At 40.4% G+C, this 128,853-nt stretch overlaps 3 protein-coding genes, 1 non-coding gene and 1 pseudogene across 4 annotated transcripts in view; 3 read left to right on the top strand and 2 right to left on the bottom strand.

Moving 5' to 3' along the window:
- Positions 1–519, top strand: part of LOC133085497 (calpain small subunit 1-like) — a 1,036-nt gene extending 517 nt beyond the window's left edge. The window contains exon 1 of the mRNA XM_061182589.1: positions 1–519. This exon is cut by the window's left edge and continues 517 nt beyond it. Within this exon, the coding sequence (XP_061038572.1) occupies positions 1–34 (34 nt within the window). The 3' untranslated portion in view covers positions 35–519.
- A 14,524-nt stretch (positions 520–15,043) lies between these two features.
- Positions 15,044–32,474, top strand: LGALS3 (galectin 3). Its single transcript, XM_061180858.1, has 6 exons — positions 15,044–15,130; positions 22,188–22,209; positions 23,684–24,049; positions 25,900–25,988; positions 30,529–30,694; positions 32,169–32,474. Exons 2-6 carry the CDS (start codon positions 22,192–22,194, stop codon positions 32,322–32,324), a joined length of 795 nt encoding a protein of 264 aa, XP_061036841.1. The 5' UTR covers positions 15,044–15,130; positions 22,188–22,191; the 3' UTR covers positions 32,325–32,474.
- On the bottom strand, positions 29,229–29,335 carry LOC133086390 (U6 spliceosomal RNA). The gene has a single exon (XR_009700146.1). It is a non-coding gene; the product is annotated as a U6 spliceosomal RNA (small nuclear RNA).
- A 3,690-nt stretch (positions 32,475–36,164) lies between the features above and the next one.
- DLGAP5 (DLG associated protein 5) lies at positions 36,165–77,440 on the bottom strand. The gene is made up of 19 exons (XM_061182591.1): positions 77,400–77,440; positions 74,399–74,637; positions 71,575–71,768; positions 68,129–68,191; positions 66,579–66,663; positions 66,386–66,505; positions 62,628–62,698; positions 60,558–60,832; positions 59,681–59,805; positions 59,159–59,288; positions 56,520–56,605; positions 55,596–55,756; positions 49,505–49,597; positions 45,962–46,181; positions 43,153–43,336; positions 41,312–41,372; positions 40,242–40,485; positions 39,354–39,403; positions 36,165–36,343 (listed from the first exon to the last, which is right to left on the bottom strand). The coding sequence occupies exons 2-19, from the start codon at positions 74,634–74,636 to the stop codon at positions 36,203–36,205; spliced, it is 2,541 nt and encodes an 846-aa protein (XP_061038574.1). The 5' UTR covers position 74,637; positions 77,400–77,440; the 3' UTR covers positions 36,165–36,202.
- LOC133085499 (large ribosomal subunit protein eL43-like) lies at positions 74,789–75,055 on the top strand (annotated as a pseudogene).
- Positions 77,441–128,853: the final 51,413 nt, after the last annotated feature.

Consider the following 128,853-nt stretch of genomic DNA (forward strand, 5'->3'; position numbering starts at 1 on the left):
CCAGGAGTGGCTGCAGCTGACCATGTATTCCTGAACAGGAGTCCCAGACCTGCACCCTCATCACCTCGCTGTAGGAGTCACCTTGGACTCTTCAGTCTCCCCTAGGCCTGATCCTGTTTGCAGGCACATCTTCATGGCTCCTGCTGACCCACAGGCCTTTCTGTTCTCCCAGCCCTTGGCACCCGGATTCTCAGTCAACAGCCAGGGCCCAACATGCTTCAACACACCCTGCCCCAGCACGCCCATCTCACATCTACTCCATAACCCCTCTCTTGCATCTGTGCCAAGCCCAATGTTTGTGTTGCTTGCACACCCCAAGGGCCCTTCTCTCAGTTCTGGGAGGATCACTCCAGTCCCTACACACCCTGGCACACCCACTCAGTTACCACCCAGGCAGCTGAACTCCAGGCCATAAAAGGTCACATGCCCCAGTGCCTTTGTCTGTATTCTGCTCCCAGCCTGCCAGGCCCAGGAGGAAATAAATGCACCCTAGTTGCTGCTCTCTCTGAAAAAAAAAAAGATTGTCTCCACCCCTTGCTATCGAGAACATTAGTCCTAGTGACTCCTTCCTTCATGTCTAAGAAAAGGGGATGCTATTTAACCATTTACTCACTTTATTCAACATGTATTCATTCAGTGCCTGGTGGTGTTTTTTTTTTTAAAGACCATTTTTATTTTTATTTATTTTTTAATTAATCTTATTTATTTTTGGCTGCGTTGGGTTTTGTTGCTGTGTGCGGGCTTTCTCTAGTTGCAGCGAGCGGTGGCTACTCTTTGTTGTGGTACGCAGGCTTCTCACTGAGGTGGCTTCTCTTGTTGCGGAGCACGGGCTCTAGGCACGCGAGCTTCAGTAGTTGTGGCGTGCGGGTTCAGTAGTGGTGGCTTGCAAGCTCTAGAGCACAGGCTCAGTAGTTGTGGCACACGGGCTTAGTTGCTCCGCAGCATGTGGGATCTTCCCGGACCAGGGCTTGAACCCATGTCCCCTGCATTGGCAGGCGGATTCTTAACCACTGCGCCACCAGGGAAGTCCCAGTGCCTGATGTTTTCCTGGGCACTGGGGATAAAGTAATGACCAAAAAAAGACAGAGCCTTGGACTGGTGGTCAGAATCACACCAATAGATGTAAATTACACTCTGTGATAAGTGCTTATCTTTCCAAGAGGAAATTCTCCCTGTTCTTAATTTGTCCCTTTTGCCTCCTTGTATCCCAGCTGCTTCCCCTCTCCAACATCGATCTCATCCACCTTCTTCCCTGTCAGCAACGTGCTCTGGTTCTTCCCTTTTACCCTGCCTCCAAACATCTTGACAGAATAGTTTTATATTCCTCACCTTCTTTTCAGCCAGCAAACCATGTAAGCTGGTTTCCGTCCACCCCACACTACTGAAATGTTCTCTCAAGGTTGGCAACAAGGATCCCACCATTATGAATCCTCATCGCTGCTTCATCGTGGCTCTCAACCTCTCCCAGGACCTAACACCCCAACAACTACCTCCATCTGCAAACGTTCTTCCCTACCAGACGGTGCTCTCTTCTTTCTCCTTACACTGCCAAGCCACTGGTGTTCCCAGGGTTCTGTCCTCAGCCCTCTCTGTCTTCTCTCCAATCTGGGAGACGCCATTCACTTTCCAAGCGTCAGTGACACTCTCTCTAATCATAGCTCCAGTTTGGGTCTCTCCTGGGCTCAGATCCATATTTCCATCTCGGCCTTTACTCTTGGATGCCCTGTTGAACTTCAGATCTAAGGATGCGCGAAACAAAATTCATGGTTTTCCCTCCCACCCTGCTTCTCCATTTCTATCACAATCAATAATATCACTTTCTGGGACTTCCCTGGTGGCACAGTGGTTGAGAATCCGCCTGCCAATGCAGGGGACCCAGGTTCGAGCCCTGGTCCGGGAAGATCCCACATGCCGTGGAGCAACCAAGCGCGCAAGCCACAACTACTGAGCCTGCGCTCTAGAGCTTGCGAGCCACAACTACTGAAGTCTGCGCGCCTAGAGCCCGTGCTCTGCAACAAGGGAAGCCACCACAATGAGAAGCCCGCGCACCACAACGAAGAGTAGCCCTGCTTGCCGCAACCAGAGAAAGTCCACACGCAGCAACGAAGACCCAACACAGCCAAAAATAAATAAATAAATAATTAAAAATTAAAAATAATAATAATATCACTTTCCATTCAGGCACCCAAGTCAGAAGCCTCCAAGTGATCTGTGATCACACTTTCCTCCTCATTCAGGCATTCTATCTGCCATTGAGTTCTACACCCAGAATGTCTATCCCAACAAGGGATGGCAAGTAGGTTTCACCTAATGCCCCGACTCTAACCAGTTAGTCGTGGCTGCCTGGAGAACTACTGTGTAGAGAAGGATGCTGAGGCAGCTTGTGGCCTCACTGTGATCAGCTATCAGTTCTGCTTTGGGTGGTGGTACACGTGCCAGGTATTTGCCATCCAGCTCTAAACCTACCCTGGTGAACAAATGAGATCACCCTTTACCGTTCCCATTACCCCTGCTCTGGATACTCTCTGAAAACGTATTACAATAGTCTCTGGGGGTTGCCTCCTTTCAGTCTCTCTCTTCTCCACATCATCAATCATCCAGACCTTGGTTTAGCTCTCCGAAGCAAAGATCTATCTGTTCATGCCTGTTTAGAAAGGCTCCCTCATACTAGAATAAAGCATACAGCATTAAAGCCCATTTAGACTCTGACTACAGCACACCCACCTACTGCTGTATGCCCTGTGCCTCCCAGATCAGGCAGTATAGCATCGTGGTTCACGGGACAGACTTGAGACCACCCTGCCTGGTTTCAAACTTCAACTCTGCCACTTTGGTTGTGTGACCCTGAGCGAGTTATTTGACTCTCTGTGCCTCAGCGTCCTCGTCGGCAAAATGAGGAGAATAATCCTACCGAGCTCATAGGGATTAAATGAGTTAAAGGATAGAAAACACTAGAAGAGCTCCTGGCATGTGATAAACCCAATATAAACATTGACTCCTATCATCGCTACTACGCCTGGCACACTTACCCCAGTGACTTTGGCCAAGCTGTTTCCGCTGACCCTGCCCCACCTTTCCCCACTCCCAGGAAGAATACGTGTTCCTTGCTCTGTCCTCCCCCAGAATGTGTCATACTCCTCAACTCCAGCAGTTATCACAGTGTACTGTACTTAGTTGTGCTTTTTGTTTTTTTTGGCTGCGCACAGCATGTGGGATCTTAGCTCCCCAACCATGGATCGAACCTGCGCCCCCTGCAGTGGGAGGGCGGGGTCTTAACAACTGGACCGCCAGGGAAGTCCCTGTACTTAATTCTTTATGTGTGTGTCTGACCCAATAGTTGGGGGCTCCTTGAGGGCAGGGAAGGTTCATGAGAGGAAGTTCAGAGACGGATGGGAGGGTGTCTTATTTACTTCTATGCCCTCTACTTCTACCATGGTGTCTGGAAAATAGTAGATATGATTACGTCTGAATGACGACATGATGGATGAAGGAAGACATGAGTTGGCAGAGGCAGAAGGAGCACTGGGTAGTGATAACGATTATAATTGAAACTGTGGTTTATCTACAAGGGAGCTAATAAATAACAGTCAATCTATTGGAATCCTATATCAGTAGCAGGTATATTTGTTCTTACTTTTATACCAGTACGTCACCAGGAATCGATTACGCAGTTCTGACTTTTTCTTTGACCCCAGAAAGGGCTTTTATTCACTTAAATGTTACAGTGCCCATTCTCATCTCTATAAACACGAACTGCATTCTTCACGGCCCAATTCCAATGTCCCCTCCAATTCTATGCTAGATTTAGCACAAACAAAAGCTCCTTATTGGACTGTAAGACCCTTGAGGGTCCCATGATCCTGACTATCAGGAGCCTGTCAATCCTGCTCTAATCCTACAGTTAATGGTAAAAAGGGATTTGGAGAGCTTTGACTTACCACTTGGATTAGAAAGAATTAGGCCTCTTCTGAAAAGTACTTATCACATCACTGCCTAACACTCTGGGTATGATTCAGAATGTACTTTTTTTTTTTCTTAACATTTTTATTGGAGTATAATTGCTTTACAATGGTGTGTTAGTTTCTGCTTTATAACAAAGTGAATCAGCTATATATATACATATATCCCCATATCTCCTCCCTCTTGCGTCTCCCTCCCTCCCACCCTCCCTATCCCACCCCTCTAGCTGGTCACAAAGCACTGAGCTGATCTCCCTGTGCTACGCGACTGCTTCGCACTAGCTACCTATTTTACATTTGGTAGTGTATATATGTCCATGCCACTCTCTCACTTCATCCCAGCTTACCTTTCCCCCTCCCCATGTCCTCAAGTCCATTCTCTAGTAGGTCTGCGTCTTTATTCCCGTCAGAATGTACTTTTGTAGGCAATAGATTTCCACAGTTTATAGTAAACAGCCAGGCATACTTATGTGCCTCTTAGCTTCTCTTCGAGATTTACAACCTTGGTTCTGCCCTTGTGGGTTCAGAGCACATGGCATGCCCTTCAAAAGTGCAGAGGGGGGAATCCTCCTCCATGTTCTCTTATTTTCTGCACAAACCAGATCTCCCAGTTCATTCCACAGAGATATTTGTTTGCTGACCAGCAGATGCATTGAAAATATGCACAGCACGTTGCCAGTGTGCAGATTGGAAGGATCTGTGAGCAGGAGCCTGTCGACCCTGTCCCACCCCACCCTGCCACAGCCCTGGCAATGTCCGGAGTTCTGTTTGCTCCGCAGACGAGATGCTTATCTATAGCGGCTGACATGCTTTCCAGCTGGCCTTCTCCTCTTTGCTTCCCCTAACCTAACAGACAGGCAGGTTGGAGAAGACACACACACAGAGTGTATTGACTGTTCCAGTTTTAGCAAAAGGCTGAGGGAAATCCATGTAAAGCAAGCCTATGTGATTCTGTGGTGGGGGGAGAGGAGGTTGCATAATTTGGGGGTGTGCGTGCATGATTTGGGGAGGGAGAAAAGAAGGGGATAGAATCTGCTGAGGGATAGGTGGGGAGAAAAATGACAGTCCTGGAGAATGCAGCGAGGTGGAGGCCAGCATCCGTGAGCATTCGTTGGGGACGAAGACCAGGAAATCGTGAATCTGAGCAAGCCTGGGCTGACAGTGGACAGGCCACCTTGTAGAGAAGGTGTAGCCCAATGCCAAGTTCCCAGAAAAGACCTCCCAAGAGCAGGGTGTCCCCCAGGCCCCTGAGTTGTGGATGGGCAGTGTGAGATTCAGTGGGGAAATCCTGGAACATGAGTCAAATAGCAGCAGCTATGGCAACAACACAGAAAGCCAGTTCTGGTTCAAGTCTTTCTTTCTTTCTTTTTCTTTTTCTTTCTTTCTTTCTTTCTTTTTTTTTTTTTTTTTTTTTTGGCCATACTGTGTGGCTTGCAGGATCTCAGTTCCCCAACCAGCGATTGAACCCGGACCCCAGCAGTGAAAGCCTGGAATCCTAACCACTAGGCCACCAGGGAACTCCCCCAATTTTTTTTTCTTTCTTTTTTTTTTTGGTGGAGGGAAGACCCAGCTGTCCACAAGTCACATGGACTTCAGTGAAGCCCCATGAGGGCCTATGTTCTACACTAAGACTCCTTGATGGCAAGAGACAGAAACCAGCTTCAGCAAGCCTAAGCAGAAAAAGGGGGGATGGGAGTGGCAGCAAGAGTGACATAGAAAATCCACGTGCAGAAATGAGACTTGGCCTCTGAAAAGGCCTGGAACCAGACATTTAAATACTACGTCAGAACTCTCTGTGCGTCTTGTCTCTTCTCCCTGTGCAGCTTCTTGATTCATCTCTGCAGACCAGCTTGCTCTGCTCTTCATTTCACGTGGCAGAACATTTCATGTGGCTCCCAAGTTTACATGGTACAGATGCGGCCACACATACCGACTGACTGATGGTCTCTCAGGGCCCCAGATTCAAGCTCCCAGGTGAGAGAATCCAAATGCTCAGCTTGTTTCAAGAGTTCGCTCCTGATCTTATCAACTCCAGCTGGGGCAAGAGGTCGTGCCAACAGGGCTGCCGGATGGCGGGGGGGTACTTCTGAGAGAAGTGGGCCGGAGAAGACGTCCAGTCGATGTCTACCCTGTCACTTGTCCCTGCTGCTGCTCTCAGTGTTGTTCTTGTTGGTCCCTCTTTCCCCAGGTCTTTATGTGGCTGCCGCCTCCTCACTGTTTACGTCTCAGCTCAATTATCATCTCCCTGGAGACAGGATCCCTGACCACGCCAATTAAAATAACACTCACCCTCTCTCCACCCCTTCCCATTCTCTCTCTGTTGTGGGCTGAATCGTGTCCCCCCAAAATCCATATGTTGAAGTCCTAACTCCCACTACCTCAGAATGTGACTGTATTTGGAGAGAAGGCCTTTAAAGAGGTAATTAAGTTAAAATTAAGTCATTAGGGTGGGCCCTAAGGCAATATGACTGATGTCCTTATAAGAAGAGGAAATTTGGATAAAGACATATATAAAGGAAAAACCATGTGAGGTCACAGTGAGAAGGTGGTCGTCTGTCTGCAAGCCACGGAGAGAGGCTGAGAAGAAACCAATCCTGCTGACACCTTGATCTCAGACTTCCAGCCTCCAGAACTGTGGGAAAATACATTTTTGTTGTTGAAGCCACCCAGCCTGTTGAACTTTGTCACAGCAGCCCTAGCAATGAATCCCTTGTTTGATGTTTCCTCAAAGAGGCAGTTTATTTTTTATTTTTTTTAATGGATTGTGCTTTTAGTAATCTTTATTTATTTATTTTTTTGTATTTATTCTTGGCTGTGTTGGGTCTTCATTTCTGTGCGAGGGCTTTCTCTCGTTGCGGCGAGCGGGGGCCACTCTTCATCGCGGTGCGCGGGCCTCTCACTATCGCGGCCTCTCTTGTTGCGGAGCACAGGCTCCAGACGCGCAGGCTCAGTAATTGCGGCTCACGGGCCTAGTTGCTCCGCGGCATGTGGGATCTTCCCAGACCAGGGCCCGAACCCGTGTCCCCTGCATTAGCAGGCAGATTCTCAACCACTGCGCCACCAGGGAAGCCCAAAGAGGCAGTTTAGACAGTGGCTGATGCCCAGACTGTGGCTCTGGGCTCTCTCAACAGTAATGGCAGCAGCTGGTGTGGCAGGTATGGGGGTTTTGGTGGTAGCCGGGGAGAAGGCAGGCCTAGGTCAGGCTCCAGGAACAGGCAAGGCACGGCTCAGGTGGCCAGGCCAAGGCAAGGCTGGAGAATGGCCTTTCCACCTGCTTTGGTGCCAGGGAGACCTTTTTACTGGTGCTACTGTCTTCCCCATCCAAGAAGGGGCAGGGGGAGGGAGTGTCTCCCTGCTAAGCAGGCTATGGCCTCCACTGTACTCCTGAGGGGCTCTAGTTAGAGTATGGCAGGGGACCTTACAAACCAGCACTGAGCTTATCACTGCCACTGACCCCATTTCACTTGTTGACCAGGCTTTGATGAACCCATCATCCGGTGACCTAGTGGGGGTAGATTTTGCAAAATGGTTGAGGCACATATTAGGCCCCCGTTAAATACCTCTAAAATGAAGGGAGTATGTGCAAACAACCAGGAATAGAAATAGCACACAGGCATAATCACTTTGTCCTGGATTTGGAAATTTCTCTGCTTCACAGGATATATTGTGTCCTCATAACACCCAGTATCTCCTTCAGTCATGCCAGCCACATGTTCCACATGTTTCCAAGCTCAGAATCCAGTTGTTGGCATCAGATAGACCAAACGTCCCAGTGCCTGACACAACTTCTCACTTGTCACCTGGACGTGTTGATACTCTGTGGACACAGACAGAATTGCCAAACTTGCCAGGGGTTCGCCAGGGTCCAAGATCGGTTTGTTTTCCCTTATCTGGCTGTTCCTCTGTTCTGTTTTCTATAAGACTTACTATCAACATATTTTTGTTTATATCCCATATCTTATATCTCATAAGGGCGTCATCTTTTGTCAGACATTCTTTCCTTATTTGGCCCAGTGTCGTGCTAGTTTCTGGGTAGTTTTTCATCATCTCTTTTCTGGCTTGTTCCAGCTCACTCAGACTTTTTGTATGTCCATAATTCTCCTATTGTCCTCTCTATATTCTTCCTCTCCAATTCTATTTTCCTATTAAAAATTTGGCTCTGTTTTCTCCCCCACTTTATTTTTTCTCTCTTTTCTTTACTCACCCTCTTTGCTCCCCTCTTTGTCTACTCTCTCCTGGCTCTCTCTAACAAAAGTTCCCCTCATCCAGGTGCCCTCTGGATCTTCTGGCATGCCACCAGCTTCCTCAAAGTTCCTCCTCCCCATCCTGGTGAGATGCCTCTCCCAGGGTCCTTGCTTTCATGGCAGGGTCCTAAAAAATCTCTTTATCAGTAGAAATCAGCCGAACTATTGCTTGAGGGCTAATACTGGGCTTGTCCCTTATTTCAAATAGCATAGTGATTTGTACATAGTAGTCACTCAATGATATTTTTATTGATGTTATTAGATTGCTTTTTACACTTATCTTGGAAGAGTTTTATAGGCTTTGGGTAGGGTACTGTTGAGCCATTTACTGCATGTATACAAATTATGAATTCCCAGGCACACCCGATCATAGCAAAACCCTTTTGTTAGCTCTAAGGGGCATGGATTTGACACCAAAGAGTGGTGCATGGGGATGTGCAATTAAGGAAGTGAAGCGAAAAAGATGTTTGAGCACATGATGAGCCCACTAAGTAGCAAGGGCATGAGCTTTATCTATCCCTGAAATGACCAAGGATTACTGGAAAAAAAGGCAAGAGGGTGACTCATCCCTTGTCTCCATAACAACTGGTTTGGCCATCCCTTTTTCTTATTACCAGAGGCTAGCCCTCTAAGGACATCGAACAGCGATGCCACTCCTCGCCCTGTGGCCTCATGACTCAAAGTCTTAAGATTTACAGCATTTTCTGAAGAGGCAAAGGCCATTCCTGTCGGTAAATCCTTTTTGATACTCATAGGTTAGTCACTTACTATGGATGATTCTTTCAAGTCAATTGGTTGCCAGGCACCCTCTTCAGAGAAGGGGTTATAGTTTCATAAACAATCCCCAGCATACAGTGACTTCTATGTATAAGCCTAGAGGGGACAGCAATGGAAAAACAGTACCAGCCACTAAGGCACTTTCAAATGTATCCTAAAGGATGCAAGACACCTTCCCAATTCCATCAAGCGAGTCCTTCATGTGCACACCTCCCTCCTATGGTAGAAAACTGGATGAAAGAATTCATCTTTACACAATTAATTATTTGGTTATTTTAGAGAAGACAGGAATTATTTAGCAACCAGTTATACCTGGTTTCCTCCCTAGTTTACATAAGCCAGTCCCTGCGAGGATTCACTGCTCCGTATTTGTCTAGATGAGTTGCAAAAGTCAGGACTTCTGTTCTGTTCCTCCACATGGATGAGCTTGGATAAGTGTCACTTTCCCTGACAGTAAAAATGAGATGATAATACTTATCTATGTCTTCCAACAAAAGGATAAGACAAAGTTAAAAGGAGAGTATACATAATTTGACTTTCCTGTGCAAAATGTACTAAGGAGTTGTCTGATAACTGCTTCAGAGTTGCTTATGGAGTTGCTTTTTTTTTTAATATAAATTTATTTTATTTATTTATTTTTGGCTGCATTGGGTCTTCATTGTTGTGCACCGGCTTTCTCTAGTTGTGGTGAGCGGGGGTACTCTTTGTTGCGGTGCGTCGGCTTCTCATTGCAGTGGCTTAGGCTCTAGGCACTTGGGCTTCAGTAGTTGTGGCACGCAGTCTTCAGTAGTTGTGGCTTGCGGGCTCCAGAGCGCAGGCTCAGTAGTTGTGGCGCATGGGCTTAGTTGCTCCACGGCATGTGGGATCTTCCCGGACCAGGGCTCGAATCCGTGTCCCCTGCATTGGCAGGCGGATTCTTAACCACTGCGCCACCAGGAAAGTCCCTGGAGTTGCTTTGAGACTAGGTCTATTTATTCGAAACAAGTGGTCAGCTTTTAGTTCCCCATTAAAAAGTGGTTTTTTTGTTTTTTATTGTTTTGTTTTGTTTGTATTTTACAAACATAGCAACCTATTAATTGAATTATTCATTATTAAAATTTTAATCATTTTAACAGGCATTAAATAGTTAACTAAGAGGGAAAAGCACTGAAAGTGATAAAATCAAACAGCCACAGGGTTTTTCTCCAGTGCCCACACTATGAATTTATTTACTTAGCAAATATTGAGTGCCTACTATGTGCATCTTGGATTCATCAGTGAATAATACAGCAAAGAACTCCGCGGTCAGGGAGGGGAGTAGAAGAAAGTCAGGGGGAACCAACAATAAACAGTAGATATAAGAAATAAATCAATTCTATAGCATGCTGGAAATTGATAAATACCATGAAGAAAAGAAAAATTAGAGCAGGGTAAAGGGGGATGAGCAGCGTGAGGAACTGGGGAAACTTTGACTGCGATTTTGAATAGGGCGCTAAAATATTGAATAGTAGACTCACGGAGAAGGGCCATTCAAGCAGAGACTTGAAGGAGGTGAGACAGTTGGTAATGGGAGGAGAGAGTTTCACATATGGGGACAGCCGGGCAAGGATGCTAAGTTCAGAGCGAATCTTGTGTGCAGGGAGGAACAGCTGGGGGCCCTCGTGGCCCCAGTGGGTAAGCAAGGGGAGGAGAATAGGAGGGAAGTCAGAGTTAAACTCCAGATATAAATGTTTGTTTCCTTCAACTTTCTTAGGGGCAATACAGCTTTATATATTACATATCCTTCATTCTCTGACATCATAGGGCCCACGCAAGCAACATTGTCAGGCTACCTGGGTCACCTTAATGTAGTGTCAGAGTTCATAGGAACGTTGCAGCCCATCGTGAATCACACATTTTAAAAACATTAATGTATCTTAGTTTTCAGAGTTATTTACGGATACATGGAGTGATAAATATTTATACATCTAAATATATTTTGGGGGCATAAAATGTAATTTGGACTTTTCATAAATTTCTATCCTTCAATCCTATTGTATCAGAGATTACACCACGAGGCCACATTTCCATTTTCCACTTTGGTTTACTGAGTGAACTCATTGCCCAAAACACAGAACACATGTAACTATCACCAAGTTACATCACAACTCCCAGCTGGCCAGTTCTAGCGAGGCCTCCTTTGTCCCACTGTGGGACTATGGCTCCCATAGTCTGTTCTGGCATAGAGCAGAGCCCTTCCCAGCCCCTCCCCTGCTCAGTGCACCCCAAAGAAGTAACCTGTGTGGACCCCACTCATGCTAACCAACCAGTGTGCCGGCCACCCCACCTCACTCCCCTACCCCCCACCCCACCCCCCGGCAGATGCAGCATCTGCCCGCCCCTTGGGAAATGTCCATTACCTACATGAGGGAACTCCCAGTGCCAGAGGTTCTCCCTGGGGAGAATGCTAACGTCGGTCCCGGGAGTCTGCTCTGGAAATCTGCAAAGAGCCAGCAAGTCCTGGGGTGTGTGCAGAAGGGGAAAGGAGAGATGCCTCACACCCCAGAGCTGTATTTTGTCACTTGGGCCTTGATGCCACTTCTCAAAAAGCTTTCACAAAGACAGCCCCATCAGCTTCTGGCCCCATTCCTCTCTCCCTGGGGCTCCAGCCCAGCAAAAGTGGCTGGACTGGAATTGGTTTCGACATCCCCTCCCTAGTTCTTTGTCCCTACTCCATTGTCTAGCACCAAGTCCTTTCCTCCTCTAGCCAAAAACCCAAAAGCTCCCAGACACAGGTCAAGCAAATACAGAGGCTTTCTCACATATGCTATCAGCCAGACACAGAATCCCACTATAAGATAGAAAACTGTCCCTCAGAATTGAAACACTGGAATCAAAAGAGCAAGTCTGCTCCTCTGTTCTTTCAGAGATCATTTCACTGTGAAGTCAATTCTTCTTTCCTTTTCTGAATGATCCCCTCCAACTTCTAAATCTACCACTTTTTGGTGGCCTGCTGGCAGTGGCATTTTCCCTCCCTCCCTCCTTTCCTTCCTTCGTTCATTGGTGTATTCTTTGCCTCAATCTGTGGAATAGCAAATCCCATTTCCAAAGGCTTATTTCTTAGACCCTGACATACTTTCAACTTGATCTGTGTTGTGATCTTGGTCATATCTAATTCTCTATGCCTCAGTTTTTTCATCTTTAAAATGGGGATAAAAATACCTACCCCCCCCCATATATGCATGTAAAGCACTAGGTATAATACAAAGCACCTAAGAAGTGCTTGATGATTAAGTGCTGTTAATATTATCTAAACTTAATTTACATATACATATAAAATGAGATATATTTATATATAATGAATATATATACATATATATATATATATGAAATGATTACCACAATAGTTACCACATCCATCACTTCACATAGTTACCTTTCTGTGTGTGTGTGATGAGAATATTTAAGATCTACTCTCTTAGCAACTTTCAAGTATTGTTAACTATAGTCACCTTGCTATACATGAGATCCCAGAACGTATTCATCCTGTAACTGGAAGTTTGTGCCCTTTGACCAACATCTGCCCATTTCTCTCATCCCCCAGCCTCTGGCAACCACCAAACTATGTTTCTGTTTCTATGAGTTTGACTTTTTTAGATTCCACATATGAGTGAGATCATTTTGGTATTTGTCTTTCTCTGACTTACTTCACTGAGCATAATGCCCTCAAGTTTCATCCATGTTGTCACAAATGGCAGGATTTCCTTCCTGCCATTTTTTATGACTGAATAATATTTCACTGTGTGTGTGTGTATGAATGTGTATAGATATAGATACAGTATATAGCTATAGATATATATCTCACATTTTCTTTATCCCATTCATTCATCCACGGACACTTAGGTTGTTTTCAGGTCTTGGCTATTATAAATAATTCTGCAATGAACATGGGGGAGCAGATATCTCTTCAAGATAGTGATCTGATTTCCTTTGGATATGTACCCGGAAGTGGAATTGCTGTATCATATGGTAGTTCTAGTTTTAAGTTTTTGAGGAACTTTCATACTGTTTCAATTTACATTCCCACTAACAGTACACAAAGGTTCTCTTTTCTCCACATCGTCTCCAACACTTACCTCTTGTCTTTTTGGATAATAGCCATTCTAACAGGCATGAGGTGATATTTCATTGTGGTTTTGATTTGCCTTTCCCTGGTGATTAGTGACGCTGAGCACCTTTTCATGTACCTGTTGGCCGTTTGTATATCTTCTTTGGAAAAGTGTCTGTTTGGTTCCTCTGCCCATTTTTTAATCAGATTTTTTTTTTTTTTTTGTAATTGAGTTGTATGAATGAGTTCCTTATGTATTTTGGATATTAACCTCTTCTTTGGATATATGATTTGCAAATATTCTCTCCAATTCTGTAGGTTGCCTTTTCACTTTGTTGATGGTTTCCTTTGCTGTGCAGAAGCTTTTTATTTATTTATTTATTGGCTGCATTTGGTCTTCGTTGCTGTGCGCGGACTTTCTCTAGTTGTGGCGAGCGGGAGCTACCCTTCGTTGTGGTGCACGGGTTTCTCATTGTGGTGGCTTCTCTTGTTGCGGAACACAGGCCCTAGAGCGCGTGGGCTTCGGTAGCTGTGGCTCGCTGGCTTAGTTGCTCCGCGGCAGGTGGGATCTTCCCGGACTAGGGATCGAACCTGTGTCCCCTGCATTGGCAGGCAGATTCTTAACCACTGTGCCACCAGTGAAGTCCCTGTGCAGAAGCTTTTTAGTTTGATGTACTCCCACTTGTTTACTCTGAGCTTTTATTGCTTGTTTTTGGTGTCATATCCAAAAAAATCATTGCTAAAAATCAATGTCAAGGAGTTTTCCCGTTTTCCTCTAGGAGCTTTATAGTTTCAGGTCTTACATTTAGGTCTTTAATGCATTTTGAGTTAATCTTTTTTTTTGAAGTATACTTGATTTACAATGTTTCAGGTGTACAGCAAAGTGATTCAGTCATATATATATTATTTTTCAGCTTCTTTTCCATTATAGGTATTACAAGATATTGAATATAGTTCCCTGTGCTATACAGTAGTTCCTTGTTGTTTATTTTATATATAGTAGTATGTATCTGTTAATCCCAAATTCCTATTTATCCCCCCCCCCTCACTTTCCCCGTTGGTAACCATAAATTTGTTTTCGATGTCTGTGAGTCGAGGTAATTTTTTGTGAGTCTAAGCTTAAAAAAAAAATTCATCTTTGACATCCTTAGCCATTTCACTCAGGTATTACCCAGCTAAATGCTACCAAACAAATACCATTTCTCTTGGAAGCATCATTACTTGTTGTAACAACCTTTTTGGAGCCATAGCTTTATTTTATTTTATTCCTGCCTTTTCCAAATATACACTTGTATTTAATTCTTCCCTCCTTTATCAGGACTCTTCCCAATAGGAAGTGATTCACTATTTCAATCATTCATTCATTAAACAAATATTTACCAAACACAGGGTAGATGCTAAGGATGCAGTAGGGAGCAAACAGCAAAACAATTTAGGGCTCCTAGTCTGAGGTGTGTACTCACATCACAGTTCATAAAGGGAATGAAAGCAAGGCCAAGAACATGGAGCGTCTCACCTAGCATCTCAGAAAACTGTGACCCAAGTCACTGTGTGAAGGCTTTGACGCTGAGAAGGGATTTAGGTAAAGTAAATGCAGAAGGGCTGAGAGTGCCTGAGATTCAGGCAGAAAAAGAGTAAACACGGTTAAAGCAAGTAAGCAAGCAAAACTCCCCAAAGAAGCACACACAGAAAGCTTCGCAGACTCTCCCTATCTTGGTCTGAGGAGTTAGCAGGTGAATCTGGTGAGAGGGCGGTGAACCCTGATCTCCAGCGGCTGCGGAGGGGACCGACTGGACGCTGCGGGGATGGAGGCCTCGGGTCAGGGTCCCACCCGCCGCTGTCCTGAGTCAGGCCTCTCCTCCGCGCCCTGGAACCGCGGCGCCCGGGTGTCCAGCGGGGCCGGGGACTCGCCCCGCCTCGTCCGCAGAGAGAGGCCGGGGGTGGCGGGGGTGGTGGCCCCGCCCCGGGAAAGGCGGGCCTGGTCCGGCGTATTTGAGGCGCAGAGCCGGCCGCCGCCCAGACAGGACGACACCACCTCTGCCGAAGCCACCCCCGCGGCGCGCGAGCTAGTGCCGAGGCGTCGGGTGAGTGGCGCGGGGCGCCGGGACGGGGGCGCGCACGGGCCTGCCGGCGGCTAAGCCTGGCAGGGCGAGGGCGCCCGGGCGCTGCTCGGTGCGCGGCCCCCTTTGGAGGGCTGGGCGGGAAGCGCGGCAGGGGCTTGACTTCCCGGGGGCCCGCGGGAGGGCGTCGCCGAGAAGGGAGAGCGGAGTCTGAGACTCGGGGAAAGTTAGCAACGCCTTACAAGGACTCACCTGCATTTACTCGCGGCGGACGGGTGTGTTACCCTCTGCGGCGACTGGGAGGCTCAGCCGCGGTGACTGGGGGGCTCAGCCCCGGCGTCGCGCCCTCCCGTCCCCGGCCGCCCGGGGCCGCCGGCGGTGAGCGGTGGGCGCGCGCGCATCACCTCAGCCGCCCGTTCCAGCTGGGCGGGAGGAAGCAGGTCCTCCTGCCCCCAGTCCACAGAGGGTACTGCTCCGGGACTCTGTCGGGCGGCTCCACGACCCCTGACTTGGCTGTGGACCCCTTGATCTTGCTGTGGGATGGGAATGAGCTCTGCTACCAGGCCAACAGGGTCAGGGGCTGCAGCCTCTCTCTGGATGCTGATCCCGCAGAAAACGGTGCTGCCCCAAGGCTGAGTGGACATGTGCCCGGCTTGACAAAGACCGTACACCCTCAGTTTTTGCAAATCAGTGACTCATCCCTGTCCAGATTTGGGCATTAACGATCTCACATCTGTGCCGGGGATATGTGGGGTGTGGCAGAATGTTGGTCCCAGGGTGCAGAGGCCTAGCTGAGGCGGGGGTGGGGAGGCTTTTCAAACATGTTTGAGGATCTATTCTGGATTGTGAGTTGCTCAAATCAAAACACTAAAATGCATGCACTTTGAGGAGTAGGAGCTCAGGGACACAGGGCTTGAGGTCGTGCGTTAGGCTTCATGCCCTCCCCTTAGCGATTCCTATTCCAGATACCGTGGAATATTTGTAAAGTGACTCCTGGGAGTTGGGTTGCTGGGCAATGAGGAGGGTTGGACCTCAGTGACCCAGTCTGTTTCTAGGATTCTGGAAAGGGAATGGAAGAAAGGCTCATTTAGTTCTGAAGAAAATGATAGCAATGAAAATTGACCTTTTGGCACAGAGCATGAGAGAAAATTTTCACCAGCTTCCAAAATTCTGACTCATTTGCCTCAAGTTTATAAAGTTTATCCTTCATACTAGGAAACTGTTTCCATAAAAGTTAAAGTTTAATGATAAAAATTTATTGTTCCACAATAGTCTCCTTTTCAGACGTTGACTTTGAATCCCTAGAGGAGAGTCTTTCATTCCTTTGATGGCTGTGCCTCATCCTTGATCTATGGGAGATTGGAGCTCTTTCCTAAGTTAATAATGTGTGGGCGTTATACTTAGAATCAGCATTTACTTCATATCCTTGGGAGAAGTTTGATGATGGGTCTTGAATGTTTTGAGCTTAGAAATATTAGGTGGTGCCTCACCAGGTTACATAAGAAGCAGAAAAGGAGGAGCATTGCTTGATAGATTGACCCCAAAAGCTAGTTGTTTTTTTTTTTAAGACATGCTTTTCTTTTGTAAGTCACCAATGCCTTTTTAATTTTTATTTATTTATTTAAATTTATTTATTTTTGGCTGTGTTGGGTCTTCGTTGCTGTGCGTGGGCTTTCTCTAGTTACAGCGAGCGGGGGCTGCTCTTCGTTGCGGTGCATGGGCTTCTCACTGCGGTGGCTTCTCTTGTTGCGGAGCACGGGCTCTAGGCGCGCAAGCTTCACTAGTTGTGGCTCGCGGACTCTAGAGCGCAGGCTCAGTAGTTGTGGCTCACGGGCTTAGTTGCTCCGTGGCATATGGGATCTTCCCGGACCAGGGCTCGAACCTGTGTCCCCTGCATTGGCAGGAGGATTCTTAACCACTGTGCCACCAGGGAAGTCCAAAAGCTAGTTTTTAAAAAAATGGAATAGCAAGTCTCACTCTGTTGAGGGGTCCTTAATCAATGACATTTTGCTATGCCACAAATATGCAGAAGTGCTTTATAAAGACTTTTTACTTACTGCTAGTGAGGTCAAAGGCCAATATTGGTCTCACCTATGATTTAGATACTGTTTGCCTAGAACCTTCATCAGCCAGACTCTAAATTTTAACTGTAATAGAGATATATATTCATATAGTAAAACTTGAGACTCTTATGTTACCTTAAATACCAGTTGGCTTGTAAACTTCATGTACCTGAGACTCATAGTAACTGATCTAAAACTTAGCCTCTCTTTTTTTTTTTTTTAATTTTATTTATTTATTTATTTATGGCTGTGTTGGGTCTTCGTTTCTGTGCAAGGGCTTTCTCTAGTTGCGGCAAGTGGGGGCCACTCTTCATCGCGGTGCGCGGGCCTCTCACTATCGCGGCCTCTCTTGTTGCGCAGCACAGGCTCCAGACGCGCAGGCTCAGTAATTGTGGCTCACGGGCCTAGTTGCTCCACGGCATGTGGGATCTTCCCAGACCAGGGCTCGAACCCGTGTCCCCTGCATTAGCAGGCAGATTCTCAACCACTGCGCCACCAGGGAAGCCCAAACTTAGCCTCTCTTTCCTGTGATAGTTTGGGACACAGGCTTCTGCTGAGAACAGCTAGTTAACATTTTGTGTCTGGTGCCTGAATGGGTTCTTCTCATTAAATTCTGAGTGGTAAGCCTGCCAGGGCAGTAATTCCAATTTGCTGCTGACTAAGTATCATGTGTTCTCTCTTGACTGATGTTCAGCTTTTCCATAAGGGAAAAAAAAATCAGTAACTGAGAGGCACAAAGTAACTTTACCTTCCTTGATGCTGAGGAACAATAATGAAAAAGAAATCCTAGTAAAGGACCAGTTTCCTTTATTCTAACCAGCATCATTGAATTTGGCTTTGGTAAGTGGGCGTTCCTCAAGGCCTGTTCCGTGTTTCAGTAAGGCCAGGACGTAGACTGCCTGTCCTGTGTTCTTTGGGGAGGAGTGTGGGCAGTGCTTGGGGTTCTGAGGAAATACGTTTGTGATCTACTTCCCTTACAGCTCATGTAAAAGCTGGGGCCCTTTGTGGGCAGAAATTTCAGAAGTGCTCCTGGGAACCCTGGCAACTGAATTAATTGCTACATGGGCCTAGAATAGCGTAGTACAGTGGATAGCCACTCTTTATTAAAAAGGGCAGAGCTGCAATTAACAGCCGATTAAAGTGGTCTGTGTTCTGACTCATATCTAAATTCCTTATTCCAAAGCAATACTGAACTACTTCCTGTAGGTTTTTCCAAATGTGAAGACTCAGGTAGTAGTTTTTAAATGTTTTTGTCTTTGATGTAGTGTTTCTATCCTGGCTTTTCAAAATTCTCTGATTCTGGGAATGCCAGAGTTCACAAACCTATAGTACCTGTGGAGTAGCAAGATTTTTTACATTTTACATTTGATTGTCTCTATAAGCTACTCCTCTAAAAAAAAAAGAAAGAAAGAAAAAGAAAGAAAGAAAAAGAAAGAAAATTTCCAGGCAAGTAGGAAAGATATTTATCCAAATAGATGTGTTTTTTTTTTAATTCTTTCTTGGTTCTGTTTCTTGTTTTTCAGTTCTAAGGTTGCTAACCTTGATTTCAAAAGAACATTGGTAAGATAGAACCTGTTTCATCAGAGATCTGATGGTTGGGAGTTGACATAATCAAAACAATGCTTACCCAATTTTTGGAAAAGTAAGCTTTATTGGTTTAAATGTGGTTATAATTAGCAAAGTGACTGCAAAATGCCATCCTTGTATTCAATATCACTGCACACTGAGTCACCCAGCTAGTTTTCTGACAAAAACATGATCTCTTTTTTAATTTGTTTACAATTTCAGCATGTTTATGCAGTTCTGAATGTTTAAACCAGAGAATTAATTTCTAAATGAAGTAACTAACACTTTTGAAGGACTATACTTTAAAATTTCAAAGTGTGAGGTTTTATACTAGTGTAAAATCAGCCTGAAATAGGAGTCAGGATGCTTGGACCCTGGTCCTTGGCCTGCCAATGACAGAATGACTTTGGGTCACCACGTTACCTCTCTGAGACTCAGTTTCCTCACCTTTAAAGTGAGGATATTAACTTTTCCCTGTCAATCTCATAAGATTATTATCAGAATCAAAATAGGTAAGGTATGTGAAAGTGCTTTGTAAACTGAAAAGCACCACATAAATGCAGGGTGTCGTTATTCTAATGGGCTTGTCTAATGTGTCACAACACAATCCAAACTGTCATCCTTGGTGTTATGTGAAACACAGTAGAAATAAAGTGGAATCTGCTTTGTTTCTTAAATTGTTTTGGGCTAGTTGGAAAATAAACTGAATATGCTTGAACAGAAACTTTGAAAAGAATAAATGTTACATTTTGGAAATGTAAATGTAAATGTCTTTGTGTGAGTTTCTGGTTATGATCAGCCTTTAAACACATCTAAGTTTAATTGGATTTATGTTAATAAGACACTTTATGAGGCCAATGGAACAGATTTAGCTAGTTTTAACAATTGAAACTACCTTTCTGTTTTTTATTGACCTGCATAGGTACATTTATGTGAGGATACATATGCTAATTAGGCTACACCAGTGGTTCTCAAACCAGGTACAATTTTGCCCTCTTCCCGCTTCCCCCAGGGTTATTTGGCAACATCTTAAGACATTCTGCGTTATCACAATGGTGGGGAGGGGTGCTACTGGCATCTTGTGTGTTGAAGCCAGGGATGCTGCTGCACATACTGCAATGCACAGGACAGCCCCTCCCTACAAAGTATCCCACCTGAAATGTCAGTGGTGTGAGGTTGGGAATAAGCCCGAACACAATGGGGATATTTAAAAGAAGTCAAAACACTTACAATGTTATTGCTGAGGCTTTGATACGTTGCCCAGGAGTGGAAGAAGAAGTTGTATCATCAAAGGAACTAAGCTTTCTGTCCACTATGAAGTTCAAGATTGTTTCCTACTGGCATCCAAAATGAGGAACTATATTTTCTTGACTTAAGAAATGTCCTTTCTTTCTCTTTAACAACTCTTAAGTTCTTTCTGGGGTAGCAGCACAGTTTTCAAGACAGTGGTAGCCTTTTGGGGAAGGAAGCACAGAAGAGCACCTGACTTTTGCTTTAAAAGGTCAAATACTATATACTAAATACAGTGAATATAAGCCCTGGGAGAGTCACCGTGACTTCCTAATCAAATTGCTAGCAGTTTCCACGTTGGAAGACGGGCACAGTGATAACAGTGATAACCTGAGTGTTTCCAAATATATTGGAGAATGCCCAGATTAAAAGAGTTGTGCCAAAAGAAAAAAAAATTTAGTGAAGGATAATATTTGCGTGTTATAAATAACAGCAGAGTAGGATAAAATATCTGGTGTATAAATAAAGCATACATTAAGTTCTAGGAGGAGGTCTGCCTGTTTGGTTTTTTTAACAATAAAATCTAATATTTTACATTTTTAGGACCTATGAAGTAGCCACCATTTAATTATTATTATCTTTTTAATTAATTAATTAATTAATTAATTTTTTTGGCTGTGTTGGGTCTTCGTTTTTCTGTGCAAGGGCTTTCTCTAGTTGCGGCGAGCGGGGGCCACTCACTATCGCGGCCTCTCCCGTTGCGGAGCACAGGCTCCAGACACGCAGGCTCAGTAGCTGTGGCTCACGGGCCCAGTTGCTCCGCGGCATGTGGGATCCTCCCAGACCAGGGCTCGAACCCGTGTCCCCTGCATTGGCAGGCAGGTTCTCAACCGCTGCGCCACCAGGGAAGCCCCAATTATTTTAAGAATAATAATTGAGTAACTATCACAAATAGGCGACTTAAGGAAAAAGAGATTCTAATTGTTAAAGTCCAGGTAATTTTGGCCACAGCACCAGTGATCCTGAGCTGAGAAAACTCACCCAGGCCTGAGGAGTCCAAAGCTACCCTCCTCCCCTCACTGCTAGAGACCACCAGTGGCGGGAGCAGGTGTAAAGCATCCTGTTTGGATGGGGACTTGGCACAGGCAGAGGGGCAGGAGAAGCAAGAATGATGTCTCGGGGCCACCCTTTGAGGCAGCTTTGGGCAAGGCCAACTCTCTTTGGTAGCATCCTACCCAAAAATATTTTCCTCCACATTGTCTGACTCTTTTTTTTAACCTTAGTTGTTTGTTATACTGCCAGAGATTTCATTTGGAATAACAAGTATCTTTAAAAAAAAAAAAAAAAAGGAATCATCTTGTGCCCGCCTTTCTTCTTTATTGCTCCACATCCCAATCTCACCTTTCCTTCAAGGTTTAGCTCAAGCAACACTGTCTCTTCCCGTTAGAAATCACCTGTGACTTCCCACAGCATGCAGTCTGGCTCACAGCGTCCATCACTTGTGACCCCTTCTGGCCTCTGGACCCTTTGGCCATACATCTTGGTCGATTTCATCTTCAAACCCAGACAGGAGCCACCCGGTGCCTGGCCCAGAGTAGGCATAAATGTGTACAAATGAAGGAATAAGTCAACAGCAGCAACTAGGTCTTGGAGGGTGGGGCGGGGAAGGCAAGGATTGTCTTTCAAATCTCAGTAGGAAGAACCAACTGCTTCCTCCCAAAACCCAGAGGAGGGCGTGGGGCTGTTAGAGGGAACCGGAGGGGAGGTGGGTGAGATTAACGCACTGAACACTTTTCATGAGGTGGTAGAAAAAGAACACAGGAAGGAAGGTGAAGGAGGACCAAAAACCCAGGACTGTTTACATTTGTTACCTAGGAAAGGGGCAGAGCATTTTATTCCCCCCTCTCCCACCTGCGTTGGATCGCCTGGTACTCCCAGGTTTCAGGCCACAGGCTAGTGTGATTAGAGTTTAAAGGTATGAGTTAAATAGGGCGTGGTGATCCAGGTGGAGTGCATCTCCGCCCTTTGATGAGACATTTTTGTGGTTCCCCGCTAATGATTTCAGCGTATTTGAGGAATAGACTGCTTGTGTTAGGAGAATGCCTGTACGTTGACTAGACCTGCACAATGAGCTGTTTGTGATGTTAAATTCATACAGAAACCAGTTAAATCTTTTAGGATCAATAACCTGTGTTTGTTTGTTTGTTTTTTTCTCCTTTCAGGAAAATGGCAGACAGTTTTTCGGTAAGTGTTTTATGTCTGTTTTCCTACCCTAATATGTATACAGTCATGCAGGTGGAAGGTTGTTTGTTCTTTTTTTAACCACTCAAGTTTCCCTAACTCTCCCACTACGTGGCTTCCTCTGGCCTCACCCGTCCAATGAGGGCTTGTTAGCTGGAGTCTTGTTTTTCCAGCAACAGATTTTGGAAGAAAGCCAGGCAGAGAGAGGCCTGGGCCTCACTAATAGTAACCCCTTTACCGAAGGCCTAGGACAGAAGTGGGTGGATTCCACTGGCAGGAGGTGAGAAACCAGCTGAACAAAGGGCAGTGTGGTACAGTCTGAGCATCCTGATTTTTTTTTTTTTTTTTTAAATCCTGCAGTGCCCTCTACTCCTCCTCCTTTCCCAAATGCTGGAGTAAGAAGCAGCCAAAATAAATTCCTATTAGCATGCTTATGTATTCTCAAATTCCTTAACAGAATGACTCACACCACCTACAGCCATGAGCTTGAGTTGTTTTCTAAATCCGGTTTACTTTCCATCATCATCCAGCCCTCTGTTTATCTCTCCCCCTCCCCCAGACCCCATGGGCTCCCTTCACAGCCTTACTCTGCTGCCCCGATACCAGATCTGGGGTTGGGTTCCTGGTGCACCAATGGGTCAGACAATCCTGGCAGATCATATTCAACCAACATAGAAGTTTTTACTGAGTATCTTCCATGTACCACCTAGCACTCTGCTAAATACTGTAGAAGTCAGAGAGGGAGAAGGCAGAGTCTCTTCCTGGAGAGAAAGGACACAAACCAACACTGGCACAGTGTCTTGCAGTCTATAAAGAGCCGTCCCAAAAGCTACCTCATCTGTTCGTCACAACAATCACATGAGATAGATCATTATCCCTGTTACACAGACGAAGACACTAAGTCCTATACAAGTGACATGATGGCTCCAAGAGTTTGGAGCTCTTGAAGGATGGCACTGGATTTCAAACCAAATCTTGTGATTCCACATCCCAGGCTCCTCCCTGTGTACAAGGCAGCTTCTCTGATACTAGCCTGGATGCCACTAAGTGGTGACTAACCTGGTGCACCTGAAGTGCAGTAGACATCCAGCAAAGGGAAGGCCAAGGCAACCAGCACCAGCTTGGTGGAGGTTTTCCAGCCCAGATGCATCTTGATTTTTGTGATTGTTTTTCTCATGTCAGTTAGAAAATATGTGCTTTTACATAGAGGATGGCTAGCTCCTGACTTTAGCAAATTACGAAAAGGCAACCCTTAATGATCTGAGATGATGGGAAGCAAGACTAAAATGATAAAGCATGTATAATCCTAAAGTCTAATTTTAGTCTTAGGAACTCAAAACTAATAGGTGGGGAAAATTTTATTGATATGAATTTCATATCTTCACCATATCACTCTAATTCTTAGATCACATATTCCTGAAAATTCTGTTGTTGTGAATATCTTTCATCCTGTAATTGTTTATGTCTTTCTTTCCAGCTTAATGATGCCTTACCTGGGTCTGGAAACCCAAACCCTCAAGGATGGCCTGGTGCATGGGGAAACCAGCCTGCTGGGGCAGGAGGCTACCCGGGAGCATCCTATCCTGGGGCCTACCCTGGACAGGCACCACCCGGCCCCTACCCTGGCCAGGGACCTCCTGGGGGTTACCCAGGCCAGGCACCTCCAGGGGCCTACCCTGGCCCAACTGCACCTGGTTATCCTGGCCCAACTGCACCTGGTTATCCTGGACCAACTGCACCAGGTGCCTACCCCGGGCCTGGGGTCTACCCACCTCCTGGACAGCCAAGTGCTCCTGGAGCCTACCCTGCTGCTGGCCCTTATGGCAGCCCTTCTGGACCCCTGGTAAGATGGTGTTAGTCATTTCGTATGCTTGAATGTGACCAGGACAAAGCTAATGAAGCACGTAGCAATTGTCTGGAGCGGTGGTGCCATCACTTTGTAGCGCTCTGGCTGAGAGCTGGCTCTGGGTACTGACCTGCAAAGGGCTTCCGGGAGAACTGAAGCTTTAAACTCACTGCTTAGAGCCACTTTGCAAGGACCAGCCACAGTGTATGTTGGTCCAATAGAAAAAATAGTTGCTCATGTTGAGTTTAGTATGTGTACTGTTAGAGTAAAAAGAAGCTAATGCATCTTTTGAAGGCATCTGTAAAGCAGCTTTAATATAAATCAAGTTAAGATCATAGCAATGGGGGAAGTTTTGGTTATTATTATTAATAAACACTGAGTATATAACGTGTGCCAGCTGTGTGCTTCTACACGGATGATCTCATTCAACCCCATAAGTACCCTCTAAGATACTGTTATTATCCCCACTTTACAAATGAGGAAATGGGGCAATAAAGAGTTATACAACCTTCCCATGGTCGTAGAGGGAACCTTTGGGGGAACCACGGTAATCGGGTTTTTAAAAACCTTCTAAAGATAATTTTGTGATCTAAGGATTAAATTTTCACTTACATTAAAACCCATTTTAATAAATGAATTCTAAGCATAAAACTCTGTGGGGCTCCAGACACATCTCAGACACAGACCCTTCCCTTCCGAATAGTGTAGTTGGGAGAAAAGATACAGATATGAGGAAAGAGTTCAATAGCGGTGTGGGATCAGCCCCTTTCAGGACTATGATGGCACAGGGCGCATTTGCTCTGCTTGTGGGTCAGCTTAGAGGAGAGCAGAGAGAAAGCACTGGGGGCATGGGAGGCGTTGCACAGGGCCTGGACCACAGGCAGGTAGACAGCCGAGATGGAGGATATGGAGGCTGTGGAAAGGAAGAGGCGGATGGGAGAGAGATCTCAGAGGAAGAACCCCAGCATCTAGTGGTTAAGTCTTAGGAGTCAGAGACGACTCTGGCTTTCCAAGGCTGGGCAAGGAGAGCACCAGGAGCTCAGGGTCAGCCCAAACCAGGAACTCGGGAAGGGGATCAGATGGGGGAGGGGCAGGGGAGACAATTCCAGTTCACACCTGTTGGATTTGTGGCACCAGTAGCAAATCCAGACGGGAGGAAGCACAGGACTAGTACAGATCAGACAGATCAGGGCTAGAGAGAAAAGACTTGGGTGATGGTTGAACCCAGGGGGAAACAATTTTACAGGAAAAAGAGAAGAGGCCAAGGACAGAGCATTGGGAATATTTACAGCGCCTTGAACATAGAAGGTCAATAAATATTTGTAAAATGAACTGGGGAAGGTATTAATTGGAAAGTGTCCATTCTACAAATATCAAGTACCTGCCACATTCAAAGCACTCCTCAGGGCCTTGTGTGAGTGGAACATAGTGGGCCTCAGAAGCCCAGAAGGTACCACAGTGCCTGCCCACAGGGAGCAGAACAGCCCGACAAAGGATGTTATATGACAAGCATCTTTCCAAAAAATAGGCCAAGTGGATGAGTTATAGATTGGGATGGGCCTTGTCATGAGAGATACAGTGCTCCGAAAGGGAACATGTTCTGCCTTTGGCACCAATTAACTGATGGCCTTATTCTCGATTATTAGCTGCAGTTGTGTAGGGAGCCTTCTCTCTTCAGGCCCTGGGCAAGGTGGCCTGAGAGTCTGAAAAGATGGCTAAGGTAGGGTTATGTGTTATTCACACATATTAAAAGTGGTTGAACTTCAGCGATATCTTTTTCTTTCTTCCCTCAAGAAAACATGACTCTTTATTGATATATATATATATATATATATTTTTATTCCCAGAATGTGCCTTATGACCTGCCTTTTTCTGGAGGAGTCATGCCTCGCATGCTGATAACAATCCTGGGCACAGTAAAGCCCAATGCAAACAGGTAAAGAGCAAAGTCAGCAAGTCTAACATATTTATTGATTGCTTTTGGAATAAAGGGTGATCTGTATTGAATTTTGATAGAGTTTTTAAAATTGCACATTTAGAATCTTGGCTATACCATAGTTTGGGATTTTTCCATAAATCAATACGCATTCCCACCAAGAAGACAAGGTTTCCCTCACTAAATCTTGTGTTTCTCCCAGAACCAGAATAAAACAGAGTTCTACTTTGTGAGGACAAAGAGGAAGAGCAGGAAAACCCATTCTGTTGGTTCTTCTAGGCAGTGAAAGCCTTAGAATTAAAGGAGAGTAGAGCCTTTGTAATGTAATGTTTGGCCACCCCTCCACCTCTGAGCCATAGATTGTCTAAAAAACAAAGCCCATCAAATATTAGTGTCAGGGACTTCCATGGTGGTTCAGTGGCTAAGACTCCATGCTCCCAATGCAGGGGGCCGGGGTTTGATCCCTGGTCAGGGAACTAGATCCCACATGCCTCAACTAAGAGTTCTCAGGTTACAACTAAAAAGGATCCCACACGCCACAGCTAAAAGATCCTGCATGTCGCAACGAAGATCCTGCGTGCCGCAACTAAGACCTGGTGCAGCCAAATAAATTAAAAAGCAAAAAAAAAAACAAACTAGGGTCAAAGACAAAAAGATGCCTAGTTGATCTGAGAGCTTAAATATTATACCTCTCTGTCCTCATACTGGTACAAATCTCCCTGCAATTGTGCAGGTCTTGGCGCACTGATTTGTGAGCTTGGCCGCCATTTCCGTCTTCATACTGGGTGAAACATTAGAGTCACAGATTCCCGTGTTGTCGGCCTGGTCTACAGATGATAAGTGACAAGGTGGGGAACCCCGGTCTTCTGAGTAGACACTGTTTACTTAAAAGGTTTGAAAAGACTCTACAAGTTAAAGACTTTGTAAAAATAAATCAGCCTCTGCCATTGGTACTGGTTTGGTTGAGGTGAGCTCGGGGCGGGTAAGACTTTGAGCTCACTTAGGAAAATCCATGCTGATTTACAGGCTGCCCTGGGATGCCTGGCTCTGGTTATCACCACTGGTTATATTTATATATAATACAAGTAGGCTAGGGCTATCCTGAAGCTGTTCAGTATGTCTGTCCTTGAGGTTAGTAGTACTATTAAAGCTCCTAGATTAATTAATATCTGTTTCTGGGTCTTACAGACAGTACACAAAAGGTACAGATTCAAGCTGTGTACACAGGTTTATTTAAGAGTCTATAAACAGCCTCTGTGAGTGCCTGTCATCTCGATCCTCGTGAATCAGCAGGAGCAACCTCCTGTGTTACCAGGAGGTGGATTCAGATTCTGATCTGATCATTTCACATTCAGCTAACCAGTTCCCTCCACCTCCAGCCAGCCTCCTCTGGTTCTCCGTGGTAGTCACTACCCTAAGCCAGCTCTTCCTTCCACACAGCCTATACAGCTTCTCTCAGCACAATACTTCCCTACACAATAAAGCTTGTCTCACAGCAAGTTACACAACATATGTATCCTCTGCCTGTGTCCTTATCCATCTTGCCTCCCAAAATAACATAGGACCCAGCGCCCTGATCCTCTGCAGACAGCACTCACGATTCGGTAATATCTGCTCTCCTCCTGCTGCAGCTGCTGTCACGCAGGACCACACTGGTATCTTTGCCTTATTTACGACTGTTGCACTAAAAAGTTTAGTTCCAATAACAATAGAGATGTCGACTGAGACTGTGGCAGGTCAAAACCAATTTTGGTTGAAATGATTAGGTGGTAGTAAACTGAGAAATGTATTGCTTTGATCTGCAAAATCTATGTGAGGAATTACATGAAAGAAAAAAATCCTTACGGTGGTAGAGTTGACAATTATCTTCCTTTTCACTGCTGAGAAAATACAGGCATTGCATATTTAGTCAAATACAAATTCTATTGCCATTTGACCATATTGGTCCTTTCCCTGTGAATTTAATCATTGGTGGTTATATGTGTCTGTTACTGGGTGAATGCAATACCCAAGGAATCATTGTTAGTAGGTCTAGAAAGCAGACCTTGCTTTTTTTTTTTAATTTTACTCAATTGAATTTTCTTTTTTAAAAAATTTATTTTTATTTATTTATTTTTGGCTGCGTTGGGTCTTTGTTGCTGCGCACAGGCTTTCTCTAGTTGTGGTGAGCGGGGGTTACTCTTCGTTGCGGTGCGCGAGCTTCTCATTGTGGTGGCTTCTCTCGTTGCGGAGCACAGGCTCCAGGAGCGCAGGCTTCAGTAGTTGTGGCACATGGGCTTCAGTAGTTGTGGCTTACGGGCTCTAGAGCGCAGGCTCAGTAGTTGTGGTGCGGAGGCTCAGTAGTTGTGGTGCACGGGCTTAGTTGCTCCACGGCATGTGGTATCTTCCCGGACCAGGGCTCGAACCTGTGTCCCCTGCATTGACAGGTGTATTCTTAACCACTGCACCACCAGGGAAGCCCACAGACCTTGCTTTAAAAACAAGAGCACCAGCTGCTTCTGAGGTTAGCGCTCTGGGGAGCACACTTTGAGAAACTGTGGGGTAGGGGTAATACTTTAACAGCCAGATAACTTGTGTTTGTATTAACATCCAAGGAGAGGGAATAGGGTAGAAAGTTTATCCAGCACTTCCATTAATTCCACTTCACATCATGGAATGTTTAGTACATTTATTATTATGACTTTACAACTTAGCAATAGGATACTGAATATTAACTATGTTTTCTCATTCTTGCTATTTTAGGACTAGGTTTTTGGTTAACTATGAGGAAGCCAGGTATTTGATAGCACTTTTTTATGTGACTGCCTTACTTTTAACAGGGATTAAAAATAACCTGGCGGGGCAGGAAAAAGGTAGCCATCATTTCCACAATGTCAGATATAAAGTGCCCTCAAAGTGGCCCCAAATCTCTACAAGGAAACCTGGACCCTTTTTTTGTTTGTTTTTTTATTTTTGGCTGCACTGGGTCTTCGTCGCTGTGTGCGGGCTTTCGTTAGTTGCGGCGAGCAGAGACCACTCTTCGTTGCGGTGCGCAGGCTTCTCATTGTGGTGGCTTCTCTTGTTGCGGAGCAGGGGCTCTAGGCACCCGTAGTTGTGGCTCGCGGGCTCCAGAGCGCAGGCTCAGTAGTTGTGGCGCACGGGCTTAGTTGCTCCGCGGCACGTGGGATCTTCCTGGACCAGGGCTCGAACCCGTGTCCCCTGCATTGGCAGGCGTATTCTTAACCACTGCACCACCAGGGGAAAAAAATGGAACACTTCATGAATTTGCGTGTCATCCTTGCGCAGGGGCCGTGCTAATCTTCTCTGTATCGTTCCAATTTTAGTATATGTGCTGCCGAAGCGAGCACACCTTGACTGTTTTTATGTGTAGAGAGTAAAAAGGGAATTACAGCTGAATAGAAGGATATGACCAAAGACAACGAGGCCAAAAAACTCAACACACATTGTCTTGTTTACTTTGAGATACTGTGGTAGTACATCGAATACAGTAGTCCCCCCTTATCTGAGGTTTCGCTTTCCATGATTTCAGTTACCCAGGGTCAGTCGCGGTCTGAAAATATTAAATGGAAAATCCCAGAAATAAGCAATTCATAAGTTTTAAGTTGCCACCGTTGTGAGCAGCATGGTGAAATCTCACGCTGTCCAGCCCCATCCTGCCTGCCCAGTACGTGAAATCATCCCTTTGTGCAGCATATCTGGCCTATTAGTCACTTAGTAGCTGTCTCAGTTATCAGATCCACTGTCACGGTACCCTGGTGCTTGTGTCCAAGTAACCCTTATTTTACTTAATAATGACCCCCAAAGCAAGAGTAGTGATGCTGGCAATTCATATATGCCAAAGAGAAGCTATAAAAGGCTCCTTTTAAATGAAAAGGGGAAGGTTCTTGACTTAATGGAAAGAAAAAAAATTGTATGCTGAGGTTGCTAAGATCTATAGTAAGTACAAATCTTCTGTCCATGAAATTGTGAGAAAGGAAAAAGAAACTCATGCTAGTTTTTTTTTCTTTTTTTTTTTCCTGTCATACCTCAAACTGCAAAAGTTACAGCCCCAGTGCATAAGTGCTTAGTTCAGATGGAAAAGGCATTAAATGTGTACAATATTTTGAGAGAGACCACATTCACATGACTTTTACAACAGTATATTGCTGTAATTGTTCTATTTTATTATTAATCTCTTACTGTACCTAATTTATAAATTAAACTTTATCATAGGTATACATGTATAGGAAAAAAGTGTGCGTGGATAGCTAGCCAGCTAGCTAGCTAGCTAGCTAAATAGATATTTGGTTCGGTACTATCCATGGTTCCAGGCATCCACTGGGGTCTTAGAACATACCCTCTGCACATAAGGTGGAACTACTGTACTTGGCCCAGTATACTTTCCAGTTGGAACCCATTCTCTGGTTTATTTGCTTTCTGTTTAGAAATTTTTCCTGTATTTTATAAATGATTTGCTCTTTAGAAAATTGTATGTTCTTCACTTGATACAAATGTACAACTTGAATAAATTTTACTAACTCTGGTCTTTGGTTTAAAACAGACTTGCTTTAGATTTCAAGACAGGGAATGATGTCGCCTTCCACTTTAACCCACGCTTCAATGAGGACAACAGGAGAGTCATCGTTTGCAATTCGAAGCTGAATAATAACTGGGGGAAGGAAGAAAGACAGACGGTTTTCCCATTTGAAAGTGGTAAACCTTTCAAAGTAAGTTATTGCTACTGTCATATATTGATAATGTATATTTCTCATGGGGAATCACTCTTAAACCACAATGCACTGGAAATGAATTTTCATCAGCTGTCCTGGGACACCTAACGAGTACATCTGCTCTCCATACCAGGGGACTAGTCTCAGAAATAGTGGCACTCACCCCAACTCCATTCAGGCACCTTAACCATCACCCATTACCACCCTTCTGAGTTTAAGCTTTTCTGGAAGTGAGAAAAATAGCATCTTTAATAAAAAAAGGCAGAAAGTCTTTATGGTACAGTTGGGCTGAGACTTAATTCCTCAAAACAACATAGTTAGCATGGCAATCAAAACGAAATTTTTATTGGATTTCCCTGGCGGTCCAGTGGTTAAGGCTCCATGCTTCCAATGCAGGGGCGTGGGTTCAATCCCTGGTTGGGGAACTAAGATCCCACATGCCGTGTGGCATGGTCAAAAAAAAAAAAAAAACCCTAAAAATTTTAAATTCTAAAAGTAATACATACTTGTTTTATGAAAAGAAAAATTTATATATTTTTTAAATTAACTAAAAAGTCCTCCATCCTTTACCGCTTCCCCCATCCTCACAAAGGTTGCAACTTGAGTATCTTTCCAGGGTTTTCTATGACAAGCAACACACTTTTTATTTTTAAGCACTGCTTCAACAAATATTTATTAGGTCCACAGTATCGGGTAAGGGTTGACTATAGAGTGGGTTATAAAACAGCTAGACCGCCAGCTCCTCAGGGGCAGGGTCTAACAGGGACCATATTCTACATTTGGTGGACATCTTTCCTTATGAGAACATTGCCACCTAATAGTACTTCATTGTTCAGATGTGTAATAGTTCAGCCAGTACCCTACTGATGAAAATTTGGAGTATGGAAATATTCCAAACAAATAAAACCGGGAAAGTTTCATGTATTTTACTAAAATACTGTGATAGCTATCCTTATAAATCTTTGCTTCCTAGAATAACTTTACTCAAAGAATATACATGTTTAAAATTTAGATAAGGATATTGCCAAAGTGCTGCTTCCAAAAGGATGTAAGGATTAACACATCCTCTAACTACTGGGAGAGTATGTTTCCCCTACTCTTGCCAAAACTGGTTATTATCAATCTTCATAACATTTGCCACTCTAAGTAGAGGATTCCTATTTTAGCATTTATTTTTATTTTTAGTTTTAGGTGTTTGAGGCCATACAAAAACTTTAAGTTTTTATGTAGATAAATTATTAATCTTTTCCTCTGTGGCTTCAACCATATATCCTTCTAACAATTTTATCATTTTGTTTTGTTTAAATCTTGAATAAGTTGGAGTTTATTTTTGCTGTAAAGTTACTTTTTCTGACTTTAATTAGTTCTACAATTGATCATAAAGGTGAAATGCTGGACATCCTGAGCTCAGGCCAGATTGGTTTTGAGATGAATGGGCATTCCTAACAGTTTTGTGTACGTGTCATTTCAGATACAAGTCCTGGTTGAAGCTGACCACTTCAAGGTTGCGGTCAATGATGCTCACTTGTTGCAGTACAATCATCGGGTGAAAAATCTCAGGGAAATCAGCAAACTGGGAATTTCTGGTGACATAAATCTCACCAGTGCTTCGCACACCATGATATAAAGGGGCAGATACTTTTTAAAGAAATGAAATTGAACGTAAACCTTACACATTTAAAAGTTTCATGTTCACTGTAAGTGAAAAATTTTACCTTTATTCATCAGTGTCCTTCTTGCAAATCATCCATTTAATAAAGAGTTACCTGTCTTTATATGTCATTTAGTTGGGGCAGTTTATTCTTGATAATGCGCAATGGACTCAATGGAAAAGGACTCAATGGAAAAAGAAATATGTAGCAATGTTAATACTGCATTAGAGGCTCCCAAAGTTTTCAATATTTGCTAAACTATTTTTTAAAAAGGAGGGACTTCCCTGGCGGTGCAGTGGTTAAGACTTCGCCTTCCAATGCAGGAAGTGCGGGTTCGATCCCTGGTCAGGGAGCTAAGATCCCACATGCCTCATGGCCAAAAAACATAAAACAGAAGCAATATTGTAACAAATTCAATAAAGACAAAAAAAAAAAAAGTAAATAGGAGTAAATACTACCCCCAAATTAACCTCTCCAACAGATGCTACAAAGAAATTGTTCTATTTTCTTACTTCAGGAAACATAATATATTCAGGAAATGAGAAAAGCAGAAAGAAAAAGTTTACATATAGACGACCCATAGACAATTACTGTTAGCATTCTGGTATATATCTTTGGACTCCTTTTAACTATTTCATCTCTCTAAACTATACTTCACTGCTTTCAAATCAGTAATTGATACCAATATCAGACAATCTTCCCGTGGGTTCTTTTGGTTTTATGAAATCTCCAGATTTGTAGAGGGGAAAAAAAAGTAGGTTTTTAATTAGAAGTGTAATCAGCTTGAAAAAGTTAATAGCTCCCATTGTTAATACTCTTAACCATGCCTTTCTGCCCTTCCTCGTTACCAGCAAGGCCAAAGATTAATATAATTTCAAAACCAGGATGTGCTCACATCACCTCATTTTATAGGAGACCAAATATTATTTGATCTATTATTGTTTCTACAATACCATCTTCTCAAGTATTTTGTTGCCACAGGTTGGGTCCCCCAGGAGGCAAAGAGATTAGAATGCAAGAGGTTTATGAGGGAGTGCCCTTTCTCTCAACAGGTGTGGAGACGAGAAGGCGCACAATTAGGCAGAGTAAGAAGTTGAGCATCCATGCCTCAGCCTACACTATAGGGGTTATGAGCTGGGATGATGTTTTAGAGCTGTCAAGAGGGGGATGCCTTCGTATTTTCACTTCAGTCAGTGGATACAGGCCACCTAGGAAGCAGTCTGATCTTGGGTGAAGTGGCTTTCTTCACCTGAGACAGTTCTCACACGGGATGATTCCCAAGGACGGTCTGCTAGCAGCGCTTATAGCAACTAAAGAAAGGAGTCCTTCAGTCCTAAAGTGGGATGTGAGCAGCACATCACGGCTCATTTCAAAAAGTATGTTAATTCCTTACTCTAACATTCTCATCTTGACTGTTCTACTCCAGTGATTAAACAGAAGAACACAGTAAGCTATGGAGAAAAAAGGGAATTTGGTTTACACAAAATTACTTAAATCCTCTGAGCCTTGGTTCCTTTGTCTGTAAAACGAACTGTATAATACATTTTATAACACATCTTTTGTCTATAAAATGGGTTACTATGACCATTGAATAAATATTGTTTGCAAAGAGGTTGTCATATAGTAGGTCCTCAATAAATGGAAATTCCATTTTTTTTTAATTTTTGGAAAGGCTCTTGTTCTACCCAGTTTTCTTTCATTTTGTCTTTAAAGATTTTCTTAATACCTCATAATTCTAGAGTCCAATAGCCCAAGGACACTCTCTCTAGTTGTAGGACACATTGATGGCTGCCTACCCAACTCATTCCCTGCTTCCTAACAGTCCTGGTTTTACCCAGGTATAATCCCAGATAAAATAGGGAAACCTGATTAGTTTAAGCAAACCCCAGCTGATCTGCAGATGGAGATGTGGCATTAGCTGGCCTAACCAGACTAAAGGGGAGGACACAGTTCTGATTACCACTAGCAGCCATCACGTGGCTCCAAAAGGACCCAGCTTTAGAGACACTGACACCAAGGATGCCAGAATGAACTATGAACAGATGTTGGACTTCGATGCCATCACTGAGCTGTTGATTGTAAAATGCCTGAAATCACCCTGACAACTTGTGAAATAATAAATTTCCTTACTGTTAAGCCAATTCGAGTTCAATTCATTATCACTTAATAGCCAAAAGCTTTCTAAATGATTCAATAGTACATCTTATTAAACCTACAAAAAAAAAATCATGTTTACTCACATTGTTTTATTCTCATCTACTTTATCCTTGGGGGCAAATGTTATTTTATTATTATGTTGCTTTTTTTTTTTTTAATTTACTTATTTGGTTGAGCCAGGTCTTAGTTGCGACAGGCAGGCTCCTTAGTTGTGGCTCCAGGGCTCCTGAGTTGCGGGGCTTGCCAGCTCCTTAGCTGCGGCACACGGGCTCCTTAGTTGTGGCATGCATGTGGGATCTAGTTTCCTGACCAGGGATCGAACCCGGACCCCCTGCATTGGGAGCTCAGAGTCTTATCCACTGCGCCACCAGGGAAGTCCCATTGTTGCATATTGCTTTATATAGATTCTAAGTCTTGGGTTGCTTTGTACCCATCTCTTTTACATGTTCATGGCCCAGGACCCTTAGAAAACCCTAACTTTTACATAAAATGTTTCTTTGTTCTGAATGTCTTGCTTGAATTATTCATTAATGGGCTGTTAAAGCTGCTTTTATATTTTGTTAAGACTAGGCATTCTGAGAATATGCTTCTAAGCCAGCACCTCACATAGTCTCCTAACTGCTCACGTGGCCTTGATAATAAATACTGTCTTTTCCACAAGCCTAACATACCTTCCTCTGACAACAAAAGTAGATGTGCTTTCCTTTCTTGTTTGGAAACTCCTCATCTTAAAGGACTAGCCAGAAAGTTGCTGCTTGCTTGGTGAATACCTTGAACACTCACCTCATTTGCAAACAGAAATAACTGGATCCAGGTCTGGTGACAAGCTTTAGCTACAATGAGTCATCTTGGTGCTCTGTTATTCTGATGACCCTGTCTTCTACAAATCCTGTAGTTAAGAGTTTTATAAAAGAGAAAATATTTTGAACGCATTAAGTGATTGATATAATTCTCTTTAAGGGAAGGCAGCATTTCCTTCAAAGGCTGTCAGTCACGTCAAGGGGAAAATGAAAAAAAAAAAAAAAAACAAGAATTTAATGGGAACTGCTGATAATTTAACCATTTGAAACTGCAGCATGTAAACTGACTTCAGAATCCAGAAAGCTCATCTAAAGAAACTCAACATACCCTGGAAAATGCAATATGCAAAGCTGTTCAACATCAACAAATTTAAGAGTTCAAATTAAGAATAAAGTATAAAAGAATGCAAATATTTCTGTCAAAGTTTAACATTGTATTTTGATTAAATGAAAGAATGTTCATAAGCTCTGAGTAGGTATACTTAACTTTTAAGCTTATACATTTTAAACAAGAGAGGCAAGGCACAGTACATTTTTATTCTGCATGGTTAATATACAAAATATCCCCACTTCCCTTGAGAAACAGTATCATATCTAAAACATACTTTGATGAACACTGAATATTGAAATAGTATACAGTTGTTCCTCAGAATCCTGGGGTGGGGGGTACTGGTTCCAGGACCGCCCCCCCTCCTCACACACACGCACGGATATCAAAATTCAAGGATGCTCAAGTCCCCAACAGTAGGCCCTCAATATACGGAGGGCTGCTGTGTGACACTATATAAATGGATTGAATAGAAGTGAACACAAATACATATTCAACTTTTCAATATTCTAAGAATATACCACAGCACTGATAACATGAAGAAAAATGTCTGGATTTATTTTTAAATTCAAAATTCTTCTGGTTGATCTCCACTGAGGGGCCTTAGAGGTGAAAACGTAATCAGGTTACCACCAAAGGGAATGTGTCTGGTATGTTCTTGATGTCTTCTTTCCACCTGAGTGAATGTATTACTGCAGTTTAGGCCTGGCTAGAGAATAAATTTAGAGAAGTCACTAAAGTAACCATCAAGAGTTTCACCAATTAAGTTTTCAACATTGCAAATTAGTAATGGATTAATTAATAATATAAATATTTCTTATACACAATAAAAAATTAATAACAGGATTATGCTACTTTCCATGGATCTAATTTCAAATATATAGTTTTTTTTTAATTGCAAAGTATATTAGGAATATATGCCTTAAAAGGTGATTAGTAATATGTAAATGGACTTCAGCAACATATGCAGGATGAATAAAACTGAGGCCACTTATGCAGATTCCACAAATCCTAATCCATGTAATTGTACTTAATAGGTCTTTTACTAGTGTGATCCTGCTGGGATCTTTTTCTTTGTTCCCTCTCAAACCCTACTTCAAGTTCAAATGATGCACAGAGCTAGTAATAATGTGGGTCTAAAATAGACAGGTGGACCTATTAAAAAAAAAAATCCAAAAATATAAATTCTAAAATTTATGGAAGTGGAAAACAATTCACAGGGAGACTAAGTTATAAGATACTAAGATTTATCAACAAGATAATATATGATAACTGAAGCAATTTTAATCATATTACTAATGTATCAAAAATAGAATATTATGATTAACATCCAGATTTACTTATAATACCACATATTATCAGAACCAATCATTCAGAATTCAGCTCTGAGAACAAGATTAAATCAGGTTTATATAAACTGGCCTTATGCTGAAATCCCTGTCCCTCTAGGTCTCAGCCTAGGATTAAAGAAGGCTAAGACTGGGACTTCCCTGGTGGCGCAGTGGTTAAGAATCCGCCTGCCAATGCAGGGGACACAGGTTCGAGCCCTGGTCCGGAAAGATCCCACATGCTGCCGAGCAACTAAAGCCTGTGAGCCACAACTACTGAGCCTGTGCTGTAGAGGCCGTAAGCCACAACTACTGAGCCCGCGTGCCTAGAGCCCGTGCTCTGCAACTTACAACGAAGAGTACCCCCTGCTCGCCACAACTAGAGAAAGCCCGCGGGCAGCAATGAAGACCCAATGCAGCCAAAATAAATAAATAAATTAATTAATTAATTTAAAAAAAAAAAAAGAAGGCTTCGACTGGGACTTCCCTAGTGGTGCAGTGGTTAAGAATCTGCCTGCCAATGCAGGCGACACGGGTTCAAGCCCTGGTCCGGGAAGATCCCACACGCCGCGGATCAACTAAGCCCGTGAGCCACAACTACTGAGCCTGCACGCCTAGAACCCATGGTCTGCAACAAGAGAAACCACCACAATGAGAAGCCTGCGCACTGTAACGAAGAGTAGCCCCCGCTCACCACAACTAGAGAAAGCCTGTGTGCAGCAATGAAGACCCAATGCAGCCAAAAATAAAATAAATACATTTATTTTAAAAATAAATAAATAAAGAAGGCCAAGACTAAGAACGAACAGTGTGGTCGCAGTAACACATTCCATTCAGCTCCTGCGATGCAGCCAGCGCAGAAGGCTGAATACAAAGAAGGCATCTTTGAAAGATAATAAAAGTCAACATATTCAGAGGTCCTTAAGGAATTAGTGGCTTAAGGAAGCCAAGCATTTGCCAGGCTTCATGAGGTTAGCAAAAATTGTTTCTGTTTGATCCTACATTTGCCTCAATGAATTTTTTATATTCTGAGATCGAAGATGAGCAAACCAAAGCCACTCCCTGATTCATTTTAGCAATTGGTCCTGGAAAATTTCAAGGTAAGGTTATAAACCAGAGTTGTTGACCATGGCCACATGTTAGAATCGCCCGATGAACGACCTAATCCAGATCATTGAAATAAAAATATCTGGCAGTAGGGCTGAAAGCCAATGCCGTAAACACTTAGTAGGCAAGAGAGCACTATTCCATTCATGCCCTACTATTCAGTACCAGCACCCATGAATGCGAATCAGACAGCTCTGCCTAAAGAGGAATTTATAGTTAATAAGGGAAATAGATTCCTGAAAGTACAGTATGTTTTAGGAATACAGTATCATTTATTCATATTATACTCTTTTTTTTTTTAAATTAATTTATTTATTTTGGCTGTGTTGGGTCTTCGTTGCTGCGTGCCGGCTTTCTCTAGTTGCGGCAAGTGGGGGCTACTCTTCATTGCAGTGTGTGGGCTTCTCATTGCGGTGGCTTCTCTTGCTGCAGAGCACGGGCTCTAGGCGAGTGGGATTCAGTAGTTGCAGCACGTGGGCTCAGTAGTTGTGGCTCACGGGCTCTAGAGCACAGGCTCAGTAGTTGTGGCGCATGGGCTTAGTTGCTCCGCGGCATGTGGGATCTTCCCGGACCAGGGATCAAACCCGTGTTCCCTCTGGCAGGCGGATTCTCAACCACTGCGCCACCAGGGAAGCTCTATTCATATTATACTCTTAATAAGAGATTCAATGTGTGCACTGTATGCATTGTGCACCTGTGCCTATACAGAAATTAACATGCGAGAGATGAGAGCTTTTACAGGAAGGCTTCACAGATGGGCAAATGTTTGAACTAGATTTAGAGGCAAGAGGTCACTAAAAGTAAAGGCTGGGGAGCTTCCAAATAAAATAGCAGGACATAAATATAGTAATCTAAAAGAATTAGAATGAAAATAAGCAATGACTGAAGGTAGGACAGACATTATCTCCCCAACTGTAAGCTTCAAAAGGGTAGAAACCTTGCATTATATTTTTCATATATCACTGAGAACTACCCAGCATAATCCAAGCTACATATTAGATATTCAAGTATTCAACCACTTTGGCACAACAAATTTGATACATAAACCATATAGAGAATTAAATCTTCAGAGTTTAATACTAAAGCACACTATATTTTAAAGTATTAATATCACTTAATACAATTTTTCCCATTTTGAGAAAAAATGAATAAAAGTGGATTTCAGAGTAAATAAAACAATGACAAGATGTAAACTTTGCACATAAATTGAAAAGTGAGTAATATTCATTTTATAAAACAAATCTGGAATATAAAGAACTTTTCAAATCAAGTTGGAAAACTTACTGAATCGAGAAGATGGCATTCAGTAGTGAGACTTTTATTATCAAATAGTACTGAAAAACAAAAAGGAATAATTTTTAACTTTTCAAGTAATATTCTCGCAGTTAAGGGTTGTTAGAAACGGACAAAGCCTTGAAAGATGAAAAATTCCATACATCATATGCTAAGAAAAATATGGATCATCTTATGCTATAATATTTTTTTAAATGTAGTTAAATTTCTTTGTAAAATTCTCATCCTTAATTTCAGTATAAAAAAAGGCTTCTATAAATAAATCTCATGCTTGTAATTTAAAGGTACCCAAAAGATGCTAGAAGAACATAGCTGGAGTGCCTTATATGTCTGACCAAGGTTATAATGTTTATTTTGCCTTAGACCCCAGCCAGAAGAGCACCATGCAGTAGCAGATGAAAATAGTAGGTGAAACCATCACACATTATATTATAACAAAAATACAAGAGCCATTTCCTACTGAACAATCACAACACAGTAGGTAGGAAAAGGCATTAGGGCAGAAAAAGAGGGTGTTTTGAAGAAAGGTTTGAGGATGTTTGATGGAAAAGAAGAGAACTAAAAAAACTTCAGGGAATTTTTCTGAGTCTTCACAAACAACAAAGGATCCCACATAGTTAGGTCTAATGTAAAGTGCTGCTGATATCCAATATGGATTAATATCTGTTGTTGATTTTTAATGGGTCTACCTCAAAAGGTTTGGGTGGATAGTAGGGTACCACAACACAAACTAATTCTCACAAGATATTTACTGCAAGTGTCCAATTTCTCAACCTTCATTCTTGGAAACTGTATCCCGAAGTGTTTATAATAATCTATACTTCAGTCCAAGTTCATTTATTTAACAAAGCCTCATTTAAATACATTAAAAGACTTTACCTGACTGAGAAATTTTTGTTTCTTCTTCCTGTGAGATGTTATTTTGTGATGGTACATTTTTTTCAGGGCTCATCATTGAAACATCCTGTGCTGTAACTGAATTTAGTTCCATTCCATACACAACATCTGAAATTTCTTCCTTTTTGTTAGTATTAACATCATCTGCCACTTTGCCAGCAAGGAGAGCCAAATTCATTCTTTCACTAGGTAAACAATTTATTTCAAAGTTTATCTTATTTACATCCTGGAAGTAAAAATGTTATTACATTTAATTACCCAGAATTGAAATAAACAGAAAAAGTCTTATTGCTATTAAAAATAAGAAATAATAGAAGGATGACATTCTGAGCACAAGCTAAAGAACACTGTAAATCCTACTACCTTGCTTCTTGAACAATTAGATCAGATAATATTACAGCAATAGTATAAACGAAGGAAAGTTTCTCAGCAAGGACCAACAGTTCAGCTCAGAGATTGGCAAACATTCCATGTGATGGGCCAGGTAGTACAGTTGACCCTTGAACAACATGGGTTTGAACTGCGAGGGTCCACTTATACACAGAATCTTTACAATGGTAAATACTACAGGATCTGTGGTTGGTTGAATCCACGGATGCGGACCCACAAATATGGAAGAACCAAGTATAAGGGGTGCACCAACTGTAAGTTATACGTGGATTTTTGACTGTGCAGAGGGATGGCACCCCCCTCATGCTGTTGTTCAAGAGCCAACTATAAATATTTTAGGCTTTGTGATCCAAAGAGTCTCTGCACAAACACGAACACTCTACCATTGTATTTTGAAAGCAGCCAGATACAATATATAAACAAATGACTGTGGCTGTGATACCATAAAACTTTATTTACAAAAATAATCTTGATGTGAGCTGAAAACCAAATTGGCACTATGATCTCAAACAAGCCAAAGGTCTTTGCAATAAGAACTATCATTTTATATGACTGCTTTAGATTTCCAATGGAAATTCCAGAGGTTGTTTATGGAGTTACTATATATAATGATATAAATAGATAACATACTGGGCTATCTAATGCACTGGAATAGGACTTACATGGTTTACTTCAATTAAATCTTGTAATCCAGGACACTTAGCATCTTCTACTATGCTGTTCCTGAAAAAGAAAAAAGCAGCATTGTACTCAGATAATTAAACATTTTGCTATCTTTTGACTTGTGTTTTGAGACTCTCCTTTATGGGTCAAAGATGGAGCCTCATCCAAGATCAGGCCTGATCCAAATAGATTAGTTTCGGATGACAGCTACTGCAGGATGGCCTTACAAACCAAAGGCATTTTCCTCGGAAAGCTCACAAGCCTGTGACCATGCTGATCAGTCTACTGGCAATCTTTTGAACCTCAGCCAAATCCAGAGCCACATACTAGAGAAAGTCAGGAAAAAGCTTACTTCTGGGGGATTAAAGCATCAACTCAATTATTGTATGGCTGGAGTTGCCTACATTTACTTGTTAGCTAGTTATAGCACAATATATTCTAATCCTGAAGTTCTTAACTTGCATTTTACTAGAAACATCTGTCTCAACATCTTGGAGTCATTTCAAAATATGTATATATACTCTATTTTTCTGGTTTTCAGTTTCACTTTGCCTTCATTGTACGAAGTTGTTTATTTGTAAGATGCTCTTTCAGGACTATTATCGGAAATAAAGTAAAAAAATTTTTTAAAGAGTACTTGTAATATCACTTAAATACAATTTTGGATCTTCTTAGTACAAGATAATGAACTACAGGGTATACAAAGTAAAGTAACTTGCATTTAAGAAATGACCATAAATTGGTATTTTATAATCCACAGATTTCTAAAACATCTAAAATATTTTAATCCCTACAAAGGCTAAATATACTTTAGTTTATACTGAAAACTAGAAATTTTATAACTTGTTCCATGAAATATTTAAAAAGAAAAACTTTCATTTGTTTCCCCATTGAAATAGTCAATGCATAGGGTGTTCTTTATTTTTTGACAGCCTTGTTTGGTGTGACGGCAGAATATTCAATGCTGTCCCATCTCCAGATTAATAATAAATCCAACAGTCCTATCTTGGCTCCAGACTACAATTTTATTTCCTACTTAAAGTATCTTTTTCCTATCATATTTCTGGTACATTTATGTTCCACGAACAAGGACTATATAGGTAATTTTGATGCATCTGTGCAGAGGCAGTACTATGTAGCATAAAGAATGTAGGTAACATCCACTCCCACCAACTGTAAGCTGAATTTGGGTAAGTTACTAACTTTTCAAGTTTCCTCATTTTTTAAAAATGGAGATCTAGTACCTCACATGGTTGCTTTGAGGATTAAATGAGATAATATATGATAGGAACCTTGAACAATGTCCAGCCCATAATAATTGTTCAGTACATATTAGCTCCCCCTTTTCTCACTCTGCCATCTGTCAAGTCAGCAACCTCAAGGTACTTTCTATAATGGCTGGTACAAAAGTGCCTACCTCTCAACGACCCTGCAGGGAGGTATCAGCACTGTTTTGTGGATGATGAAACTGAAGCTTAGTGAGTTAATTAAACTTGTCCTGAAGTTTCATAGCTAGTATGTCATAGAGCTGGTTTTGAGCTCAGATCTGTCAAGCACCAAAGTTTCAGGCCGTTTATCAACAAAGAACACTATATTACTTCTTTTCTTCTTGGTTCTGCAGCATTTACTTTGCTCATCTAGATATGACCATTTACCAATCTGAAATCTGAAGCCCTAATTTCCTCATTTATAAAACAGAAGTATTGCCTATATGTTACAGGGTCATTGTGAAATTTAATAAACAATACATATCTTGCATACTTAACCAGGTTAACAATCTGAAATGGTATTTAATGTCTGCATCTGTTAAACTCTTAATAATAACATATTAAAGAAATACCTGTTTCCAGGAATATCTGAAATCAAAGTCTTATCAACATGTTCACTTTTGGTACCCTGAGGATCAGGATTCACTGGTGACGTAGTTTGTCTTAGAACGCCCATCTCAGCCCTGCTCTCAGACGCAGCTTTGCTGACAGACTTAGGTATTCTAAGTCTTTGAGAAAGACATTCAGAAGAAAGTCCTAGAAGATGAGAGAAATCATCTTAATACCAAAAAGCTCTTTCATTCATTTTTCATTATAACTAGGAAGACAGTGCAAATTCTTCCTATTCCCCTACCTTTCTCCTATAAAATAATGTTTGTTAAAGTCAATGCCTGGGACTTTCAGTTAAAGATAGTACTGAATACACACACTAAACTGTTTCCTCTTGACATCCCACCACTATAAATAGTAACAGAGATAATCTTGAAAGGTTGAATGCTACAAGGACAAAGCATCCTTTTTTTTAAGGTCAGTGGCTTTTAAAATTTGAAATATAATTTTCAAGGACAAAGGAAACTAAACCAGAAACAACAAAACTCAGAAAATTTTGGAAGCGTAATGCAGATAGATGAGTGGGATATTACTTAGTAGACTCAAGAAAATAAATCCTAAGCTACTAGTCAGGAAAGATGTGAATCAACCCAGTTTATACCGCAGCACCTCTCAAAAGAATTGGTGGCCTCAAGAATCTCTGCAAGCAGAGGTAAAAACAAGAAGATTGGTTCAAAGTCAGTTTAAAGAACAATTAGAGTCCAGATTCCTTTCCTCATTATGCACAGCTGGGAAACTGTCACCAACCCCCTCCCACCACCAAGATAAAAAAAACTAGAGGCTTATCTCCCCAAAAAGGTGAAACAGGGCATCTCTGGTTTAGGGGATAAGGTTGAGAGACGGGTACTATATGGAAAAGGGGGGATTAAATGAGTATTTTTTAAATTGTTGATACACTCAGTTTCCCTCCCCCCATGTGGCTCCTGAAAGACTGGAAGCCAGAATAATACCCTCCAGGCAACAGATCGGAAGGATCTTCTCTGGGGAATCTAACTAGCCCATGAGAAAAGACTTAAATACAGTGATGATGTGCAGGTTCCCAGCGTAATGGTGCAGCTAAATCACCCCACAGTAAAGACCTTATTACCCACACACTGCCGTGCAGAGTCCTGCTCTTAACCATGAGCAGGCAGTGAATGATCATCAGACACCCGATGGAAGCCTCTAATACGAGAGACAGAAACCAAAACCAAACAGATGAGAGTATCTTGGAACAAACTATCCAGGGGAAGAATACATAAAAGCTATCGTTAACGTCTGTAGAAAAATAAGACAGTGCACTTATGAAACAAGTACAGAATGTTATAAAATGGAACATTCAAAGACTAAGAAAGAGTTCTTGGGAATTAAAAACATGATAGCCAACAGGAAAGTTGAAGAAATTCAGGAAGTAGAAGAAAATGACAAGTACAGGAAAGAATGATAAAAATAGTCTATTTACCAGGAGAAAGATATGAGTTTCTGAAAGAAAGATCAGAGAAAACCAAGGAAAGTACATCAAAGGAATAATTCAAGAAAAAAATCTACACCTTGTTTAGAGAGGGCTGTAAACAATACCCCAAGACTCCTTTAAGCACTGGAAGTGGTTGCCTTTAGGAACTAACAAACGGGATGAGTGGGGCTTCTTGGGGGACTTCTGTTTTGTAACAAACCTCATATAAACTATGAGTTCTACAATTAAAACTTTATTGAGTTCTATAATTAAAACTCAATTTCAGAAAGATCTATTTTGGTCAAAAACCTTGATCTCTCTAGTCATAAGTGCCAAGATGACTACCTGAAAGAACAGACAGTGGTGGGCGCATAGTCATGGAAACCATTAGGATCCTTGGGAAGTAAGTAACAAGGACCCATGCCATTAGCAGTGAGGCAATTCCTGGAGTCCAGGGAGTGCAGCTGCTTGGAGTAAAGGAAACACACCAAAACCACACACTAGGTGTGATACCTAAATTGACAGGGAGGTAATAATATACTTGAGGTGATAAATTTACATTTTAATGTAAATATTAAATAGCAACTCAAGTTTATTGTCAGAAATCTTCCTAGTGGACACAGTTAAATAATAGGAAAAAAAAATCTCTTCTGCTGATTAGTACTTAAAGAGGACTTAGCCCCTTTCTCCTTGAAAATAAACATCTAGCACTTAAAGCATTAATAGAAGTGTCTACCAAGATTGAAGGAACAGATTACTTCAACTATGACCTCTCATTATATGGCTTATATATAATTTCAATCTAGGTAAATAAATTCAATCTAATAAAGATAGCCTATGAAAAATAGCTATTGAAAAATACAACCAGAGTTAGAAAATCATAAGAAAGAATGGTTTCCTGAAGTAGTAAAAGCTGGTTACACTGCAATATTTTAAAATTAGGAAAATGGGGGACTTCCCTGGTGGTTCAGAGGCTAAGACCACGCTCCCAATGCAGGGGGCCCAGGTTCGATCACTGATCAGGGAACTAGATCCCACATGCCGCAACTAAGAGTTCGGATGCCGCAACTAAGGCCTGGTGCAGCCAAATAAATAAATTTAAAAAAAAATTTTTTTAATAAAATAAAATAAGGAAATCGGTACATTTACTGTATTTCAAAAAGATTGGAGGAAAATTTTTACTCCAAATGAAAATTAAACCAAACCCACCTTCCATAAGCTATTTCTCAGAAATCACAGAAAACACATAAATCTTCACGTGAAAACTATTTTTCACCTCTTACACAAGCTCCCATCCAACCCAAATATTTCCCTTTAGTAGTCTCAGCAGAAAAACTAACCTGAGAATGATTTAACGGGACTTTCAATTCTGAAAAATCCAGCATCAAACACTATTTTATCCACTTCGTTTGGCATTGCAGAGGCTGCTGCCTCAGCATGTTCTTTCTGCTTAGTTCTCTCTCTCACTGCATTTTTTATGGCAGCTAGGCGATTTCTAGCTGCAATTCTTCCACCATCATCCTGTTTGGGTTTACTCGCTATACCTGAGACAACTTTTTTCTGTGAAGAGAAATTATGACTTACTAAAGGGATTCATTACCATCTTATAAGAAAAACAAATAAAGCATACATGAAATACTCAACACATTCATCATATACTTACCAAGCTCCTAGTACATGCTAAAATGCCAGGGGGTTGGACTTCCCTGGTGGCGCAGTGGTTAAGAATCTGCTTGCCAATACAGGGGACACAGGTTCAATCCCTGGTCCGGGAAGATCCCACGTGCCGCGGAGCAACTAAGCTCGTGCACCACAGCTACTGAGTCTGTGCTCTGAAGCCCATGGGCTACAACTACTGAGTCCGAGTGCTGCAACTACTGAAGCCCGCGTGCCTAGAGCCCATGCTCCACAACAAGAGAAGCCACTGCAATGAGAAGCCTGTGCACTGCAACGAAGAGTGGCCCCGCTTGCTGCAACTAGAGAAAGCCTGCATGCAGCAACGAAGACCCAAAGCAGGCAAAATTTTAAAAATAATAAATTTTAAAATAAATAAATAAATAAATAAAATGCTGGGGGTCAAAAGGTAAAGGACAAAGTTCCTGCCCTCAAGGAGTTCTCAGCTTCACAGTGGAAGAGCTAGATAAGAACACTGAGAAGAATAAATGTCGTGTTAGAAATAAATTCAGAGGGCTGAATTTATCAATTAATCAACCTTCAGAGGCACCAAGAAAGGCTTATAGGAAGTAGCACCTGAGCTGAAATCACAGCTAGGTGGGCTACAAGATGGGATGAGGAAAGGGCTAGGTAGAGAGAATAGCATGTTTGCAAAACCAGAAATGAAAGAAAGCCCAGAGGAGTTGGCAAGAGGTAAGTAACAGCTAATTATAATCCCTCACATGTAACCATTTTGAGGAGCTACATTTACACAGAGGACAAAGTAATAGAGGTTACTGATGATTTTTAATCAGGAGGTTAACATTATCAAATTTGCGTTCTGGAAAAGTCACTCTGTGTCCAGCCTGGAGAATGGATTGGAGGGTTACAAGCCAGTTAGGAAGTAGATTACTTCAGTGATACTGGAAAAAGATGCTAGTAGATTATGGAGGGAAAAAATGGAAAAAAGTAAACAGATTCAGGAGATATTTAAGAGGAAGAATTGGGAGGACTTAGCAATCTTTTAGATAGGTGCGGGTGAAGGTGGTGAAATACAGAAAGGAAAGGACCACAGAAGATAGCCAGGTTTCTATCTTGGACGCCTGGAGGGATGATAACACCATTCTCTGAGACAGGGAAACATCGATGTGTGTGGAGATGATTTCAGTTTGGGATATACAGATTTTAAAGTATTACTGCGTTAGCAGTAAGAGTGGTTTGAAATACAGATTCGGGAATCATCGCCGAGTGAGTAAGATTGCGCATGAAGAATGTGGAAGGAGAGAAGAGAGCTGAGGTAGGAACTGGAGTATCACAAACACTTAAGGGATAAATGGAAAGAAACTTGCAAACATGACTGAAGAAAAGGTACAGAGGTAGGAGGAAAATCAGTATAATATAATTTCAAGAAAGAGGGAGTAGACTGTATTTAATACTGCAGAGGGACTAGATTTTATAATTAAGTACCTAATAACTGCAGCAATTAGTGGATCAATAACCTTGGTTATAACTGTTCTGGAAGCATAGAGGGGCTGAAGCTAAATTGCAGTGAGTTGGAAAGGTAAGTGGGAATCAAAATAGTAAAGACAGAGTATAGACAACTTTTTCAGGAAGCTTGTCTGTGAATGGGAAGAAAGAAATGGGAATAGGGAAGGGGAGGTACAGATAACTGGAAGAGATGTGGACCTCACAGGTTTAGTTGTTGTTGTTTTGCTTTTTCCTAATGTAAACAGAGATAAGACCCTTAAACATATCTAAAAACTGATGGAAAAAAGAGGGAAAGATGAAAACAGGATAAGTGATGGAATGAGAGGCAATGAATAGGAGGTAGAAGGGAATGGTATCAAAGTATAAGTAAAAGATAAATTTTATTTTATTTGTTCGATATCTTAACAGCAGCCTATAAATAAAGTAGGAGGAGAGAGACACCTGGTGATAAGGGGCAGAATTACAAGGCTCTGATATACTGCTGTACTGATACAGCCATTATCTGCATCACTGATGATATTAATGTTTCCAGGACTAAGTACTCAATAAGAAATATCCACAGTAGCTTCAAAATGTTCAAGCATCCTTCATTGTTTAGTAGACTTAAAACTCAATCAATTTTGTCAATGTCCTTTGAGTCTTTTTCATAACAATTAGTAAAATAATTTTATTAAAATGTTTCTTTAATACTCTAACAGCTTAAACTCCTAAGGATTCAAAACACTTTTTATCTGGATTACATAGCATGATAAAGTATCAATCTAGAAACCTGATTTTATAACCACAGACATTTTTCTAAAATCTAAAAGGAAAACTGGCAATGCTCTACTGTGGTTTGAGAAGCACTCATCTGAATCAAGAACTCTGAGTTTAAAACATTACTAGAAAAAATTCTACGAATAGATAAGAATGGAATCTATCATGATAAAGTAAAGTAATAGGAAATTTTACAAGATAAAGTATAGGGAAGAAGACAGACATTCTGAAGAGCCATTGTTTCTTTCTTTTCTATTTAAAAAATTCTTTCAGGACTTCTGTGGCGGTTCAGTGGTTAGGACTCCGCGTTTACATTGCAGGGGGCCCAGGTTCGATCCCTGGTCGGGGAGCTAAGATCCCGCAAGCCACTCAGCATGGCCAAAAAACCCCCCAAAAATCTTTCATTTTGAAATATATCACACAAAAGCTCAGCCTACTGGATAAGAATAGGAATTCTGGAATGAGAAAGTCTGGCCCGAAACCCAGCTCCACCTTGGGCAAGTAACTTAATCTTTCTGGGCCTCATATTCCTCAACTGTAAAATGGGGATAACAGTACCCACCTCAATAGGATTGTTGAGGATTAAATGAGTTAAAACATGTAAAGTATTTGGAACAACATTTGGCACATACTAAGCATTATATAAATTATCTACTTCTACCATTATTGTTACCAAAAAATGTATAAACACAATTTAAAGAATAAAACAAACACATACACACCCACTATTTAGCAACTCAGAAGCTCTCAATCAATCACAGTCCCAATTCAATCATAGCCCCTATCCTTCCTCCCTCCGGAAATAACCACCCTGAATTTTGCATTGCTCATTTCCTTTCTTTCTTCAAAGACAATCAGCACATTGTAAGCAATATATGAAACTTATTTTATAAAATGATAAAAAATCTGAAGCTAAATGTTTATAAAGGTTGAAAATAAAAATTCTTTAGAGTAGAAGAGTCTATATTAGAAACCCACAAACTTACCCGAAAAACTTTTTTGCTTGTATTGTTATTGTTTTGCCACCCAGATTCCTCAAGTTTGGTCAGATTGTTGAATTTTTGATTTACGTCTTCTATCTATTAATAAATAAAGCACAAATTTATCAGATTAATGCTAACCACATTAAAATGACAAACTAATAAACTGAAGCTTCAAAAAAATTGAGAATGGCAACATAAAATTAGACTAAATCATCCTGAATTTAGTATTCAAGTGAAAAATTCTTATAGTAAAATTGTTCATTGTTATTTTTGGTCTTACAAACCTTCAAAATCTACATAAAGAATGTCATATATGAATAACTCTCCTAAATTATTTTTGATCACTAAAATGGTAGGAGAGATATCCTAAATGTTTTTGTTTCCTAAATTACACAATATGAATACAATCTCTCTCTCTTTTTTTACAGTTTGTTTATCCATTCCCCTACTGAAGGACATCTTGGTTGCTTCCAAGTTTTGGCAATTATAAATAAAGATGCTATAAACATCTGCGTACACATATTTGTGTAGACATATGTTTTCAGTCATTTGGGAAAATACCAAGGACTGTGATTGCTGGATTGTATGATAAGAGCATGTTTAGTTTTGTAAGAAACCGTCAAACTGTCTTCCAAAGTGGCTGTACCATTTTGCAATGTACCACCAGCAATGAATCAGAGTTCCTGCTGCTCTCCATATTCACCAGCATTTGGCGTTGTCAGTGGTTTAGATTTTTGCCATTCTAACAGGCATCCAGTGGTAGCTTATTGTAGTTTTAATTGGCAATTCCTTAATGATCTACGACGTTGAGCCTTATCTTGTCATATGCTTACTTGCCATCTGTATATCTCCTTTGGTGAAGGGTCTGATCAGGTCTTTTCTCCATTTAAAAATCAGGTTGTTTGAAGGGTTCTTTGTATATTTTGATACAGATGTTTGTATCAAATATCAGATGCATCTTTTGTAAATATTTGTCTCCCAGTCTGTGGCATGCCTTCTCATTCTCTTCACACAATCTCATTTTAAAAGATTCAAATAATATCCCCATCCTTCTGGTATTTCCAATCTCCTCCAACGAGGTAACCACTGTCAAGAGTTTGGTAAACTTGCTTCAAGTCCCCTTACTATGCATTTATATTCATATGTACTCTCAATCTCTCTCTCAAAAAAAAAAAATTTAAATGTCAAAACGACTCAGGATTACATTTATGATCACTGATTTTCAACAAGGTGCCACTGTAATTCAATGAGGAAAAGACAATCTTTTCAAGAAACAGTACTGGGAAAATTGGATATCCTCAAGAAAAAAAGATGAATTTAGACTCTTATCTACACCATACACAAAAACAAACTCCAAATGGATCACAGACCTAACTGTAAGAGCTGAAACTATAACACTTTTAGAAGAAAACATAAGAGAAAATCTTTGTGACCTGTGGTTAGGCAAAAAGAGTTCTTAGACATGAACACAACATAAAAGAAAAAAAATTGATAAATTGAACGTCATCAAAATCAAAAACATTTGGGACTTCCCTGGCGGTCCAGTGGTTAAGACTCTGCGCTCCCAATGCAAGGGGCACGGGTTCAGTCCCTGGTCAGGGAACCAAGATCCTGCATGCCGCGCAGTGTGGCCAAAAAATACAAAAATCAAAAACATTTACACTGCAAAAGACATCATTAAGAAATTATAACAGAAGCCACAAATTGGGAGAAAATATTTGCAAATAATATTTCTGATAAAGGACTTGTATCCAGGATATATGAAAAACACCACTCAATAATAAAGGCAAACCAATTTAAAAATGGGCAAAAGATTTTACTAGACATTTTGCCAAAAAAGACATATGAACGGCTAATAAGCACATGAAAAGATGCTTAACATCATTATCAAAACTATAGACACACTTCTCACCCACTAGGATGGCTATACTAAAAAAGACAGACAATAACAAGTATGGATGTGGTGAAACAGGAGCACACATTGTTGGTGGAGACATAAAATGGTGTAATCACTTTGGAAAACAGTTTGGCAGTTTCTTAAAAAGTTAAACATAAATTTACTATACGATCCAGCAAAATCTAGGTATCTACCCGAGAGAAATGACAATATATATCCACACTAATATTTGTATATGAATATTCATAATCACCAAAGAGTAGAAACAATATAAATGTCCATCAATTGATAAATATAGATACAAGCTACAACATGGATGAACCTCAAAAACATCATGCTAAGTGAAAGAAGTCACATACAAAAGACCACATATTGTATTATTCTACTTAATGTGAAATGCCCAGAAAAGGCAAATCTACAAAGAAAGCAAGAAGATTAGTGATGCCTGGGGCTAGGAGTGAGAATGGGGATTGACTTGTAAATAGGCAGGAAGGATCCTTTTGTGGTGCTAAAAATGTTCTAAATTTGGATTATGGTCATGGTGTACAACTCTGTAAATTTACTGACAATCATTGAATTGTACACTTAAAACAGGCAAATTTTTTTTTTAACGTCTTTATTGGAGTATAATTGCTTTACAATGTTGTGTTAGTTTCTGCTGTATAACAAAGTGAATCAGCTATATGTATACATATATCCCCATATCCCCTCCCTCTTGCGTCTCCCTCCCACCCTCCCTATCCCACCCCTCTAGGTGGACACAAAGCACCAAGCTGATCTCCCTGTGCTATGTGGCTGCTTCCCACTAGCTATCTATTTTACATTCGGTAGTGTATATATGTCCATGCCACTCTCTCACTTCGTCCCAGCTTACCCTCCCCCTCCCTCCTCCCCGTGTCCTATGTCTGCGTCTTTATTCCTGTCCTGCCCCTAGGTTCTTCAGAACCATTTTCTTTTTTTTTAGATTCCATATATATGTGTTAGCATACGGTATTTAAAACAGGCAAATTTTATGATACACAGATTATACTTCAATACAACTCTTAAAAAAAAAAAAAAGGTCCCAGCAGCCAGTTTGAAGAGGCTGTCACTGGCCAAAGCTGAGAAATGAGCATCAATAAAGATAGTAACTGTAGGGGCTTCCCTGGTGGCGCAGTGGTTGAGAATCTGCCTGCCAATGCAGGGTACACGGGTTCGAGCCCTGGTCTGGGAGGATCCCACATGCCGCGGAGCAACTAGGCCCGTGAGCCACAACTACTGAGCCTGCGCGACTGGAGCCTGTGCTCCGCAACAACAGAGGCTGCGACAGCGAGAGGCCCACGCACCGCGATGAAGAGTGGCCCCCGCTTGCCACAACTAGAGAAAGCCCTCGCACAGGAACGAAGACCCAACACAGTCAAAAATAAATAAAAATAAATAAATAAAAATTAAAAAAAAAAAAGATAGTAACTGTAAATAATGAAAACACATCAAATATCTTTAAATCCATAAATTAACAATGATACTAAGAAACACGGGATTAATTGATCATCATCAAAGGATACTAGTTAACCAACTTATCAATATGAAAACTGGTAAATATATAAAAACTGCTCACAAAGTAATGCTTATATTATGACTACATAAACACTATTCACATCTGGGCCATAAAGTTATTGAGACTATTATGTTCCCTTATTCACTTTTCTCTAGACTTAATAACTGTTTTGCTTTTTGCTTGCTTAGTTGTTCATGTGTCTATCATCGATTCAGTCTAAACTCTGCACAGTAAGTATAAATCTCCTCTTAAGGACTTCCCTGGTGGCACAGTGGTTAAGAATCCGCCTGCCAATGCAGGGGACACGGGTTCGATCCCTGGTCTGGGAAGATCCCACATGCCACGGAGCAACTAAGCCCGTGCACCGCAGCTACTGAGCCTGTGCTCTAGAGTCCTCGAGCCACAACTACTGAGCCCACGTGCCACAACTACTGAAGCCCATGCGCCTAGAGCCCGTGCTCTGCAACAAGAGAAGCCACAGCAATGAGAAGCCCGCACACCGCAACAAAGAGTAGCCCCTGCTCGCCACAACTAGAGAAAGCCCACGCGTAGCAACGAAGACCCAACACGGTCAAAAATAAATAAATAAATAAAATGAATTTTAAAAAAAGAAAAGAAAAGAAAAAGAATGCATTAAATCTCCTCTTAATAAAAAACAAATCAGGCATTTTACTCAATTCAGCTTTCCAGGGACAGGTCTGGTAGAGCCCCTGGTCCCCCTGTGCTGATCAAGAAGTGCTGCTTCCTAAGCGTGCTTCACAGATTCTTGTCTCCCCTTGGCCTCAGTTCTCTTGGCCCCTTGCTGGGGATCCAACCCACCTCCTCCTCCATTCTTGGCTTACTCCCTCATTTTTGCGAGGTACTTTCTCACTTAGCTTGCTGAGAAAGAGTGCTTGGGAGGTAAAATCTGAGACCGTGTGTGTTTGGAAAATGCCCTTCTACCCTCACACTTGACTGGTTGGCTACAGAGCTCCAGTTTGGAAGTTATTTCCCTCAGAAGTTTGAGGGCATTGTTCTCCCAGCTTTAAATGTTGCAGTTGAGAAATCCAAGGCTACTGTGATCCTTGACCCTTTGTATGAAACTTGTTTTCTCTCTGGAAGCTTCTACAGTTTTCTCTTCATCCCAAGAGTTGTACAGTTATACTTAATGGCATACGTTGGTGTGGGTCTACTCTTGATTCACAGTGCTAGGCACTCAGTGGGCTCCTTCAATGTGGAACTCATGTCCTGCAGTACTGGGGAAAATTTTTAAACCATTTCATTGATGATTTTCTATTTTTTCAGTACTCTTTTTCTGGAATTCCTATTATTTGGATACTATACTTCCTAGATTGGTCCACTTCCTCCATCCAAATACCTTTCTTCTTATTTTTGCTTTGGCTTCTTTCTTTCAGGTTTGAGGCTTTCTTGAGCTGTCTAATAGTTGTTGACTATAGGTTCTTGAAATAGTAATTTATATGCTTATTTCTAAAATATGCTCAAAAAGCTACAAAGTATCATCTCCTCCCATGCCTTTACTGATCTTCCTAGTGATCCCCTCTCTCATAGCACTTTTTTACATTAGATTGGAATTATATATTTTGTCTAACTCACTAATCAAACTACAAACTCCTTTGGGGCAGAGAATGTGCCTTATTTTATCAACTCCTAGTATAATGTCTGGCACACGGTAGGAACTCAGTAACTGCTGGATGAATGGAACTACTAAAGACTAGATTTATTCATCTTCTCACATGTAGAATCATTACAGATTATTCAACAGTTGAATATAATCTCAGTTTCCAACCCAAATAGAAATCATACTGACAATATAGAGGGGGAGAAGAAATCAGTCATCAAATTTAGACAGCACTTGGGACTTCCCTGGTGGTCCAGTGGCTAAGACTCTGCACTCCCAATGCAGGGGGCCCGGGTTCGATCCCTGGTCAGGGAACTAGAGCCCACATGCTGCAACTAAGAGTTCACGTGCCGCAACTAAAGATCCCGCATGCCACAACTAAAAAATTCCCGAATGCCACAACTAAAAGACCCCGCATGCCACAACAGAGATCCCGTGTACTGCAACTAAGACCCGACGTAGCCAAATAAACAAATCAATAAATAAAATAATAAAAAAAATTTAGACAGCACCTTACAGTTTATAAAGGTGCTAATATCTCATTTAATATTACAGGCACAGGGACTTCCCTGGTGGCGCAGTGGTTAAGAATCCGCCTGCCAATGCAGGGGACACAAGTTCGAGCCCTGGTCCGGGAAGATCCCACATGCTGCGGAACAAAACTAAGCCCGTGCGCCACAACTACTGAGCCTGTGCTCTAGAGCCCACGAGCCACAACTTCTGAAGCCCGTGAGCCACAACTACTGAAGCCCACGTGCCACAACTACTGAAGCCTGCATGCCACAAATACTGAAGCCCGCACACCTAGAGCCCATGCTCCACAACAAGAAGCCCCCGCTCGCCACAACTAGAGAAAGCCCATGCTCAGCAACGAAGACCCAACGCAGCCACAAATAAATAAAAAAATACATAAATAATATTACAGGCACATAAGTAGCTAATACTAACCCTTTTATACTACTGTTACCTCATTTTCAAAAAAACAAAAAAAACAAAAAAAACAGACTCAAAGTTAACATATTCAAAATACTTGACCACATACCTGAAAACTAAGCATATCCCAAAATCCATCCAGATCTGTACAGGTAGTTTCCTTTTCACCTCGTTTATATTCACAGTTGTCCACCAGTCCTTCAAACTGTTTGAACCTTTCTTTCATAAGGAGTCTTGTTTGACCAACTGCTGTGCGAATAAGATCCTTAGCTAAAAGAAATATGAGGTTTTTAAAAGTTAAAGGACAAGACAGGACCTTTATTGCAAGCCAACCAGCTGATAAGACGACCTCATTCCAAATATCCTACAGTTACAGAATCAAATTCTCACTTTAAAGCAAAACAAAAAATATCTACTACAAAACTTTGTCATACAAATATTGAGCATTTACTATCTGCTTCAATTCCTGTTAAAAATTAGCAATATACATTCTCATACATATTGCTACACAGTAAAGAGCATTCTACCTCTCCTTGTATTTTATAAGAATTCAACGTCAAACAACTCACTGCACATCAGTATCTAAGGACTGATGTGGCAGCACACAAATGACTTTTTTCTAAATAGCTTTCCTGAATAGGTAAGGTTGGAACTTTTCAGAAAATTTGATTGATTTTGATTTGATTTCATATTGATGTAGGTAATTTTTGTTCAGAAAATATTTTTGTATAATTAAGCAATACTAGCTATAGCTGTCATTCATAAAGCCACATTAAAAAAAAATCTAATAATAAAATAGGCAAATGTCTAACTCTCAGGAATCACAGTCAATATTCTAACTACTTATATCTTTTAAGTCAGGTACCATTTTAGCACAGAGATATTAGTGAACATATGTGAGATATGAAAAATTCTTGCTATTTTGAATAACAATGAAATTATAAAGTTGGACAACACTGGATTTTTGTGTTTCAAATAAATGTAACCATATTAAAATAAATAAAGACATAAAAAAATACAAATGTTCCCTCACCGTCATCTGGAATGTCCAATTCAAGCTTCCTGTCCCACTCAAGGCAGTGTGAAGTTAACTTCTCAGTTTCTGACTGGACAATATTTCTAAAATGATGACATACATTAGCACTATGACAATTATACAACGTTAACTTCCCAGAGCTGATGCTTAATTATTTTATGAAATGTGATATGTTAAAATCCATAAATACAATTTGATATTCTATGTATGTCCATCCTTCCACACCTAAAACTTAAGTGGATGGTTAATGCCAAGAGCCCATTTTTCAAGCTAATATTTCTAGTCTTTTCTGTTCTTATTTTTCAGTGGCTAAGCAGAAAGAATCAGACATTCCTTAGTTCTGTTATTTTCCATGGAACTAAGACGTATTCAATTGCCAAGAGTAAGATGAAGCTAAAAACTGTTAAGTTTTATTACTTTATTACTTTTATTACTTTATTACTTTTATTACTTTATTACTTTATAACTTTATTAAATTACTGTAAGTCTCAAATTATAGAGATAGGGCCTTACAGATTCTATTAGGCTTTGCTTGTCCAAAGGCAGTGGTTCTCAACTGGGTCAATTTTTCCTACCAGGGAGTATTTGGCAATATCTAGAAGCATTTTTGATTGTCACAAACTGGAGGAGTGCTACTGGCCAGGGATGCTACAAAACATCCTGCAATGCAGGGGACAGACCCCACAACTAGAATTATCCAGTCTAAAATGTCAGTAGTGCCAAGGTTAAGAAACCCTGGCGGCGCAGTGGTTAAGAATCTGCCTGCCAATGCAGGGCACATGGGTTCGAGCCCTGGTCCAGGAAGATCCCACATGCCACGGAGAAACTAAGCCCACGCCCCACAACTACTGAGCCTGTGCTCTAGAGCCCGTGAGCCACAACTACTGAGCCTGCGTGCCACAACTACTGAAGCCTGCACACCCAGAGCCCGTGCTCCGCAACAAGAGAAGCCACCGCAATAAGGAGCCCACACACCGCAACGAAGAGTAGCCCCTGCTCGCCATAGCTAGAGAAAGCCCGCGCACAGCAATGAAGACCCAACCCAGCCAAAAATAAATTTAAAAAATAAAATAAAATAAATAAATTTATAAAAAAAAAAGAAACCCTGGCTTAAGGTAAATTTAATCTGTTTCTTTACAAAAACATCTGAGCAGGAAAACTGAGGATAGTTTTTCTTAGAAGAATAATTTAGCTGCCTGTGTCCAGTGGCAACAGAGAACAGCTTAATTAATGAGAAAGAGACCTGGCTTAGATCTGACATTATTTAGTTGGATAAATTGTTTATCATCTCAATGTCTCAGTTGAACAACACAGTGGATTAGCTAATCTCTGAAAGACCTTATAATTCTAAAACGTTATGCTCTAAAAACAATTGAAGTGGTTCCCAAAAATATAAAAAGATACTCATTCATAATAGAAAGAATGGATATTAGAACTAGCGTAAGGGGAATTCCCTGGCGGTCCAGTGGTTAGGACTCCGAGCTTTCACTGCAGGGGGCACAGGTTCGATCCCCGGTCTGGGAACTAAGATCTCATATGCCATGCAGTGCAGCCAAAAAGAAAATAGAAATAAAAAATAAATAAATAAAATAAACTAGAGAAAGATAATATTTTTTATCTGTTTGATTGGTAAAGCTCAAAAATTGTTAACATTGTATTGGAAAAGGTATGGGAATTTTCTTGCTATATTCACTCAAAGATAACAGAATGTAATCATTTTCTGTGTGATGTGGAATGTTAAGGCCTTTCTCGAAATGCAGGCCTCTGATATGCTTCCAAGGCATTTAGGTGACATGTTGAAGTTCCCCAAACAGGATGTTAATTTTCAATTCACAGTTAGAGAAACATAATCCTATCTCATAATTTGGTGGGCCAAAGAGCCTCCTACCATCTCCCATTATCCTTCTTTTATAAAATAAACTTTAATTTAGTTCTTTGTGGGGGAAAAAAAAAAGGTATGAGAAAATAGGAACTCCCATACCTTGCTGGGGGGAATGTAAATTGAGGTTCTTATATATTTGTACATGAGAGAATTGAAACATATACAAGTTTGTTGTTGGCAGCCTTGATTGTAATAGTAAGAGACTGAACCCAATGTAAATAACCACCAACAGAGACCTATTAAGTAAATTATGGTACATCCATATTATTGGATACTATGTGGCCATTAAAGAACACACACACACACACAAAACAACATGAGAAAGCTCTTTAAGTACTAAAATGGAATGTCTACTACATTTAACATTAAATGAAACAAAATAGTATGCTATTGTTTATATTAAAATATATATATATATATGTTTATGTTAGTTTACACATGCATTATCTACCTCTGGAAATATTCACAAGAAATGAGTAACACTTGCCTCCGCGCAAGGTTCGAACTATCCCCTGGGAGGCAGAGTTGGGAAAAAGACTTCTCACTTGTACCTTTTTCTACCTTTTAAACTAGGAACCACATGAATGTACTAGTTATTGAAAAAAATCATTAAAATTTAAAAGATAAATGAAAATCACCAAAATTCAATTTCCCCCAACTCATCTATTATATTCAGGTTAAAAATAGTATAATTTTGGTTTTAAATGTCTAGACATTGATACAAAATTCTTACACTAGGAACAAATGGACAAACCTGAAATATGGCACATCATGTTGTGGCTGAGATATCTGATCTTCATTTACTTCAAGTGATGGGACTTCTTCTTTTATTGAAAGGCCATCTGAATTTTTATTAGTAGTTTCATTTTTATTTAAAACATGTTCTATAGATTAAAGAAAATATTACATATGAATTTCAAAGCAGCAACTCATAAAATGACATCCCCCACAAGACAAATTTTTTTTAAATCCTTTAATTTTTTTCAATGTTGAATTTTAAAATTTTATTTCTGACTCAATGATTTCATTCACCACATATCCTCTAAAGTGTCTCCTTATATTTATCTCCTCAAATTTATATTTATTTCCCCCCATCTTCTCAGTCTGTATTCCTTATTCCAACTCTTTCTCTCTCCAGGTATCTTTCCCCATGTTTTCCCATCTCTCCTGACCCTGAGATCACATCCCTGAACTATATGTTGAAAAGGGCTCTAAACAAATGTCTGATAAATCACAATCCAGAAAAGCAAGTAAAAAATTAACTAAAATACAATACCTTTATTCCAAACTGTTAGAGAACCCAAAGGACATTGTAATTTACTTGAATCTTGATGTACTGTCTTGGCAGAGAAAGTTTTACATTTTTGTGCCAAGATTTCTTTTGTTGCTTCAGTCTTATCACTAAAAACAATAGCAAAAAAATACTTTATGAAACATGAGCCTCATATATACAATTGAAGGATTTCAAAATGATGTTACTTTTTAAAAACCTGGGATTAAATAGAAATATGTTTCTATTTTTTTTTAATGTGTCTTTCTGAAGGGGAAAAAATTTAAACACCTATAGTGGGAATGTCCATCTTTACTAATTATAATGAGATCCAAAGACTGTGAAGATCTCTTCATGGAACATAAGCACTCATAGTCTTGGATGCTGCTGAGCAGTTTCTAGTAAATTTGCCGCCAGCCAGTCTTTGCGAAACAACCTTGCTGTTTCTCTTAAAGATTCCAACTGATTTTCCCCCCACTTTGCAAGTTAATTATCTTTGGCTTTAGAAGTAGTTTTTCTAAAGTAATACTCAGCAAAAAAACAAACAAAAAACCCCAAACCATGTCTGAACTACAGTATTATAGAAATTTCTTCCTTCTAAACATTTATTTCTAAGTATTATAATAAAGTCACTTATAAAAAGCAAAAAAACACAAAGTGTACCATGAAAATAATGATAAAAACAATGTATAGGAAATATCAAAACTGTCAAATACATTACTGTAGGCTTCTGAAGAATTTTTTAAAAGACCAAATTTTCATGATTTATAATTAATATAATTTACTAACTAAATATTAACTTTTAAAAAGCACAGGACAAATCTAAGAAAGGCATTTGTTAACCATCTTAGCAAGGAATACATTATTAACATTAAATTCTTACACTTCTGTGTTTAAAGGGGTCCAGGTATAACTGGGTGTCAAGAAAGCACTGGCACTTCTGGGAGTCATAGGTGTTACTTGATAGGTCTTCAGACCATCTAGTGGCTGAAACATAAAATCTTTAGGTGCAAAGGAATTCTTCCCCTTCATTTTTGCACTATTTGTCTTAGATAAATTTTCCATTTTTGATAAGACTCCATCTAGATCCATTCCAATTGTTGTGCTGGTTTGTGAATCCAAAGTACTTTCTTCACTATCAACTTTAAAAGAAATGGCCTAGATGGGAGGAAACAGAATGGAGTAAGAATTTCTCTTCTGGGGATATATTCAAACCAATTTTTACAGGCCTGAAAATATGAAAGTTGAGATATGTGTCCCTTGTGCATAATTTAAGAGAAAAAAATAAATACAATTAAATGTAAATATGGAATCAGTAGCCAGCTAACTAAACCACTGTCATGATCCAGAGAGAGGCAGAACCAATCCTCATTAAAAGGACTAAATAATAGGTTTTAAGCATTAAAATTAAATATATGAAAACTAAGTTGGAAAAATTACCCACCTAACAAATACCTACCTTTTTATTTAAATTATGTTGATAATTACAATGGTTGAGAATCAGAAATCCAATGTTTATTGGATGACTACTATTGTCAAGGACCAAATCCTCTTTTAAAATAACCTGATTACAAATAAATTTATCATATGAGGAAAATATTTTTCAGTGTGACACAGTGAGATTAACCATATAAAATGTGAAGCTTATTTTCTCTGTCAATTTAATTATTTGGTTTTTTTTAAAAACTGAGATATAACTGACATATAACATTATATTAGTTTCAGGTGTGCAACATAATGATTTGATATTTGTATATAGTGCAAAATGATCTAGACGATGAGTCTAATGAACATCTGTCACTACACAAAGCTACAATTGTTTTTTCTTGTGATGAGAACTTTTATGACCTACCCTCTTAGCAACTTTCAAATATACAACACAGTATTATTAACCATAGTCACTATGTTTTATATTACATCCCCAGGACTTACTTTGTAACTGGAAGTTTGTAACTTTTGACCACCTTCACTGATTTCACTCACCCATATAAACATAATTTTTAGAGGTTTTTACATTTCTGACTTTTAATTTTTAGTTAAGAATCTAGCCACATTTCTTATACTTTGGCATAACTTTTTTTTTTTTTAAATAAATTTAGTTATTTATTTATTTATTTTTGGCTGCATTGGGTGCTCGTTGCTGCACACAGTCTCTCTCTAGTTGCAGCGAGCGGGGGCTACTCTTCGTTGCAGTGCGTGGGCTTCTCATTGCAGTGGCTTCTCTTGTTGCGAAGCATGGGCTCTAGGCACATGGGCTTCAGTAGTTGTGGCACACAGGCTTAGTTGCTCCGCGGCATGTGGGATCTTCCCGGACCAGGGCTCGAACCCGTGTCCCCCTGCAGTGGCAGGCAGATTCTTAACCACTGCGTCACCAGGGAAGTCCCTAACTTTTTTTTAAGGTTAAGGAACTGTAGCATGGATTATAAAACAAGGCATTGGGGCCTCAAAATTGTGGCTCTTTTTTGAAGACTCTACCATGTACTATGGTAGACGCTATCAGAAATGTTAGGTTAATTCTTAAAACTACTCTATGTAGGTATTACAGGTTGGAGATGGGAAAACAAATCCCTAAGTTGTCCAAGGTTATATAGCTAATTGGAAGCAGAGACAATATTCAAACTCAGGCCTAACTAAATCCAAAGTCAATGCATTTCACCCTACTCCATCCTATCTCTTAGCTAGTTCCCACATGAAGGTTTCTGTCAGCTGTGTTTTTATCACTTTTCTCTATTTCCTGTTAATCAAATTATGCTTTCTCTACCTATAAAACTCTGAGGATAAGACACCTGAAAAACAACAGTAAATCCTCCTGATGTTTCTTTATGGTTCAAGAGATTTTAACACACGTGTAAGTTAACTTCTTGAAGCAGTTCTATATGCTTAATTTCAATTTTATGAAAGTAGCAGTGAGATTTTCGAAGTACCTAGAAATAAACAGATGTTTATACTCTACCTTGTCAGGTTTTGTTTCTATCTTTTTGGCAGGTCTTCCTTGATTTGGTGCCTCTGTTTCTGCTTCATTATCTAAAATAAAAGTGAAATAAGCCATCCATTTAGACTAGATAAAAAATGCTGCATTAAGGATACAAAATTAATGCACAGAAATCTCTTGCATTCCTATACACTAATGATGAAAAATCTGAAAGAGAAATTATGGAAACACTCCCATTTACCATTGCAACAAAAAGAATAAAATACCTAGGAATAAACCTACCTAGGGAGACAAAAGACCTGTATGCAGAAAACTATAAGACACTGATGAAAGAAATTAAAGATGATACAAACACATGGAGAGATATACCATGTTCTTGGATTGGAAGAATCAACATTGTGAAAATGACTATACTACCCAAAGCAATCTACAGATTCAATGCAATCCCTATCAAATTACCAATGGCATTTTTTACGGAACTAGAACAAATCATCTTAAAATTTGTATGGAGACACAAAAGACCCCAAATAGCCAAAGCAGTCTTGAGGGAAAAAAACGGAGCTGGAGGAATCAGACTCCCTGACTTCAGACTATACTACAAAGCTACAGTAATCAAGACAATATGGTACTGGCACAAAAACAGAAACATAGATCAATGGAACAAGATAGAAAGCCCAGAGATAAACCCACGCACCTATGGTCAACTAATCTATGACAAAGGAGGCAAAGATATACAATGGAGAAAAGACAGTCTCTTCAATAAGTGGTGCTGGGAAAACTGGACAGCTACATGTAAAAGAATGAAATTAGAACACTCCCTATCACCATACACAAAAATAAACTCAAAATGGATTCGAGACCTAAATGTAAGACCGGACACTATAAAACTCTTAGAGGAAAACATAGGAAGAACACTCTTTGACATAAATCACAGCAAGATCTTTTTTGATCCACCTCCTAGAGTAATGGAAATAAAAACAAAAATAAACAAATGGGACCTAATGAAACTTCAAAGCTTTTGCACAGCAAAGGAAACCATAAACAAGACGAAAAGACAACCCTCAGAATGGGACAAAATATTTGCAAACGAATCAACGGACAAAGGATTAATCTCCAAAATATATAAACAGCTCATTCAGCTCAATATTAAAGAAACAAACAACCCAATCCAAAAATGGGCAGAAGACCTAAATAGACATTTCTCCAAAGAAGACAAACAGATAGCCAAGAAGCACATGAAAAGCTGCTCAACATCACTAATTATTAGAGAAATGCAAATCAAAACTACAATGAGGTATCACCTCACACCAGTTAGAATGGGCATCATCAGAAAATCTAGAAACAACAAATGCTGGAGAGGGTGTGGAGAAAAGGGAACCCTCTTGCACTGTTGGTGGGAATGTAAATTGATACAGCCACTATGGAGAACAGTATGGATGTTCCTTAAAAAATTAAAAATAGATTTACCATATGATCCAGCAATCCCACTATTGGGCGTATACCCAGAGAAAACGATAATTCAAAAAGACACATGCACCCCAATGTTCATTGCAGCACTATTTACAATAGCCAGGTCATGGAAGCAACCTAAATGCCCATCGACAGACAAATCGATAAAGAAGTTGTGGTACATATATGCAATGGAATATTACTCAGCCATAAAAAGGAACGAAATTGAGTCATTTGTTGAGACGTGGATGGATCTAGAGACTGTCATACAGAGTGAAGTAAGTCAGAAAGAGAAAAACAAATATCGTATATTAACGCATGTATGTGGAACCTAGAAAAATGGTACAGATGAGCCGGTTTGCAGGGCAGAACCAAGACACAGAGGTAGAGAACAGACATATGGACACCAAGGGGGGAAAACTGCGGTGGGGTGGGGATGGTGGTGTGCTGAATTGGGTGATTGGGATTGACATGTATACACTGATGTGTATAAAATTGATGACTAATAAGAACCTGCAGTATAAAAAAACAAACAAAACAACTAATACTAAACTTTCATTGGGTTATTTGTATGGAAATATGTTAATATAAATGTTTCAGACATTACATGAAATTTCTAAAAATCTTATATGTTCTGCTATGTTATAAGTCATAATTCTAGTTATTACTTTAAAATGTATATCTCAGAAATAACTAAAAAAAAAAAAATTTATTACAAAAGAATGGCTATATTTCCCTGTGCTGTACAATAGATCCTTGCTGCTTATCTATTTGAAGTTCTTAAAATACACTCAATGTGAAACATGCTAATCCTAAAAAACAAAAACAAACAAACAAACAAACAAAAAAGATGGGCATGATATTCTGCTGAGTTTAATCTCTCTCTCATCTCCCTGTCTCTCTCTCTCCCTCTCTCCCTCTCCACCTGCTTACCATCCTCTGTCCTTGGGAAAAATAATCCAAAGGGAAAAAGTCATTAGGTGCTTTCTTACACACACCACACACACACACACACACACACACACACACACACAGTCCCTCTCTCTCTTACTCTCTTTCTTTCTCTCTCTCTCTCTAAAGTAGTTGATATTGAGGTTTTGTTTTGTTTTGTTTTGTTATAGTAGAGAATGTAAGATTTTCAATTCACTTACTATGTAAAATAAAGTCAGGACCAGAATGCTTATTTCATAAATAAAGTCAGTATTTTAAATATAGAAAAAAAAAATGCTGCATTAAAAGTACTAGGTAATTTGGGAAAGGAAAAAAGGCAATAGGAATGTATGTCTTAAAGAATTTTATGATTAAAAGTCACATTATAAAATAGGAAAAAAATAGATGAAATTTCCTGCCAAGTTTAGGCCATCTGTTTTCAAAACAAAACAAAAGTGTTAAGGTATTTTACCTTTTGCCTCTGAATATCAAATATGTATTTATTATAGAAAATTAGAAAAAATTTTAAAAAGCACAAAAACAACAACAATCAAAAATTTTACTCAAGCTTACACTACTCAGTGGTAATCACTATTGACACTTCAGAGTACGTTTTCCCAGTTTTTTCCTATGTTCACACTCACATACATATTTTAGAATTTCAGTCATACTCTTCAGAGTTTGAGTTTGATTTTCTTTGCCCACTTAATATGATTAACCATGTCATTAAGTGTTCTTTCATACATTGTTCTTAAATGGTTACATTGTATTCCAGCAAATGGATGGACTGTAACTTATTGGGGCCATTAATTTTTCACTTTGAAGCACTGCTTACACCAATTCAGTACTTCAACATTTGAGCACCCACTGTGTGCTAACGGGATATCGGGGCACAAAACCTATCTTCGAGAATTAGAATCTCCATTTCCTCGTCTCCTAACCAAAGAAGTACATGATGATTTTAAAAATTGAACACAGGGGCTTGCCTGGTGGTGCAGTAGTTAAGAATCCACCTGCCAATGCAGGGGACACGGATTTGACCCCTGGTCCGGGAAGATCCCACATGCCACGGAGCAACTAAGCCCGTGCGCCACAACTACTGAGCCTGTGCTCTAGAGCCCAAGAGCCACAACTACTGACCCCGCATGTCACAACTACTGAAGCCCGCGTGCCTAGAGCCCATGCTCCACAACAAGAGAAGCCAATGCAATAAGAACCCCGTGCACTGCAACGAAGAGTAGCCCCCGCTGGCCACAGCTAGAGAAAGCCCGCGCACAGCAACGAAGACCCAATGCAGCCAAATATTAATTAATTAATTAATTATTTTTAAAAAATTGAACACAAAGAACCTCAAGTACCAAAACATCCTAGCTCAGTCACTGATCAAGAAATGTTCTTACCATTAGTAGCCCTTGTCACTGGCCTTCTTGCTGTAGTAGGCGGGACTGTTCTGGCAATCTGCTTTGCTGCTTGAGTAGCCGATCGAGTCATTCTCACTGGCGGCATTACAGGTTGTATAGCTGTGGGAACAAATAATAAAATCAAATGTTTGTGGTAATTTTAAATTATTGTTGTGGCAACATCAGAACTTACCTTTTTTCTCTTTGTCCAACACTTTCTTTTCAGAAGCTTGTCTTTGACCAGGTCGGATTGTTCGAACATCACTCCCATTATCAATCTATTCAAAAGATTAGGTACTACGTGATTTAATTGCATAATGAATCAAACCACCACATTTTTAATGTGTAAACTGACCCCTCATCTGAAACCTGATATTGTAAATGACTCAGCAAAAAACTCACTACCCCAAATAAAATGAGATGAAGAAACAATTTTTCCATTATGTACATTTCCTTACAAGCTTTTTCAGAATCCTAGAATTTAGAAAATGCTAATAACCTAAGCTATTAAAAAATAACTGACTATAATCTTCTGAGACTCCTTAAACATACCAGACATGTTTTCAATTCAAGACCTTTGAATTTTGTCTAGAAAATTCTTCTCCTGAAAGAAAGCTCTTTCCCACAGTTCACTCTTCTACTTCCTTAAAGACTTCATTTAAAATGCCACCATCTGGGGACTTCCCTGGTGGCGCAGCGGTTAAGAATCTGCCTGCCAATGCAGGGGACACGGGTTTGAGCCTTGGTCTGGGAAGATCCCACATGCCACGGAGCAACTAAGCCCGTGCACCACAACTACTGAGCCCACTCACTGCAACTACTGAAGCCCACATGCCTAGAGCCCGTGCTCTGCAACAAGAGAAGCCACCACAGTAAGAAGCCTGCGCACTGCAACAAAGAGTAGCCCCTGCTCGCCGCAACTAGAGAAAAGCCCGTGCACAGCAATGAAGACCCAACGCGGTCAAAAATAAATAAATAAATAAATTTATAAAAAATAAAATAAAATAAAATGCCACCATCTCAGTGAGGCCTGATCAAAATTCCACCCTACACCTACTTCAAAACTCCCCACCTCCCTTCTTCTTCTTTTTTTTTTAATCTCCCCCAAAATACTTAATACTTTTGACCATCTGACACACTATATAGTTCTTTTTTTAGTGCTATCTCTCATGTAAGCTCCTTGAAAACAGGGAATTTTGTTTGTTTTGCTCACTGTTATATTCTAGAGCCTAGAGGAACGTGGTAGTGACTCAAATTCATTGAATACATGAAACTTAGCTTCCTCACCTGACAAAGAGGCATACTATTTCCCTCTTTGCCCACTTGACTTTATTTTAGTAATCCTCCTAATAAGTTTATCCATAACCGTGTTTTGAAGGCCCATAAGTTTATAACACTCACCCTGTATGCTTTATATTCCTATCTGCACTTCATGGTGACATGGGATGCATAATAGAAGCCCGGTAAACAAACAAACATAAAAAGAGTGTGGCACAGAGTTTAGTATAGATCTCATAAGGGATGTCTGGGCAAAGAATATTTTAAGTGACTATTTCCTTAGCATCTAGCCAAATCTGCTCTGTCACCATACCAAAACAGTGATTTTGGTAGTACTATTGACTCGAGTAAAATAATCACTATGCTTGAAGATGGTATTAGATTAAAAATAAATTTACTTACTCTGAGGAAAAAAAGTACAATTTGTCATTTTAGTAACAATGACCTACTAACTATCAACTATACCTTTGTCAGCTCCATTTGGTCTTTGGCCTTTGACCTTGTAATCCGTACAGAAGATGGAACAGCCTTAAAACAGTCAAAAGAAGATAAAGTTAAAAAAATAAATAAACTGGCAAAATTTACTTCCATGTCTCATTATGAAATAAAGTTCCCATTTTAAAGTTAAATTTTATCCTTAATCATTTATGGCAAAAAGATACTTGCTAACTTAAATTAATTGTTTTTTCTTTTTTTTTTTTTTAATTTAAATTTTAATTTTTTTGGCCGTGCCGTGCAGCTTGCGGGATCTTAGTTCCCCAACCAGGGATTGAACTCGGGCCTCTGGCAGTGAAAGCACTGAGCCCTAACCCCTGGACTGCCAGGGAATTCCCTAAATTATTGTTTTTTCTGGTTCTGGCTTGATTTAAATTATGTTTAAGTTAAAACTTCAAAACTTACCCATATTTCTCAATGAGGAGAGAGAAGAAATTTCAAAGCATATTTTCCAAGTATTAGGATCCTCATTAATATGATTAGCTAGACATATTTGAAAGGGGTTAGATGGACAAACTAGAGTATTAGGATCTTTTGTTTTCTGTTTATGAAAAGATACTGTACAGCTTACTTCCCTAGCTTTGACAATTTGCCTTCAAATCTCATGATTATACACCTGTCCATTGTCAGTAAGAAAATGGAGACCTAATCACAAAATGTGAAAAAAATTTAGCATGAGAAAGACCAATTAAAAAATTATAAGGTATTTATCAACTCTGTAAAATTTCTTAAGAAACATAATCAGGGACTTCCCCAGTGGTCCAGTGGTTAAGAATCCACCTTCCAATGCAGGGGACATGGGTTTGATCCGTGGTTGGGGAACTAAGATCCCACATGCCACGGCGCAACTATGCCCGTGCGCCACAACTAGAGAAGCCCACATGCAGCAATGAAGACCCAACGCAGCCAAAATTAAACAAATAAAAAAAAACCCATAACAATGTGTCTCTTGTTCCTCCTACATATATTTTTAAGATATTTTAAAATAGTTGTTTACAGTGTAGACCAATGATTGGTATCTACATATTCCTAAAAAGACAGCTTAAATCTAATCCCTTCCAAGAGGTCTTCTTTGATGTTCCTCCAAATATAAACGATCTATCCTTCCTCTAATATACAGAACATATTTATCTGTATCTTTCCACCTTGAACTACAGTTTATTAATTTTGGTCTCTTCTACAGTGTCCTAAGATCATATAGAGTAAATAAATCAAAGATCTGTCAAATGAATCATTGAGATTAATGAAGCCTAGAAAAACAAGCAATATCTTGGGCCTTTATATTATTCAGTTCTTATTTAAATCAGGAATGAGTATACAGTCAATGAGATCTTTTATACATATCTTTAAATAGCAAATCAGGGACTTCCCCGGTGGCGCAGTGGTTAAGAATCCGCCTGCCAATGCAGGGGACACGGGTTCAAGCCCTGGTCCGGGAAGATCCCACATGCCGCGGAGCAACTAAGCCTGTGCGCCACAACTACTAAGCCTGCGCTCTAGGGCCCGCGAGCCACAACAACTGAGCCTGCGTGCCACAACTACTGAAGCTCGCGCGCCTACAGCCCGTGCTCTGCAATAAGAGAAGCCACCTCAGTGAGAAGCCTGCACACCACAACGAAGAGTAGCCCCGGCTCGCTGCAACTAGAGAAAGCCTGCACACAGCAACAAAGACCCAACACAGCCAAAAATAAATAAATAAATAAATTATAATAAAATAAATAAATAGCAAATCACCAGTGACTAGCAAGTTTACAAATCCAACTGATCTGTTCAAACTTCATCCTTCCTGATTCACTAACCAATCTCTTTAGATCACCCCTCCTTTAGCTTCTATCCTCCATTTTAGCTCTGCTGCCACTCTGACCAGTCCTTTTCAGCCTATCACTGCCCACCTGAAGGTGTTCTCTAGACCTCACTCTTTCATAATTTTATATATCCTAATTGGAATGGTCTCATTTAGTCCTACAGCTTAAGTGTCCATTCATACTCCCAATATCATATCCAAAATCCACATCTTAGCATGGATCCTCATGCTGATTTCCTAATTTTTATTCCCAACTGCCTGATGTCTAGATGGTCCAAATAGGATTTTTTTTAAAAAGGGTATTAATATTCACCCACTTAAGCTTTTCTTGCCTTCCTCATCTCTTTTAGCTGCAGTAAAATTTGTATTATTGATCAAACTATTATCTTCAGAATCATCACCTTATCTCTAACTCTTCAACTTCCTCCACCCCTCACCATCTACTTGGTCACCAGTCCTATCAAATTTATCTCTTAAGATGTCTTACATGACACCTGTTAGAATGGCTATCATCCAAAAGACAAGAAATAATAAGTGTTGGTGGGGATATGGAGAAAAGGGAACCCCTGAGCACTGTTGGTAGGAATGTAAATTGGTGCAGGCACTATGGAAAACAGTATGGAAGATCCTCAAAAAATTAAATTTAGAACTACCATATGATCCAGCATTTCCAATTCTGAGTATTTATCCAAAGGAAATGAAAACACTAACTCAAAAAGATATATGTATCCCCATGTACATTGCAGCATTATTTACAATAGCCAAGACTTATAAACAACTCAAGTGTCCATCACTTGAGTGAGGTGCAGGGTAGGTGAAATGGGTGAAGGTGGTCAAAAAGAACAAACTTCCAGGTTTAAAATAAGTAAGTCCTGGGAATGTAATATACAGTATGGTGACTACAGTTAATAATACTGTATTGTATATTTGAAAGTTGCTAAGAGAGTATATCTGAAATGTTCTCATCACAAGAAAAAAAGTTTTGTAACTATGTGTGGTGATGGATGGTAACTAGACTAATTGTGGTGATCATCTTGTAATGTATACAAATAATGAATCATTATGTTGTACACCTGAAACTATTATGTCAATTATATCTCCAGAAAAATGATGTCTTAAACCTATTTCTTCTTTTTAAACTAATGGCTCAGTCCACTTATCTCATCCCACCTATTCTATAGAGAATATTCACAATATAGACTCACAACTGGTCTTCCTATCTATAAATGCTTCCCTTTCTAGACTATAATCCTCAAGTCCAGGCTAATCTTCCCTGAGTATTACTTTGATAATGGTACAACCTCGTTTATAAACCTCCCTTGACTCTCCATATCCTAGAGGATAAATGCCAAATACTTTGGCATAGCATTCACTGTTCAGCCTGGCTCTACCAGCTTTCCTAGTTTTATCCAATCTCAACCTAAATACAGCTACATCAAGAGACCCTGTTTTCACCTTCTGAGTTACTATTATGTCATTCCCACCTCCTACCAACTAATTAAATGAATAAAGGGACTCAGGGGAAATGGTTATTTTAGTCATCTAATCTCCTAAAGAAAATTCCAGTTAAAAGGAACTATTCCTCTATATCAAGTTAGGATACTAAACTTACCTTTTTTGGCTCAGCTTTCATAGTAGTCTGGTTTGAGAAAAGAAAACAAGGAATATCAGGTCTATAAAGACCCACTTTAAATACTCCTCGTTTAGCTTTCTCTCTCTGCTCTTTCAATTTTTGAAGCTGCTTTTCTTCTTTGTATTTTTGGAGCATTTGTTTTCGTTGATCACCTAGAATAGTTTTCACTGACTCTAAGTAGGAAAAAGAAAAAAAGAAAAAAACAATATATAAAACATTTCAGATAAAAAGGCAAACATCTTAACTTCTAACTTCAACTGTTGCTAAGAAATGCTTTTAGTAACTTCTTGTTAATTCCTTAGCACTTCAAGTTATTTCCACCCCTATTTTAAAATTCCTATTTCTTTCACCTTCATTTGTTCAAATATATAACTGTTTACTATGTACTAGGCGTGTATTACTTCACTTTTAAATTAATTAGCTTCTATGATAGCCTCCAAGCTGACCTCCAGCGATTCTCACCTCCCGGTAGACATGCCTTGTGTCATCCCCTCCCATACTGAATAGGGCTGACCTGTGTAACCCGGAAAGTACTGTGGAAATGATACAGAACGACTCCCACAACTAGGTCATTAAAGACATCGCAGCTTTTGCCCTGCTCTCTCTTGGATCACTTGCTCTAGGGGGAAGCCAGTGGCCACGTGGAACCTTAAGGAGACTCAAGCGGCCCCATGGAGATGTCCACATGACAAAGAACTAAGGCCTCCTGCCAAAAGCCAGCATCATCTTGCTGGTAATGTGAATGAGTCACCTTAGAAGCAGATCCTTTACAATAATCAAAACAGGGACTTCTCCGGTGGTCCAGTGGTTAAGACTCCCAATACAGGGGGCCTGGGTTCAATCCCTGGTCGTGGAACTAATATCCCACATACCGCAATTAAGCCTGTGCACCGCAACTAGAGAAGCCCATGTGCCGCAACTAAGAAGCCCGCATGCCGCAACTAAATAAACCGCGTGCCGCGACTAAGACCCGGCGCAGCCAAAAAAAAAAAAAAAAGCCAGTGTCCTTATAATGATGGCCCTCAGGGCTCTATGGGAGCTAACCTATTTGCCTTCTCTAGCCATGCTTACCTACTTGCTTTCTCTGGAACATACCAGACCCACTCCCACCTCCAGGCCTTCGCAAATGAGGAATAAAAGATATTCTAATAGCATATTGACAAGGTTAAATTTTGTTTGAAAGATTTTGGTCGAGGAAAGAAGCATTTGAGAGGGTACGAGGAGAGGCAAGGAGACAACTCAGAAGGTAATGTCACCTCTTCTCAGACAGAAAATGTCTAGTTCTTCCTTCAAAGGCCATCCTATATAATCCTACGACCCAGTGTTCATTTTCTCTGAACTCCTAAGAGATGTTATTCTTTACTCTATCCCCCTCAACCACCAACCCACTTCCTTTGACCTTCAAACATAAACTGATCACTTCATCTCAAAAACAAAAAAGTACCCTAAGACACTTTAATCCAATTCCTTTCTCTCACTTTTCTTTAGAATCACAAAAATGACAAATCTGGAAGAAATAGTTTAGCCCAACCTCCCCTTTTACAGAAGCAATTAAGCTGAATATGTTGAGTGTCTTGTATGTGTCACACATTACACTGGTTCTGGAAAAATGATAAAACTGAAGTAGTGAACACGTAAAACAACTTGACATCTCATTTCTTTCTCTATAAAACTTCTAAGACTTCATCTTTCTGCCATTTCTTCACAATTTATCCTTGCTTTATTTCACTGCAATCTAGCTCCTAGTGCCTGCTATATAAACACAACTAAATAGGAGTCCAATAAGTCCTTCCGATTAAATGCATGTCATTTCCTAGTTCTCTTCCTTCTTTTCTATAGCATCCCTTGCCTTCTAAGACATTCATTTTTATTATTTTTATCTCTTGCTGAGATCATTCTCCTTTCTGGTTGGTTCTTTCCCTACTAATTACCCCAAATCCTTTTGGGCAAACTACAGGGATGAATCCTTTGCTCTTCCCTCTAAGAAGTGTTCCCATTGGCAAAGTATCCTTACTTCATGGATACTTCAATCAATTCTATTTTTATGTCCCTTATCAATTTATCTTGTCAATATTTATCTTATCCAAGCTCCAGAATAAGAACTTTAGGATTCCTGTAAGGCCATATAGGTAAAAAGTGTTATAATACTCCATAGGTGAATAGCTTTAGCCTAGCTAGGACGTTCACAGCCTTTACTTGAGTGCTTTTTATTGGGGGGGGGGGGGAGGGGGGCATGCCAGGCAGCCTGCAGGATCTTAGTTCCCCGACCAGGGATCAAACCCGGGCCCCTGGCAGTGGAAGTGTGGAGTCCTAACTACTGGACCATCAGGGAATTCCCAACACAGCCTTTACTTGAAATAGACAGTATTTAGTTGTAGAAAACACCAAGTTATTTAGAATGGCATTTCAAAACTCCATTCTTCCGGTCAGGGTTTTTTTTTTTTTAATTGATTGATTGATTGCTATGTTGGGTCTTCGTTTCTGTGCGAGGGCTTTCTCTAGTTGCGGCAAGCGGGGGCCATTCTTCATCGTGGTGCGCGGGCCTCTCACTATCGTGGCCTCTCTTGTTGCGGAGCACAGGCTCCAGATGCGCAGGCTCAGTAGCTGTGGCTCACGGGTCTAGTTGCTCCGCGGCATGTGAGATCTTCCCAGACCAGGGCGCGAACCCATGTCCCCTGCATTAGCAGGCAGATTCTCAACCACTGCGCCACCAGGGAAGCCCAGGGTTTTTTTTAACCTCAGGTATTAAACCAACTTTTATTCACTCTTCAAACACTTGAAATTACAATAGACTTTTACTTACTTGTCTTGACATCGGCCTTTTCTGGAACAAGCTCATGAGATGTCTCATCTAATTCAAGAAGAATTCTACCTTCCAAGGTTGGAACGTTGACATCTTTCAAACCAAAGTGTCTATTTCGTTCATATTCCTTATGTCTGTTTGCTTTCTGGGACAGTGATTTCCTATGAGCAATTTTAGTTCTAATCATGTCAGTACTTAATTCCTTTCTGTGTCGACTGGCAAAATGTGATGAAGCCATCCTATCAGGAAAAAGAGAGAAAGACCAACTTACATGGAATTTCATTTGATTATTTAAAAAGTTAGGATTCCAGTTCACCTCCTACCCCAGAGTCTTCTGAAATAAAAATATTAAAATACAGCTCTCTGGGCTCAGACCTAGGTTGTGGCAACATGGCTAAACGCACCAAGAAGGTCAGAATCGTGGGTAAATATGGAACCCATTATGGTGCCTCCCTCAGGAAAATGGTGAAGAAAATTGAAATCAGCCAGCACGCCTAGCACACTTGCTCCTGTGGCAAAACCAAGATGAAGAGACAAGCTGTGGGCATTTGGCATTTCCTGCATGAAAACGGTGGCTGATGGTGCCTGGGCCTACAACACCACTTCTGCCGTCACAGTAAAGTCACCAGAAGACTGAAGGAACTGAAGGACCAGTAGCAGGCCACCATTTGAAACATTGCTAGCCTATAATAAATGGGTTAATTTATGTAACAAAAAAAAATACAAAATGGAATAAATATGTGACTGAAGAGTGGGAAGGAGGTTATCAAAAGATAAAACACTACAACCTATTTTGGGGTTCTGAACAGGAACTTGCTTGACAGATGAAGTGAAGCCCAGGAAGCTAAAGTCCAGAATATAAATAAGAGGGTCTAGGCTTACCATAGAGAACACTGCAAAATATAGTAGGAAGTAAAGGTGAAAATAGGGATATAGTATACAGAATAGTTTCCTTAACTTTCCCCTGGTGATGAATGCAGGCAGGCTGGCATTTTTTCTCAAGCCAAAAAAACAAAACAAACAAAACACACAAGATGCCTATTAGGAAGGTAGGAATGATAAATAGGCAGTTAGATATACGAGACTGAGAAAAAGAAGGGTTTTCAGAAGTACCATGGTGATGCAGAAGGATAATCATATCAGTTTGCCCTGGTGAGGGCAGAATAAAATTATTTTCGGCCATGTAAGAAATCATACAGTTTACTTGGCATATACTCTTTTCTTAGAAAGATCCTTGGGAGAACAAGAAAGACAATGTCATGAGTTCCAAGAAACCGTGGATCCAACTGAGGAAAAGAGTAAAGGAAAGTGAAAAGTCTAAAGGCATCTCCTATTCAGCTGGTATGGAGAACAACCAAGCCAAACTGGAGAAAGAGGACTGATTCTCCAGGGAAAAGTCTTGCCAGCTTAAAAGAGAAGGGGGAAAAAAAAAAAAGGACGGAGGTCTGCCATTAGGAAGTTAGGGCAGGAATAAAGAGGTAGACATAGAGAATGGACTTGAGGACATGGGGTGGGAGGGGGAAGCTGGGGCGAAGTGAGAGTAGCATCGACATATATACACTACCGAATGTAAAATAGTTAGCTAGTGGGAAGCAGCAGCATAGCACAGGGAGATCAGCTCGTGCTTTGTGAACACCTAGAGGGGTGGGATAGGGAGGGTGGGAGGGAGGCTCAAGAGGGAGGGGATATATGTATGCATATGGCTGATTCGCTTTGCTGTGAAACAGAAACTAACACAGTATTGTGAAGCAATTATACTCCAATAAAGATCTATTAAAAAAAAAAAAGATATAAGCACACTATACCTTCAACAACAAGAAGAGAGTCCACTAGAAAAATGCAGATAAAAAAACTGCACAAGAAATGCAACAAATTAAAATGTTATATGATTTTAGGCAATCAACAGAGTATAAAAATATGAGAATTGGGGAGCTTCCCTGGTGGCGCAGTGGTTGAGAGTCTGCCTGCCAGTGCAGGGGACACGGGTTCGAGCCCGGGTCTGGGAAGATCCCACATGCCGCGGAGCAACTAAGCCCGTGAGCCACAGCTACTGAGCCTGCGCGTCTGGGGCCTGTGCTCCGCAACGGGAGAGGCCGCGATAGTGAGAGGCCCGCGCACCGCGATGAAGAGTGGCCCCCGCTCGCCGCAACTAGAGAAAGCCCTCGCACAGAAACGAAGACCCAACGCAGCCAAAAGTAAATAAATTAATTAATTTAAAAAAAAATTCTATGAGAACTAAGTTTAAAAAAAAAAAAACAAACATGAGAATTCATCTGACCTGGATGCTAATAACATTCTCCTTTAAGGGCCCAGGGGAAGTGACAAAGGACTGTGCTCTTTTTTATCAAGAACTCTCCTCTACTATTTGATTTGCCACTTCTCGCAAATATTAAAGAAAAATTAAAATTACGTATTAGGTATTTAAAAATACAGCATAGAACTATACACGGCAAAGAGAGATAGAGAGAACGAACACCGAAGGCATATTTAATTATCACCTAAACCCTAAAAGGTATTTAGTATAACTGTCGTTATACAGATGAGGTAAATTAACTGCCCACATTTGCACAGCTAAAAGGTAGTGAAGCTGGAATCCCAAGCCAGGCAGCCTGGCTCTTCACACACATCTAAGTTCTCTTTTTTGGCTGACTGGAGTTTCTTCCAGCTTGAAAGTCTAGAATGCCTTAGTTTTGCTTGCCAAGGTTGTCAACCCAGGCGTTTTCAGTTGTCACAGAACCTGGAAAGAGCCACTGGAATAATGTTGGGGCCAAAAGCCAATAACGCCCCGGTGGTGAAATGATGCTGCTACACAGATCATGGCAACAAATATTTACTCTTCCGAAGGACTGCGTCATCAGTTTCGGGAAGGACAGGTAACACGGTCCTAAGAGGAGCCTCCCTGAGCGGCGTCCAGCTCGCAGCCGCCGGTCCTCAGACCCTTCTAGACCTTCTAGAAGGAAGCGGACAAGCGCCCTCCCCCAGCTCCCCAGCATCCACCTACCTGAGGCAGCTTCTAGCGTGAAACCTCAACCAAACTAAAAGTAAAGGAACCCTCTGGGCCTGGAAGACCACCGCCGCCTCCGAAGAAGGAACGCCTACAAGACTCGGCAAAATTCAAACTTCCCTCACCGAACTTCTGATTGGAGGTATTTTAAGCAACACTTCCGGTAAAAGTACCCGCCTCTTCCCTTCTACGAGGCTTGCGATTGGTTCGCTCTTGCCATATTTGAATTGATTGAAAGGTGAACCCTGTTCAAAGGGTGGCTGTGAGCGGAATCAATGGGCGGGTCCGCGATGCGATATTGATGAGGGGCGGAGCGGTGGGAGTGCTGTGGCTGGCGAGGAGCTACAGTGGCCGGCGGTTGACAGCGGGCTACGCCTGAAACCGCTCTGGAGTTCCCGGGGCCTCGCGGGTAGCCGAGAAAAGACAGAGGAACTCGGACGGAGGAGAGGGGACTCAGAGTCTGCAGGGCTTTTTAATGTCCTTATTTAATTACATAAATCCAGCAGAGCTTATTGGAATATTTTCTTCACTTAACGTTTTAAAGAAAGGGCTTATTACTACATGAAATTTCTCCTTACATCTTTTACTGTTACATTTCAGCGTTACCAGTCTTTTTTTTTTTTTCTCGTCCTTTTTTTTTTTTTTAAATAGAGGTAAAATTATCAAATACAGTGAAAAGCATAGTTTTTTTAGTATATGATTTGATGAGTTTTGTTAAATGTAAACAGCTGTGTAACCACCACCCAATCAGGATATAGAGCATTTCCATCACCCGGTTCTCTCAAGCCCCCTTCCAGATCTCCCACAGCTTAGACAATCACTCTTCTGATTTCTATCATCTTAAAAATAGGAGTGGTAGGTACTCTTTCTTGTCTGCCTTCTTTCTCCCACTGTAGTGTTTTCGAGATCCATCCCTACTGTTACATGAATCAGCCGTTGTTTTTATTGATGAAAAGTATTCCATTGAATAATTTGCTTATCCATTCTCCTGTTGATGGATATTGGATTGTTCCAATTTTTAGCTATTATGAATAAAGTTGCTATAAACATTCTTGTACAAGTCTTTTTGTGGTCATGTTTTATTTCACTTGGGGAAATGTAGGTGTGGATTTTTTTTTTTTAACTGAGTTCTAATTAACATACAGTATTAGTTTCAGGTGAACAACATAGTGATTCAATATTTTTATACATTATGAAATGATCACCACAATAAATCCAGTTACCATCAGTCACCATACAAAGTTGTTACAATATTATTTACGATATTCTGTGACATTTGTTTTATAGCTGAAAATTTTTACCTCTTAATCCCCTTCACCTATTTGGTCCTTTCCTTGACACTCCCTCCCTGGGCAACGAACAGTTTGTTTTCTGTATCTATGAGTCTGTTTCTGTCTTGTTTTGTTTGTTTGTTTTGGTTTTTATATATAAATGAAATCATATGGTGTTTGTTTTTCTCTGTCTGACTTATTTCATTTAGCATATTACCCTCCAGTTCCATCTATGTTGCCACAAATGGCAAGATTTCATTCTTTTTTAATGGTTGAGTAACATTCCTGTGTGTGTGTGTGTGTGTGTGTGTCTGTGTGTCTGTGTATACTACATCTTATTACACCACCGACTCATCCATTGATGGACATTTAGGTTGCTTCCATATTTTGGCTATTGTAAATAGTGCTGCAATGAACATAGGGGTATATATTTTTTTGAATTATGTTTTCATTTTCTACAGATAAATACCCAGAAGTGGAATCGCTGGATCATATGGTAGTTCTATTTTTATTTCTTTACAGAACCTCCATACTGTTTTCCACAGTGCCTGCACCAATGTACATTTCCACTAACAGTGCAAAAGTGTTCCCTTTTCTCTACATCCTTGCCAACACTTGTTGTTTCTTGTCTTTTTGATAATAGCCATTCTGACAGGTGTGAGGTGGTAGCTCATTGTGGTTTTGATTTGTATCAATATTTCCCTGATGATAAGGGTTGCTGAGCACATTTTCATGTGTCTATTGGCCATCTATATGTCTTCTTTGGAAAAATGTCTATTCAGGTCCTCTTTTTTAATCGTGTTGTTTGTCTTTTTGATATTGAGCTGTATGAGTTCTTTATATATTTGGATATCAACCCCTTTTTGGATATATCTTTTGCAAATATCTTCTCCCATTCAATAGGTTGCCTTTCCATTTTGTTGGTGGTTTCCTTCACTGTGCAAAAACTTTTTAGTTTGCTTTTGTTGCCCTTGCCTGAGGAGACATAGCCCAAAAAAAATTGCTAAGACCAATGTCAAAGAGGATACTGCCTATGTTTTCTTCTAGGAGTTTTGTAGTTTCAGGTCTTACATTGAAGTCCTTAATCCGTTCTGAGTTTATTTTTGTATATGGTGTATACAAAAATTAAAAAGTGGCCCAATTTTATCCTTTTGTATGTAGTTGTCCAATTTTCCCAGCACCATTTATTTATTTATTTATTTATTTGCACTTTAAGAGGATGACTTTTATTGTATGTGAATTATATATCAATATCAATTATGCATCAATTATATAAACATATTTGGAGGAAGGGTCAGATTGGGTAATAGATTTGGGAGTCATTCATAGAGGCAATTATGTAAGGAATAGGAGGGAATTCCCTGGTGACCCAGTGGTTGGGACTCCACGCTTTCACTACCAAGGATGTGGGTTCAGTCCCTGGTCGGGGGAACTAAGATCCTGCAAGCCACGTGTCACGGCCACAAAAAAAAAGAAAAAGAAAAGAAAAGAATGGGAGTAGATTCTCTGTAGGAGTGCTGTCCAATAGAATTTTTCTGCAATGATGCAAATGTTCTATATTTGTGCTGTCCAATTAAGTGTTTAAAAAATACTAAATATGCATATACAAAAAAAAAGAAAAAGAGAAGAAAAGAATGGGAGTAGATTCTCTGTAGGAGTGCTGTCCAATAGAATTTTTCTGCAATGATGCAAATGTTCTATATTTGTGCTGTCCAATTAAGTGTTTAAAAAATACTAAATATGCATATAAAACAGTCAGAAAAGCTGTACCAAACTGCCACAATGCTTCCCTCTGGAGAACTAAAAAATGACTGACTTTGGAGCACAGGCCTAGAGTAACTACTTACTCTCAACACCTGTGCTTCCTTACCTTAAAAAAATAATGATTTTGTCTTGTTTTCAAAAAGTTAAACAGTTACTTTCATGACCACCTGCTGCACCACTAGGACTGGAGGGCACCCACAGTGTATTCTATGTGAATGGCCCTCCTAGAGCACAGAAGACAATGCAAATGGTGCTCTCCCAAGCCATGCAACATATATATATATATATATATATATATACACCTATAATTGGTGTATATATATATATATATATATACCTATAATTGGTGTATATATATATATATACTTATAATTGGCACATATATATATATACCTATAATTGGTATATATATATATATACCTATAACTGAGCCCAGCACCATTTATTGAGGAGACTATCTTTTCCCCTTTGTTGTTCCCCATTCCCCATTCTTGCCTCCTTTGTCATAGATTAATTGACCATATAAGCATGGGTTTATTTCTGACCTCTCTATTCTGTTCCAGTGATCTATGTGTGTCTTTTTGTGCCAGTACCATACTATTTTGATTATTGTAACTTTGTAGTATAGTTTCAAGCCAGGGAGTGTGATACCTCCAGCTTTGTTCTTCTTTTTCAAGATTGCTTTGGCTATCTTTTGGCTATGAATAAAGTTGCTATAAACATTCTTGTACAAGCATGTTTGTGGGCATGTTTTATTTCTCTTGGGGAAATATAGATGTGGAATTTCTAGGTCATTCTGGGTATGCTTAACTTTATAAAAAATTGCCAAGCAGTTTTCCAAAGTGGTTGTACCATTTTACATTCTCACTAGTGATGTTTAAGAGCTCATGTTGTTCCACATGCTTGCCAACGTTTGGAGTTCTCTTTAATTTTAACCCCTCTAGTGGTGTAAAATGGTATCTCATTTTAATTTTATAGTTCCCCAATGACTAATGATGATGAGCATCTTTTCATGTGCTTATTAACTATTTTTTTTAATTAATTAATTTGTTTATTTATTTTGGCTGCTTTGGGTCTTCATTGCTGCACGTGGGCTTTCTCTACTTGTGGCAAGCGGGGGCTACTCTTTGTTGCGGTGCACAGACTTCTTATTGTGGTGGCTTTTCTTGCTGCAGAGCACGGGCGCTAGGCGAGTGCGGACTTCAGTAGTTGTGGCACGTGGGCTCAGTAGTTGTGGTTTGAGGGCTCTAGAGCACAGGCTCAGTAGTTGTGGCGCACAGGCTTAGTTGTTCTGTGGCATGTGGGATCTCCCTGGACCAGGGCTCGAACCCGTGTCCCCTGCATTGGCAGGTGGATTCTTAACCACTGCACCACCAGGGAAGTCCCTTAACTATTTTTATATCTTGTTTTGTGAAATTCCTGCTCAAGTCTTTTGCCTATTTTTTTTTTTTAATTAATTAATTTATTTATTTATTTTTGACTGCTTTGGGTCTTCGTTGCTGCGCACGAGTTTTCTCTGGTTGCGGAGAGCGGGGGCTACTCTTTGTTGCGGTGTGGGGGCTTCTCATTGTGGTGGCTTCTCTTGCTGCGGAACACGGGCTCTAGGCACGCGGGCTTCAGTAGTTGTGGCACGCAGGCTCAGTAGTTGTGGCTCATGGGCTTAGTTGCTTCATGGCATGTGGAATCTTCCCCGATCAGGGATCGAACCCGTGTCCCCTGCATTGGCAGGCAGATTCTTAACCACTGCGCCACCAGGGAAGTCCTGCCTATGTTTTTAAAATTGAGGGTTATCTTTTAAAATTTGCTTGTCTTTTTAGTATTCAGTTGTAGCAGTTCTATCTATTCTGGGTACAAGTCCTTTTTCAGATATATGTATTTTGAGTATATTTTCCCGGTCTGTGAGTTGACTTTTTAAAATAATAAACCTTTAATTTTAGAATAGCTTTAGATTAACAGAAAAATTACCAAGATAGTAAAGTGAGTTCCGATATGCCCCACATCCATTTCCCCCTGTTACATTATTATGGTACATTTGTTACGATTAATGAACTGATACAGATACATTATTATTAACTAAAGTCCATACTTTATTTAGATTTCTTTAATTTTTACCCAGTGATCTTTTTCTGTTCCAAGATACCACATTATATTTGGTCATCATGTTGCCTTAGGCTCCTTAGACTATGACAGTTTCTTAGACCTTTCCATATTTTTGGTAACCTTGACAGTTTTGTGGAGTACTAGTCAGGTATTTTGTAGAATGCCCCTCAATAGGAATTTGTCTGATGTTTTCCTGTAATTAGACTGGGATTATGGGCTTTTGGGAGAAACACCGTAGAGGTGAAGTGCCATTCTCATATCACATCAAGAGTACACCTTATCAACATGATTTATTACTGTTAATGTTAACCTTGATTTTTTGGTTGCGGGAGTGTTTGCCAGTGTAAAATTACTCTCTTTCCCCCTTTCCATACTGTACTCTTTGGAAGGAAGGAAGTATGGGCAGAACACACTTAAGGACTGAGAAGTTATACTCCATCTTCTTGAGCACAAAATATGAACATAAAAACTACTTGTAATTATTCTGCATGGGAAATTTGTCTCTTCTCTCCCATTATTTGTTTATGCAATCATTTACATTAGAACTTGTGGATATTTATTTTCTACTTTGGGTTATATGCTAATACTACTTTATTTTGTTGCTCACATTGTTCTAATTTCAGCCATTGGTAGCTCTTTCAATTTGTTCCTCCATCACTTGGACATGTCCCCATTCTGTGGGTGTTTTGTTTGTTGTTTGTCTCTTTTTGTTTATTTGTTTTAATATTACTTTACTTTCTGGCTCTACAGGATGCTCCAGGTTCATCTTATATTTTCCTTGCCTCAATACTAGAATGAGCCATTTCTCTAAGGAGCACTGGTTCCTCTTATTGGAGAATGGTACTAGAAACCAAGATCTGGACAGTAGGTGTGCTCCTTGCTACTGGGGAGTTTCTCAGCTGATAGGGTGAGAAACTAGACTAACATATGTATATACAGATCTATAAATATTTCTATATGTAAACATCTGTACCTACATTAAGCTAATCATGAGTTCATGCTGATGTCTCCAACTCTAATCCATTACCACATGGATCATTCTAGCCTCCTCCCCTTGCTTATCTGTAACCTCCCACCCTAACAGTAGAAAACCTGGCTCTGTTGGTTGCCTTTGCATTTTCTTAGCATCACTGGTGAGCAGAGGGTTTAAGTTTGATGAAGTCTAATTTAATTTTTTTTCCTTTTATCTTTAGTGCTTTGTTTCCTCTCTAAGAACTATTTGCCTACCACAAGATCATAACGTTATTCTCCTACGTTTTTTTCTAGAAACTTGGTAGTTTTGGCTCTTATGTTTAGGTCTGTGATCCATCTTGCATAAATTTGTGTGTGGTATCTTCAATCTTTTCTCACTTTTTTAATACATTGTCCAGCATCACATGTAAATAAAACCCGTGTGTATAGCTGTTTGTGGGAAAAGTTCCGCCTGCAAAGCCTCAGATGATTTTTTTGAGTTAACTAAAACTAAAGCACTTTAGTGCGTTAGGAAATAATAAAGCAAAGCATAACATATGGAAGGACACAGCATTGCATGTTCAATCCGTTTAACAGCAAGGGTGTGATTGGCAGCTTTGGTGAGAATTATTTCAGCTGAAGGATGGCGGCAGAAACCATACTGCAATGAATTAAAACTTCATTAGGAATTACTGAAACACAGGCAGAGAGTATAACTGAGGAATTAGCAGCTTTAGTGATGGAAAGGACTTTGAAGATCAGTGACTTGTATAAGATCCCACAGCTAACTAAGTAGCAGAATCAGGACTCAAACTGAGGTATTTTCATTTTCCTGGCTGGAAACATAGCTTGTTTCCATGTTGATTTGAGAATGGAAAAGGGCATAGGCTTTGGGGTCAAATGGATGGCATTTAAAATTGCCACTTCACATTGGCAAGTTTTCTGCACTTCTCTGAATCTCCATTTCCTTATCTACCTCTTAGGAATGTTAGGAAAATTAAACGAAATAATTAGTTCCTGTTCAGCTTCCTACAAGATGCTGACAAAGTAAAGTTACTAGCTCCTTCCCCCAAGATCAATCTCAGAGGAGCTACAGAGAGAAAAAAAACCAAAATACAGCCAAGCTACCTGGTAAACACCCAAATACCAAGGAAATAGAAAATTCTGGGGCAATATGGCTGTTCTGAACTGGTGTTTATGGGATAATACATACGGCATGGGGCATAAGGCAATGGAGGATAAAATATGAAAGAAATTGTTTGGCTTTTGTGTCATCCCTGCTATTCTCTTGGGACAAACTTCACCTGCTTCTATATAGCAGCAGGTACAGAGAGACAAACATATTTTAAGATGAGCAAATACCTTTGTAATATTTGTTGTTGTTTAAAAACTGCTACGAGCAAAGGAAAGGGAGAGCATATATTTAAACTAACCTAGAATGAAACACTCTAGATAATAACAAGATATGGAAGGTGGAAATGAAGGAAAAACAAGGGATATGAAGATGTCATAAAATTCTTGTCTACTATATCATTTTTTAAAGTAGAAAACATAAAAAAGGTAAGATAAATTGAAATTACAAATTAAGATGATAGAAAAAGTTACAAATATATCAATAATTATAGTAAGTATAAATGAAGTAATCTCACCAGTCAGAAGATAGATGGGATTTTAGAAATCCAGATATATTCTGTTTAAAAGACATATGCCCAAAGAACATGGATATAAAGAGTGAAAAATAAAAGGATGGTATATACTGTGTCAGGCAAAAACTAACCAGAAGAAAGCTGGTACATTGTTAGGGGTGGAGAAGGTCATGGTGGAATGATAAAAGATTCAATTCACCAAGCTAGAGCAGTCTGAGACATGTATGCATCTAACAAAATAGCTTCACAGTAGATGAAGCAAATATTTATAGAGCTACAGAAAAAAATTGATAAATCCACCATTATTGTGAGCAATTCTATACACCTCTCTCATTATTAATAGGCCAAACAGACAAAATTTTAGCAAGGACATATGGAAGATGTCAACAAAACAATTAACAAGTAGGCCAAATAAACATCCAACAATCAGAGAATATATATTATTCTCAAGTATACATGGAACAGTTACAAATAATCATATATTAAGCCATGAAGAAAGCTTCAACAAATTTCAAAGCATAGATGTACAATAAAGTTAGTCATTGAGGGACTTCCCTGGTGGCGCAGTGGTTAAGAATCCGCCTGCCAATGCAGGGGACACAGGTTCAAGCCCTGGTCTGGGAAGATCCCACATGCCGCAGAGCAACTAAGCCCATGCACCACAACTACTGAGCCTGCGCTCTAGAGCCCGCAAGCCACAACTACTGAAGCCTGTTCACCCTAGAGCCCACGTGCTGCAACAAGAGCAGTGACCACAATGAGAAGCCCACACACCACAAGGAACAGTAGCCCCCACTCGCTGCAATTAGAGAAAGCCCGCACGCAGCAACGAAGACCCAATGCAGCCAAAAATAAATAAATAAATAAATAAATAAATCTAAATTAAAAAATAATAAAATAAAAAAAAATAAAGTTAGTCATTGAAAACAAAAAGATAAATTAAAAATCCCAGTTCAATATTTCTTGGCCGAAGAAGAACTTATGATGGAAAATTTTAAATGCCTAAAACTAAATGACAATGAAAAGAATACAAATCAAAATTTGTGAGATAATGCAAAATAGATGTTTAAGGGAAATTTCAAGCCTTAAATGCTTATGTTAGAAAAGCAGAAAGTCTCAGAATTAATAAGTTATGTGTCTCTCTTAAGAAGTTAGAAAAATAACAACAGAGTAATGTCAAAAAAATAGAAAGAAACAAATAATAAAGGAAAGAAAAGAAAGCAGTGAAATAGCAAGATACAATAAGAAAATCAACCAAGTTAAAACTTAATCCTTTGAAAAAATTAAAATAGATAAAACTCTGGCAAGACCAATTCAGAAAACAAGACACAGATATCACCATGAATGAGGATACACAAAGGGGACTATACAAGTTATCTATTGCTGCGTAACAAATTATCCTAAAATTTGTAGCATACAATGACAACTGTATTATTTGATCTTGATTCAGTGGGTCAGGAATTCCGGCAGATATCAATGGAACAGTTCATCTCTGCTTCACGTCTGTAGTCGCAGCTGGGATGGCTTGGTTAGGTGCTGGCGGGGATGGATAGGGCTCTCTCCTCTCATTCTCTCATCTCTTTGTCCCAATAGAGCAGGAGGATTCAAGATGGTCTCACCCACCTGTGTGGAGCCTTGTTACTGACCATCAACTGGGGCCACTCTTTCTACATGGTTAGTCTCATTCTCCAGCAGGTTCTCCATTTGGCCTCTTTCTTCAGCAGACTATTTTGGACTTCTGTACATGGCAGCTGAGTTCCTTCTCAGCATATGTGGAAGACCTCTTAAGACCTGGGTTTGGAAGTCCAAGAATGTCACTTCTACCTCATTCTATTGGTCAAAGAAAGTCACAAGGCCAGCCCAGATTCAAGGAGGTTCAATCTTATGGGAAGGGTAGCAGAATCATGTTCAAAGAGGATTGGGCACAGGAAGGAATGACTCATTGGGAGCCATTTTTAGCAATCCACAGGAAAGGCATCATTACAGATAAAGTACTAAAAAGACAAGAAGAAAATACCATTAAGACCAATATGCCAGGACTACCCTGGTGGCACAGTGGTTAAGAATCTGCCTGCCAATGCAGGGGACATGGGTTCGAGCCCTGGTCCGGGAAGATTCCACACGCTGCAGAGTAGCTAAGCCCGTGCTCCACAACTACTGAGCCCGTGCTCCACAAAAAGAGAAGCCACCGTGCACTGCAACGAAGAGTAGCTCCTGCTTGCCACAACTAGAGAAAGCCCGCACGCAGCAATGAAGACCCAACGCAGCCAAAAATAAATAAATAAATAAATAAATAGACCAATATGCCAATTTTGAGAACTTAGATTAATGAATAAATTCAATAGAAAGCTTAAGTTGTCCTATAACCAATTGAAGAAGTTAAAACTATGGTTACATATGTTCCCATAAAGAAAGCAGCAGGCCCAAATGGTTTTACAGATAGGTTCTAAGAGATTCCTCCTCCAACTCAGTTCATGGTAAATTCAATAAAAGGAAGAAAGTTGGTATAAAGAATGCCATCTTCCTTACTAAAAATAAAATCAAGAACCTCTAAGTTTCCCACTGTAAGTGGTGGCAGCTCGTCTTTGCAACACCAACTTAATCTCCCTGAAATATACCATCCTTTAGGGATCTTTAGCCCACATGGTCAGTCCATTGATTACTTGTAACTGAAACAAGGCTGGTTTATTTCAAACAGGACTTTAGTTTAAATGCTAGGGTATTATGAAAGGACAATGCCTATCATGCTGTATTTCTTAGACATTTTCCATTGCATAGATCTAAGGGTAGAAGGGAGTTCATAGTGTCTCCAGTGGTCTGAAGAAGCAGCCCAAAGTGGTCCATCTCATTCTAAAACTGTCAAACTCTCCCATTTTTCCTTAAAAATCACCTTGATGCATTTTTCTTCATGAAACGTGAACTCTATATGGAATTTATGTAGTATTTTATTCCCAAAATCTTCAGCAAAGGTAGATGCTCCAGGAAGCCCCATAATTTTCCTGTGATTAGGTATTTTCCAGTGTGCAAAGCACTGGAGATAATCTGATTTGGTACAGACCTGGTACAAACCCAAGGGAACCCAAAAATAAAGAGATCTTGCATAATTTTTCCCTCTTTGCTTTCTTGTCTCCCTTCATATTTGGGGCATATCTTTTAAGTCCACCACCCAGAGTTGTTCCTACAGTTCTAGACAAGACCTGTCTACTTTTCTAGAGTTGGCCTGCACAGTTCTAGTTTCCTGGTAGAAGAGCCACTTCTTCCTGGGGAAGATCTCATGAGTAGCCCCCTCTCGCTGCAGCTAGAGAAAGCCCGCACAGCAGCAAAGACCCAACACAGCCAAAAATAAAATAAATAAATAAATAAATAATTTTTAAAGAGAAGCAGGGGGAGACAGAAGTTAAGAACAACAACAAAAAAAAAAACAAGAAAATGTGCTGATTAAAATTATTTACCCAATGATTCATAATTAGTCAAAGGCAAAACTGAAACATAACTGTGGGTGTACTTTTACCTCTATTAAATCATCACAGGGTACAAACATGCCTGATCCTTGGGAACTAGATGAGATATGGCCCTATCCTAACAGATGGATATAGAGAGGAAGGCTGCCCATAGTCTACCAAAACTCTTTTTTTTTAAAAGGGAACTTTATTTATTTTTTTAAATTTATTTATTTTTGGCTGCACTGGGTCTTCCTTGCTGCGCGGGCTTTCTTTAGTTGCGGTGAACGGGGGCTACTCTTCGTTGTGGTGCACAGGCTTCTCATTGCAGTGGCTTCTCTTGTTGCGGAGCACAGGCTCTAGGTGCGTGGGCTTCAGTAGTTGTGGCTCACGGTCTCTAGAGCACAGGCTCAGTAGTTGTGGCACATGGGCTCAGTTGCTCCATGGCATATGGGATCTTCCCGGAACAGGGCTCGAACCCATGTCCCCTGCAATGGCAGGCGGATTCTTAACCACTGTGCCACCAGGGAAGACCTGCCAAAACTCTTTAATGCTGACTCCAGGCACTTCTAATTATTTCTGTCCGAAGGAACCTGTGGTGTGTCTTACTTGTAACAGCATCTAATTTCAGGGAAGAGCTTTGAAAAACTTCTTTATAGTTCCTTTATGCTGTCAGGGATGTACTTGGAAGATGTAGAAGATAATGTCTCTATTTTACAATAATGATAGAATCTCTGCAAAGGGGAGGAAACAGGGCTGATCAGCCGTCCTGAGTTTCGATTTAGGGTAGCCGGGCCTGCCCTGCAGCTGAAGAGAAAAACTGGAATCTAAGAAAATCGAGAGTTCTTTTAGCGTGGCAGAGAATTTGTGGTACAAAAGAGGTGGGATAGGAGAAGAAAGAACTAAGGATAATGTGAACCTATAAAATCTGCTTTCATTAGTTACCATCAAGGGCATGGTGATGAGAAAACTTGTTCTCAAAAATCATGGACCTGACCTGTCCAACATGGTTGCCACCAGCCACATATGGCTAAAATGTAACTAGGGTGACTGAGGAACTGAATTTTAAATTTTACTTAATCTTAATTAGTCTAAATTTGAAATTACAAACTGGTACTTGATTCAGTTATTAGAGAACTCAAGTATGTTTGGAACAACTTGGGTCCGTGAGTACACTTTTTCAACTGTAAATTTTATGACATCTAAATACAGATAAACTATTTCAATGAAAATCTAGACTCAAAATTGAGATCTGCTATACTGGATTTTGGAGACTTCGTATGAATAAAAGAAAGTGAGATGTCTAATTTAACATGTTTTATTAATATGTTGATTCTGTGTTGAAATAATATTTTGGATAAATTGTGAATCTATTGAGTTAAAATATATTACTAAACTTAATTTCACCTGTTGTTTTTAAAAATTTATTTTATTGGGCTTCCCTAGTGGCGCAGTGGTTGAGAATCTGCCTGCCAATGCAGGGGACACGGGTTCGAGCCCTGGTCTGGGAAGATCCCACATGCCACGGAGCAACTAGGCCCGTGAGCCACAACTACTGAGCCTGTGCGTGTGGAGCCTGTGCCCCGCAACAAGAGAGGCCGCGACAGTGAAAAGCCCACGCACCGCGATGAAGAGTGGCCCCCGCTTGCCGCAACTAGAGAAAGCCCTCGCACAGAAACGAAGACCCAACACAGCCAAAAATAAATAAATAAATAAATAAAATTTTTAAAAATTTATTTTTATTTATTTATTTCCGGGAAGAGCTTTATTGCTTCCATGATGGATGCCCGGGATGGCTGCCACAGCCTGGTTGAGGTCCTTGAGCCTCACTTCCCTCTGGTCCAGGTCCAAGGACCTGGCAGTCTCACTGCTGAAACTCAGAACAGCTGCCAAGTTGGTCACTCCAGGCCTGGGGCACAGTCCTAGGGGTTGGCTGCAGCTGGGGGGTGGGGCCCATCAGGCTGGGCCAGGCCTCGCCTCCCGGGCTCTGAAGTTCTCTCTGCTCAAGCCCAGGGGCGTCTTGTTGGCTTAAAGGATGGCTCCAGGGTTTCCCTGTGGGACAGCTGGAGGTTGCTGAGTGGGAATATCCCATCTGCTCCCCAAAAAAGCCAAACTGTGTCATGAGCTGGAGGCGGCTGGCCTGAGATCCTGCCCCCCTTCCCGGAGCCCCAGGGCAGGCTAGTCCTGGCACTCCCACTCTACAGGGAGCCCACTGGTAACACTGCCTGAGGGGCCCTTCAGTGGGTCTCTTTCTGCACGGCCAGTGGACCAAACTTACATCTCCAACCTTATGGAAAAATAAATTATCCCTACCTTCCCCCCACCACAAATTCACAAAATGATAATACACTGAACACGGATTGGAGAAATGATTCTGGCAGCAGCCTTGCTGTCTAGTGTCCACCTCCTGCATGCTGGGCCCGCTGGGCACGGCCAGTGGCCTCCTGGTCCTCTGGCTTCGAGGACACAGGCTGAGAGTGAGGCTGAGAGCTGGTGTCTGAGGCTGGCCTCTGAGCAGACATAGCTTTGGCTGCCCCACGAAGGCCTCGCCACTCACCTGTTTCTTTTTAATGTGGCTATTAGAAAAATTTTAATTGCGTGTCTGGCTCACATTACATTTCTACTGGAAAATGCTGTTGTAGTTTATGAGAAACATCGGTGTTTGAAATATCAAGGAAAATGGAACGTCTCGCTCGCTGTGGGTTACTTTGACACAGGGAAGCAGCCTCAATTTCCAACCCAGGGATTCAGAAAAGAGGTTTTTAAATGGTAGTTTCCAAGGAAACAGGTAATCAGACTGGAATATTTCTAACAGAAGTTTAAAAAATGTTTCCAACAGGAGGAGGCCAAGGCCACGTAAACAATGTTTCTCCTCAGGCTGTACAATTCCTCTCCTTTGGAGTGATCACTGCTTTTTTACCAGTGACATCGCCTGCTCTGCTTTTGCTTCCAGAACAAAGATGACAGAGAAACCTCAATGGCTAAAGTGCCCGTGTTCGTGACAGCACCAGTCCACAGTGGGTCCCTGCTTCTTCTGCTTCCCCCTCAGCATCACTCAGCACTGGCCCATGCCCTGAGGTAAGCCCCTCCCAAGTCTCTCTTGCCCAGACATCCCAGGATCCCCGGGAGAGGCTGCATGCTCTCTTGCAGCAGCAAGTAAATAAACCAAACTTAAACCACAAGTGTGTTCCCGGTGGTCTTCGTCTGATGGGCTTTATCTGTGGACCTCTTGAAGTGGAGTCTTGAAATCTTGAAACTGGATTACCAAAAAGGAATGAATCATTCATTGATGCAAGAAACACTTATGATGTAAAGGGTGGAGTTTTAGAGTCCAACCAACCTGGGCTGAGTCCTGGGTTGCTCAGTGTCCGTTCTCAAACTTCATTGATGCAGGTTCTATCAATATCTACTTGGTAAGTTTGTCGTGAGGATTAAATGAAATACCCTATCTGAAGAGCTCAGCAGAGCAACTAGCGTACAGCGAACACTTAGAAAATGGTAGTTACGGTTAGCTGACCACAAAGGGGAAAATTAGGATGAGAACCAAATCCTGTGGACATTCCTGTGTTCTCTGGACCAGCCCTGTTTCTGACAAGGCAGGGAGAGGGGGTTGGGTGGCAATGAAATTTAATTAATTAATTAATCAATTTGCCTGTAAGAGTTAAAGTTGAAAGGAGGGTGAAAGGGCCTCTAATCTCCACTGGAATTAAAGGGTGAAGGAATTACACACAAAGGATTCTCCTTTTCTGTTTTCCCAGCTTTTAAAGATGCTCTTACTTTATATGCTTAATAAACTTTTTTTTTTTAACATCTTTATTGGAGTATAATTGCTTTACAATGGTGTGTTAGTTTCTGCTTTATAACAAAGTGAATCAGCTATACATATACATATATCCCCATATCCCCTCCCTCTTGCTTCTCCCTCCCACCCTCCCTATCCCACCCCTCTAGGTGGTCACAAAGCACTGAGCTGATCTCCCTGTGCGATGCAGCTGCTTCCCACTAGCTATCTATTTTACATTTGGTAGTATATATAAGTCCATGCCACTCTCTCACTTCGTCCCGGCTTACCCTTCCCCCTCCCCGTGTCCTCAAGTCCATTCTCTATGTCTGCATCTTTATTCCTGCCCTACCCCTAGGTTCTTCAGAACCATTTTTTTTTTTTGGATTCCATATATATGTGTTAGCATACGGTATTTGTTTTTCTCTTTCTGACTTACTTCACTCTGTAACTTAATAAACTTTTAATGCCTAGTGGCTCCAGGGTCCATGTAAACCAAGCCTTGGATTAGCAGGCTACCAAGATGAGTATAGCATACTGTGGAAAGAGTGTGGGCTTTGGCTCCATAGATTTGGGTTTAAATCCCAACACTGCCACTTTTTCAATCCATAGGTTAAAGGCCACATATGGCCTTGGACAAGAGACTCAATCCTTCCAGAGCCTCTGTTTGATAACACCTTCCCCATGGAATTTTAAGATAAAGATACATTATATAAAATACTTGGCAAATAGTAGATTTTCAATGAATGGTACTTTAAAATAATAAGTGACAAAAATAAGAATAATAACAGTATCCTTGAATCTACCAATAGAAACTATGCACACTTCTAATTAAAATATTGAGAAATAAAGTGCAAGACGTATTGCTATCAAAAATTAGTAGGAATGACAAAGTTAACGTTAGTTGGTCAAAACTATAAACTGGTAAAGTCTTTCCAGAAAACAAGCATAAGAGGGCTTCCCTGGTGGCGCAGTGGTTAAGAATCTGCATGCCAATGCAGGGGACATGGGTTTGATCCCTGGGCCGGGAAGATCCCACATGCCATGGAGCAGCTAAGCCTGAGTGTCACAACTACTGAGCCTGTGCTCTAGTGCCCATGAGCCACAACTGCTGAGCCCACATGCCGCAACTACTGAAGCCCGCCCGCCTAGAGCCCATGCTCCGCAACAAGAGAAGCCACTGCAATGAGAAGCCTGTGCACCGTAACGAAGATAAAAATAAAACACAGTCAAAAATAAAAATAAATAAAATAAATTAATTAAAAAAAAAAAGAAAACAGGCATAAGAGATGTTTCCCAATCAGTCTTACTTGTTTAAAGGGTGGGCAAGATTTCACTTAATTCATAACACTGTAAGCCATTGCTTTGGATCAGCATTTTCACCCCTAGATGCCATTTTGAAATTTAAAAAAAGAACTCATTCACTTATTGCTGCTTTGTTTCCACCAGTCATTAAAAGCTATTGATGATTCTTCCCTCAGAAACTGAGAAAACATAGCAGAAATGCAATAAATAGGTTGATTGACATTTTTGTATGTAGATGTTTTATATAAAGTGACAAATATTTCATTTTTTATGGTGCAGTGAACCCATAAAATATGATTGAAAACACTTTTTTAAAAAGCTCTGTAAAATTTAAGCACACACCTCCGAAATCATCTCTGAAAATGTGTAAATACAGAGTTGGCAGATTGCAATGATTTAAAAGTTATACATACACACTGACAAAGCCTGGAAGGAACTGTGTGATGTGGCAAGACTGTGTGAACCTTTCTTGTATTTTAATTTTTAACAGTGTTGTAATAATTTTTGTACAATAAATAATAGCTTAAAAATTCGTGCAGGGCTTCCCTGGTGGCACAGTGGTTGAGAGTCTGCCTGCCAATGCAGGGGACGCGGGTTCAAGCCCTGGTCTGGGAAGATCCCACATGCCGCGGAGCAACTGGGCCCGTGCGCCACAACTACTGAGCCTGCGCTCTAGAGCCCGTGAGCCACAACTACTGAGCCCGCTCACCTAGAGCCCATGCTCCGCAGCAAGAGAGGTCACCGCAATGAGAGGCCCACACACTGCAACGAAGAGTGGTCCCCGCTCGAATCAACTAGAGAAAATCCCGCACACAGCAACAAAGACCCAACGCAGCCAAAAATAAATAAATAAATATATATATATTAAAAAAAAAAAAAGAGAGACATATACCACAATGTTCACTGCAGCACTATTTACAACAACCAGGACATGGAACCAACCTAAATGTCCATCGACAGATGAATGGATAAAGAAGATGTGGCACATATATACAATGGAATATTACTCAGCCATAAAAAGAAATGAAACTGAGTTGTTTGTAGTGAGATGGATGGACCTAGAGTCTGTTATACAGAGTGAAGTAAGTCAGAAAGAGAAAAACAAATACCGTATTCTAACGCATATACATGGAATCTAAAAAAAAAGAAGTGGTACGGATGAACCTATTTGCAGGGCAGGAATAAAGATGTAGACACAGAGAATGGACTTGAGGACATGGGGTGGGAGGGGGAAACTGGGGTGAAGTGAGAGTAGCATAGACATATATACACTACCGAATGTAAAATAGTTAGCTAGTGGGAAGCAGCAGCATAGCACAGGGAGATCAGCTTGGTGCTTTGCAATGACCTATAGGGGTTAGATAGGGAGGATGGGAGGGAGGCTCAAGAGGGAAGGGATATGGGGACATATGTATGCATATGGCTGATTCACTTTGGTGTACAACAGAGACTAACACAGTACTGTGAAACAATTATACTCCAATAAAGATCTATTGGGGCCTCCCTGGTGGCGCAGTGGTTAAGTATCCGCCTGCCAATGCAGGGGACACGGGTTCGAGCCCTGGCCCGGGAAGATCCCACATGCCGCGGAGCAACTAAGACCATGCGCCACAACTACTGAGCCTGAGCTCTAGAGCCCGCAAGCCACAACTACTGAGCCCGTGTGCCACAACTACTGAAGCCTGCGCGCCTAGAGCCCATGCTCTGCAACAAGAGAAGCCACGACAATGAGAAGCCCATGCACCGCAACGAAGAGTAGCCCCTGCTCAGCACAACTAGAGAAAGCCCGCGCACAGCAATGAAGACCCAACACAGCCAAAAATAAATGAATGAATGAATTAATTAATTTTAAAAAAAGATCTATTTAAAAAAATTAAGATAAAAAAGTTAAAATGAAAATAAAGAAGTCTCCCTCCTGTTCCCAGCTACCACCTCTCCTCCTCATCCCCTAATTCACTTCCCAGAAGTCACCCCTGTTAACAGTTTCTGCTTCATATTTCTTCAAGTTCTATCAAATTTAACAGAATCTATTGATATTCTATTATAAAAGGTTAGGAATTTATCATGATCTAGCTACCTTTCCATCTCTGGATTTTATTGCTTATTTGTTATATTTTTATTTTCTAGTGGTTGCCTTATTTACTTTTTTTTTTTAAGTTTTAGTTTTACTTATTTATTTATTTATATTTGGTTGCACCACGTCTTAGTTGCGGCAGGTGGGCTCCTTAGTTGCGTCTCACAGGCTCCTTAGTTGTGGCATGCAAACTCTTAGTTGTGGCACACACGTGGGATCTAGTTACCTGAGCACGGATCGAACTTAGGCCCCCTGCATTGGGAGCACAGAGTCTTACCCACTGCGCCACCAGGGAAATCCTGCCTTATTTACTTTAAATAACATGTTTAATTGTTTAGGTCTTGATTTATCAAATTTAGTGTGGGTTGAGTACCCCCAATGAAAAATGAGAATAATACCCTCCTTTCTATTTCTTTCTATCTACCTCCAAGTTTCTCTTAGTTGGATTCATATGTGTTTGAATTATATTGTATTTTCCCTTTTCCATTTCTCCATTCAAGCAAGTAACAGGCTCTGAATTCTAGCACTTCAGGGGAAGTATAGGACAGGGAGGAAAGCAGAATTAGCCTGTAAAATTTGTTCTGGCTTTTGTTTTCCATAAGCCTAAGCTCATTGAGGAGCTCAGTATTTGAGGGAGAAAGCTTGATGACCTGGAGAAGCAGGAGGTGGGGATAGGCTTCTCCCCTAGAGATTCCATGAGGGTTGGGTTGTGGTGATAATTTGTGTGCGACTCAAACACTGCTCCATGATGGAATTCTGAGGAGAAGGCAAGCCTCAGAAGAGGTAGCGATGTCAGGTATCTGGAGAAGGCAGGACCCTAGCACAGGGTTCCCAACCTCTGCTAAGACTCCCATGCCACACATGGGGCCTCAAAGGAGCAGAGACCTGCTGCATTGGAAACAATCATTCACTGAGGCTCTCAGTTACCTGGGTGTACAGATTACTAATGTCTGGACAGTGCCCGTTCTCTCTGATGCTTTGGCAACTGTATACCTTGACAGGACCCAGGGAGGGCAGAGAAACCCCAAGAATATCTGTGCTTACATTTCCCATCAATCAGGACTTATGGGGGAGGATGGAAGAGAAAAGGAATACTTTCCAGAGGCAAAAATTAAATTGAAGTGTAGAGAATAAAGTGATATTTCTTACATACTTGAATATGTTGCCTGAGATTTATACCCTGCCACATAATTTTTAAATTGTCATGATTTATGACATTTATATGCACATCTGTAATATAATTATTAAATCTCCTGTGCTTTGGGCATTGTTTGATACCCAAAAGTGAAAATGAATAGCTAGCACATATGCTGTTATGATTACATAAGTATTATTCACTGTGAACCAAATATTGTGCTTGGACTAATTTAGAAGGAAACTGAATCCTACGACATTAAAAGTTTGCTGCTGGGCTTCCGTGGTGGCGCAGTGGTTGAGAATCTGCCTGCCAATGCAGGGGACACGGGTTCGAGCCCTGGTCTGGGAAGATCCCACATGCCGCGGAGCAACTAGGCCCGTGAGCCACAACTACTGAGCCTGCGCGTCCGGAGCCTGTGCTCCGCAACAAGAGAGGCCGCCATAGTGAGAGGCCCGCGCACCGCGATAAAGAGTGGCCCCCGCTCTCCGCAACTGGAGAAAGCCCTCGCACAGCAACGAAGACCCAACCCAGCCAAAACTTAATTAATTAATTAATTAAGTTTTTAAAAAAAAGTTTGCTGCTTAAATCCTTCCTTAATTTTTTCTGCTTCTGCTTAGTTGCCACCATTGTTGTATAACCTGATGTCTTGGATTCTTTTGTGCTGAAGCACTTCCTCAAGTAATTTTTTTCATGTACGGAGCATGAGTGGTAAATTTTTAATTCCCAGATATATTTATTTTGTCCTCATGCTTATTTAATAATAAGGCTAAGTTTAAAAAAATCTTCCCTTAGATCTTTGAAGACATTACTGCATTTTCTTCTTCTTTTTTTTTTTCTTTTTGGCTGCGCTGCTTGTGGGATCTTAGTTCCCCGACCAGGGATTGAACCGCGGCCTTTGGCAGTGAGAGGGTGGAGTCCTATCCACTGGACCGCCAGGGAATTCCCTCCACTTTCTTCTATAGTCTTACTTTTTCTCCACTTGCTAGAGATTAAGAAAAGTGAATTGGAGCCTCTATTTCTTGTGTGTTTCTATTTCTCCTTGTATCGCCTATAGTTTTTGCTTTATGAATATTAATGCTGTGTTCTTCAGTGGATAGATTTTATATCTCCATTGTGAATTTCCCCTTCAGTATTATAAAGTATCTTGTTTAATGCTTTTTTGTTCCAAATTCTGAAGTTACTACGAGTCTGGCTTTGATTTTTCTCTGAGGCGCCAATACTCTTACCAGAAAGCATCCTTCATGAACTGCACTGATGGTCGCTCCACAGACAGCTGCTCTCTTAGAATTTGCTGTTGCTGAGCCTCTTAGAAGGAATCTGGCTTGCCTTTGTCCTGAGATGCAATTTCTTCTCTTTTGATTTTTTTCATGAAATTCAAACCCATTTGCTTTCTATTTTCCAGGTAGTCCTCAAATTTTCTGGTACACTGATGATACTCTAATCATTTTCTACTGATATGGCTTTGTGCTTTAAAAAATATGCCTTATTCCAGTGGGAGGGTGTGGGGTTTGTCATGTGTCACAGTCTACACCTGGACCTGGAATTTTTCCTAGAGATTTTTTTTTTTCCCCACATCGCGCAGCTTGGGGGATCTTAGTTCCCGGACCAGGGATCGAACCCAGGCACTAGGCAGTGAGAGCACAGAGCCCTAACCACTGGACCGCCAGGGAAATCCCCCCGTAGAGAGTCTTAATAAACACCAAATTTATAGGAATAAAACACTGTTTAGCGTCTATCCATTTTCTTCTTCCTTCCTTTATTCTTCAACATGCATTGCATATACACACAAAATCATTTAATTTATCATCTGTACGCTTTTCCTTAATATTCATTAAAATTCTCAGTGCCTTAGTTCTCTTTTCTCCCCATAAATGTAAAAACTGGAAAATGTAAAATACTGGAAAGACCTATTTGAATGATGTATCTCTAGTGAGCTTTCAAAAATTTCAGCATACATTTTAAGACATATTACTATACTATTATGTGGCCATTGTAGAATGGCATAACTCCAAAGGGGATTACAGCAATCTATAGTCAGAATACAGTACAATAATTTTTAAAAATAAATAAGTTCAAAGGTTTGAATAAATTACTTGCATATAATTTTATTCTTATACTTTCCATACATTACCAGCTTCAAGGCATTTTACAACTAGCAGCTGATATTATTTGCAATAAGTCATTTTTTTCTTTATATGCTAAATATACAAGCAGAAAGTTATATATTCAATTTAACTATAAATATATGTGATGTTATTATCTACCTGATCTTAAATCCTCATTTTGGAAGATAAATCTTTTTTCTTTTTTAATAGAAACGTTAGTTCACCTACTTTGTTAGCTGCATCAGAATCTGTGTTATCACTTTTCATTTTGGAAATCTAATTGTTGGAGTCCTTCGTTAAAGGAACCAAGTTGCAGTACAGCAGACTTACCACGTGGTGGCACACGAAAGCCCAGAAACCAGCATCATACAGACCTGTATCAGGCCTGTATTTAAAAATTTAGGCAGGCAGCTTATCTTGTAGGTAGCAACAGGAAACAAAGAGAGCTGTGAAACAGTCGTATTAGAAGATGCTAGGGACTTCCCTGCTGGCGCAGTGGTTAAGACTCCGTGCCCCCAATGCAGGGGGCCAGGGTTCAATCCCTGGTCAGGGAATTAAATCCCACATGCATGCCGCAACTAAGAGTTCACATGCCACAACTAAAGAGCCCTTGAGCTGCAACTAAGACCCAACACAACCAAATAAATAAATAAATATTTATTTTAAAAAATAAATAAAAATGCTAAAAATGTTCTATAGCTCGATCAGGGTTGTGGTTACATAGGTATATACATATATAAAAATTCATCAAGCTATATATCTAAGATTTGTGCATTTTACTATATGTATATTATACCTCAATAAAAAAATTTTAAGTGATTATAAATGAAAAACGTTTTATATAAGCCACCTTAAACTTTTCCCTATTATTGAACACAACAACAAAAAATTTCAGAGGGAGGACTTCCCCAGTGGTCCAGTGCGTAAGACTCCATGCTCCCAATGCAGGGGACCCGGGTTCGATCCCTGGTCGGGGAACTAGATCCTGCATGCATGCTGCAACTAAGAAGTCAGCATGCTGCAACTAAGAAGTCTGCATGCTGCAATTAAAAGATCCCACGTGCTGCAACTGAGATCAGGTGCAGCCAAAATAAATAAATAAATATTTTAAAAAAAATTTCAGAGGAGTACTATGTATTAACAGTTTCCCTAAACATTATGAAACTATTTAATAATAGTTATTTTAACTTAGTGCAATAAATCTAAAACATTCTGAAACTGTCAACGTTAAAATTGTCAATTGCAGTTAAAACTGGACCATCAACAGCACAACAATACAGTGGATGGATAAATCATGGGTATAATCACATATTGGAACATTATCCGGTAATGAGAATTAGGGAAGCACAGCTACATGCATCATCATGGATAACTCTCACAACACAAATTAGGTGAATGAAACAAGTCACAAAAGTCACTTATATATAAACTTTTATATAAAGTTCAGAAATAGTCAGAATAAACAATATTGTTTATGGATGCATGCATAGGTGGTAAACCTAAAGAAACACCAGAATGATTATAAAAGGCAGAATAGTGGTTACCCTTTGAGGGGAGGGAGGAGGATGCCATCTGCAGAGGAGAACACAGATGGCTTCTAAGGTCCTGGCATCATTCTGCTATATTTCTTCACCTGGGTGGTGGTTACACAGGGGTTTGCTTTATAATTTCTCTTGAAGTGTAAAAGAGGCAGATTTAAAGGTAAAAATCCAATAATCAGGTTTTTTACAGTCCAGAAAGCCCAGGGGTTTATCTTCCAGCAAACTGAAAGTAGTCACAGGCATCTGGCATTGTATGTAGGGTTGCCAGATTTAGCTAATAAAATAAGAAACTACAGCAAATAACAATCAGGAAACTCAGTTAAATGTGAATTTCTAGTAAACAACAACTAATTTTTTAGGGTAAGTATATCCCCATTCAATATCTGATCCCATGCAATATCTGGGATACTTACTTAGTCTGGCAACACCAGTTATGTGGTGGCAACACTAATTATGTGGCGAGTTGCACAAGCAGAACCAGTTCTCAGTGGGCCATTGAGTGAAGTAACCAGAGGAGGATCAAGGAAAGGAAAGAGGAGGAAGAAAAGTCCTTTTTTTTTTTTTGAATTTTAGAATTTTATATATTTTTTTATAAACAGGTTCTTATTAGTTATCCATTTTATACATATTAGTGTATATATGTCAATCCCAATCTCCCAATTCATCACACACACACACACCCCCGCCACTTTCCCCCCTTGGTGTCCATACGTTTATTCTCTACATCTGTGTCTCTATTTCTGCCCCTCTGGTAAGAAAAGTCTTAAAATAAATTAGCCTGATCCTAAACCCCTATTTGAACAACAGAGTAATGGATTTGCTGAGTTTAACCATTATTGCAATAGTTCAAAAGCAATGAATCGACATAAGCTATTGAATAATTTCTGCCAACAAAAAGCAATATCAGCAACTATTTAATAGAGCCACCAGTGTTTCTGCTAAATATTGCATCTCTCTCACTGCATCAGCATCTCTTCTGATGATTTTGGATGAAGATATTGTGGAAGATAGCCCTGACGATGCTCATTCTGTGACTAAAGTTTTTCTAATTCATAGGCAATGATTAGTAGGAGTGTGAAGTTGCAAGTGAGGTTGTTTTGTTTTTATTCTACAAATATTCTCTGACAGCCAGAACCCAACTTAGACACAAAGGACAGGATAATGAATGACACAGACATAGTCGTTTCCTGTGGAACTCAGTGTCTAGGCCCTAAGGGACTGTAAGATGATGACAGACAGGAAGACAGACATAGATAGATAGATAGATAATTATGTGCACTAGGGAAAATATTATCTAGCAATATTGGATATCTGCTGTTTGCTGGCCAGCACTCCTCTTTCTTTTGGGAAATCACCAGATCCAGTTCTATGTTATTTGGTTTGGGTGGAACTGACCCCAAGCCCATGACCACAATTGATGATGACTGACTCAAGGATAGGCAAATAATTCAATTATAACTGATGAACTCCTGAGAGAAGTTAAGTAGAGGCTTCTGGAAAAGTGAAGCATTCACTCTTGCCTTTGGTTATGGTCACTATGTTGTTAATTTGAGGGAAGCCATCCAGACAATCAGACTGTCAGATACACACCCTCAGAGGGCATCAATTACAGGTGTAAAAGATAAAGTCAGCCCCCAGAAAAAGCATCCTGGTGACACTGTGGAGCCCTGATTCGATGAACTGAAACTCCTCACAGACTTTTCAGTTAAATTAAGCCAATAAATTCATTCATTTTTAAGGGCAGTTTGAGTTTCAGTTTTCTATCATTTGCAGCAGTAGAGTCCTAACTGATACAATAAAAGTCTAAGAGGAAATAAAAGATTTCTTTCCTATTCCCCAACATCCAGTTTCATCCCCTGAAGATAATCACTGTTGCATTTCTTTCAGACATTTGTTTGCCTTTTCATGCAAATAAGATTGTATTCCACCACTTGCGTCTTTTAATCTTACGTTGTATTGTGGACATCTTCATTTGTCGATGCAAAGTAGTCTGTAAATGTATCATCATCAATTTAATGTCTTCCACTGATAGAAATTAATTTTCCCTCAGTTTTTACCTTGATAAACAATACCTTGATACATGTCTTTGTGCATTTATGCAATTATTAAAAAACTCTAGAAACGGAATTGCTCTTTCAAAGGGAATGTATGTTAACAATTTTGCCCTCCAGAATAATTACACCAATTCACACTCTTCTCAGAAACAGAAAATGTTTCTCCTCACCATTGCAAACACTGCGTTTTGTGAAATTTAAGAAATTTTGCCAATATGAAAATGAAAAGCAGTATTGTTCTCTTGATATGCATTTCTTTAATGAATGTATAACACACAAAACACAAATGGAGAGACCCATACATACTTAGGCTATTTTATAAATTAACTATTTTCCTATAAATTCCCCATTCATATCCTTTGCCAATTTTCTTTTGGGTCATCTGTCTTTTCCATATTGATTTGTCTTTATAAATTAAGAAAATAAACCCTTTGAAACCTCTCTGGCGGTCCAGTGGTTAAGACTCCACGCTTCCACTGCAGGGGTCATGGGTTCCATCCCTGGTCGGGGAACTAAGATCCCACATCCCACATGCAGTGGGGCATGGCCAAAAAAGAAAGAAAGAAAATAGAACCTTTTCTCGCATATGGTTTGAATATATTTTTCCAAGTTTGCTGTTTGTCCTTCAACATTTCTTTATTTCTCTCCCTCCCCCCCCCTTTCTTTCTTTCTTTTACTTTCCTCCCTCCCTCCCTCCCTCCCTCCCTCTCTCTCTCTCTCTCTTTCTTTCTTTCTAGTATAACATTTCAAGCATACAGAAAACAGGAGAGAATTATGTAATGAGCACATGTATGCCCACCATTCAGCTTTAAAATGTTATCCTTTGCAATTTTGCTTCACTTTTTAAAAATGAAAGAATAAAATGTTACAGATACAATCAGAGCTTCTTTTATATTCTCACTGATCCTATTCCTCTCCACCTCTCCCCAGAGGTAATCACCACCTTGAAGGTGATGTGCATCTGTTTTTGGAGACCCTTTATATACTTGAAAACCCCCTCTTATGCACCAAAGGTTTAAATATTTTCCTACGTCATTCAAAAAAAAAAAAAAGACAGCAATAACAAATTGACTGTTAACAGTTGTTCTCAAGTAAGTCTCATCAGGATCTGCAAGCATCTTTCTAAGATTAATTCACATTATTCCAATAGTAGGGCTTGCAAAGTTCCCGTGAGAAGCTCTTCACAAAGTGTGCCAGCCTTCTGATTAAGGTTGCTAATAAAGATCAGAGAGGAATCTACCCATCAAACTTGACTCAAATGAGGTTATGATTAGATATATTATATATTATACTATAATTTATTTTGACTCCAGGAGAATTTATTTTTTAAAGGGTCATAGTACCACATTTTGCCCACTTTGAAGCATACGTTAATTTGGGTCAAAGCCCTCTATATAAGCAGTGATGGTCATGGGGGCAGGGGTGTTCAGATTCACTTGAACATATGAAAAGAATAAATTTCTTAAATAGAGTGATGAAACCATTGTGGTCATGTCTGAACACTTTGGCAGAAAGAATTAAAAGAGTTTTTTAAAAATCTTTGAATAATCTCTAGTCTTTTGAAAATATTCTGAAAATTCTACCTCATTGTTTATTTTTTAAAACTATTTATTTTATTAAATAAATAGTTTAAAAATATTTATCTGGTTGTGCTGGGTCTTAGTTGTGGGCAGGCAGGCTCCTTAGTTGTGGCTTGAGGGCTCCTTAATTGTGGCATGCAAACTCTTAGTTGCAGCATGCATGTGGGATCTAGTTCCCTGACCAGGGATCGAACCTGGGCCTCCTGCATTGGGAGCGCAGTCTTAACCAGGGAAGTCCCATCATTGCTTATTTTTAAAAGATCCCAAATTAGGCTTAGCCTAAACAAGGGAGTCACCTGTGATTTTGACAAGCGTCTTAAACAGTATACTTCTATGGCTTTATACTTTTTTCACAGATCTCTTTTAAAATACATATAACATAATTTTGTAAAATTGTAAAGTTTGTAATAATTACTTCTTACTGTGCATATTCTTCTGTGGCTCATCGTGGTTATTCAGCATGACTTCAAAATTTATCCGTGTTGATACATGTATTGAATAGCTTGAGTTGATTCATTTTATCTATTCAATAGTATTCCCTCTGTGAATTTGATTTTCCATTTTTTAATTAATAAACATTTAGATTCTTCTTTTTTCTTCTGGTAAAAACAGTGCTGCCTTGAACAAATCTCCTTGTGCACGTCTGAGAATTTCACTAGTTTGTCTGACTACAAGTGAAACTGCTGCTTTGTGAGACCCACATCTCTGTACTGGATATTGTCAAATTGCTCTTCCAAAAGGTTGTATCATACAATTTCTATTTTCCCTGGCAGTAAATGAAGGCTCCTGTTTACCCATATCCTTTCTGTTTCTGGTATTTTTGTTTTGGAGTTGTATAATTTTAATAGAAGTACTTTTAATCAAATTATTGCCTTGTGACTTCTAGCCTCTGTGTGTGTGTATGTGTGTTGTCATGTTTGGAGGGTGGGTTTTGTTTTTTGGTTTTTTGTGTTTTTTTTATCATGTTTAGTTTAGGTAGCTATTGCAGCTAACTTTCAAATATAGTTTTGTTGTTGTTTGTTTTGTTTCACAATGAAACAAAGAATAGTGCTATTTGTTCAGAAATCTGATAACCCTGCATTATGATGCTTTCCAGATTGTACAACTCTTTGCCTGCCAAATATTAAGAGGGGCTAACGGTAAAATTAAATTAAATTCAGAAAACTGTGATTTGAAAACTGTGCTAACCACTATGTATAATAGCCAAACATTTTTCATTGAAAGGTTTTTGCTCACTGCACAGAACCGGGTTATCTGATAAAGCATTAACAACTGTATGAGGTCCAGGGTGAACAGTTAATCTGGAGGGTTCCAGTACTGATGTTTCTTTCCCCCTATCTTCCTTGTCCTACTTCTTTTGAATAGTGTTCACTTCCTCTTCCTTTTCAGGTCAATCTTAAAGTTTCAGTAAAGTCTTAGATGTAACAAAGTTCAGGTTAATATTTTTTGCAGTGTAAGCTCATTCAATGCACTGAACTTTCTCATGCCATCCCGGCTAAAAAAAACCTAAAACTGCAAACCTGTAGGATAACCAGATGTGACATTTGCTGAACTGTCCTGTATAAATAAGCAATAAATTACAGAGTGAACAAGAACTATAGCAGGTGTGGTAAATTAGGAATGGTTTTTGACATAAACTGATGGTATTTTTACTTCTTCTGGAACAATCAGAAGTATTTTTTTATTTTACATGCTAAATCTTTTTTGTGAAACATTCTTTCATAACAGTATAAAATCTAGCAACACTTTATCACAGCATCCCTGGGTGGGAGGTGTTGCTTTCTTTCACCATCTAAATGTCCCTAAATGAAGAATTTTTGCCTCAAGATGTGCATTCCTCCAAATTATTTGTGAAATTTCCTTTGAAGAGAGTCCAGCTACTGTAGAAAAGTTTAAATCCCGCATAAGGATAGTCATTTTGTTTTCCAATATTTCACGATTTTTAGAAGGTGGCAAAGTCTTTAAGCTTTTTTTTCCAGACCTCGGCTTTTTTAAATAAGAATTTGAAGAAAACCAGTCTTCACTCAAGACACATGGAAAGACGTCCCTAGTTTACAAAGTCTTCTCAGACCCTTATGGTAAGGTATCCATAATCCTATTCTCTCCACAGAAAACTGCAAGGCACTTGTGGTTACAATTTGTGTTGCAACTTCTCTTACTTATGTATTACCTTTTGGTTATTTAATTATTGGAACTCACTGTTCCATAAATCTGTGCCTGTCGTTTACCTTCTGTTCAACTCCCTGATTCTTGACTCCTACCTTCCTTCAACTTCAGCTCTCAGGTGAAATGGGTAAACTCAGACTTGAAGATATATTTAATGTCTTAAATTGCTTTTATTATCGTCTTCGATGGTATATATAGAAAAACGTTAATAGATCCTTTCTTTCACATCGGGAAATTATAAGTCAATCCTGTTTAGTAGTATGTGTCTCTCCATGCTCACTAATAAACTCATAGCAGCTGATGGTTGGTATTAATCTCCTTCTAATTAGGGAAGCACATGCTCTCATATCATTCTGAATAAGAGCAATGGTGTTTAATTTCTCTGACCCTTCTCACTTTATTGTCCATTAAGCAATACATGATGATTGTACAACTTGTCAGAGAGAGTATGGGATGGTAGAATAACATGGGATTTGGAATATATTGCTTGGATTTGAGTTGTACACCATAGCCAAGAAATTTATCCCAGGAATGCAAAGTTGGTTTAATACCCGAAGTGAATTAATGTAATATACTTTATCAATAGAATAAAGGACAGAACCATAGATGTAAGAAAAAGCATTTGATAAAATTCAATGCCCTTTCATGATAAAAGCAATCAATAGACCAGGAATCGAAGGGAACTTTCTCAACCTAGCAAAGGACATCTACAAAAGTCTTTCTCTTGGGAGCCCACACCTTCCTTTGTTCTTCCATTCCAAAAACTACTTTTACCTGATTTTATGTAGAGAGGTCTGGGATAGTCCAATGTCTGGGCCTGGGTGAGATTGTCTTCTAAGTGTGGGACTCAGTTTTAAGAAGTCTACTTGCCCACAGGTATATGCCATATTATCCACTCTAGTCTTTATTAATAATAAAGGTGATATTTTGGTTCATCTCAGCCCCAAATGCCCTAGACTTTATATTATTCCTCAATTGGCTCAGAATTGAGGCAGGGAAGAGGGGTGGTAGTGTTGGGTCCCTTTAAAGACCCCAGCATGGGGCAATAGAAGGAACAATTTACAGACAAGTTTTAGACATGCACAATAGTAATCGCCAGAGTAATGACTAGAATCTTAGACTGTTTTTAAAAGTTGGACAGGATCCCAGAGGTCATCTAGCAGCTAGATTCTAACCCACAGGGGTTAAGTAATGTGTACAAGACTACCCGGCCATCTAGTGACATATCACAACTAGAATCCAAATTTTCTTTCAGCCCACTGCACTTTCCACCACACCCTGCTACTTCCTTAATATACTGAGATAAAAAATAGCACATTATGCTATTTGTTATCATCTTATCTGCTTCCATGAAGGTCAGAATTTTGTCATTGCTATAGATGAAGAAAGAAATGCACTTAAGTTAAATGACTTTCCCTCGGTAATAGTGCTTATCAGAGGTAGCACTGGAAATGAAAAATAGTACTCTAATTTTAGTTCAAGGCTGTACTCATGAGATCATTTTTTCTGTCAAAATGCCAAACTGAAAAAAATAAGAGAGTGGGGCAGCATGGAAATACAGTCATTGCAGCAGAATCTCTGGTTATGTTAATTCAGCTGACAATCTTTGGTTCCTTTTCTAGCATGATGTCAGTGTATGTTGTGGTATTAAAATTTCCTCCTATAAGAATAGAAGGAAATAAGTAGAATGGGGTGTCCCTGCCTAACTCCAAAGCCTGTGATCTTAATTAACTATGATGTTTACTGCCTCCCCAGATGCATAAGGTGCAAAGGCAAATGTTTAGACAATAAAATGAAAGTTATTCATAAAAGGAATAGAACTTAGCACTTGGCTATTACAGCTTTCTTTAAATAATCGTTCCTGTAAATTTATTGGTGGAAACACAATAATGTGAAAGGAACACATAAGGCCACTGAGATGACAGCAGATCTGTTAATCAGGCCACTACTCTTTGCTTTTCTACAGAATCTACAAATGAATTTGATTTGCTCCAAAAAAAAGATCTTTAATCCTATCTGCTTGCTGTGTTGAGAAGTCATTCATTCATTCATACGTAGTTTTTGAGCACATACTGTGTATCAGGCACAGCTTTAGGCACTGGAACTGGGGTTATAAATAGAACTAAGTCCCTGATCTCATTGAGAAGAGGGTATTATGAAACACGATAAAATCCCTTATTTGCTGTTGTTAGAGATAGGCATTACTCTATTTAATAAAATTGTAATATTTGTGTCCTTAGAAAAGAAAAAAAACTGTGGTCAAATAAGTTTGGGAAATAATGCAACTATAGTCTCTTCTTAATGCTTCAAATTACACAGTGGTATATTAAAGCCCCTAAGATATTAGCCAATAAAAGAAACTCTTTAACTCCATTTCCCTGACTTATTTGACCATTTAGGTTTTTTTTTTTTTCATTTTTGGGATAGCACTTAACCTCCTGTGGAATGAGTGTTCCAAAGAAGCCAGTTTTAGAAAATACTGAACTGTAAGAGCTCTTCGTATTGCTGTTTTTCTGTTTATATATGTTCTATGATTCTTTTTTTAAAATTATAGTTGATTTACAATATTGTGTTAGTTTCAGGTGTACAGCAAAATGATTCAGTTACATATATATTTTTCCAGATTATTTTCCACTATAGGTTATTATAAGATGTTGAATATAGTTCCCTGTGCTATACAGTAAATCCTTGTTGCTTATCTATTTTATGTATAATAGTTTTTATATTCTATGATTCTATATCAGTTTTAGTTTTATTTTATATGGTTAAGTTTTGGAAGACAAAAATGAACCTGCACTTGCCCAAATACATAATAATAATCAACTATATTATATAAGGGTCTATTCGGGCTTCCCTGGTGGCGCAGTGGTTAACAGTTCGCCTGCCAATGCAGGAGACACGGGTTCCAGCCCTGGTCCGGGAAGATCCCACATGCCGCGGAGCAACTAAGCCTGTGAGCCACAACTACTGAGCCTGCGCGCCTAGAGCCCGTGCTCCCAACAGGAGAAGCCACCACAATGAGAAGCCTGTGCACCACAACGGAGAGTAGCCCCTGCTCACAGCATCCAGAGAAAAGCCCGCATGCAGCAATGAAGACCCAATGCAGCCAAAAATAAAATAAATAAATTAAATAAATAAATAAATAAATAAATAAATAAATAAATAAATAAATAATAAGGGTCTATTGGACATACTTTTTTTCTTACCTTTTCCCAGTTGATTTATCTCTGTAAACCACTGTAACTTTTTAAAAAGTAGAGGGGCTTCCCTGGTGGTCCAGTGGTAAAGAATCTACCTTACAATGCAGGGGACGCAGGTTCAATCCCTGGTCGGGGAACTAAGATCCCACATGCCGGGGCAACTAAGCTCGTGTTCCACAACTACTGAGCCTGCATGCTGCAACTACTGAAGCCCACACACCCAGAGCCCGTGCTCCACAACAAGAGAAGCCACTGCAATGAGAAGCCCGCGCACCGCAAAGAAGAGTAGCCCCCGCTCGCCACAACTAGAGAAAGCCTGTGTGCAGCAATGAAGACCCAACGCAGCCAAAAAGAAAAAAGAAAAGAAAGAAAAAGAAAAAAACCCATCTTGTTATGTCTTTTAAATCTCTTTTAATCTACAGGTTCTCCCTCTGTCCTTTCTTTTCCTTATATTTTACCTGTTATAAACTCAGTCTGTTTGGTACATAGACTGTTCTACCAACTGGATTTTGCTGATTGCACACTCATGATATAGTTCAGCATGTTCCTGTGCCCTCTCCATTTCCTAGAAGCTGGCAACTGGATCCAGAGGCTTCATCAGGCTCAGGTTCGATTCCTTCGTGTTCTTTTTTCAAGAAGTCTAGTTTTTCACTCATTTTTCCTTTAGCATTAGCAGCCATTGATACTCAATATTTAGATTCATTAATTCATTGAGAGTTGCGAAAAGATGATATTCTATTCTACCATTTTGCTTTTATGTATGACTTTAGATGCATGATTGTATAATGAGGTGCTATCTTTCATCTACTATTTGGTTATCCAATGGAACAGTTTTTACAGAAAAGGCAGGAAAAATGTTTGAGTTTTCCCTTTTACTTCCCTAGTTTTTGGTACAATGAATTGATTTCCTATCATGTTTTAAAATTTTCAATGAGATTTTTAAAATATTATAGTGAACTTAAACATATTTAAGGGACTTCCCTGGTGGCACAGTGGATAAGACTCCGCACTCTCAATGCAAGGGACCGGGGTTTGATCCCTGGTCAGTGAACTAGATCCCACATGCATGCTGCAACTTAGGAACTGACGAGCCGCAACTAAGGAGCCCACCTGCCGCAACTAAGACCCGGCGCAACCAAATAAATAAATAAATAAATAAACATATTTAAGAGATTTCAGTTTATTGCAACTCTTATCCATTTTTTTTAGGCTGCAACGTGTGACATGAAGGATCTTCATTCCCCGACCAGGGATGGAACCCACACCCCCTGCAATGGAAGCTCAGAGTCCTAAACACTGGACCGCCAGGGAATTCCCCAACTCTTATCTTTTTTGAAGTTTCAATTTTCCCTTGTTTGACTGTGGGGACTCTTCAAATTGGCTCCTTGGACATGATCATAATAGTTTTCAATAGCATTCTTGCCAGCTGGTATGTCAAGATGCTCCATTTTCTGCCGTGGGCTTTGAACCCTAGAATCAGCCATTTTCCCAAGGACTCCTGGTTTCTTTGAATGGGAAATGTTTCAAGACCACAACATAGTTGCTATTTCTAAGCCTCTTTAGTAGAATATATATTACCTTACAAGTTCATATTCATATTTCTGTTTTAAATTCAGAACGACATAGTTTTTACTTAACCTCTTCTAATATATTACATCTGTATCTTCTGTCTTCCACACCAAGAACCCTGGTTCTCAAGATAACAGGGGATGATAGAGTCAGCATATTCCATAGTTTTCATTTACTTTTTCCCACATGATACCAACAACAGTCCCAAAATAACAATACTAGTTGTCTCAGAATAACAATACTGGGACTTCCCTGGTGGTCCAGTGGTTAAGACTCCGTGCTTCCACTACAGAGGGCACAGGTTCCATCTCTAGTCCCTCGTGCTGCATGGTGCAGCCAAAAAAACAAACAAAATAAAAACCAAAAAAAAAAAAAACCTAATACTACCACTGATATTAATATTACTAATATTATCACCAATTACTAAAAAAATAGAAAAGCTATATAACCTGACCTGCTTCTTCTTGTTTTTATGTAATGTTTAAAAAATATGACTGCTTTCTGAGATTTCCTGACCCTGTTCCCCTCAACTGCTTTTTATCTGGATTTCCTCTTTACTTCATCAGTGTTGTCCCTATCCTTATCAGTTTTTATTCCAAGGCCAGTAGTTTCTCCTCAGAGGTATGTCCTGGAAGGGAGGTTTGGTTGGTCAGCATTGAGAATTCATATGGGTGAGACTGTTCCCACCCTTTCAGGTCTTACGAGGACTCCATTGCACTCATCTGCTATTGGAATGGACAAAACCCTCCCCAGTTTCATTTGCTATTCTCAGATTGGCTTTCCAGCAAATATCTGTTTCTCTTTGGGATTCTCCAGTTTTCTGGTTCACTGAATATCTAATTGATTGATTCCTCTCCTCTCTTGCATAGACTCTAATATCATGGTCCTGTGGTTGTTGGTGATTTGTCCCCACCTGCTCATATTTTGTGGGGATAACTTATCATCTTGTTTTGTTGTAAGTGTTATCCATGGGTTTTAATTTTGCTTTTCAATTTCTCTGTTTGTATGTAGGGTTTTGAGAAGATCCAAAAACTATGCTGTTACTTCCTAGAAGCCCAATATAACTTTCCATGGACTGAAATTTAATTATTTTTATATTACACATTATGCTTTTTCAAAATAACTATTCTAAAATCATTTCACCCTTACAGAAAATTGTCAGAACAGTACGAAGGATTTTAGTTTGCCCTTTACACAGATTCTCTAATCAGTTGTTAACATTTTACCCTATTTGTCTTATTCTCTCTCTCTCTTATCTCTTTCTCACTCAATTATTTTGTATGTATAGTAAAATCCAGTAAAATCATTAAAATCGAGAAATTAAAATTGACACAAAACTACCATCCAACCCATAGCCTGCATTCGAATTTCACTAGTTATGTACCATTAAATCACCTGTTCCCTTCTAATCCCGAATCCAATAGAGGATCATGTGTTGTACCTAATTTTATGTGTCTTTAGTCTCCTTCTTGGAGCAGTTCCTCAGTTTTCCATGTCTTTCATGACGTTGACTATTTATTTATTTTTTGGCCACAGCACGCAGCTTGCAGGACATCTTAGTTCTCTGACCAGGGATCAAACCCTGGGCCCACAGCAGTGAAAGCACCGAGTCCTAACCACTGGACTGCCAGATATTTCCTGATATTGACTTTTTAAAAGAGAATAGGCCAGTTACTTTGTAGAACGTCCATCAATTTGAGTTTGCCTTATACTTATTATGATTGGATTCAGGTTATTCATCTTTTTGGAGAATTACCAGAGACATGATGCTATGTTCTTCTCAGTGCATTATCAGGAGGCAAATTAACAAGTGTTAATTTGTCCCATTTCTATCAGTGTTGACTATTATCATTTCATTAAAATGATGTCTGCCAAACTTCTTCATTGTAAAATTAATAAGTATCTTGTACTTATTAATTAATACATTGTTAATAAGTATTTTATGGAGAGCTACTTTGATATTATGTAAATGTCCTGTTCCTCATCACATTTTCACTCCCAGTGTTCATGTCCATTGTTGGTTCTTTGCTGAACCAATTATTACTATAATGGTTGGCAAATGGTGATATTCTAATTCCATCATTCTTTCTACATTTATTAGTTGGCATTGTCGTACTCTAAAATAAAGCGTCTATTCTTGCCCCATTTAATTTACATATATTTACATCAGGATAGACCCATGGATTCCTATTTTATCCAAAGAGTCATAATCTGTTGCTTTCGTTGTTCATTTTAAGTTTAAATTGCCCCAGGGACTTCCCTGGCAGTCCAGTGGTTAAGACTCCGTGCTTCCACTGCAGGGGACCCAGGTTCAATCCCTGGCTGGGGAACTAAGATCCTGCAGGCCACACGGTGTGGCCAAAAAAAAAAAAAGTTTAAATTGTCCCAGATTTAGCTAACAGAAACTCTTCAGTCTGGCTCTTGTCCTTCTAATATGTCCTCATCGTTTTTTGGGTACTTCTTTACTTTTATGCTCAACAAGATGTTCCAGGAACATATTGTCCCAGCCCTGAATTCAACCATTTCTTCAAGGAGTTCTGGATCATTTTAGTGGAGAACAATATTCAGAAGCCACCCTCTGGGTGCTAGGAGTGCTCATTACTACTAGGGGATCACTTCTTCCAGGCCAAGTTTTCTTCCTTCCCACATTGAGAAGTCTAGCTCCCATTGTCTCAATATACTTACTTAATCTTCCTGTATGCCATCAATCTCCAGACCTAATGGCAGACTGAGACATCACCCCCCACTGAGGCCAACGTGTAGTGGAAATGAGGCCTCTCCCAATCAGCCAGCTCCATTTCTCTTCCCACTATAACGTGTGAATTGCATTATACCAATACAAAGCACATGAGATACTTTTTTTTTTCAACTCATTCCTATTCTTTATGCAAAAGAGAGTATATCTGAAACTTGGGATTCCATTAATATAATTTATCATAATTTAAAAGATTCATTTTACTGTAGAAATTAATGTCATAAATATTATAACTCAAATTTTCTTATCTGAAATTTCTGGTTTTGTGTTTATGTGTTTGTTATGACACAGTGAGAATATTTGCTCAACTGCTTTCTGGGTATACATCAAACAGTCTGATAGATGAGACATGACTAGTAGGAAAAAAATATAGTGAGAATTAAAAAAAATTCAATTAGCCACAAAAATCACTTCTTGTACTGAAAGACTGATCTTAAAAAGCTAACACAGGGCTTCCCTGGTGGCGCAGTGGTTGGGAGTCTGCCTGCCGATGCAGGGGACGCGGGTTCGGGCCCTGGTGTGGGGGGATCCCACGTGCATGCGGAGCGGCTGGGTCTGTGAGCCACAATTGCTGAGCCTGCGCGTCTGGAGCCTGTGCTCCGCGACAAGAGAGGCCGCGATGGTGAGGGGCCCAAGCACCGCGATGAAGAGTGGCCCCCGCTTGCCACGCCTAGAGAAGGCCCTCGCACGGAGGCGGGGACCCAGCACAGCCATAAATAAATAAATAAATAAATAAAAATAAATAATAAAAACAGGAGAGTAGAAAGTATTGTCAGTGCATCTTTGAGGAAGAAGAGAAAAAATTTACTAAGACTCAGGAAAAGAATTAGAACTGGGTTGCCGCTGGAAACTAAAAAAAAAAAAAAAATCTAACACAGAGCACAATGATGTGAATGTGTTTATTAATGCCACTGAACTGTACACTTAAAAATGGCTAAGATGGTAAATTTTATATTATGTCTATTTCACCATAATGAAAAAAAAATGGGAAAAAAAAAAAAGCTAACACAGGGACTTCCCTGGTGGTCCAGTGGGTAAGATTCCACACTCCCCATGCAGGGGGCCCAGGTTTGATCCCTGGTTGGGGAACTAGATCCCGCGTGCATGCTGCAACTAAGAAGCCCGCATGCCATAACTAGGAGGCTGCATGCCACAACTGTGAGCCCACATGCTGCACTAAAAGATCCCACATGTGGCAAGTAAGACCTGGCACAGCCAAAATAAATTAAAAAAAGGAAAAAAAGGCTAACACAAATTTAACTCAATAAATGTGTCTCTAAATATTAACAATGTTATTGTAAGCTTTGCCATAATCGATAGCTACTGTTTGCAGATAATAACTTTTATCTGTATGAGCATTACTGCTTATAAAGCACTTAACAACTATTGATATTATCTCAATTAATCTTTTTCCAGCTCTGTGGAGTAGATGATATTATCTCCATTTTACAGATAAGATCACAGGCTTATAGAGGTTATGCAACTTGTTAAGGACTGCCCAACTATTAGGTGGCAAAAATGGGATGTAAACATAGTTCTTTTAACACATAACTTATTGTTTCCTTTTCACTATTTCATTCCTCTGAATTGGGATTTTTCTCTCATCTCACTCCTGTCCTGTTGGCCAGATTACAAATGGATAACTACTTTCCCAAGTAATTTACTAATTAGCCTGAGATTATTCAATCAACTCAGATCTCATTTCTCCAGAGCAGCAGAGTGCTTGCCCCCAATATTAATTTTCCCCTCATTCTACAGTAATAGAATGGTTAGCCGGGAAAATGGCCACCCAGAGTAAAGTTTATTCCCTAGCCTAGCTGGCAGGTAAGTATGATCATGTGGTAAGGTAGCCATGTGTGGCAGCTTCTAGGAACCTTCCTTCAAATGTGCCCCTTTGCCCTTTTTTGTTTGTCACTTCCTCCATCCTGCTGCCTGCAGGAGAGATCTTCCCTTGGACAATGAGAATTAGGGCTACACCCTAGGAATGTCATTAGGGTGGTGAGCTGGAGCGAGACTTCTGGGTCCCAAGGACGTTATGGAGCAGAGCTGCTGTACCAATCCTGTGCTACAAAGTTCCAGACTCTTAATGGAGAGAGAGAGATTGAAAACTTCTACTTTGTTTAAGCTAATGATACTTTGACTTGTCCAGTCACATCTTAATTCAGTATCCATTTGTGGAATCCTAGTTGTCTTCCCAACATTTGTTTAAGTCTTCTGCCATTAGGAACTGGCCTGGTGGTTGAGTGAGATTGACCATAAACCCCACAACTAGAGGTCACATGACTGATTACCAGCCAATCTGGGTTATTGCAATGTGAGGTGGTAAGAGTGATTAGTTCAATGATGAGCACCTAAGGCAATCAGCTTATGGCTTTCCCCTGGCCCTAGCAGCTGGTTCAGGTGTGATACAAACAGTGTGATGTTTGGGAGAAGGATGTAACCCTAGATGTAAACACTGAAGCAGGTAGCTTTAGAGAAACTGGGGTGACGATATAGCTGGCTTGTGGAGGAAGGTGAACCAAGAGAAATGTGGGAAAATGGTGTTTTCCCTAAGTCTGGACCAACCCTAAAACCTGCCCATTTAGTGGTCTTTTCAGGAAAGTGAGCCAGCAAACTTTCAGTTACATTGGTTAAGATAATTTGAATTGGTTTTTATGTTATCTGCATCCAAAGACATCTTAACTAATATACCTTCCAATGGCTTCAGGATTATATCAGTATCCAATAATGTAAATCAACATTTCCAGGGAAGTATTTTTGACAGGAGGTCCTAATTTAATACAACTTGTTCATATTGGTGACCCTGTTGCTTTATTCTCTAATTTTATTTTCAAAATCTTGAAGGATCCTTTTGCAAAGGCTGAGGTGTCTGTGTTAAAGTTCAAATGTAGGGACCCCCTGGCAGTACAGTGGTTAAGACTCCGTGCTTCCACTGCAGTGGGTGCAGGTTCCATCCCTGGTTGGGGAACTAAGATCCCACATGCCCTGCAGTGCGGCCAGAAAAAAAAAAAAAAAAATTCAAATGTAGAGTTCATCCTTTCTGGAAACATTCCTTGGTTTTCTTATGCTGTCTCATTTCTCACCTTCTTCTCTGCCCATTTTTCATATTGTTTCTGTACTGACCCCTTTATTTTATTTTCTCTGTTTTCTCTTCTAACTCCCTAAAGGTGGGCATGTCCTAATGTTTAGTCCTGGACCCCCTGATTTAATACAAAGACTTTCTCAGAGGTGCTGCTCACTCTTCTGACTTCAAGTCATGTCTTCGGCCCTCTTCTTTTGTTTCACGCCTCCATTTCCACCTCCACTAGGTAGTACGGGAGCCACCTAAATGCAATGTACCTAAAACCTAAAAAATTTTTCATCTAAAACTAGCTCTCTCTAAGAAGTTTTCTATTTTTGCCTCTGCACCATCATTCTCTCAGTTTCTCAATTCCAAAACTTGTCATCTTTATGTTCTACTTTCCCTTTTCTACCACACGTACCCTGTAACCAAAGTGTAGTTTCTTCCTTTGTGATGTTTTCAAGGACCACTACCCTGGCACAGACCTTCACACCCTCACATCTGGATAACTGCATTTATTTTCTAACTTGTCATCCTCTCTCTACACCTCCAATCTATTTTATATGTGAATTCTGAAAAACTGTCTTGCTAAAAAGCTGGGATGAAGTGAGAGAGTGTCATGGACATATATACACTACCAAATGTAAAATAGATAGCTAGTGGGAAGCAGCCGCATAGCACAGGGAGATCAGCTCGGTGCTTTGTGACCACCTGGAGGGGTGGGATAGGGAGGGAGGGAGGGAGACGCAAGAGGGAGGAGATATGGGGATATATGTATATATATAGCTGATTCACTTTGTTATAAAGCAGAAACTAACACACCATTGTAAAGTAATTATACTCCAATAAAGATGTTAAAAATAAAATAAAATAAATAAAAAGCTTTAAAGACTCCTTAAAGCCTTTATCCTGGCATTTAAGGCCTCCCAAATTGGTACTTGCTTACATCAACCAGCACAGTGGTGTACTCATTTCTTCCCAACTGCTGCATTTATATCTTCTTTGCTCACATCCTTCTCCACTTTCCGAAATGCCCTCTTCCTTATCCATTGTCTAATGTTTCTCCTTTAAAGCTAAGCTCAAGTTCTGCTTCCTCAAAGAAGTAGTTTTTAGGGTGGTAGGATAGAGGTCCCCTCTCCAATTCCTCCCTTTCTCTCCCAGAGTTAGATACATGTCAGGCCAGCCTAGTTGAAGACATCCAGCCTTTTAGTAAACCTTCTAGCAAGTGCAGGAAACACCTACAGGATTTTTAACCATATCTATGGATGATCTGATTATTTTACGGATACCACAACCTGAGTGCAGACCACTAAGTTCTCTTTTTTCTCTTTCCATCTTGAGCCTCCAAGGTTGGAAACCCCAAGGTACTTGGTCAAAAGACTGACAATTGGCACAAGAAGAAATGGGTCCCTGAAGCCAGAGAAAGGGAGATTAAAAAACAAAAAACTCTGTAGCTATAGGGGAGGAGGCTTCTCTGATAAGGAGGTGGGGGAGGGAGAGGTTGAGGTCTGGCTCCAGTGAAGGAATTTGGAGAGTAGAAACTGATATAAGAAAACAGAGGAGTCACTCCTGTATCTCCCGTGCTAGATGTTAAAGGCTGTTTTGCACATTCCTTCAGTCTGTGTGAACTAGACCTGTCTCCAAGTGGTAAGACTACTTGGGGACAAGTACAGTACAATCCCCTCCTTTCTAGAATATCAATATAATGTATCGGTCAGCATGCTGGCTGGAAATAAATGGCACACTCAATGGGGTTAACTGAAGAGTTTAAACAAGGATTATTGTCAGAGGTATGGGCAGGGCTAAGGGTCCCGACACAGTACTGGTAAAGTACCCAGGGATTAGCAACAGCTGAGAGCTGTTACCACCATAGATCTGAAAAGGCAAGGGAAGTGAGCAGTGTCAATAGAGACTCGGGGAGCTGGAACCATGGAAGAGAAACTCCCTGGCAATAGGTGCGGCCATAGAGTAACATGACCTCTGCCAGAACCACGCAGGGTTGTAGGCAATGAGTTCCCATATCTCTCCTTCCCTCCCTCCCATTATCAGGAACAGTGCTTCTCTTTGGCTATTCCCAAGGGAGTACAGGGCATGCAGTCCTTGGAGGTCATCCTTCTAAGGCACAAAAAGCAGGGCAGAGAAGAGCAGATAATGAATTTGTGGTGAGCAGACCAACCCAGAGTACCTCACACACTGGAGTTAGAACAGCGATTGTTCCCTATTCTGAATCCCACAGCACTTACGTCTTACATCCTTGTTTCAGTTTTCAACAAACATCTCCTGAGCACTTTCCATAAATATTAGATGCTTTGGGATGAAATTAACCAGACGTGGGTCCCTTAGGAACTCAAATCTAATGGGCAACCCCTGGACATTTGGAATTTGCTTGGCTTTGGGGTGTGCAGAGGATTGCACATTTCAGATTGCAGGAGCAGAGATGTGTTCAGAGATGTCTTCTCTTGGGATGTGAGTTTTATGTCAGGCTCCATTTAGAACTAGAACGTTAGTCCGGATATTGTGGCAAATCTGGCAATACCACAATGGCTTTTGCAAGAATCACCTCTGAATCAGGTGGTGTGGCTCTCTGTTCCCTGCTCTTGTCTCTCTCCTTTCTTTTTTAATTTTTTTTTTTTTTTTTTGGCTGCATCGGGTCTTAGTTTCGGCATGTGTGATCTTTCATTTCAGCATGCAGGCTCTTTGTTGTGGCATGCAGGTTTCTCTAGTTGTGGCACTCAGGCTCAGTAGTTACAGCATGCAGGCTTAGTTGCCCCACAGCACGTGGGATCTTAGTTCCCTGACCAGGGATCAAACCTGTGTCCCCTGTGTTGGGAGGCAGATTCTTAACCACTGGATCACCAGGGAAGTCCCTTGTCTCTCTCCATTCTTGTAACCCTACTTTTCTCTGTTTGCTAACTGCTCATCTCTTTGTATGTCTCACTCAGATTCCCTGAGACAGGGTTATACTGTGTCACTTTGACCCTTTATGTCCCTGTTAGAGTTCTTCTATAAGCCACTTCAAGGGCAAATATTTTCCTTATGTTTAATCTATAGATGAACCATTATGTCCTGTGTAGCCAGGTCACATGATCCAAGTATGGCAACTGTAATGAGCATCTGTCATTCATGGCTGCCCCAAATCTTCTGATCATTCTCTCTCCATAATCATACTTCCTCACAGTAGAAATCCTGCCTTCTCAGTGTGGAACCATTTCCCTTTCCCAGCTTTCCTTCTTGTTAGGGTGCAGACATATGATATAAATTCTGCTAACGAGATTCAGGACTTTGTTTCAGAATGGAGTTCTATGCGCAAAGAGGGAGAGTTCAGGGTATGTATTTTGCAGCTGCAGATCCTAGCAAATGTGGTGTGATTCTGGAGCTGGGGAAGTGAACCATAGAAACAAAAGAAGAGATGGGCATCGACAGCTGCTCTTACTCTGTATCCCAGTTCCAAAAAGCCTTTAGTCTCCCAGAGGGTGAGGACTATGGAAAGAAAAGAGAAGGCCATCAAAACAGTTGACATCTCACAGCCAGAGGAAACTTCTTAAAATGAAAAGACTCCCTTCTGCCTCTGCCGTTGCCAAAGGAAGGTGTGACTGGGCTTTTCCGCTGTTCTAGGAGGAAGATACGGAACAGGTAGGGCAGAGCTCAGTGCACAGCAGGGTCCAATCTACATCAGCTGATTCCCATCTGACCCAGAGATACACTGAGCTAGTCTATCCCCGCCTACCCTACGTCCACTCACCCCAAGACACATGAGCAAATCTAGCCAAGATCAGCAGCACTGCCCAGATCAGCCCAGATCAGCTCACCCCCGGGTAACCTTGAGACATGTAAGCAAGGCCAGCTAGGGGCCATCAGACCTACTCATCCCTGACTAGTTAAAACCAGCCAATTCCCAGATGACCCACAGTTTCATTGTCAACAAGACTGAGCTACTCATTGAGCTGGACCAGACCTGGGTACCCCATGATTCAAGGACCAGGCTCTGCATTGAGGAGACGCTCACATGGCCCAATACTCCCGCCACTGAGAGGAGCATCCATCCAGCACACAACAGCCCCTAAGATTCTCACTCTGAACAACAGCACCTGAAGGCCTTCTGGGTCATCAATCATTTTCCACTATATACAGGCATGGTTTGAAAATCATGCTTTCTTTGATCCCAGTTGGACTGCACGTTCTTGAAACGTGAAGACTTTGAAAATACCACTTGCTTCTCCCTTAGTTTTTTTTTTTTTCAATTTATTTATTTAATTTATTTTTGGCTCCGTTGGGTGTTCGTTGCTGCCCATGGGCTTTCTCTGGTTGCGGTGAGCAGGAGCTACTCTTCGTTGCGGTGCATGGGCTTCTCATTACGGTGGCTTCTCTTGTTGCAGAGCATGGGCTCTAGGCGCACGGGCTTCAGTAGCTGTGGCATGCGGGCTCAGTAGTTGTAGCTCGTAGGCTCTAGAGCACAGGCTCAGTAGTTGTGGCACACGGCTTAGTTGCTCCGCAGCATGTGGGATCTTCCCAGACCAGGGCTCGAACCTGTGTCCCCTGCATTGGCAGGCAGATTCTTAACCACTGCGCCACCAGGGAAGCCCTCTCCCTTAGTTTTAAACGTAAAATTAGTGAAGTTGAAACTCTGTAACCCCTTCAGCACTTCTCCTCACTCACATTCAAAGGCCAGCCAGACACAAACCAAGGAAGGGAGCTGAGAATAGGGAGTTTTCTGTGAGCTTTGTGCGCAGGATAGGCCTCCAAGGCCTCAGAATAAAATGTTTACTCAAAAAAGGGAGAGCCATTGGCCAATGTTTTACTGGCTCTTCTTCCCCACCTCCATTGAGGTCTATGCCTATTGCCAGCCACTGGTTTGGCTCTGGGCCAAATGATCTGGTGTCTTCTCTGCAGTCTGAGGTAGCTGGCAGGGTCCTGGGAACATGAAGTGTTCCAAGAGATTCTCTGTGTCATACCGGTCCCAGAGACACTGTGCCAGGTGGTGGCAGCACAGACAGGGGAATGCAGACCTGGCCCAGATCCTCATGGATTCCTGGAAATGATGTACTTATATTCATAGTCATAGTTTTAATTATTAAATGCTACTTTATGCACGTAGACAGAAAGAACTGGCTACTGGAGTCTGTGACCTTCTGGAGAAAGACATCTAGTTTTTGACAAGCTTAGCCTCATTCAAAAAAGAATTTAGAAAAGGCTACATGCTGTGTGATTCCAACCACATGACATTCTAGAAAAGGCAAAACTGCAGACACAATAAAAAGATCAGTGGTTGCCAGGGGTTGTGGAGCTAAAAGGAATGAATAGGTGGAGCACAGAAGAATTCTAGACCTGTGAAACTATTCTGTATGAAACTATAATGAGGGATACCATTTGTCAAAGCCCAAAGAATGTACAACACTAAGAATGAAGCCTAATGTAAACTATGGACTCTCGGTGATAATGACGTGTCAGAGTAGGTTCATCAGTTGTAGCAAATGGACCACTTCGGTGGGAGATGTTGATAATGGAGGGGTGTGTGTGTGGGTGTGAGAGAGAACAGGGGGTGTATGGTAACTTTCTGTCCCTTATGCTCAATTTTGCTGTGACCCTAAAAGTGTTCTAAAAAATAAAGTTTATTAATTAAAAAAAGCAATCTGAAACTTACAGAAAAGTTGCAAGTACAATACAGATAACATTTTATCTTAAACCATTCGGGAGTAAATTACCAACCTGATGCCCCATCATCCCCAAATAGTTTAGGGGTCTGTATAGGACATTCTCCTTCATAGTCACAATACAACCATCAAAATCAGGAGATTAACACTGATAATACAAACCAATCCTGAGAGCCCATTAAATTTTATCAAATGTCCCAGTAGTATCCTTTAATGCAAAATAAAGGATCCAATTCAGGAAAAAAAAAAAAATTTAGAAGCCTCAAATCAACTTTAATGGATGCCACATTTGAGGACAAATGAGCAGAAATATAAAAACTGGAAATCATTAATAAAGAGTTGGAAATTTCCAATGCTTTTTTGGGGCTTAAAGAAATTGAGGAAAGAAACGAAAGAAGAGAAACGTAAACACTTAAAACAAGTTGAGCTGATGATTGACATTATAAGAAAGATTCAGTCTTTAGAATGTTACCAAGTTCTAGCTCACTCTGGTCCCCGCACGACAGGCCAATAAATGGGGAGACAAGGTGTTGAGGCAAGGAAGAGCGACTTTATTCGGAAAGCCGGCAGAAGGAGAAGATGGCAGACTAATGTCTCAAAATAACCATCTTATGGGGTCTGGATGCCAGTTTCTTTTATAGAACAGAGAGAGGGAGGAGGTGAGGAAGTAAAGTAAAAATGCCATTAGTTTTGCCTGATTGGCCAGCATCGGGGATGGGATGTGTTACTTTCTTCTTTTCCGTAGCCATTCACAGGTGGGCAGGGTCAGATTGTCTCCCTGTGAGCTGAACAAAGGCACTTTAGTTTAAAATTCAGGCAGAGGGGCAGAGTTCCCTGAGGCAGGCCATTATGTATGATTATAATAACAGAAGCAACAAAAAGCAAAGTTAAATTCAAAGAAACAGATCCAACATGGAGTCAAAATTGGCTCTTCCCTGTTACAAGAAGAAGCATCAAAACACAAAATTTCAAGTAACTGCAACCAAAACAGCCTTCAAAATACATGACAAGAGTGAGAAACAATTTCAGAAGCACTAAAAGATGCATTGAATGAAAATTCTGATTTTCAGGGAAACATAAATCTGTACTCACAAGAAAAGGAAGAATGACCAAACTAATCCAACAGAAAAAAAAAAAAAAAAAGTTAGAATATGCTAAAATGCCCATGGAACAAGTTCTGGATGATAAAGTCAGAGCAAGGCTCTGGTGAGCATGTGCTAACAATGAGCCATCAGGCTGCCATCCTTAAGACTACATACATGGTGGGCACTTGGAATTGGATATAACAAATGCTTTAGAAAATGTTCATCTCCTAGAAGATGAATAAAAGGGATTTTGAAGAAGTGGATTGATACATGTGAGTTAAATATTTATTTAAAACTTTTTAAAGAAAAAAGAAACCAAATGTACACTGAATTAATGGAAGAAGGTAAGTTACTTGATGCACTTAAGATCACATTAAAAGTCTGTAAATGTAAGTGCCTTTAAGTGAGAAAAAAAAAAAAAAACAGGGCAAGGGAGGGGCCAAAGGTCTGGCTGAAACTCCAAGTTCTTTCTGAACTGCATCAGGAAAAAAAAATGAATTTTTACCAAATAACCATTTTACCCTCGGAAGATAGAGGAAAACCTTTTCAAAGCAGATGTGAAGATCAGCTATGCATGTGAAGAGCTGAAGTCCTACGAAATAGGAACCAAAATTCTTTCAGAAAAATTCAAAAGAACTGCTGGCTATTATCAATGCTAGTTTATTTTCCATGAGAGAAAGGCTCATGTAATGGGTTGAGAGCTGTTGGCTGAGAGAAACTTTGATAATTTAAGAAGAGAAAAGCATGCTTTAAGACGTTTAGAAAAAGATCCTTATGTTCCTGGTCTTCCAAATAGGATATTTGGCAGAGATCCATGAGGGCCAGGGTCCTATATGGACCAAATGCCACCCCCAAGGGGTTGTTACCACATGCAAGTTCCTGTGCCCGATGCACAGTGAGGCCAAACAATCCGAAACATCGGAGTTTGGAGCAGAGAAAGGTTTATTGCAGGGCCAAACAAGGAGAGTGGGTGGCTCATGCTCAAAACTCCCCCCTGAACTCCTCAGTGGTTTTGGGGGAGTTTCTATAGGTAAAATTTAGGGTGAGGGCTGCAGGGCGTGTGACCTTCTCCTGATTGGTTGGTGGTGAGGTAACAGGGCCGTGTTCCAGGAATCCTGTGCTCAGCCTGAAGTTACCATCCTCCTCCTGGGTGGGGGCCTTAGCTCCGGCAGAAGAACTCAAAGATATTATTATGTATATTCCTTGAGAAGGAACCAGGACTCTGCCCCAAGACTGTATTATTGTTTCCTGACTGCTCCTCCCTGGTTTCCCTCCCTTCCCTGATTAGCAACTGTTTGAATCTGCCCTTTGGAACTCAGGGAAAGTCCAAGAGGCTGAATGAATCCTATTTCCTACAAATAAGAAAGGGGTGGGAGGGGAGGGGTAGACTGAGAAAGGATTTGTACCTGGAAGGGCCCCACAGGGTCCTGCTCCGTTTCAGGGTCTGGATCCCAGAAAAAGGATCCACCCATAAGGCCAACTTCATCTTTTTTTTTTTTTTGGCCACGCTGCTCGGCTTGTGGGATTCTATTTTAGTTCCCAGACCAGGGATTGAACCTGGGCCCTCGGCAGTGAGAGCATGGAGTCCTAACCACTAGACAGCCAGGGAATTCCCAGGCCAACTTCATCTTGACATGGATCCCCTACCAGGAGCAAGACAGAGATTTCCTGGTGCTCCTTACACTGACAGATGCTTAGGATCTTTTTCTTTTTTTTTTGGTTCAACTTCCCACTGAACTGGGAGCCTCTGACCCAGGCAGTTCCTCTCTCATCCTCCTGTCAGGAGTTAGATGTTGCAGGGGGGACACACGGCAATTTCTAAGAAGTAGGTCCCCCTATTCTTCCCTTATTCTGGAAAGTAAGGACTAAGCTCCCCAGGAATTCTTTCCACACTCCCCTGGGCAAATTCCTGACCCAGCATATCCCACTGGCAACAAAAAAGGTCTGTACACCAAGGCTCAGTCTCTATCCACACAGCCTGAAAACAAAGTGTATCACCTTCCAAGTTGATCTGCAGTCAATGAGTCTACTTTTGAAGATCCAAGACCACAGCTGGTTACTTTTTTTCTCTCTTCTAAAGTAAATTACATTTTTTTCTTTTAGTTTTATTGCTACTAAGTGATTATACAGTGGATCAAATGGAAGCTCGATAGGATTATAAATTCTTAGGATAATGTTTTACAATGGTAGATCTTTAAAATGTGAATCTTAAAAATCAATTGCTGGACTTCCCTGGTGGTCCAGTTGTTAAGAATCTGCCTTCCAATGCAGGGGACGCGGGTTCCATCCCCGGTCTGGGGACTAAGATCCAACATGCCATGGGGCAACTAAGCCTGCATGCTGCAACTACTGAGCCTGAGTGTCACAACTAGAGAAGCCCACATGCCACAACGAAGAGCCCGCAGGCTGCAACAAAGATCCTGCATGCCGCAACTAAGACCTGACACAGCCAAATAAATTTTTTAAAAAATCAATTGCTTTCATTTTACAATATTTGTAGATAGAATAATTACAATATTTTCATCTTTGTTAATAGATTCACTAAAATAATTCAAAACACATGAGTTTTTGTTTCTAAAATAATATTTGATTTTTTATTTTGTTTAACTGATTATACAATAGCTCAAATAGAAACTTAATAGGACTATAATTCTTTGTACACTACATAAATGTGAATCTTATTAATAAATGGTTTCCATCTTATTTGATTTCTAGCTAGTGAATGGTACTTTTGTATTGTTGTTTAACAAGTCTCTTCTATTGATCCAGAAACAGCATTTTTTTTTTTTTTTTTGGTCTCTATTACAGTGTGATTTTGAATTTTCTCATTTAGTTTCTCTGCTATAGTTAAGTAGTTATACGTTTGCTCAGAGATAAGCTTGATAGGATTATAATTCACAGGTTAGTGTTTTATAAATGTAATTATTTAAAAATGGCTTTCACAAGTGAATGGTTTCCTTTTCTTCTATTTCTGGATGGTATAAGGACAACATTTCTGTTGTTTCTGTTTAACAAGTCTTCCATAACATGAATTGTTGTAACAATTTTATATGAGATGTCTCACAACCAGAGACATTTGAAACTCATAGTTTATTTCTATACACCAAAGACTAAATTTACTCTAGTTATGAGACTAAGTCTAAATAAATTATTATTGCAAAAATGACCTAATTTCAAATATTAATTATTAGTAAAGTGGAAAAAGATATAATTCTATTTATAAGAGTGATATTTAAAAACTAAATTTTGGTTTAAAGAATAGAGTGGAAAAACAACAAAAAAATAATAAAAAATAATTTTATAAAATTTTTAAAAAACAAAAAAAAATAGAAAAACAATAAAGAATAGAGTGGAACTGAAACCGTGCACCTCAGATTGGGACTTGAACCCACGTGCCAGGACTCAAACCCAGCCAAAACCCAGATTGGGACTTGAACCCACATGGCTGGGACTCGAACCCAGCCAAAACCCACAGTCTTCCAACTGAGATCACACACCTGGTTTCAGGACTTAATGAAGCTCAGGTTCTTGATGTCTCACCACAGAAAGAATTCAGTGAGAGACAAAGTGATAGGTGAGAAGTGGATTTATTTAGAGAGAAGCACACTCCACAGACAGAGTGTAAGCCATCTCGGAAGGTGAGAAATGCACCAGGGTATGGGGTTATAGGGGTGGGTAATTTCATAGGCTAATGAGTGGGAGGAGTATTCCAGCTATTTTGGGAAAGGGCAGGGATTTCCAGGAATTGGGCCACTGCCCACTTTTTGATCCTTATGGTCGGCCTTGGAACTGTCTTGGTGCCTGTGGGTGTGTCATTTAGCTTGCTGATGTGTTACAGTGAGCGTATACTGAGGCTCAAGGTCTAGTTGAAGTCGACTTGTCCGCCATCTTGGACCCGTTTGCTTCTAATCAGTTTATGTCATGTCCTCAGGCTATGTCATTCTTTCAAAGGTTGTGCCCTGCCCCCTTCCCTCCTGTTTCAGAACAAGCAAAAACTGATGAAATTGTAGATAAGTCATGGTTTAATATAATGTTAGTTTTTCCTCATATTCTCATGAGGAAATGATCTTTGACTTAAGGCTCTATGGTATGTAAAAAAGCCCCAGGACATAATTTATTGCTTTCTCACCCCTGACTGTAACTTCATCATCAAAAGCTCCTAAAGGTGGTTGCTGGAGCTGGCACTCGGGAGCTTGTGGGGGCCGATTATGCACATCTCTTTCCAATTCCACGTTGTTTCTTCACATTAGTAGCTTGAAATTGGCCAGGGTAGGAGTATTTACACCAAGAAACAGGCACATGCTGTATGAATCAGAATCCCTGGAATAACCCTCCCCCACCCCCAAGAAACACTTTACCAGCAGATCCCTGGCCCTATAGCAGCAATTCTTAATCTTATTGTGCACCAGAATCACAAATGCCTGGGCTCCTCCTCCCAGAGATTCTGATTCAGTTGGTCTGGGTGGTGCCTTGGCATCCTACTCTTCAAAAACTCCCTGGGTGATTCTAACGATAGCCAAGGTTCAGAACCACTGCCTATAAATACTTTCAACCAGCCTTTGATCTATTTATTGTGCAAGAGACCTTTGGATGTTTCCTTAACACTTCTTTATGGAAAAATAAATCTACCTTATCAAGTTCTGAGTTCTCATTTCCTGGGACCTCTCTTTCCTGAGGCAAGTAAACACAGTATGTGAGAAGACTGTAGAATGCCTTGCACAGAGCCACGGGCTTTTCTCAGCTGGAAATCCCTCCTGAGGATGCTTGGGTGTTATCAGTTCTCCTTCCCATCAGCTCTCTAACATTATCACTGCATGGTTTCTTTATGCTGCACCATTGCTTTTGACGTAAGTCCCTGGCACTAACTCATTTAAATAAGTAGGGCCTTTTCTCTTTGCTTTTTTTTTTCATAAGACTTTTAAATCTTTCAGGCAAAAGTAAAAGGTTTTAATGATTAATCAGCTTTTTGTTTAGAGCTTACTGAGACTTCATTAGCCCTCACAATATGTTTGAAATTTATTTTGCATGAAGCATAGGGGTCAAGGGTTTGGGCACTTGGTGGGGTGACCATAGACAGTGCCTTTGCCACAGCTCCATAAAGACACATGACGGAATCGTGTGGGTGTCTCCTTACATGCGTCTTAGCTCCCTGTGCCCTCCAGAGTGCTTAGTCATTGAATGATGCTTTGTCATAGGTGAGACATATATTTCTGT

The sequence above is a fragment of the Eubalaena glacialis genome, chromosome 2, assembly GCF_028564815.1.
Source record: "Eubalaena glacialis isolate mEubGla1 chromosome 2, mEubGla1.1.hap2.+ XY, whole genome shotgun sequence".
Taxonomy (NCBI): domain Eukaryota; kingdom Metazoa; phylum Chordata; class Mammalia; order Artiodactyla; family Balaenidae; genus Eubalaena; species Eubalaena glacialis.

Coding starts and splice junctions, on each gene's coding strand:
- LGALS3 (XM_061180858.1), top strand. Junction 24,050..25,899: donor GCAGCCCTTCTGGACCCCTG/GTAAGATGGTGT, acceptor TTTTATTCCCAG/AATGTGCCTTATGACCTGCC. Junction 30,695..32,168: donor AAAGTGGTAAACCTTTCAAA/GTAAGTTATTGC, acceptor GTGTCATTTCAG/ATACAAGTCCTGGTTGAAGC.
- DLGAP5 (XM_061182591.1), bottom strand. CDS start 74,636: ATGGCTTCATCACATTTTGCCAGTCGACACAGAAAGGAATTAAGTACT. Junction 62,699..66,385: donor AGTGACAAGGGCTACTAATG/GTAAGAACATTT, acceptor CTTTTATTTTAG/ATAATGAAGCAGAAACAGAG. Junction 46,182..49,504: donor CAAGCAAAAAAGTTTTTCGG/GTAAGTTTGTGG, acceptor TTCTCTTCACAG/AAAAAAGTTGTCTCAGGTAT.